This window comes from Erinaceus europaeus, chromosome 13, assembly GCF_950295315.1.
Source record: "Erinaceus europaeus chromosome 13, mEriEur2.1, whole genome shotgun sequence".
In the NCBI taxonomy this organism is placed as follows: domain Eukaryota; kingdom Metazoa; phylum Chordata; class Mammalia; order Eulipotyphla; family Erinaceidae; genus Erinaceus; species Erinaceus europaeus.
Window position 1 is genome coordinate 42,245,156 of NC_080174.1, and position 144,179 is coordinate 42,389,334.

The window sequence follows — 144,179 nt, forward strand, 5'->3', positions numbered from 1 at the left end:
CTCATTATTTAAAAATATTTTATATTTAGTAATCTGGGAGGTGGTGTAGTAAAGCGGTGGACTTGCATGCCTGAGGTCCTGAGTTTGATCTTTGGCATTTCATTTACTAGAGTGAGACTCTGGTTGTCTCTCATTAATAAATAAGCGAATTAAGTTTTTTCTTTCAGAGTACTGCTCAGCTCTAGCTGATGGTGGTGAAGAGGATTGAACCTGGAACTTGGATCCTCAGGCATGAGGGCCTTTTTGCATAATCATTATGCTGTTTCCCCTGCCCAATAAGTACTTTTTTTTTTTTTTTTTTTTTTTTTTTTTTTACCAGAGCACTGTTCAGCTCTGGCTGATGGTGGTGGAAGGATTGAACCTGGGACTTTCGTGCCTCAGGCATGAGAGTCTCTTTGCATAGCCATTATGCTATCTACTCTCCACCCATAAGTACACCTTTATAATAACACCTTTATTTTTCACTTACTATACATGAGAGTTTCATATGAGGTAGCAAGAAGGAGAAAGACAGGCGAGAGCACCACTCCAGTACATGTGGCGCTGGCTCAAGTGTCTGGTTCTCTACCAGTTTATTTCCCTCACCGCTAAGTAAATCTTAAAAAAATGTTTGGGGAGTCGGGCGGTAGTGCAGCGAGTTAAGCGCAAGGACCGGCTTAAAAATCCAGTTTCGAGCCCCCGGTTCCCCACCTGCAGGGGAGTCGCTTCACAGGCGGTGAAGCAGGTCTGCAGGTGTCTATCTTTCTCTCCTCCTCTCTGTCTTCCCCTCCTCTCTCCATTTCTCTCGGTCCTATCTAACAACAGCGACTACAACAATAAAACAACAAGGGCAACAAAAGGGAATAAATAAAATTAAGTCAAATCAAATAAAAAGTTTTTAAAAATATAAAAATATCAGTATATATTTAGGGCTGGTAAAATAGCTCATAGCTCACTTGAATAGTGTGCTGCTTTGCCATGTGTGCTACCCAGGTTCAAATCTGGCCCTCATAGCATTGTAATGTGGTTTATTTCATACTCTCTCTGCCTCTCTTTCTCTCTTTTTAAAGACTTTCTTTTTTAAGTATTTATTTATCTATTTATTTATTTATGAGAAAGATAGGAGGAGAGAGAGAAAGAACCAGACATCACTCTGGTATATGTGCTGCTGGGGATTGAACTCAGGACCTCATGCTTGAGAGTCTAATGCTTTATCCACTGTGCCACCTCCCAGACCACTCTCTATTTAAAAATAGAGAAAAAAAATGTAGTGGTCGTGGTGTGTGTGTGTTACTCAAAGCCCTTTCTTGGAAGTAGGTGTTGGATAACTAAATAAGGAAATGAATTTTGATCATCCCTAAGCCTAGGGGGTTCTATGTGCAGATGGGCCTAATGAGCACTATACTAGGATTTCTAATTATCCTTAATGAGCTTCCAAAACTCATGGTGCCTAATAGGTTGAGGTTGATTGTTACCCAATGGCCCAATGAATCAAGTCTCCAGGTATCAACAGACTCCCATGCTGACTCTGGGCTTGACCACTGGAGTATCAGCAACATGACACTCACTGGCAGATGCTTATGGTTGGGGACTTCCTCTTAGAACTCTTAAGGAACTACCATGTGAGGAATCCTAGCCTGGACTCTCTTTCTCCAGGATGAAAGACCATATAGAAGGCTAGGGAATTATCATGGTATGCAAACAACTTTCCTGCTTGAGGCTTTGGGGTCCCAGGTTCAATCCCCTGCACCACCATAAACCAGAGCTGAGCAGTGCTCTGGCTGCTCTTTCTCCATACCTGTCTGTTTTGCTCTCATTACAATAAATAAAATGTTAAAAAACAAAAGATCACATGGAGAAAGAGGCTTAGCCACGGCCTAGGATGTAATGCAGAAGGAAACTTATTTATTTATTTATAAGTAAACTGAGATTGATTTAATAATGGGAGAGAGAAAAGAGAAAGAACCAGGACATCACTCTGGTCCATGCACTGCCAGGGGTCAGACTCATTTGAGAAACTTGGTGGCTGAGAGTCAAATACTCCAGTTACCCACTGTGCCACTTTCTGAGCTACTGAATAAATCAACATATATATCATGGGCTGTGGAGACAGCACAATGGTTATGCAAAGAGCCTTTTATGCCTGAGGCATCAAAGGTCCCAGGCATAAATCCCCTGTACCAATCCCCTGTACCAGCATAAGTCAGAGCTGAGCAGTGCTCTGAAACACACACACACCTCTTGAAATAAATAAATAAACAAACAAATCATTTCTGGGACTGGGTGGCAGCACACCTGGTTGATCGCACATGTCCCATTGTGCAAGGACCTGGTTTCAAACCCCAGGTCGCTGTAAGGGGAAAGCTTCAGGACTGGTGAAGGAGTGCTGCAGGTGTCTTTCTTTCTCCCTATCTTCCCCTTCCCTCTCAGTTTCTTTCTGTCTCTATCCAAAATAAATACATTAATAAAATATTTTTAAAGATTTTATTTATTCATAAAGATAGAAGGAGAGAGAGAGACAGAGAGAGAACCAGACATCACTCTGGTACATATGCTTCTGAGGATTGAACTCAGGACCTCATGCTTGAGAATCCAATGCTTCATTCACTGTGCCACCTCCTGGACCACATTATAAAATATTTTTATATCATTCTCTTAGTTGGCTTGTGAGGCAACAATAGCTAACTGACACATCAAGTCACATTAAAGACACAGGACCAGGGAGACAGGGTGGTGGTGCACCTGGTTAAGTGTACACATTACAATGCATAAAGACCCAGGTTCAAGCCCCCAGTCCCCACCTGTAGGGAAGGAGTTTCATAGGTGGTGAAGCAGTGTCCAGGTGCTCTTTTCTCCCTCCTCCCTCTCTCACTCCCTCCCCTCTCCCATCTCAACTTCTCTCTCTGTCTCTATCCAAAATAAATAAGAAAAGAAAAGAAAACAGGACTGGGACTGGACAGTGGTGCACCTAGTTGAAATGCACATGTTACCACATGCGGGGACCCAGGTTCAAGCCCCCAGTCCCCATCTGCAGAAGGGAAGCTTCACTAGTGGTGAAGCAGTGCTATAGGTGTCTCCCTTTTCTCTCCCCCATATCCTGTCCCCTCTCATTTTCTTTCTTTCTTTATTCCTTTTTCTTTCTTTCTTTCTTTCTTTCTTTCTTTCTTTCTTTCTTTCTTTCTTTCTTTCTTTTTTTTACCAGAGCACTGCTCAGCTCTGGTTTATGGTGGTGCAGGGGATTGAACCTGAAACTTTGGAGCCTCAGGCATGAGAGTCTGTTTGCATAACCATTATGCTACATACCCATCTTAAACAAGATCATGACCAATCTTTTTAAGAATAAGCCCCCAAATGGAACACATCACTTTTATTTATATTCTTTTAACCAGAATTTGGGTACGCAGCTTTTCCTAGTTGCAAGGGAGACAGGAAAATGTGGTTTCTTGCTAGACAGCATGTGCTGAGCTAAAATATGGCAGTTATTTTTATTTAAGAAAGGAGAAACTAAGTATTTGAGGATAGCTTTAAGTCAATGCCATGATCTGCCTCCAGGGAAAGTATTCTCATCAATAAATATGAGTATTCCCTGGACAAGATGGTTTTATCTCTCACTGTAAATCAATATGGGCATCAAGTTTTTATGCATGAACTGGTTAGGATGCTTTAGGCTGTAGGAGACAATACTCAAGGTTGTCTAAATGAAACGGTGCCCACCACATCCATGAAAGTTGGTCTGACATGGCTGTAGGGCGAAGAGGTGAGCTGAGATTGATAAAGTGGGTTGAGCAAAGATGGTAACTGTCAGTGCTCTGTCAGCGGTTAATATACTAAAACTAAACTTGGAAAACAGAAAGCCATCAGAGACTCAGACCACCACTTTTTTTTTTTTTTTTTTTGGTCTTTGTTCCTTTAGAATAATGAGAAAAGTTAGACTCATTGTAAGGTTTGTTTTAGGGAGGAATTCACCAAAAGATCTGGTGGCCTGAGGCTCCTATCCTGTTCACCCCCTAACCCTCTTCCTGGTTTTTCTAGCCCCTTCCACTCCCTCATCTCCCAGCCCTCTGTTTTCCCTAAAAAGAGGAGGGCAGTTGATTTGAGCATTGCTCTGACCTCCATTGAATTTTTTTCCCAAAAAACACTGCTCAGCTCTGACTTTCATGGTGGTGCTGGGGACTGAACCTGGAACCTCAGAGACTCAAGCAGGAAGGTCTTTTTGCTTAACCATTATGCTATCACTCCAGCTCTCCACTGAAAATTTGAATGACAATAAGACTTTTACCTTTTTTGCAAAAGGCAGTGTAACATTTGACCTTTGAAGGACCAGGCAGTGGGTAGTACATTCAGTTTCATAAACAGCATCAAGAGTCGAAAGTTTTATTAGCTTTGTAAAAATTAATTTAATTTCTTTCTTTCTTTCTTTCTTTCTTTCTTTCTTTCTTTCTTTTTTTGATAGAGAAAGAAGTAGAGAGGGAAAGACAGGTGCCTGCAGACCTGCTCTACTACTCATGAAACTTCCTCCCTGCAGGTGGGAATCAGGGAATGAAGCCAGGCATTCTTGCATAAAGCATGTGCGGCCACAGAGGTTTTGGTTCTTAATCGGTCTTGAGGTAGATTGCTTTTGTCTCAACCCTTCTTTCTTCCAGCCCTCCCATTTTCCATGACATGGTTCCTGCCTTCATGGCTGAGAGATGGCTACTGTGGCTCCAAGGTTTATATTGACTGAAAACAAAAGTAATAAAAACAGCTATCATGCATCATGTGCTTATCATGGCCAGCTGTCTAAACACTTTGGGTGTATTTGAAACCATGAGTCCTAAGGGAGAGGACTGTCTAACATGGAGACCTGACATTGATCAATTGGCTTAGGCAAAAGATAATAACTCTCTTGCACTGTTTATAGAAGTTGTTTTGCAGAAGGAAAAGCCATCAAGATGTAGAAAGTCAGATAACTTGATGGCTTCAAGGTTTGCTTCTGTTTATCCCCAAATCCACCTTCTATTTTTCAAGAAATAGACACGATAGAAGTTTCCAGTCTCTGCTTCTGTCTGTATAAATAATCTCTCAAAGAAACAGGGAGATTGATTTGAGCATTAGGGCTTAGCTGTGGACAACAAATCAGCATCTTTTCCCTTTTTGCCAAAGCAAAAATGTCTGATTTTCTGTGGCACTGGGTGCTAGACCATATCTGGTTTCATACTTACTCCTGAATATTCCACAAAAACCTTGTGAGGAAGGTACAAATATTATTTTTAGTTTGTAGATGCTGAACATGAAATGGAAAGATCAAATACAGAAATTGGAGAAATTTCTCAACTGGTAGAACATCAGACTTTCATGCCTGGAGTTCCTAGTTTGATGACGAACACCACATGTACCAGAGTGGAGTTCTGGCTTCTCTCTCTCCTCTTTCCTTTCCTTTTCTTTTCTTTTCTTTTCTTTTCTTTTCTTTTCTTTTCTTTTCTTTTCTTTCTTTTTTAAAATATTTATTTATTTATCCCATTTTGTTGCCCTTGTTGTTTTTTTATTGCTGTAGCTATTATTGTTGTTGTTATTGATGTCATTTTTGCTGGATAGGATGGAGAGAAATAGAGAGAGGAGGAGAAGACAGAGAGGGGGAGAGAAAAATAGACACCTGCAGACTGGCTTCACCTGCAGGTGGGGAGCTGGGGACTTGAACCAGGATCCTTCAGCCTGTCCTTGTGCTTTGTGCCACCTGTGTTTAACCTGCTGCGCTACCACCCTTTTCTCTCCCCTTTTCTCTGCCTCATGTGAATCTCTCTCTTACACTAAATAACATAGCTCTTACAAAAACAAAAACAAAAATCTATCAATAGTACAAATAATTGACTCAAGATGGTACAGCTAATCAGAGGCAAAGCCAAGCTTTTAAACTGAACCTCTGATTTTAAGTGCTCAACTACTTTGCCATGCTTAGCACTCCAAAGAAAGGAAATCTAGGTTGCCAAGGATATAGCTCAACTGGCAGAGCAAGGCATTTGTAAACCTGAGGCTCCCGGTTTGACCCCCAACTCTTGTACATTGTAGTGCTCTGGATTGTCTCTCACATGATGATTTCTCTCTACCTCATGTGAAATAAATAAAAGCTTTTAAAAAAGGGAGAGGAAATACTGGGCAAAGTCTGCCCTAAAACAGCTGCTCTCATATTATTTATTTATTTTTGAATCAGAGAGAGAATTCCTTCCCAGAAGCTCCCAATCAACTTCCTTTTCTGTTTCTCTGGGCAAAGCAGGTCACATGTCTACCCCAACCCAGTCACAGGAGACGGGAGTGTGGACACATCCCTTAGCATAGTCACCACCTTCCCTATTTTCTGGGTGGGCACAGCCTTCTCTGATCTGAAGAAGACAGTCATAACAAGGAGGCAGGGGTAGATCTCTGCCCCGTTGGCAGAACCCTGGCTTCTCAAGCTCATTGGAATTGAAATCGCCTGGCTTAGTTCCCACCCCTCACCCTCCTCAAGACTTAGGCAATTTCTCAGGCTTGCAATTGTGTGACTCTGGTTTCCTGCTTCTGTTGAATTCTCACAGCTGTTCCTTTTATTTCTGCCCTGGAATTGACTCAAATGTAGGATGCAGTCCATTTCTTCTCCTGAGAAACCACAAGCAGTGGGCTGCTCTGTGAGCAGAATTCTACCCAAGCTGTGCTGCTCTCTGGAAGTTTCAGCATTCAGCTGAAAGTGGCCTGGGACTTGCAGTCCTTCACCCCTGGGACCCAGGTGTTCATAACTCAGTCTTCACCTCAGAACCCCACCCCTACCAGCCTCTCAGGAGCTGCCATCTGCTAGCTGCCCTTCTTCCACTTTGCTCCTTCCTTCACAGTCCCTGCCACCCACACCCAGGGCTTCTGGCACTCACAGCACCAAGTAATTCCACCAGTATAATTCTCCCTAGTGCCTTTTCCCAAACTTGCTACCAGGCTGCCTCTGCCCAGCCAAGACCAACAAGGGGCCTCAGAACAAAAGGGCCTTTTATTTAATAAAGATGGATCTACATTGCTGAAAAGGAAGCTGTGTTTGAAGTAACACCCAGCTCCTCTCCCCCCGCCGCCCCCCCCTCCCCGGCACACTGGAAAATTAAATTTGAGGCCTGGTGAGGTGATGCAGCAGTAGGGCCCCTTCTCCTTTTAATCCCAGATGGAGACAGAGAAGAGAAGAAAGAGAGAAAGAGGAAGCAATACCACAGCATTGTCCCTCCATCTACAGAACTTTCTCTTGGTGTCTGGCGCTCCCATGTGGTACCAGGGACTCAGACCCCTGTCCTCACTCACGGTAGTGTGTATCTTACTGGATGAGCTATCTCTCAGTCACACCCAAAAATATATATATATATATATATATATATTTATTTTTTCAGTTCAAATTTTTAAAAAATATTTATTTTATTTATTTATTCCCTTTTGTTGCCCTTGTTGTTTTATTGATGTAGTTATTATTATTGTTGTTGTCATTGTTGGATAGGACAGAGAGAAATGGAGAGCGGAGGGGAAGACAGAGAGGAGGAGAGAAAGATAGACACCTGCAGACCTGCTTCACCGCCTGTGAAGCGACTCCCCTGCAAGTGGGGAGCCGGGGTTTGAACCGGGATCCTTAGGCCGGTCCTTGTGCTTTGCGCCACCTGCGCTTAACCCACTGCGCTACCGCCCGACTCCCCCAAATATTTATTTTTAAAAAGGAAAATCAAATTTCAGAATAAGCTGACAGCAAAAAAAGACCCCTCCTACTGAGGCTGAAGTTCCCCTAGGAAAGGGCATGAGCATCTGAGGAGGTGAAGTCACACTGTGTTAGAAATGCACTGTCTTTGGGGGTCGGGTGGTAGCGCAGCAAGTTAAGCCCACGAGGTGCGAAGTGCTAGGACTGGAGGAAGGATCCCGGTTCGAGCCCCCGGCTCCCCACCTGCAGGAGGTCGCTTTGCAAGTGGTGAACCTGGTCCGCAGGTGTCTTTCTCTCCCCCTCTCTGTCTTCCCTTTCTCTCTGTCCTACCTAACAAACGACTACATCAATAACAACAGCAATAATAACTACAACAACAATAAAAAACAAGAGCAACAAAAGGGAATATATATATATATATATATGATATGTTGTCTTCATGGATTTTTCTAAACCCTTGTCCCCCAAACTGGTGCTTCTGGCTGTTTCTTCTGGAACATTAGGTGTCATGAGGGGTCAGGTCTCAGGTTCTCTGCTCCAGAGGCTCAAAAGCTTCCATGATTGCTCTGAGGAGCCGGTTGTGAGTGATTTTAAGAGTTGATAGAAACCTGGAAGGAACCCCCTCCTGGCACGCCTACAAGTGCCCCAAGAATTGTTTCAGAATCAGGATCATTCAAAATCAGAATTGTGGAGAGGCAGAATCCACCCTGATCCTCAGGCAGACCCACCCACACCCTCTTCCCAAGCTTTGACCATCCAGTTTGCCTTGATTATTTAATCAGATAAGAAGAACCTTCTTCCCCAGCTGTGGGGGTCACAGGCTTTGCATAGGCATGTTTACACATCTGACTGCCTGGTTTGTCACAGGCAAATGCTTGTCATTGGGGCTGGGGGGAGAAGGGAGGAAGGAACAAGGAAGAGAGGAGGAGGAGAGAGATTTGGACACCGAGAACCTCCAGTGTCAGTGTGGCCTCAGGGCCGTTAAGAACAGGAATTCCTCTTGTGTGCTGTGTTTTCTTTCAGCCAAGTCCCTGCTTGCACAACAGCCTGTATCCATGGCTGCTCTTGGAGCAGGGAAACATGTTTTCTGACCCTCACCCCTCACTTGGGTCAGTTCCAGGGCAGAAAGAAAGGCAGCCGCTGCAAGAAATCAGCCAAGAGGGACAGCAGCCATGAAACACAAGCCCTGGGAACTGTCAGAAATCAGGTGGGGTCTTTGCATGGCTGGGGTTTGTACATGCCACCCCCCCACCCCCACTCTCCAGGGCTAGAGCCTCAGGTGGAGACTGGGTTCCATCTTTGGGGCAGACACTGATCTCTCTTCCATGCTGGGATTCCCAAAGTGTGGTCTCTGGGCCAGCAGTAGCCAGAAACATGTGAGAATGCAAATTCTTACTTTATTTTACTCCGGTGATATTGATTTAAAACATACAGTTTCAAGTATACAGTATTTATAGTTCTCTGCCTGGGAGATGGTGCAGTGGATAAAGCACTGAACTCTCAAGCATGAGGTCCTGAGTTCAATTCCTAGTATTACAAGTATCAGAGTGATGCTATGACTCCCCCTCCCACCCCTGTCTCTCTCTCATTAAAAAAAATGAGGCAAAAAAAGTGGCTACCAGGAGTGGTGAATTAGCTGTACAGGCACTAAGCCCCAGTGATAACCCTGGTAGAAAAAAAATTGTGTATATTACTTTTCCCATATTTGGGAGCTACTCTCTTCCCTGATCCAGTTTTCTGGTTCTTTTTCTAACTGTGACACCATCCCCCCAGACAATAGCTTAGGTCACCTGCACATTGGATGTCAGGTATAGGCAAAAACTAGTTGGGTCATGGGCCCCTTGGAATATACCTAAGATAGACCTACTAGCTTTTCCAAAATGGAGACCCCAAATCTCCATCCACAGTATTATTGCCTTTAGGTTCATGATTAGTCCATAATTTGCTCTGCTTTCTATCTTAACTCTTTCTCAGCCACCAGGTTCCAGATGCTACCATGATGCCAAATGGACTTCCCAGGGCAGACGGCCCCACCATGTGTCCTGGAGCCCCGCCTCCCCGGATCCCTTTACCACTAGGGAAAGAGAGATAGTCTGGGTGTATGGATCCACCTGCCAAAGCCCATGTTCATCGGGGAAGCAATTACAGAAGCCAGACCTTCCACCTTCTGCACCCCATAATGACCCTGGGTCTGTACTCCCAGAGGGTTAGAGAATAGGAAAGTTATCAGGGGAGGGGATGGGATACAGGGCCCTGGTGGTGGGAACTATACCCCTCTATCCTATGGTCTTGTCAGTGTTTCCATTTTATAAATAAAAACTTAAAAAAAACTAAAAATGGAAAAATGTATATATATGTATATGTATCTCCACATTTATAAACTACAGTGTGTTCACTGCCAAAGGACTAGTTCCCCTAGTCAGCAAAACAGTTTGCCGCCTTCAACCATTTTGCACCTATCCTATCAGTCTGTTCCCTGTAGCATAAAGCTATTTTATTTTTTGTTCATTTGTTGTACATTTCAGTCCCCATATTATGCAATCTACTTATTATTTCAGGCCACATATTATTCAGTTTATTTCAGTTTTTATAATACCTTCAAGGACCACCTATATTGTCACAAATGGTAATTTTTCATCTTCTTATGATCAAGTAATATTACACTGTGTGTATACTGTTTCTTATTTTTAAAATATTTTAACTATTTTATTTATTAATTATTTATTTATGTTGAATAGAGACAGAAACTGAGAGGGGAGGGAGGGAGAGAAACACTTACACCACTGTTTCAGCTTCTGTGAAGCTCCCCCTGCATGCCCAGCAGGCCTTTTTTTTTTTTTTTTTTTTTTACACCAGAGCACTGCTCTGGCTTATAGTGGTGGTATAGGGGGATTGAACCTGGAACTTTGGAGCCTCAGGCATGACAGTCTCTTTGTATAACCATTATGCTATCTGCCTTCTGCCCTATACTGTATCTTCTTAATACAGTATACTTACTACCAGAGCACTGGCTTATGGTAGTGCTGGGACTGAATCTGTGACTTTGGATCCTCAGTTCTGAAACTCTCTTTGCATAACTATTATGCTATCTCCCTGCACCCCATACTATATTTTCTTTAACTGTTATTGGACACTTAGGATGGTCTCCTATCTTGAATATTGTAAGTATTGCTGCAGTGAACATAGGGATATAGGTAGCTTTTGAATTGCTGTCTTTGTAGTGAATGCAAATTCTTTTAAAATATTTTTTAATTATATTTATTTATTTATTGGGTAGACGCAGCCAGAAATTGAGAGGGAAGGGGGTGATAGAGAGGGAGAGACACAGAGAGACACCTGTAGCCCCGCTTTACCACTTGGGAAGCTTTCACCCTGCAGGTGGGGACTGGGGGCTTGAACCTGGGTCCTTGCACAATGTAACATATGCACTCAACTAGGTGCGCCGCCGCCACCTGGCTCCCAAATTCTTTTCCCCAAAAGATTCATTTGAAATATTTATTTATGAGAAAGGGAGAGGGCACTAGAGCAACTCTGGCATATGTGATAGGGATTGAACTCAGGACCTCAAGTTTGAGGATAAAACAACACTTTATCCATTGTAACACCTCCTGGACTATAATTTATTTTCACCTTTTTTTTTTTTTTTTCCACCAGAGCACTGCTCAGCTCTGGCTAATGGTGGTGTGGGGGATTGAACCTTGGACTCTGGAGTCTCAGGCATGAGGGTCTGTTTGCATAACCATTATGCTATCTGCTCCTTGCCCAATATTTATTCATTGACTAAGAGAGAGAGGGAGAGGGAGAAGGTGAGGAAGAAGGAGAGAGTCAGAGCATCACTCAAATGTGGTGCTAGGGAGCAGATTTGGGACCTCACCCTTCTAAGTACTGCACTCTACAGCTACCAGGCTGCTGAAGTTGAAATAATATATCCAAAGTCACACACAGAATCTCTCCAGCAACAGATGGAGTCCAAGATTTACACCCAGACTGGTGTTTCTGGGCACTGGAGGTCTGTTGGAGATCTTGGTTGAGACTGTTGAAGAGCTTTTAAGCACCGGGTGTCAGAACTGATTCACCTTTAAAGGCACCAAAATGTTTTGCTTATAAAATTCTCTGGGTGGTTGGGGACAAGCCAGACACACTTGTACAGTCTGTTTTTCAGTCTCTCTTACTGTTTCTGAAAATCACCCCCATTAGCAAACACAGAAGCCTGGGTGACTGGAACAAGAGTGACTCAGAGCTGACATAGGTGGGAGAAGCATAAATCCGAGTGCCCTGTGGGGGGAGAAAGCGTATTGCACCCCATAGTTAAATAGAAGACCAGAAAGATGGTAGTTGGTGAGTGTCATTGTAAGCTATTTTTAATTTTTGCATTTTGCTTTTTTAAAGCTTATTTATTCATACATGATAACGATGACAGAATGAGAGAGAAGCAGAGCATCAGTCTGGCACATACTGGGAGTCAAACTCAGGATCTCATTCTTGTAAGTCCAGTATTCTAGACACTGCACCACCTCCAGGACTGTCCATTATTTTTCCATTTTCTACCAGTTGATCATGTCTTTATTTATTTTTATTTTTTAGACAGAGTCAGAGAGAGTAAAAGAGGCCACAATACCAAATTTTCCTTCAGTGCAGTGGGGGCTGGGCTTGAATTTGGGTTGCACTGGCAAAGAAGCATACTACCCAAGTGAGCTATTTCACCAGCTGATACTGTTTTTTTTTTTTTATGACAATTTTATTATGTATAAAAGGGGGAAAAGGTGGATCCAGAACTCAACCCTCTTGGAATGGCTGTCGTTTGTTGGTATCAGCTCTAATTGCAAGAGTTATAACGATGGCTGCCACTGGGGACTGTTTATATTGTTCTAACTCCTTTCTCAGTGTCTTCTGTAATATATATTTACTCATTTAATCCTCACTAGCTTGACTGAGGTCAGAAAATCAAACAGTGCCATGCTAGATAAAGCACAGCCTGTCAATCGCATACGTTGCTATTGTTCTGGAAACTGCTATTTATCTTTTTTTTTCATATTTATTTATTTCCTTTTGTTGCCCTTGTTGTTTTATTGTTGTAGTAACTGATATCATTGTTGGATAGGACAGAGAGAAATGGGGGGGGGGCAGAGAGGGTGAGAAAGACACCTGCAGACCTGCTTCACCGCTTGTGAAGCGACTCCCCTGCAGGTGGGGAGCCGGGAGCTGGAACCGGGATCCTTACGCAGGTCCTTACGCTTTGCGCCATGTGCGCTTAACCCCCGTGCTACCGCCCGACTCCCTATTTATCTGTTAAGTGGCACTGGGCCTTGCACATGCACAGTTCTACTCTCTTGCTGGTGTTTTTTTCAAAACCCCATTATATTTCAGAGAGATAGAGAGAAACAGAGGAAGAGACAGCCCAGCACTGCTCCACCATATGTAGTGCTTCCCCAAGGGCTGTGGTGTCCCCATGTGGTGCCAGGACTCTAATTCATGGCATCCTTCACGGTAAGGTGGCTGCTCTACCAGGTGAGCTCCAAGTCTCCCTGCTCTGGAAATTGTTCTCAAGTCCAGTGAGAGTGATAGACTTGTCCTCCTTCCTTCCCTCCCTCCTCAGTGAAAAGGCTTCCTTTTGCATGATACAAGATCACCAAGGTGGGCAGGTGGGCAGGTGGGGGAGGTAACAGAGGGTCTGGTGATCCAGACAGGAGTGTTTGATAGTTGCTTGAGTTTTTGGAAGCCCCAGAGAAAACTCATTCTTCCTGGAGGTACTGGCTCATACAATCACCAGCCTAGACCCCAAGCCTTTGGGACTTTCATGGTAAGTGTGGGGAGAGAGGAGTGGTTATTTGAGGGCTACAGACATCTAAGAATTGTGGTTAAACATTGATGGATTCAAATCTCACTGCTGTCTCTGACCTGTTGTGAGAGACCTTTGGTAAGCTTTGGTAAGGACCTAACCGTTGAGTTTCAGCTTCATTAGTGAAATGAAGATCTGGGGCTGGGGGTATATAGCATAATGGTTATGCAAAGAGACTCATGCCTGAGGCTCCAAAGTCCCTGGTTCAATTCCCTCATACCACCATAAGCCAAAGCTGATCAGTGCTATGGTAGAAAAAAAAAAAGTAAAGTGAAGATCTGGGAGATTGGTGGAAAAATACATGTAAAGCACTTTGCTAGTGATGCCTCTTACCATTATTATTCAACAAATTTTTGTGGAGCACCTATACTGTGCCCAGCAATGAGCCAACAGCAGATCCCCAGGAGTTGCCAGGACCAGTAACTGTACCTGTAGGCCCCAAATACTCACAGATAAAGTAATTCAGCAGAAGCAAGAAATTAGAGCAAGTCCACAGGGGATGGGGTGGGGCTTGAACAAAATTTCTCTTAGTCTCAAGGGGCACTCTGCAGACACCTGACCTATAAACAACAGAAAAAGCATGTACCCTTCCTTTTTGTAAAATAAACAAATAAATAATAAACAAGGGAGCCTATTTAGAGTTATTTGTTTGTTTGTTTAGTCATCTCTGGGACTTCACCACTTGATTTTTAAAAATTTATTTATTTACTTTATCAGATAAAGGGGGGAGAGGGGGAGGGACACACACACAGACACACACACACACACACACACACACAGACCGAGACTGAGACAGAGACAGAGACAGAGACAGAGACAGAGACAGAGAAAGATCACCAGAGCATCACTCTAGCACATGCACTATGAATCAGATTCAGGACTCTATATCTGCAAGTGTAGTTTTAACTTCTGTGTCACCTCTTGGCTGCAGGTATATCCTTTCTTCTTGGCTGACAGAAGCCTGCTTTGTCATGTTGTTGGGGGTATTATATCTGAGTCAGTGGGTATAAAACAAAATATGGATTCCCTAGTCTTTTTTGCCAGCAAAGAACTTTCTCAGGGCCACTTAAGGAAGAAGCAGACAAGGCTAAACTTTCTTTCTTCTTCTTCTTCTTCTTCTTCTTCTTCTTCTTCTTCTTCTTCTTCTTTTTCTTTTTTTTTTTTTAAGACTAGACTTTCAATCTGTGTGGTATGGGAATAATAGAACTTCACAGGGTTGTGATTTGGAAGAATTACACACAGAGTTCTTAGAACAGTGGCTGGCAAATTGATGTTAGATGATTTTATCTTTTATTTTTATCAGTCTCTCTTTCAACTATAATACTTTGGATATTCATTCTGTGCTTTAAATCACCATCTTAAAAAATGGGGAGGTTAAAATACCATTTTTAAGATAAATAAAAGGCTACATGTTTCTACCTCCCTTGCAGCAGATTTAGTCATATGACTAAGTTATGGCTAATGGAATAGTAGTAGAAGAAACACATGCAACTTCCAGAAATTATCCTTAAGTGAGAAGATTATATATACCTCCTTTCTACTAGAATATGAAATGTAGGAGTGATGGCTGGAGCTAGAGCAGCCACTTTGGCAAGAGGCAAAAGTTGATTGTTGAGGATTTTGGAGCAACAAGTGAGATATCTAAATTATTAGGTTATCATATAGATTGCATTCCTAGATAGTCAATGGGAAAAAACTTTTTTTAAAAAAGATTTTATTTATTAATGAGAAGATAGGAGGAGAGAGAAAGAACCAGACATCACTCTGGCACATGTGCTGCCGGGGATCGAACTCGGGACCTCATACTTGAGAGTCCAAAGCTTTATCCACTGCACCACCTCCCAGACCACAGGAAAAAAAACTTCTTAAAATGTTTTTTTTTTCTTAAATAGTATTTATTTTTTTGATAGATGTAGAAAGAAATTGAGAGAGAAAAGGGCGAGAATGAGAGTGTTGAGGGAGAGAAGAGAACTGCAGCACTACTTCACCACTTCTGAAGCTTCACCCTTGCAGGTGGGTGCTGGGGGCTTGAACCTGCGTCCTTTTGCACTGTCATAATGTAAGCACTCTACCAGATGCACCACCAGCCAGCCCCTGAAAAATTAATGTCTAACTTGTTTAAGCTCCTATTATTTTGGGTATCTACCCCTCAAAGTAGAAATGAATCCATAGTAATTCAGGAAGAAAGTTTCGATTTGTACCCAGGTTTCCTAACCCTGAGACACTCTACCAGTGCAGATGGCAGTGGATCTGAAGCAGAATCAGGGGCGGGGAGAGGTTTCAATGGCATGTTACAAGACTAGGGAGACAGCATAGTGATTATGCAAAAAGGTCCCAGGTTCAGTCCCCAAGAACCACCAGAAGCTGGAATTTAGCAGTTCTGTGATTTAAAAAAAAAATGGAGGCAGGAAATCAAATTCATATTATAGTGGAGGTGATGCAGCAGATAAAGGTTTGAACTATCAAGCATGAGGATCTGATTTCAATTAATGCATGTGCCAGAGTGATGCTCTGGTTTTCTCTCCCCCTCACTTTCTCATAACGAAATCTTTAAAACAATTAAATTGCATATTACAGAGTCCCACCTCATCTTTGCTGACTTAGGTGCTCCAGAATTGAGGCCTGTGCAGGTAATTCTATATTAAGCAATTTCCTACCCTGAAGGTCTTGCACACTCAAGTCTGAGCACACTCTGTGTCATTCTGTTTCCTCATGAAAGTCTTAAGGAAATCAGGCCTCCCTTCTGATCTACCAGGTGGAACTGAAGAGGGTCAGACTCTGGGGCCTAACACCAAAGGGAGGTAGGGAGCGCTGCAGCCTAGGATCAGGAGTCTAGGGCTCAGGGAGTGCACACCTAATCCCCTGGGCAGGTGTGTGCAGCCTGAGTATCAGAATCGGTACTGCAATGGGATCTTGGATGGTGTGGAGGAGTAGCTGCCTCCAACACCTTTGTCCTCATATAGGGTAGTTGCTCTAAAGCTGGAACTGTCTGAGGCCTTACATGTCTATGACATATTGAGATGCCCTTATGGAACTTGGGACAAGCCTCAGGAGGCAGATCTCCACTCAGAGCCAGGATTTTAGTGCAAAGCTGTGTTCCCTTCCATGAGCCACTCCTCTCCTTGGGAGACATTGCTCATGCCTTGCACAAGCTGGTGGGCCCTGGGGGGGGGGGCAGGCTGAAAGTCTGATGTGAAGCACCTGGGGGCCATGTGACAGGAGCTGAGTGTGGTCTGACCTTGCACAAAGTCAGGCATGCCCAGCAGCATCTGTCATCAGGGGGAGCAGGCCCTGAGGGAGAAGAACTGGGTCCAGGCACATCCTGAAGCCCAGGCAAGCTGCTGAGCAGGCACCTCAGTCCCCAGAGTCCCTTCCTGGTCTCCAGCTCCTCCCTGCACCCACACCTCAGAGGCAGGTTCCGAGGCATGAAGATTCAACCCTGCAAGAGCTGCAGAAACAGGTGAAGACTGACTAAGCACCTGCAGGCACTGGGTCCCTGACTGAGACTAGAGGCACCAGGCTCCAAAGGGGGTGGCCCTCCCTGCTCACCAGCTCGCCCCCCTTGTGCTCCCTACACAGAGATGACTGTTAGGACTACTGTGGAGGGGACAGAGTGAGTCACATGAGCATGCCATGCTTGCTGTGTTAAGCAGTCTGAAGGGAAGTGTCAGCTTTTTGGAGGAGCACTGCCTCGAGATCTGGGGCTCCACCTCATCCTTATCCAAAGGAGGATGAGTTCAGGCACAGCCCCTCCTTAAGAGACTCTGAGCCACTGGGCTTGCCGGTTGCCAGGCAACCAAGATTGAGCCTGGGAGGTCATTTTTCAGACAATTCTGAGCTCCCTCCACAGCCTGCTAACAGATGGTCCAGCAGGCAGCCAGCCCAGGCAGAAATCAACGGCTGTGGCAGCGACACTATGAGGAGAATTTCCAGGCTCCAGCATTGTATCTCACTGTGCATTTTTCATGGAAGGAGAGATGGCCCGAAGTCAGGCTCTATGCCAGTCCTGGGCAGTAGCTGACAGTCATACTGAGTGGTCAGGTACCACGAGGGGAGGGAGGCCAGAGGACTGGTGGCAGAAGTGCTGTATGGGGAGATTCAGAATGGGAGTGTGAGAAAGTTCTGTCTCAAGTGACCATCCACCAAAGGGCACCCCTTGAAAGTAAGAGTCCTTTTCTTTTCTTTTTTTGCCTCAGGGTTATTGCTGGGGCTCAGTGCCTGCACTACAAATCTACTGCTCCTGGAGGCCATTTTTTCCCCTTTGTTGCCCTTATTGTTTATCAGTGTTATTACTATTATTGTTGTCATTGTTGTTGGATAGGGCAGAGAGAAATGGAGAGAGGAGGGGAAGACAGAGAGGGGGAGAGAAAGCTAGACACCTGCAGACCTGCTTCACCGCCTGTGAAGCGACTCCCCTGCAGGTGGGGAGCCGGGGGGCTAGAACTGGGATCCTTCTGCCAGTCCTTGCACTTTGCACCACGTGTGCCCAACCAGCTGTGCTATCACCTGGCCCCCCAGAGTCCTTTTCTTTTCTTTTCTTTTCTTTTCTTTTCTTTTCTTTTCTCTTTTCTTCTTTTCTATTAGCTGGTGCCACACTGGCATCTTCACTAAGATACACACACACACACACACACACACACACACACAGAGAGAGAGAGAGAGAGAGAGAGAGAGAGAAAGAGAGAGAGAGAGACTGGGAGAGAAGGGGGAGGAGGCAGGGACCATAGACCATCCTCTGGTGCTGAAACATTTCCCATGTGGTGCCAGGACTCAAATGGGGCTATTTACATGGCAAGGCAGGTGCTCGACCCAGTGAGTTTTCCCCCTGGCCTAAAAATAAGGTCCTTAGCAAACAGGTATCACCTCTGTCATAATTTTCCCTTCTTTGCTTTTAGGACCTTGACAGAATTTGGGACAATATGTATTCAGCGGGGAAGATGTACCTTTGATACTTCTAATTGCAATGGTACTAAAATTTTAGGGCAAGAGAGGTAGGGCAATTGCAGACTTCTCCCTGTTCTGTTATGCTGATATAAGAGAACACCGAGCCACATTTGGCTATTGTTCCCTGGCAATAGGACAGGTCACAACTAGATTGTGACTTTTACTCATTTGAGGCAATTTCATAGGTGACAGTTCAGCATGACTCCCTTGTCTTATCTGAGTCAAGCAGAATGTCACCTTACTAACAAGTGTTAAAACATCAGCCAGCATATTCCCTGCTACCTGCCACCCCCCACGCCCCAGGACAAGGACAAATTCCTGGAAGAATTTTGCAGACCTCCATGTTCCCTTTCCCCTTGCTGCTATATAGATAATTCATTTGCTGGTGTAGCGTGCTTGATAGTCACAGTTTGTTAATTCCATCTGCTTCCCAAGAGGACGACAAATAGTTACACGGTGACGCTCTGGGTTCTGAAAGCCTCCGAGTCCACCACAGCTGGTCAAGGAGCTGATTAATGAGAAGCAGCCATTTGCTCATCCCCAGCAGCGCCTTTCTGGTAGAGCTGGATCTGTTTCCCCATCCTCCTCTGTTTCCCCCTACATCTCTGTTCATCAGCTTACAGAATACCACCCACAGGTACTGTCTGAATACAGCATTGCAGCCCACCAGGAAGCTCCTGTTTCTATGAAGATTGAAGATGCATGCTAATAAGCCAGCACCCATGGGAGTCACTAGCCTTTCTTTGTACTTACTATCCAGGAGTACGTGACCTTAATGCTTAGAGGAGGGCTAGGGAGATATCTCAGCAGTAGTGCACAAGACTTGTATACAAAAGGTCTCTGGTTAAATCTCTAGTAGCCAGAGCAGAGTGGTGTTCTGGTCAAAACAATCACAAAAATTATTATGGGGACAGGGAGATAGCTCAGTAGTTAAGCACTGGACTTGCATATTCAGAGGTCCTATGTTCAACCTATGTACCACCATAGGTTCCAGAGCTAAACAGTGCTCTGGCATTTTTTTTCTTTTTCTTTTTTTTTACATTTTATTTATTTATTTTCTCTTTTGTTGCCCTTTTTTATTGTTGTTGTAGTTATTATTGTTCTTGTTATTGATGTTGTCATCATTAGATAGGACAGAGAGAAATGGAGAGGGGAGGGGAAGACAGAGGTATGTGTGTGGGGGGGCTTGAACCTGGCTCCTTATGCTGGTCCTTGTGTTTCATGCCACGTGCGCTTAACCCGCTGCGCTACCACCTGACTCTCTTTTTTTTTTATTCCTTCTAAAAAATAATTAAAATCTGAATGCATAGTAGAATGCCTTCGTGTGAGTTTGGTTATGATGTGAACTGAGGACGTCACCTCGTGAACCCTTTCACTGAGCTAAGCACCATGTGCGTGAAGGTGAGGATAGCACCTCTGGGGCTGTCAGAGCAAGGGATGGAAAGGACCTGGTTACTAAAAGACTTTAGGGACACCGCGTCTCTCACAACTAGGACCACTTACCACAGGATTGTTATATGAGATCAAAAAAGATTCTTTTAATTCAGTGTTTTTTTTAAAGATACGTGTGCTTTTTTTTCTAATATTTATTTTTTTATTCCCTTTTGTTGCCCTCGTTTTTTATTGTAGTTATTATTGCTGTTGTTGTTCTCATCGTTGTTGGATAGGACAGAGAGAAATGGAGAGAGGAGGGGAAGACAGAGAGGAGGAGAGAAAGACAGACACCTGCAGACCTGCTTCACCGCCTGTGAAGCGACTCCCCTGCAGGTGGGGAGCCGGGGGCTGGAACCGGGATCCTTATGCCGGTCCTTGTGCTTTGCGCCACCTGCGCTTAACCCGCTGCGCTACCGCCCGACTCCCCGTGCTTTTTTTTTTATTAACGTGATATAGATAGGTAGGTAGGTAGGTAGGTAGATAGGTAGGTAGATAGATAGATAGGTAGGTAGGTAGGTAGGTAGATAGATAGATAGATAGATAGATAGATAGATAGATAGATAGATAGATAGATAGATAGATAGATAATGGAGGGAGAGGACCACAACTTCACTTTGGTACATGTGATGCCAGTGATCAAACTTGGAGCCTCACTCTTTTAAGTTCAAAACTCTAGCCACTGCACTACCTCTTGGGTCACCACGGTATTTCTGGATATGTTTGCTACCACACCTTAGCCTTTCCCCCAACTAGTACATACATGCCCAGCGACGCTCCCATTTCATGGAGTGTCCAATCCATTAACTTTGGTTCTTTTCAACTTCCTCCCACCTTCCTTTCTCTTTGGATCACTTCCAGTTTCTAGGGTGTATCGCAATACCCACATCCTTGCAAATACCTTAATTCCTTGGTTCTTCTTTCTTTTCCTGTTAACTTACTTTGCAAAATCATACAGCTGGGCTGACTGGTTTCCTAGTCTCAAGCATCAAATGGGTTCAACAGGGAAAAAAGTCTCACTGTGTTTTTCTAATGAGCATAATTTTCTCCTTTACTCTCTTAAGATGACTGCCTCATTTCCTTTCCTACTTCCATAGTCTGCTACTTCCTTTCCTATTGTCATTCTCATTTGGTGATCTTAATCCATTTTTTTTTTCTTGTAAGAACTAAAGCTTTCAGCCCATACTGTTTCATATTTTTTCCACTAAATATGTTTCTGCTTGTTTCTGTATGTTCCAGAGAAGCTTTCTTGCTTCTCTCAATGTTTTTACTTATTTTTAATTTTATTGTTATTTTGGGGGCTCCTAGTTTCTATCCCTTTTAAGTTTTCAGAGTTTTTTTTTCTCAATTAGATCATTTCCCGACAACTTATACACATCTCTAATATCTCCCATCTTCCATAATAAAACAAGCCAAACATCTGTATTTATTTTCTCTTTTGTGTACTATGCAACCACAAACTTAGTGGCTTAAAACAACACAGATTGATTGCTTCACAGTTTCTGTGGGTTACATGTCCCTTCCTCTTGTCCTTCCTAGAGACGGTTAAATTAAGAAATGGGGGGGGGGGATAGAGCGGGAGAGAGAGAATATCTGCAACACTTCTTCAGCAGTCAGGAAGCTTCCCTCTTACTGGTGGGAGTCAGGGGTTTGAACCTGGATCCTTGCACACAGTAAGGTGTATGTTCTACCATTTGAGCCTCTACCTGGCCCCTCTGGCATGTTTTGATATATGCTGCACATTTTCTGGGCTATAATATTCTTTTTTTTATGATTTCAAAGTCAACTGATCAGAGATCTTAATTATACGTACAGGACCAGTAAGGTAGCGCACTTGGATAACGTGCTTGCTTGGTTGTGGGCATGACTCAGGTTTGAGCAGTGGGAGCTTCAGTCTCTCTCTCTCTCTCTCTCTCTCTCGCTCTCTCTCGCTCTCTCTCTCCCTTCTCCTCTTCCTATCTGAACCTGAATCAGTGAAGAATCAGTGATGACCTCCCCCCAATATATGCAGAATCTTTCACCTCTGCCATGTAATGTAAATGTAATGTAAACTGATCACTGACATCCTGTCAGACGCAAGAGCTGACCAGCACTCTGGTTAAAAATAATAACAATAATAAGTGATCCAGGAGGTGGCATAGTGGATAAGGTACTGGACTCTAAAGTGTGAGGTCCTAAGTTCAATTCCTGGCAGCACATGTACCAGAGTGATGTCTGGTTCTTTCTCTCTCTCCTCTTTCTCATGTATAAATTTTTTTTTCTTTTTTTTTTTATTGGGGAATTAATGTTTTACATTCAACAGTAAGTACAATAGTTTTTACATGCATAACATTCCTCAGTTTCCCATATAACAATACAACCCCCACTAGGTCCTCTGAATCCTTCTTGGACCTGTAATCTCTCCACCCACCTACCCCAATGTCTTTTACTTTGGTGCGACACGTCAATTCCATTTCAGGTTCTACTTGTGTTTTCTTTTCTAATCTTGTTTTTTAACTTCTGCCTGAGAGTGAGATCATCCCATATTCATCCTTCTGTTTCTGAATGATTTCACTCAACATGATTTTTTCAAGGTCCATCCAAGATCGGCTGAAAACGGTGAAGTCACCATTTTTTACAGCTGAGTAGTCTTCCATTGTGTATATATACCACAACTTGCTCAGCCACTCATCTGTTGTTGGATACTTGTGTATTGCTTCCAGGTTTTGGCTATTACAAATTGTGCTGCCAATAACATATGTGTACACAAATCTTTTAGGATCGATGTGTTGAGTTCCTTAGGATATATCCCCAGGAGAGGAATTGCAGGGTCATAGGGTAGGTCCATTTCTAGCCTTGTGAGAGTTCTCCAGACTGTTCTCCACAGAGGTTGGACCAATTTACATTCCCACCAGCAGTGTAGGAGGATTCCTTTGACCCTACACCCTCTCCAGCATTTGCTGCTGTTACCTTTTCTGATGTGTGACATTCTCACAGGAGTGAAGTGATATCTCATTGTTGTCTTTATTTGCATTTCTCTGACAATCAGAGACTTGGAGCATTTTTTCATGTGTTTCTTGGCCTTTTGGATCTCTTCTGTGGTGAATATTCTGCCCATGTCTGCCCCCCATTTTTGGATGGGGTTATTTGTTGTCTTGTTATTGAGTTTGGCAAGCTCTTTATATATGTTGGTTATTAAACTCTTATCTGATGTATGGCATGTAAAGATCTTCTCCCATTCTGTGAGGGGTCTCTTGGTTTGGGTAGTGGTTTCTTTCGCTGTGAAGAAGCTTTTTAATTTGATGTACTCCCATAGGTTTATACTTGCCTTAGTCTTCTTTGTAATTGGATTCGTTTCATTGAAAATGTCTTTAAAATTTATGCGGAAAAGAGTTCTGCCAATATTTTCTTCTAAGTATCTGATAGTTTGTGGTCTAACATCCAAGTCCTTGATCCACTTGGAATTTACTTTTGTGTTTGGTGAAATACAGTGGTTCAGTTTCATTCTTCTGCATGTTTCAACCCATTGTTTCCAACACCATTTGTTGAAGAGACTCTGCTTTCCCCATTTAATAGTCTGAGCCCCTTTGTCAAAGATTATATGTCCATAGGTGTGGGGGCTCACTTCTGGGCTCTCAATTCTATTCCACTGGTCAGTGTGTCTATTCATGTTCCAAGCAGTTTTGATGACAATGGCCCTATAATACAGTTTGAGATCTGGGAGTGTGATGCCTCCAGTTCTGTTCTTTTTTCTCAAGATTGTTTTGGCAATTCTAGGTCTTTTCTGGTTCCAGATAAACATTTGTAGCATTTTTTCTATTCTCCTAAAAAATGTGCTTGGGATCTTGATGGGGATAGCATTAAATTTGTAGATGGCTCTGGGTAGTATATTCATTTTGAATATACTACCAACCTATGAACATGGAATATCTTTCCACTTCTTTGTGTCTTTCTTAATTTCCTTGAGTAGTGACTCATAATTTTCAGTATACAAGTCTTTCACTTCTTTGGTTAGGTTTACTCCTAGATATTTTATTGTTTTTGTTGCTATAGTAAAAGGAATTGATTTCTGGATTTTAATTTCTTCTAGCTCAGTGTTTGCATAGAGGAATGCCACTGACTTTTGAATGTTCATTTTATAGCCTGACACCTTACTGTATTTCCTGATGATTTCCAAAAGCTTCTTGCTGGATTCCTTAGGTTTTTCCGTGTAAAATATCATGTCATCTGCAAATAGGGAGAGTTTGACTTCTTCTCTTCCAATCTGTATCCCTTTAATTCCTTGCTCCTGCCTGATTGCTATGGCAAGAGCTTCCAACACCATGTTGAATAGTAATGGTGATATTGGGCAGCCCTGTCTAGTACCTGATCTGAGTGGAAATACTTCCAGTTTTTCACCATTGAGTATGATGTTGGCTGTAGGTTTGCTATATATAGACTCCACTATCTTCAGGAATTTTCCATCTATTCCCATTTTTTGTAGTGTTTTGATCATAAAGGGATGTTGTATTTTGTCAAAGGCTTTCTCTGCATCTATTGATATGACCATGTGGTTTTTGGTCTTGCTTTTGTTGATGTGGTGGATCACATTGATTGATTTACATATATTAAACCAACTTTGCATGTCTGGGATAAACCCCACTTGGTCATGATGAACAATCTTTTTAATATACTGCTGTATCCGGTTGGCTAGAATTTTGTTCAGTATTTTCGCATCTATGTTCATCAGAGATATTGGTCTGTAGTTTTCTTTTTTGGTTGTGTCCCTGTCTGCTTTTGGTATCAGGGTGATGTTGGCTTCATAGAAGCTGGCAGGGAGTATTCCAGTGTTTCAATCTTCTGGAAGATTTTTAAAAATAGAGGTATTAGTTCTTCTTTGAAGGTTTTGTAGAATTCATTTGTAAAACCATCTGGTCCAGGACTTTTATTTTTGGGAAGATTTTTGATAACTGTTTCAATTTCATTAGCTGTGATGGGCCTGTTCATGTTATCCACTTCCTCTTCACTTAGTTTTGGAAGTTGGTAGGTATCTAGGAAATCATCCATTTCTTCCAGGTTCTCTAGCTTGGTTGTGTATAGTTGTTCATAGAAGGCTCGCATGATATGTTGAATTTCTGCAGTGTCTGTTGTGATATCTCCTCTTTCATTTACTATCCGATTTATTTGGGTCTTCTCCCTTTTTTGTTTTGTGAGTCTGGCTAAAGGTTTGTGGATTTTGTTCACTCTTTCAAAGAACCAACATTTACTTTCATTGATCTTTTGTATGGTTTTCTTATTCTCAATGTTATTTATTTCTGCCCTAACTTTAGTGATTTCTGTCCTTCTGGTTGCTTTAGGGTTCCTTTGTTCTTCTACTTCTAGGTCTTTAAGATGTGCAATCAGGCTGTTTACCTGTGCTTTTTCTTGTTTCCTAATATGTGCTTTATGGCTATGAACTTCCCTCTCAGTACTGCCTTAGCTGTGTCCCAAATATTTTGATAGCTTGTGTCTTCATTTTCATTGAACTCTCGAAACATTTTGATTTCTTCCTTGAGTTTCTCTTTGACCCAGAGGTTGTTAAGAAGTGTACTGTTGAGCTTCCACATTTTGGGACTGTTACTAATCTTTTGTTGATTGTTAAGTGTTAGTTTAATTCCATTGTGGTCTGAGAAGATGATTGGGATGATTTCAATGCTCTTGAATTTGCTGATGCTGTCTTTGTGGCCTAACATATGGTCTATCCTTGAGAATGACCCATGTGGATTTGAGTAAAATGTGTATTCCAGTTTCTTGGGATGAATGACTCTGAAAATGCCCAATAGTTCTAGTTTATCTATCTCTTCATTTAGCTCCCTTATGTCTTTATTGATTTTCTGCCTGGATGATCTGTCAAGTTGAGAGAGTGGGGTGTTGAAGTCCCCTACTATGACTGTGTTGCTGTTAATATATTGCTGTAGCTCTTTCAGTAGAAGTTTGATGTATTTAGATGGCTTCTCATTGGGTGCATAAATGTTAATAATTGTTAAGTCCTCTTGATTGACTGATCCTCTGAGCATTAAGTAGTGTCCATTCCTATCTTTTTTAATATTATCTATTTTCAAGTCTATCGTGTCAGATATGAGAAAAGCTGTTCCTGCCCTTTTTTTGTGGGCCATTGGCTTGTATGATAGTTTTCCATCCTTTCACTTTAAGCCTGTGTTTGTCTTGTTGAGTTAGGTGGGTTTCCTGTAGACAGCATATTGTTGGGTTGTATTTTCTGATCCATCTTCCTACTCTGTGTCTTTTAATAGGTGAATTCAGGCCATTGACGTTTATTGATAGCAAAGATTGAAGATATTTTAATGCCATTCTTGTAGAGTTTTAGAGTATTATGATATATGTCCTATTTATGATGATCTGACTGTTTATAGAAGACCTTTCAGAACTTCTTTCAGGGGAGGCCTGGTGATAGTTGATTCCTTCAACTATTGCTTGTCTGAGAAGGTTTTGATGCCTCCATCTAGTCTGAATGACAGTCTAGCAGGATATAGTATTCTCGTGGATAAATTTTTTAAAATCTTAATATATATCTTCTTCTTAAGTTAAAAAATTTTTTTTGTATTATCTTTACTTTTTTATTGGATAGAGACAGCCAGAAATTGAGAGGGTAGGGGTGATAGAGAGGGAGAGAGACAGAGAGACACCAGTAAGCAACAGTGCTTCACCACTTGCAAGACTTTCCCCCCTGTAGGTGGGGACCAGGGGCTTGAACCTGGGTCCTTGCACATGTACTCTTAACCAGGTGTGCCACCACCTAGTCCCTTTTTACATATATATTATTTATTAAAATATTATTTATTTATTAGAAAGGTAGAAGGAGAAAGAGAGAGAGAGAAAGAACCAGATATCACTCTGGTACATGTGCTGCCAGGGATCAAACTCAGGACCTCATGCTTGAGAGTCTAATTCTTTATCCACTGCCCCACCTCCCAGACCACTATATATATAAAACTTCAATCGTGGCAGACCAATAGGTGGAACATAAGATAAAGTATTGGACTCTGAAGCATGGGGGCTTGCATGTTGCATGTGCCAGAGTGATTCTCTGGTTCTCTTTCCTCCTCCACATAAAGAAATACATACAGGGGCCAGGTGGTGGCATATTATAATTAAAAAGGACCCAGGTTCAACCACTGGTCCCCATCTGCAGGGGGAAAGCTTCACAAGTGGTGAAGCAGGGCTGCAGGTGTCTCTCTCCCTCCCAATCTCCTCCTCCCCTCTCAATTTCTGTCTGTTTCTAACCAATAAATAAATAAAATATTTTTAAAATATAAAAAAATAAAGAGGGACCAGGTGGTGGCGCATCTGGTTGAGTGCACATATTACAATGCTCAAGGACCTGGGTTCAAGTCCCTGGTCCCCATCTGCAGGGGGAAAACTTTGCAAGTGGTGAAGCAGTGCTACGGGTGTGTCTCTCTCTCTACCCCCCCATCCCTCTCAATTTCTGGCTGCTTCTATGCAATAAGTAAATAAAGATAATAAAAAAATTAAAAAATAAAGAAATACATACATCTTAAAACAACAACAAACAGGAAAAAAAAAGGACTAGCAAAATAACTCAGACAGTGTGTTGTTTCACCCTGTGCAAAACTAAAGTCTTAGCTGCACTGGAGGAAGTTTCAGTGTTGTGGTCTTTTTACTCTCTATCCCTGCTCCTCTGTTTCTTTATCTATGCCTCTCTCCTTGTCTGAGAAAGTCAGTCCTAGAGTAATGAGACACTAGTGGCTACAAAAAAAAAAAAAAAAGCATGGAACATTTTAAACATAAATAAAGTAGAATTCTATAATCATGTCCCAATTTTATTATTTTTTTTAAATTTTTTATTTAAGAAAGGATTAATGAACAAAAACATAAGGTAGGAGGGGTACAACTCCACACAATTCCCACCACCCAATCTCCATAACCCACCCCCTCCCATGATAGCTTTCCCATTCTCTAGCCCTCTGGGAGCATGGACCCAGGGTCGTTGAGGGTTGCAGAAGGTAGAAGGTCTGGCTTCTGTAATTGCTTCCCCGCTGAACGTGGGCGTTGACTGATTGGTCCATACTCCCAGTCTGCCTCTCTCTTTCCCTAGTAAGGTGTGTCTCTGGGGAAGCTGAGCTCCAGGACACATTGGTGGGGTCTTCAATCCAGGGAAGCCTGGCCAGCATCCTGGTGGCATCTGGAACCTGGTGATTGAAAAAAGAGTTAACATACGAAGCCAAACAATTTGTTGAGCAATCATGGATCCCAAGCTTGGAATAGTGGAGAGGAAGTGTTAGGGAGGTACTCACTGCAAACTCTAGTGTACTACTGCTTTCAGGTATATATTTTGCAGTAGTTTATGGATACGTGTGCACATAAGCTCTCTCTCACAGAAACTGGTGTATATCTAGGTTATGGGACTTTGTTAGAAAGTGAACTACCTGAGATAAAATTAGAGTGTACTATAAAAGGAAAGGTCTCACCTGAGTAATGAAGCTGAAGGGTTGTCATTCCACACGTGAAGTCTCTGGACACAGTCTGAGGTGAAGCATGTTGAGGTGGCAATCGTTGCGTTGGTTAGGTTGTGATCGGCGGATGCAATATTATTTGATATGGATTGGGAGATGCATACGGGAAAGTGAGCCCTATTCAAGGGTTCCAGGACTGGGGGAAGTAGGGGCTCTATAGTGGAGATGTGAGGTTCCTGCTGTCTTAGGGTTCAAAAAGACAATCGATAGTTAATGTTATCATCACATTATTTGTTAATTGGGTTAACTTTGAAAAGTCCTTTTGTTATGGTTTGCTGTACAGTATCCAGTATCTTGTATATAGCTGTGCTATTGGATGCTTCTAATCTACTTGGTCTAGGCTTTTGAGAGAGTCCGCATATCAAATACACAGCCTATATATTAAAAGGATTCAGTTTGTGTTTTGAGAAACTTTGAGACATACAATTGATTTTCCCCCTCTCATATTAATTAACTACTGATTTATATGTCTATATGTTTATATGTAAACATATGTATATATGTTTACATTTTGCTAGGAGTGTACATAAACACCATTCCCACCACCAAAGGACTGTGACCCATCCCTCCCGCCCACTCCCACCCCCCACTGGCCCAGGAAGCTGCATGTCTACCCCTCACCACTGGGTTTTTACTTTGGTGCCCTACTTACAATTTGATCAGGTCCTGCTTTTAGTTTCCCTTTCAGATCTTCTTAATCAACTTCTGTTGATGAGTGGGATCATCCCATACTCATCTTTATCTTTCTGACTTAGTTCACTTAACATAATTCCTTCTAGCTCTGTCCAAGATGGGTCAGAGAAGGTGGGTTCATTGAAAACAGCATGGTACTGGAACAAAAATAGGCACACAGACCAGTGGAACAGAATTGAAAGCCCAGAAGTAAATCCCAACACCTATGGGCATCTAATCTTTGATAAGGGGGCCCAAAGGATTAAATGGAAAAAGGAGGCTCTCTTCAATAAATGGTGCTGGGAAAACTGGGTTGAAACATGCAGAAGAATGAAATTGAACCACTTTATCTCACCAGAAACAAAAATCAACTCCAAATGGATCAAAGACCTAGATGACAGACCAGAAACAATCAAATACTTAGAGGAAAACATTGGTAAAACACTTTCCCACCTACACTTCAAGGACATCTTTGATGAATCAAACCCAATTGCAAGGAAGACTAAAGCAGAAACAAACCAATGGGACTACATCAAATTGAAAAGCTTCTGCACATCCAAAGAAACTATTAAACAAACAGAGAGACCCCTCACAGAATGGGAGAAGATCTTCACATGCCAGACATCAGACAAGAAACTAATCACCAAAATATATAAAGAGCTCAGCAAACTTAGCACCAAAAAAGCAAATGACCCCATCCAAAAATGGGCATAGGATATGAACAAAACATTCACCTCAGAGGAGATCCAAAAGGCTAACAAACATATGAAAAACTGCTCTAGGTCACTGATTGTCAGAGAAATGCAAATTAAGACAACACTAAGATACCACCTCACTCCTGTAAGAATGGCATACATCAAAAAGGACAGCAGCAACAAATGCTGGAGAGGATGTGGGGACAGAGGAACCCTTTTACATTGCTGGTGGGAATGTAAATTGGTACAGCCTCTGTGGAGAGCAGTCTGGAAAACTCTCAGAAGGCTAGACATGGACCTTCCATATGATCCAGTAATTCCTCTCCTGGGGTTATACCCCAAGGACTCCATAACACCCAACCAAAAAGAGGTGTGTACTCCTATGTTCATAGCAGCACAATTCATAATAGCTAAAACCTGGAAGCAACCCAGGTGCCCAACAACAGATGAGTGGCTGAGAAAGCTGTGGTATATATACACAATGGAATACTATGCAGCTATGAAAAACAATGAACCCACCTTCTCTGACTCATGTCCCAATTTTAATAGGCAGTAAGATGGAACTGTTTCAAAGTTGAAAAACAAGACCAGAAGGGAACTTGGACTGGAGTTGATGTATTGAACCAAAGTAAAAGACTCTGGGGTGAGTGGGGGGGAGAGTACAGGTCCAAAAAGGATGACAGAGGACCTAGTGGGGATTGTATTGTTATGTGGAAAACTGAGAAATGTTATGCATGTACAAACTATTGTATTTACTGTCGAATGTAAAACATTAATCCCCCAATAAAGAAATGAAAAGAAAAAGACTCTGGGGTGGATGGGAGGGTTCAGGTCCTGGAACATGATGGCAGAGGAGGACCTAGTGGGGGTTGAATTGTTATGTGAAAAACTAGGAAATGTTATGCATGCACAAACTATTGTATTAATCCCCCAATAAAGAAATTTAAAAAGGGAGTCGGGGGTAGTGCAGCAAGTTAAGCACATGTGTGTGATGCAAAGCACAAGGACCAGTGGAAGGATCCGGGTTCAAGCCCCAAGCTTGCCACCTACAGGGGAGTCACTTCACAGGCGGTGAAGCAGGTCTGCAGGTGTCTATCTCTCCCCCTCTGTCTTCCCCTCCTCTCTCCATTTCTCTCTGTCCTATCCAACAACAATGACATCAGTAACAAGAATAATAACTACAACAACAATAAAAAGGGCAACAAAAGGGAATAAATAAATAAAATAAATAAATTGAAAAATAGGGGCTGGGTGATGGCACATCTGGTTGAGTGCACGTTATAATGCACAAGGACCCAGGTTCGAGTCCCTGGTCCCAACCTGTAGGAGGAAAGTTTCATAAGTGGTGAAGCAGTGCTGCAGGTGTCTCTCTGTCTCTCTTCCACTCTATCCAACCCCTCCCTCTCGATTTCTGGCTGTCTCTATCCAATAAATAAGTAAATATAATAAAAATTTTTAAAAAATTAAAAGTAAATGAATAAATAAAATTAAAAAATTAGCAAGAAAAAAAAAGATGGAAATATTCTATTTCTATTCCAGAAGTTCTTTTCCTTCCTTTCTTTTTTTCTTTCTTGCCAACTGGGTTATCACTGGGATTTTGAATCTATACAACTCTACCCCTCCCAGTAGACTTCTATTAAAAATTTTAAAAATATTTATTTATTCCCTTTTGTTGCCCTTGTTGTTTTATTATTGTAGTTATTATTGTTGTTATTGATGTCATCGTTGTTAGATAGGACAGAGAGAAATGGAGAGAGGAGGGGAAGACAGAGAGGAGGAGAGAAAGATAGTCACCTGCAGACCTGCTTCACTGCTTGTGAAGCGACCTCCCTGCAGGTAGGGAGCCCGGGCCTCAAACCGGCATCCTTCTACCGGTTCTTGTGCTTTGCTGCACGTGCACTTAACCCGCTGCACTACCGCCCGACTCCCTATTAAAAAATAATTTTGGGGGGAGAGTCGGGCGGTAAAGCAGCGGGTTAAGCGCACGTGAAGCAAAGCGTAAGGACTGGCGTAAGGATCCCGGTCTGCAGGTGTCTATCTTTCTCTCCCCCTCTCTGTCTTCCCCTCCTCTCTCCATTTCTCTCTGTCCTATCCAACAACAAAGACAGACAATAATAATAACTACCACAATAATAAAAAGGGCAACAAAAAGGTAATAAGAAAATATTTAAAAGAATAAAAAATAATTCTTTTAATTATATAGTAATGAAAGAGAGATCTCTCTGGCACATATGATGCCAGAGATCGAACTTGGGACTTCTTGCTTGTAAGTTCAATGCTTTAGCCACTGTGCTTTCTCTTCGTGTGTGTGTGTGTGTGTGCGTGTGCGTGTGTGTGTGTGTACTTTACATAGAGCATGAGAAACAGTAAGGGTGGGAAAGAAGAAGAGACAATAATAGCATTGCTCTACACTCATGAAGCTTCCCTCTTGCATGGTGCTCCCACATGGTAGCCAGGGTCTTGAACCTGGGTCCTCACCCATGGTGAAGTGTGCACTCTATAGGGTGAGTTGTCTCCACTCCATCACCCCATTTTTTAAAATAAAAAAATGATTTTATTTAATTTTTGATTTTGAAATAAACCCCAGTTATTTATTGCTTTAGTAAGTAAATCAGTACTTCAGTATGCATTTCTAAAAGACAATGGTTTTAAAAATAAGCCCCCTTCTTCATAGCTGACTTTTAAATGACTTCCTCAGAGGACTTTTCAAGGCCTTACTCACCATTGAATCTAAAGGACTTCCACTGTTTATTTCTCTAACTCCTTCAGTGCAACTCACACAAATATGTTGATGTGAAACTTTGCTTATTGTTCATCTGTCCTGGGAGAGTGACCTGCTTCACCTTTGGGGCAATGGTGACCTTGTGAAGACAGGGTCCTCTTCTTCTTTTTTTAAAAATTTTTTAAATTATTTTTTAAAAATTTATTTCTTTATTGGGGAATAATGTTTTAGACAGGGTCCTCTTCTAGCTATAGGATCAGGCTGCTTCTAACCAGTCAGGATCCCAGAACTCTGCTCCTTACCTGTAACATGGGGCTTTTTGTCCGATGTCCTTCATTTTTCTTTTTAATATTTATTTCCTTTTCGTTGCCCTTGTTTTTACTGTTGATGTCGTCGTTGTTGGATAGTACAGAGATAAATAGAGAGAGGAGGGAAAGACAGAGAAGGGGAGAGAAAGACACCTGTAGACCTGCTTCACTGCCTATGAAGAAACACCCCTGCAAGTGGGGAGCCAGGGGCTCGAAACGGGATCCTTCGATTGGGTCCTTGAGCTTTGTGCCCCGTGCACTCAACCCACTGCACTACCGCCTGACTCCCGATGTCCTTCATTTTGTCTTTCTCCATTCTGCTCCAGTCAGCAGAGGCTGCCCTTCCCTAAGACGGCAGCTCTCACTGGGCTCCAGGACCTTCGCTTGCGCTCCAGGCAGTGGAACACTCTGTAAAAGCTGCAAGTGCTCACCAGCCTTCCTTGTCTCCTTTAACTTTGTCCAGTACTTTGCAAAAGTCCCTCCATCAAGCCTTTCCAATTACCCAATAAGCCTGCCATCTGCTTCCACTCACAGCAGTCAGGGCTGCAGCAATAATTAGCACCAGCAGAGCCCAAGAGGACAGATCCTCTAATAGGATTCTGGGTTTGGGTTGTATATCTTGACTAGTGCCTGAAGGGCCTCCTTGGCAGGGCCTAGCGGATACTGGTAATGTGTAACGGGCAGTGCCCTTACGGGTACTGACTTGTGACAGGCGTGGCCTAAAATTTTCTGTAAGATGCTAGAAGATCAAATGTCTCTGGTGCTTAGTCATTATGGTGACAGTGGTGATTACAAAGACTTGAGTGGCCTCCAGACTCTACATCTTCTTCTTCTAGCGTTTGCCCTTCTTCCGTAGCCAGTCAACAGCGTCAGGTTGAGCCTGATCTGATGTCCTCAGAAACACAGAGGAAAAACAGATGAAAATTCTTGAACTATGGTTATACTAGGATTAGAGAGAGTGATGTTTCTGAGGGAAGTTAACATCCCTTGTGAAGTACCTGCCCCAAGTGAGATCACTGAAAGGTTTTTGCTTTGTTTTGTTATCATAATAGGGGTAGTTTCACACCTCTGGCTGACTTAAAATTTTTTATTTATTAATGGGGGAGAGGGAGAGAAAGAGAGAAAGAAAGAAGAAGAGGAGGAGAGGGAAGGAGGAGGAAGAGGAATCAGAGCATCATTCTGGTACATGTGATGCTGGGGATCAAACTTGGAACCTCATGTGCTGAACCTGGTATCCACTGCAGCGCCTGCAGAGCAGATGAGCACATTTCCCCCATGTAGATAGAGACAGACAGAGAGGGAGGTATGCCATAGCATCAGGGCTCCCCACTGCTCATGTGGTATGCAGGGGTTCAAACCAGGACACCCTAACCATCAAACTCTTTCTTCTCCTTTTTATTTTATTTATTTTTTTAATTTCCTTATTGGGGAATTAATGTTTTACATTCAACAGTAAATACAATAGTTTGTACATGCATAACATTCCCCAGATAACAATACAACCCCCACTAGGTCCTCTATCATCCTTCATGGACCTCCCCACCCACCCACCCCAGTGTCTTTTACTTTGGTGTGATACGCCAATTCCATTTCAGGTTCTACTTGTGTTTTCTTTTCTGATCTTGTTTTTCAACTTCTGCCTGAGAGTGAGATCATCCCATATTCATCCTTCTGTTTCTGACTGATTTCACTCAACATGAATTTTTCAAGGTCCATCCAAGATCGGCTGAAAACGTTCTGAAGTCACCATTTTTTACAGCTGAGTAGTATTCCATTGTGTATATAGACCACAACTTGCTCAGCCACTCATCTGTTGTTGGATACTTGTGTATTGCTTCCAGATTTTGGCTATTACAAATTGTGCTGCCAAGAACATATGTGTACACAGATCTTTTTGGATGGATGTGTTGAGTTCCTTAGGATATATCCCCAGGAGAGGAATTGCAGGGTCATAGGGTAGGTCCATTTCTAGCCTTGTGAGAGTTCTCCAGACTGTTCTCCATAGAGGATGGACGAATTAACATTCCCACCAGCAGTGTAGGAGGGTTACTTTGACCCCACATCCTCTTCAGCATTTGCTGCTGTTACCTTTTCTGAATTTATTTATTTTATCTTATTTATAAAAGGGAAACACTGATAAAACCATAAGATAAGAGGGGTACCACTCCACATAACTCCCACCATCTGAACTCCGTATCCCATCCCCTCCCGATAGCTTTCCTATTCTTTAACCCACTGGGAGTATGGACTGGGAGTATGGACTCCTAAGTATATTTATTGATTTATCACATCAATTTCCCAAAGTTTTTAAACTGATCACAAGATCAGTTTAAACTGACATTTACATCCAGTTTTTTTTTTTTATGATAACATGCTCTTCCAATTCCTTCACCTCCTTACAACTTACTGTTTTTTTTAAAAATTTTTATTCTTTTTATTTATTGGGTAGAAACAGACAGAAATCAAGAGGGAAGGGATATATAGAGAGGGAGAAAGACAGAGACACTTGCAGCCCTGCTTTACCACTCACAAAACTTTCCCACTGCAGGTGGTGACTAGGGGCTTGAACCCAGGTCCTTGTGCACTATAATATGTGTGCCCAACCAAGTGTGCCACTGGCCAGCCCCTTCCTCCTTAAAACTTTCCACTGTGTCCTCTTAAATGTAGAGTCCACTGCTTATAACCCTTAAACCCTACATTCTTTTTTGCCTTCCAGGGTTATCACTGGGGCTTGGAGCCTGCACTATGAATCCACTGTTGCTAGAGGCTATTTTTTTCCCATTTGTTTATCATTGTTATTGTTATTATTGTCATTGTTGTTGGATAGTACAGAGATAAATGGAGAGAGGAGGGAAAGACAGAGAAGGGGAGAGAAAGACACCTGAAGACCTGCTTCACCACCTATGAAGCAACCCTCCTGCAGGTGGGGAACAGGGGCCTCAAACTGGGATCCTTGAGCCGGTCCTTGTGCTTCATGTCATGTACACTTAGCCTGCTGTGTAGCCCAGCACAGTAGCCCAGCCCCAACCCTACATTATTTTTTTTTTTTTCCTCCAGGGTTATTGCTGGGCTCGGTGCCTGCACCATGAATCCACCGCTCCTGGATTTTTTTCCCCCTTTTTGTTGCCCTAGTTGTTGCAGCCTCGTTGCGGTTATTATTGCCATTGTTGACGTTGCTTTGTTGTTGGATAGGACAGAGAGAAATGGAGAGAGGAGGGGAAGACAGAGGGGGGGAGAGAAAGATAGACACCTGCAGACCTGCTTCACCGCCCGTGAAGCGACTCCCCTGCAGGTGGGGAGCCGGGGGCTCCAACCGGTCCCTGCGCTTTGCGCCACCTGCGCTTAACCCACTGCGCCACCGCCCGACTCCCCCAACCCTACATTCTTAATGTCTTCTCTAAGATTCCCTTGCCATCTATCTCTTATTGAAATAAATATACTTATCCTTTTCTCTAGTACCTTTTTAAAAATTGATTTAATAATGATAGACAAGTTCATTGGATATGAGGGGTACAATTCCACACAATTACCACCACCAGAGTTCTGGATTCTAGCCCCTCAATTGGAAGCTTTCCTATTCTTTATCCCTCTGGGAGTATGGACCCAGGATCATTTTGGGGCACAGAAGGTGGGAGGTCTGGTTTCTGTAATTGCTTCTCCACTGGACATGGGCATTGGCAGGTCAATCCATACCCCAAGTCTGTTTCTATCTTTCCCTAGTGGAGCAGGTCTCTGGAGAGTTTGTATTCCCACCAGTGAAACAGAGTTGGCTTTTCTCCACAACCTCTCCAACACCTGTGCTTTTCAGATTTGTTGATGTAAGGTGTGAGATGGTATCTCAGCATAGTTTTAATTTGCATTTCTCTAATGATAAGTGAAATGGAGCATTTCTTCATGTGGCTGTGGGCCATGTGTATCTCTTCTTTAGAAAACTATCTGCTTAGTTCTTTGGCCCACCTTTTTTAATGGCGTATTTTTGCTTCTTTTGTAGATCTATCTACAAGAGTATTTTTCAAGTTAGCCTTGGTTCACCAACATTGGACTGTGTCACTGTATTTTGCTCTCCCCTTTCCTGTGTCTGCTTTCCCCAGTTGTTGTTTTCCTGGCTCTATTCTAATATTGATCATCTAATACTGATAATCACACTAAAAGTTAGGATTCCTTTGCCTCTTCATGTTGGACTCCTCTCAGAAATTCTTGCAAGGGAGGGTTGGTAGTGGCACATTCTTTCAGTTTCTGAAGATCTTTATTTCTCCCTTAAATTTGAAGGATAATTTAGCAGGATACAGAATTCATGGGTGGCAATTTGTATCTTTTAATACTTTGAATATGCCATTCCACTCCACCTTGCCGCTAGGGTTTGTGATGAGAAATTGGATGAAAGCCTGATGGTTCTGCCTTTCTATGTTACTTTCTTCCTTTCCCTGGAAGCCTGCAGTATTTTTTTTTTTTTCTTGACTCTGGTTTTGGGTAGTTTTACAATAGTGTGTTTTGGATTAAAAAATTTAGGTGTATGTCCACATTCATATATATAGTTTTATTTTTCATGAAACTTCTTTTGGTCCTATTCATATATTTAATCTTTGGGGAGGGTTTTTTTCCTTCCATTTTTGTTGCCCTTGTTATTGTTGTTATTGCTATTGTTGTTGTTGTTGGATGGGACAGAAAGAAATTAAGAGAGGAGGGGAAGACAGATAGGGGGAGACAAAGATAGACACCTACAGACCTTCTTCACTGCTTGTGAAGTGACCCCCCCCCCCGCAGGTGGGGAGCCAGGGGCTCAAACCAGGATCCCTGAGCCAGCCCAAGTGCTTTGCACCTGTGCACTTAAAACTACTGCACTACTTCCCAGCCCCTGGAATTCTATATTTTGAACATTTCTCAGTTATGGAAAATTCTCTATTAAAAATTCTTTGAATAAGTCTCAACTCTTCTTTCTCTCTCGTCTTCCTCAGGGATACCAATCACTCTGATGTTTGTCTTTCTGTTTTTTTTTTTTTTTATATTTGTCTTTCTGATGGAGTCTGATATTTCATTGAGAAGTGCTTCATTTTCCTAAATCTTTCCTATACAAGAGTTTTAAATCCACACAGTGTGGTGGATGTGTCTTCTAGTGTTGATGTTCACTCCTCTGCCTGGTTAAGTTTACTTCCAAGATTTCTTACCTCAACCTGAACTGCATACAAAGTGTCTTTTAGGCCTTGCAATTCTGTTTGGAACTTTTTTTTTTCTTTCCTCTGTACTTTGTAATTGGTTGCTTAGTTCTTGAATTGATTTCATGAGTTTTCTGAACTTCATCTCTGTCATTTTTTCTAGCTCTGTTTCTGTCTGGTCATTTGAGGTTTCTGTCATTGCTATCTGTATATTTCTCCATTTCCTCATTTAGTGTGATTTTTTTTTGTTGTGCCAGCAGGAGGCACTGTGGCTAAGGTATTTGATTTCCTTGTTTATATATCTTGGTGAGGGAGGGAACATTTTATCCTGAGCCATCGGGCTAGTTCTGTGACCTTGATGTCAATATAGGGTCTCCCTGCTGCTGTTGCAGTGTCTATGGGACAACAGCATTGGAAACTCAAGAAGTCATAGTTGTATGTTAGTGACTTCTTAGGTTTTTTTTTTTTTTTTTTTTTAAGTTTTTTTGTTGCTAAAATTTGAACCTGAAAGTGGTGTCTCAGCTGCACATCTAATTTGGAGCCTGCTGCCTCTGAGTACTTTTTTAAAAAAAAATTTTATATTTATTTACTTATTTTCCCTTTTGTTGCCCCTATTTTTTTTTAATCGTTGTAGTAGTTATTACTGTTGTTGTTGATGTCATCATTGTTGGATAGGACAGAGAGAAATGGAGAGAGGAGGGGAAGACAGAGTGGGAGAGAAAGACAGACACCTACAGACCTGCTTTACCGTCTGTGAAGCGACTCCCCTGCAGGTGGGGAGCTGGAGGCTCAAACTGGTATCCTTAGACAGGTCCTTACGCTTCCTGCCATGTGTGCTTAACCCACTATGCTACCACCTGACTCTCTGAACACTGGTTTTGAGTCCTGGGGGTCACTCATGCACCCACTTCCTGTCCGCAAGCCACCTGTGGCTTAGCTGGTTCTCTCTCCCTCCCCCCTTTTCTCCCTCTGTCTGTCTCTCTCTCTCTCTGTCTCTCTCTCTCTCCCTTTCTTTCAACTGTAGTTTCTTTAACTCAGACCCAGAAGTGGTGAGCCTTACCACCAAACTCCCAGTCTGGCTCCACCTACCCCTGAATACAGCCTTTTAGTCTCAGAAATCGCTCCTTCATCCCTTTTCTGTTCACGAGCCATGTGTTTGTACTCACCCGTGGCTTGGTGAAGTTTTGAAGAGATCCTGGCTCTATTTTGTTGAATTTACAGGTGATTCTCATTGCTTTTCCTAATTGATGGGGAGAGCTAAGTGCAGCTGCTGCTACCCCATAGCCACACCTCCAGAAGTCCCAACACCTCACAATTTCAAGTCTTGTGTTCTACTGCTGTGCCTCCCCTGAGCTGTATTTTTTTTTTAATAATATGATACAGTTCATTGAATCCAGCCTTCATACATGTAAGACATGAGCTCTCCCACTGAGCCATCAGCAAGCCTATCCCATTTCTACTTAACTAGTGTCCTTACCTTGGCTTGGTGGGGCTGTGCATCTGCCATTCTGGGGTCCTCGCTTTCAGGGCCTGGGACTAGTCTTCTGCAATGATCAAAAATTAAAAATTGCTTCAGGGGGAGTCGGGCAGTAGCGCAGCGGGTTAAGCACACATGGAGTGAATTGCAAGGACAGGCTTAAGGATCCCGGTTGGAGCCCCCAGCTCCCCACCTGAAGGGAAGTCGCTTCACAGGCGGTGAAGCAGGTCTGTAGGTGTCTATCTTTCTCTCCCACTCTGTCTTCCCCTCCTCTCTGCATTTCTCTCTGTCCTATCCAACAACAATGACATCAATAACAACAACAACACTACACCAACAATAAAAGGACAACAAGGGCAGCAAAAGGGAAAATAAATAAAATTTTAAAAAATTGCTTCAGGACACATCTCAGAGCTTTTCTGAATTCCCACCGTTGCATCAAAATATGGCTTCAGGGGTTTCAGCCTATTCTTAGCCAAAATGGAATCATCACGTCCACAGATTCATCCTGTGTCCATCAATTAACTGGAAGAATTTCTCTCTACTCGTATTTCTTCACTCACAGAATGACAGATCTTATAGGTTGAATGACCAAACAGAAATCCCTCAATGGCAACACCACCACCATCAGCACTGCAAACCAGAGGTAGCATTATATCCTAAGGAAATCTCAGAAATAATTGCTGCTATCAAAAATTTGAAATCTGTAAGGGTGGTCATTCTTATCAAAACTCAGTTTAACACAATTATCAGGCTGGAATGAAAGCCAACTGGGTCTTGGGGGCTGACTACAGCTTACTGTAAAGTTAGGTGTAATGCCAGCTGCGTCTGTAGCTTCAGACATGAAATTTTTACTAGCCCTGATCAATACTCGGATTGGTGTACATCTTTGATCTCAGATGCTCAAATGCTTTCTTTTCTCTTCCAATACAATAATAACCAAGCATTTGCCTCTGCTAGCCAGACTATCTTCATCTATTACTTCAGGGCTTTGTCTACTCTCCTGGTTTCTGTCCTAATAGAGTTCACAGGGGCCCTCCTGACAGAGGTCAGAGGATCCATTACATTGATGACATTATGGTACTTAGGCCTCTTGAGCAGGAAATGGTGAGCATTTTATTTAGATTCTTAGTAAATATATGTGTACCAAAGATGGTCAGTTCTCTCAAAATTCAGAGGCCTGGAGTGACAGTGAAGTGTCTAGGGTATCCAACGGTTTGGTTTGGGTCATGTCATGAGAGCTCTTCTGAAATTAGAGATAACTTGCTAAACCTTATACTGCCCACTACAGAGACAGAATGTTTGATGTGATGTGATGCCATATTTTGGAGGCTACACACACCACACTTGGCTTAGGTGCTTTACCTGCTACTGGGAAGCACATCAGATGGAAATTTTTGTGTGAGGTCTGTAGCTAGATAAGACTCTTCAGCAGGCCAGGCTCCTAAGCAATGCGTTTCATAGTTGGGAAGTGATTTCAGGGAAAGCAAGAAGTTCTCAGTAGACAGACTAGAGAGATGTAGTATAATTATAGACCTTTAAAAACAGGTTAGTTCATGCTGTCTTCTGCCAATAACTATCCTCCACTTAAAAACAGCTACTTCTGGGGGTCGGGCGGTAGCACCGAGGGTTAAGCGCACATGGCACGAAGTGCAAGGACCAGCGTAAGGATCCTGGTTCAAGCCCATGGCTCCCCACCTGCGGGGGGGGGGGGTCGCCTCACAAGTGGTGAAGCAGGTCTGCAGGTGTCTATCCTCTCCCCCTCTCTGTCTTCCTCTCCTCTCTTGATTTCTCTCTGTCCTATGCAACAACAACAATAACCACAATAACAATAAAACAACAATGACAACAAAAGTGAATATAAATAAATAAATTAAACAGCTACTTCTAGGGTGGGGGTAGATAGCATAATGGTTATGCAAAGAGACTCTCATAGCTAAGACAGCAAAGTCCCAGGTTCAATCCCCCAATCAACATAAGCCAGAGCTGAGCAGTGCTCTGGTAATACAAACAAACAAATGACAACAACAAAGAAAACATCTACTTCCAGTGCTGGTGTCAATGTGGAGAAAAAGGAACACTGGTATATCATTAGTATGGAGATTCCTCAAAAAATTTAAAAAGGAAGTTTTATATGATCCAATAATTCCATCTTTACACATTATTTTTTCACCAAGGTTTTCACTGAGGCTATACGCCTGCATAATTCCACCACTCCCAGTTGATTAGTTGACCCTTATTTTTAATAAAGGACTATGGACAAAGAGGGAGAGAGAGTCAGCGAGATAAGGAGAGACACCAGAGCATTGCTTCACTGCTCATGAAGCTTTCCCTGTACAGGTGCTTCTGTGTGTTGCCTGGGGATTGAACCCATGTCCTCAAACCTGGCAAAGTGTCTACTTTACCAGCTGAACTATCTCCCAGTCTCCTAGGTATTATGAAGAACACATAAAATTTATCTGGATAGACATATGTACACCTATGGTACCTACAGTGCTACTTATAAATAGTTAAACTTTGGAAGCAATCCAAGTGTCCAATGACATAGGAGTGGATAAAGACATTGTAGTTTATAAACACAATGGACTACTACTCAGCTACAAAAAAAGATGAAGGTGGGGGAGATAGCATAGTGGTTCTGCAAAACTACTTCCATGTCTGAGGTTCTGAGGACGCAGGTTCAATCCCCAACATCGCTATAAATCAGAGCTGATCAGTGCTCTAGTTGAAAAAAAGAAAGGAGGAAGGAAGAAAGAAAGAGAAAAGGTAAAATCTTCCTTTTTTTCTACAAAGCAGAACTGGAAGGGACCATGCTAAATAAAACAACCTAGAAGGACAAATACCCAGTGATCTCACTTACATGGTGGATATAAAGAAACAAGGAGGGACTGGGCGGTGGCACACCCAGTTGAATGCACACATTACCATGTTCAAGAACCTGGGTTCAAGCCCCTGCTCCCCACCAGCAGGGAGGATGTTTCATGAGCAGTTTTGAAAGCAGGTCTACAGGTCTCTCTCTTTCTCTATCTCTCCCTCCCCTCTCAAATAAAATATATAGGATTTTTTTTTTAAAAAGTGGCTGCTGGGAGTGTTGAATTTGTAGTGCCAACACTGAGCTCCAGTGATAACCCTGGTTACAATAAATGAATAACTATAAAAGAAGGAAACAAGGCAAAGGAACAGAGTAAAGTGAAAGCAAATCTTTCGACTCTGACCACAAGACCAAGGTCACTAATGTGGTGGGAGCTGTAAGGGTAGAGAAGAGGGGCCGGGTGCTGCTGCATTTGGTTGAGCCTACATGTTGCAGTGCCTAAGGGCCTGGGTTTGAGCCCCTAAGGCCCCACCTGCAGGGGGAAAGCTTCACGAGTGGTGAAGCAGGGCTGCAGGTGTCTCTGTCTCTCCCCTCTCTATCTCCCCCATCTCTATCCATTTCTGTCTCTCTCCAATAAATAAAGGTGACAAAGTTTAAAAAAATGAAAATTAATAAGCGTAGAGGAGACCCAATAAACTTTGATGGTGTGATGTAGTAACACATCTTTCAAAAAGGTGTGAGATTGAACATCTAAAATATACAGCCTAGGAGACCAACATCATGTTAATAAGAATGAAAAGCCTAGCGTTCCTGACTCACTAGTGGACATGACAGAAGAGGAATAGCTGGCTGTGGGCCATCTAGTGATCCCTGCAATCAGAACTTGATATTATCTGACCCAGCTAATCATAAAATTAGATGTGCATGGTAGCATTCTCTTATTAGATAATATATATCGGATTCGACATGAGCTAGTCCAGAAAGCATGAGGAAATTGTGTGAGCAGGTGGCTCAAATCCCCACAGTACCAATTTATTGTTTTGCTGCTCCCCTCTTAGCCCACCAGAGTTGCTATGGCCAGTTGACACAGACAGGATATCTAGATGTGGCTGCACAGTGTGTTAGCACCAGCCACCAGTGGGCAACTGCTACATTTAAGCTGGGCAGTAGCATAGCAGGTTAAGTGCACATAGTGCGAAGTGCAAAGATCCCAGTTTGAACCCCAGCTCCCCACCTTTGGGGAGGGGCTTCACAAGCGGTGAAGCAGGTCTACAGGTGTCTATCTTTCTCTTTCCCTCTCTGTCAATTTCTCTTTGTCCTATCCAATAACAACAGCAGCAACAACAATGGGGAAAAGATGGCTGCTAGGAGCAACGGATTCATGGTGCAGGCATCGAGCCCCAGTGATAACCCTGGCAAAAAAAAAAAAAAAGAAAAGAAAGAAAAAAGAAAGAGACGAAACACTGTCCTCTCAGTGGACAGAAATTCCAGGTAGAATGACTGTCCATTCTGCAGTGAAGAAAATGTGACCTGAGGTACAGATCTACATGGATTGTGGTTGCCTGTCTTGCTTGAGATGACTTTTTTTCTTTTGCCTCCAGGTTCATTGCTGGGGCTCAGTGCCTGAACTACAAATCCACTGCTCCTGGCAGCCATTTTTTTCCCCCTTTGTTGTTGTCACTGCTGTTATTGTTGTTGGATAGGACAGAAACTGAGAGGAGAGGGAGAGAGAAAGAGTATATCTCGAGCCAGACCTCGAACCAGTATCTTTGTGCAGGTCCTTGCACTTTGAACTATGTGTGCTTAACCTGGTGCACCACGACCCAGCCCCCGAGAGAAGGACTTTCTGTTCTAGAGAAATCTATATAGGAACGCAGCCTTCTGGTACCTTGATTTTAGCCCACTCATTAGATTCTAACCCCCAGAACTGTAACATGTGAATTTTTTGTTTGCTTGTTTTTGCCACCAGGCCTGCATGACCCTACTCTTAGAGTCCCCCCACCCTTTTTGATAGAGGGTGAGAGAGAACAATCAGGAAATAAAGGAGATAGGCTGAGACACAGAGAGAGATACCTGTAGCATTGCTCCACTGCTCATGAAGTACCCAAACCCTTGTAGGTGGGGACCAAGGACTTGAGCATAGATCACTGCATATAGTAACATGTGTGCTCTGCTGGGTGTGCCACTGTCAGGTCCCCAGAACTGTGAAGTAATATATTTGTGTTATGTTAAGTCACCAAATTTGCAACGGTCTATTACAGCAGCCACAGAAAACTGAACATGCTTTCCTCAGCAAGTCTGATCCGGTAACAGGTACTGATGAGTACCCAAGCTGCAAGCAGCAAGCTGACTTTCCTCCGTGGCACGAGACCCTGGGGCAATGGTTCTCAGAACAGACCAGGGACCCCCTAGGGGTCATCAGGACACTTTACGGGACTGCACGAGGTCAAATGAAAAAATCTATTTAGTGCCCTGGGATGAAGCACTGGACTTTCAAGCATGAGGTCCCTGGCATCAAATGTGTCAGACTTCCAATGGAGGGAATGGGATGCGGAACTCAGGTGGTGGGAATTACACCCTTATCCTTTATAGATTTATTAAATAATAATGTGTCAGAATGATGCCTTGGTTCTCTTTCTGTCCTCTCATAAATCGACACATCTTTTAAAATATAAAGAGAGAGAGGGAGGAGGAGAAGCAGGGAGGGGAGGAGGAAGAGGAGGAAAGAAGGATGGGTTGATTTGAATTGCACAAGAACAAAGGCTTAGATCGAACTACCAGGCCAAGAATTTAATCAGCTAGAGTGCTGGCAGTGAGGAAGAAGAACAAGAATGAGGTAAAAAGGAGGATGTCAAGACTGCTAATCTAGGTCTTGTAACCTGTGTCAGAAGGGCTGGGGGGCCCTGCAACAGTCTTTTGTTATTATTCCTTCACCTCCCCTCCCAGTCTTTTTGAAAGTCTTGGTGACTGATTTTTTAAAAAAAAAATTTATATTTATTTATTTTCCCTTTTGTTGCCCTTGTTGTTTTTTTATTGTTGTTGTAATTGTTGTTGGATAGGACAGAGAGAAATGGAGAGAGGAGGGGAAGACAGAGGGGGGAGAGAAAGACAGACACCTGCAGACCTGCTTCACCGCCTGTGAAGTGACTCCCCTGCAGGTGGGGAGCCGGGGGCTCGAACCGGGATGCATTGGATCGACCTTCTCGTGGTGCATCCCGTGAGTACCCATTCATTGGGGAAACTGACGATCCTGCCTAGCCGACTGAATCCACATGGATCCCAGTCACTTTCAAAGCCAGCAACAAGCAGCTCCTGACAGCTTTCAACCTGACCTGTTGACTGGCTACGGAAGAAGGGCAAACGCTAGAAGAAGAACCGGGATCCTTACACCGGTCCTTGTGCTTCGCACCACATGCACTTAACCTGCTGCGCTACTGCCTGACTCCCTTGGTGACTGATTTTATTTACTCATGAGAAAGATAGGAAGAGAGAGAAAGAACCAGACATCATTCTGGTACATGTGCTGCTGGGGACTGAAGTCAGGACCTCATATTTGAGAGTTCAATGCTTTATCCACTGTACCACCTCCCAGACCATAGGTGATTGATGTTTTAATTTAGACTCCACGAGAGTATGACTGACTGAAAATAGGGTGAAAATGTTAAGATATGGTGACTGATGTGTTTGTTTCCCTTGTTGGTAATGAGGTGTTTTATTTATTTATCTGGAGGTGAAATTTACACAATATAAAATGAACCGTTTTAAAGAACAATTAGTGGCACTTAGTAAATTCACAACGTTAAATGCAAATATCATCATGAACTATTTCCAAAACTTTCTTATCATCCCAAACAGAAATGCTGTTAACTATGAAGTGCTGGCGACATGAGTTTTTCATCAGAAAGAAGAGTGGAGGGTGGAGGTAAAAGGCCCAGCTCTGCTAGCACACCCTGTGCCTCCTCTAGGTCTCCCCTCCCCTTGCTACAGTCACTGAAAGGCAGACCTGTCACTCAGGTGAAACCAGTCAGGTTTCCCCAAGGGGAATCATTATCAGGGTCAAAGGAATCAGAATATGTTCCACTTGGCTCCTGCCTGGCAGGGCTGTGCTCTGCTACTGAGGGCCCATCTCTTCTTGCTCTGTCAGGGCTGGGTTCTTGCAGTGTGAGCTCCCGTGGGTCCTGTTCTTGGCAGGCCCCCTGAGCGCTGCCTACGCATCTGCAAGGTGCTCCTTAGTTGCAGCCCTGGGAGGGGCACAGTGGTAGAACTCTGGACCTACAAGCATGGGTTCTGAGTTCAAGCCCCAGCATCACATGCACCAGAGTGCTGCTCTGGTCTCTCTCTATCTGCTTACTTATATTCCCTGTGAAATAAATAAAATAGAAATAAACCTTTATATCTTTTATTATTATTATTTTTTCAGCTTCACCATTTTTTTTTCCATACAGAGAGAAAGACACCAGAGAACTGAAGCTTGCGTCAGTGCTAGAACCAATTTTTAAAAAGAAGATTCAGAGGACCTAGTGGGGGTTGTATTGTTATATGGGAAACTGGGGAATGTTATGCATGTACAAACTATTGTACTTACTGTTGAATGTAAAACATTAATTCCCCCAATAAAATAAATAAATAAATAAAATAAAATAAAATAAAAAGAAGAATCCCATGACTTGGGAGGTAGCTAAGTGGATAAGGTGTTGGACTCTCCAGCATGGGGTCCTTATTTGATCCCCACCATTGCGTCACAGTGATGCACTGGTATTCTCTCGCATGGTCTCTCATTAATAAACAAGAAAATAATCTTAAAAATAAGTCACTTCACTGAAGGCTCTTTGGAATCCCTTTTTTAGGTGTGCCATTTGCTACTTGCCAGGATACCTATTGAGGGAGGGACGCAAGCATGGATCACAGAGTCCCTCCAGTACTTTTGCCTGCGGTGTGTGCCAAGGCCCCGCTGCCCTCCAGTGGTCACCTCTAGGAAGTGCACTGCAGAGATCCAACCTCAGCAGACTTCTGACTGGCTACGGAAGAAGGGCAAACGCTAGAAGCAGCAGCAGACTTCCATTGTGGGGAGCCTGTTACACACCTGAGAGTCACATCCAGGGGTGTCTGTCCCCACGTTACAAGTGATAGCATGAGGGCTTTTGTGGTTTCCCATTGCCCTTAGTATAAAGACTGACTTTTTAAAATTGTAAAAAAGTTATTTATTAACATGAGAGAGGAGAACTAACTGCAGCATCACTCTGGCACATATAATAAATACCAGGGATCAAATTCAAGTCTCATGCTTTCAAGTCTAACACTCTAGTTTAGTTACTCTGTCACCCTCCAGGTCACAAGACAATCTTAACAGTGGACTTCAGGTGCCCCCTTGAGTCACTCTGACCCAAGCGCCAGTCCGTTTCTCAGATCAGAGTGTGTTTGGAGATGTCACTCTCAGTGTGCATAGTGGGGACGTCCTGAAACCATCTTCACCTGGCAGATAGTCTCAGCTCCTTCTCCAGCACGCTCCCAGGACACAGCTCACATCACACTGAGGCCAAGTGCTCCTCTATTCCCCTCAACCTTTCGTTCATACCCCAGACTTTGCCCAACTTGTATATTTGATTAATGCTGCCCTCCTAGTTGACTACATAAGGCCTCCTGTGAGGCCAACTTGCTTGTTGACCCTTGAACTCTGGTGCCTGGCATACAGTTACAGCCACACTGGCATCCGGCATATCAGCTGCTGAATTAGGAAACTTTGGACCCCTGGGTCACCCTCCTCCCTAAAGCCCCTGGTCCCCAGAAAGCAGCCCTGTACTCTATCAAAAACTCACACAGATTTATTAGAATATGAAAAAGATTCGGTTTCTTCTGTACAGGCAGCAGAGCATCAGCAGCTGTGGTGGCTTTGAACTTGGTTGTCAACGTTACCCTTGCATGGCGACTCCTGCCCCAAACAGCACTTGTATGGAGAGGAGAGGGAAGAGAGAAGCGCCCACTGCCCAGTCCACTGGGAAGAGGGACACTGACTATTGCACAATCCTGGGGAAGGGGATGCCCTGGAGGGAAGGACAGACACCAGGAAGCCTGGCCTGGCCTGGCCCTGGTAGCAATGGGCTGGGATTATGTGCTTGTGAGCAAAGGTCTTTTGGGGCCCAGTACTCTCCCACCTACAGCCTCAACCAGGTGGCAGATACTCAGGGGAACCTTTCTCCCCCAAGGACCAGGCTCTACAGTGAGCTGGGTGCTATGCACATAACAAGAGGTCCTAGGAGATAATGTGGAGAAGGCAGGAGATAGAACAGACCAGCAGGAAGTGAGAATTAGGCCCAAAAGCAGAGAAGGTGCCAGGAGGCCCAGCATCAACGAGTTAGAGAATCATGATTGCAGTTGGGGGGAGAGGGGGCACTTCTGAAATCAGAGCCCCCGAGAACACCGTTTTGAGCCCAGGAAGCAGAGGACTGATTTGGGAGAGGGTAGTGGGCAGACAGGCACACCTGAGGGATGATTCTCTGGAGTAGGAGGGCCAGCACTTTCAAAATGTTCTAAAACAGGAATGCCCTCTGTGCAAACAGAATCATACACAGATATGTGAACAGACAAAACATTAAAAGGCAGCACGTTCTGGAGCCCCTGACAGTCCCTCCTCTAGCAGCAGTCCCTGAAGGGCCCCATGGTCCCTGGTGAGCAGAGTCTGGAAAGCTCTGAGTCACAGCACGTCACTGTCCAAAGCACTCTGGCTCTGGACAGAAGCTCAGATTTGCCCTCAGTCTGTGGCTCTGAGCAAGGGCAGGTGGGAGTGGCCGGCCAGGTCCCAGAGCTGGCGGGAAGAGAGTGGGACTGCCGTGGCTCACTGTTCCCTCCCCCAGTCATATACCAGGGTCCTCCTAGTCTTTCCCTGTTAAAGGAGGGCCTGGGTTAGGCCAAGGGAGGCCTTGGCTCCTTTCTTTCCCAGGTAGGCCCCAAGGCTGAGCCAGAGGCTCTTTGGTTAGAAATTAAGATTGGTTTGAATGAGGGTGATGGTGGGCCTGCTACAGCCTGGAAGGCTCAGAGGCCCTAGCCCAGGCAGTGGGAGCCTGGGTGAGGGAGGGTCTGCCTCACTGTTCCCAGCAGTTCTGCCAAAGGGGTCAGAAAGGCAGTTCTGGTGGGAGGGAGGCAAGGGGAAGCCGTGCTGCGGTGGGGGCGGTGGGCCCAGCCGCCATGCGGTGGGGACAGGGGCAGGGCCAGTCCAGGTGAGGAATGATGGGGAGAGCACACCCAGCTCCCCCAGCAGCCCCTGCTCTGGTGGGAGAGTCTGTAGTGGGCCAGCTACCACCTGCAGGCCCTCACGCTATTGCCCCTTAGGGATGAAAGGCTCTCCCTCCCCAGGTTCAGGGTGTGGGCCAGGGTCACTGAGGCAGCGCTGCATCCTCAGAGAGCTGGGGCTGTCATTCGGCCCAGGGGTGAAGACATCGTCAGTGCCCGGGGATGAGGTGTCCTTGGAGCGCATCACAATGCCCCCATCGTCATCCTCATCCTCCTCGGCCAGCTTGGCGGGGTCCCGGCTCAGGATCTTGCCCTTCAGTTCCTCGTTCACCAGGTCCACGGACTCAGGTGACTGCGGTGAGGCTGGGTCAATGGTGATGACAGGCAAGTCGGCCTTCGGCTCATAGGCCAGTGGGTCTGGGACCAAGAGCAAAGCACTTGGCGATGTCCGCCTGAGCCCACCCAGCCTGGGTCCCAACTCCCACAGTGCCTTCCTGAGAACCACAGTCTGTCCTGGGAGCCCAGCCCTGGGGGGAGGTCTGTCCTGTCTCCCTAGCAGGATGGAGACCCTAATGGTGCTTCCCTGCCAGGGGGAGGCCCTGCTGACACGAGGCTCCCTCTCTGTAAGCCCGTGTAGAACCCCCCCTCTGGGGGTGACAGCTGGATAATTTTTCTGCCCCTTCTGGTGGACTTCCCACTTCACTTGAAAAGGAGCTGATGGTAGGGAGAAGGTGTGATCAGTGCCAGTGAGGGAGGAGCCTGTTTCGCCAGTGGTTCCCCAAGGCCCATTCCTGTGGGAGCTTCATCTCACACAATAATGGCACTGAGCCACTGGCCTTACAGCCCCTCACTGGGGCCCCCGTGCCTGATCTTACCTGAGCCGATGCGGGCCCGAGACATGGTGGGTGAGTCCAGCTTGTGGGCGGGCACTGTCAGGTAGTTGTTGATCTGAAAGGGAGGGAGAGAGAAGGAAGGAAAGAGGGAAGGAGGAAGAGAGGGAGGGAAAGAGGGAGAGAGGGAGAGAGAAAGAGAGAGGAAAGAGAGAGAGAGAGAGGAAAGAGAGAGAGAGGAAAGAGAGAGAGAGGAAAGAGAGAGAGAGAGAGAGAAAGAGAGTTCTCACTAGGCTCTTGATCTGCCTGTGCCAGTACCTGTGGCCTTCTAGGGACTGAAGGCCTGGGACAAGCTCCCATCAGGCCATGCAGCCTCCCATAGTCCCCTCATGGTGACACTACCTCAGTTTCTTGCTCATACCTACCACTGAGCTCCTGACCTGTATAAGGACTAACTCTGTAGTGGATACGCAGGCCTTGGATGACCCAGATAACTTAATGGCGAAAATGAGCTCAGTCCTTACTTTCCCTTAAAACCTTAGTTCTTTCTTGCTGTCCCCTATCACAACTGCCACCACTCTCAAACTCCATTCAGAAGGCTGAACATGTCCCTCTTCAATCTTCCCTCAGCCCCAATTGCAGCTGTTGACCCCTTCTTCATCCATTCCTTTCTGTCTCCTTGATGCCACCAAATCACTCTCATCCATCCCTTTTCATGTCACTTCCTGCTTGGGACTCTTCAAGGCTCTCCATGTCTTTACAAAAAGTTCAAATCTGAGGGCCAGACAGTAGCCCAGCAGATTAAGTGCCCATGGCACAAAGTTCAAGGACTGGCTTAAGGATCCTAGTTCAAGCCCATGGCTCCCTACCTGCAGGAGAGGGGGTCATTTCACAAGTGGTGAAGCAGATCTGCAGGTGTCTGTCTTTCTCTCCCCTGATGTCTTCCCATCCTCTCTAGACTTCTCTCTGTCCTATCCAACAACATCAACAGCAATAACAACAACAACAACGATAAACAACAAGGGCAAGTGGTCCAGGAGATGACGCAGTACATAAAGCATTGAACTCTCAGGCAGGAGGTCGAGAGTTCAATCCCTGGCAGCACATATACCAAAGTGATGTCTAGTTCTTTCTCTCTCCTCCTTTCTCAAAAATAAATAAATAGGGCAGGCGAGATAGCAAAATGGTTATGCAGAGACTCTCGTGTCAGAGGCTCCAAAGTCCCAGGTTTAAACCCCTGCACCACCATAAGCCAGACCTGAGCAGTGATCTGGTAAAAATAAAAATAAATAAAAACTAAAAAAGGTCAAATCCTTAGCAAGCCTTGTGGAAAGCTGAATCTTTTAGGTTACAGAAAGAGCCACATCCTGAGGACTTCTGCTCAGTTCCTTCTGCCTGAACCTCTCTCTGCCCACACTTCCTTCTGGATTCTCCGCCTTGTTACCCCAACTGCTTTCCTGTTCCAGCTGCTCAGGACCCTTGTACTTCGTCCTTTGTAGGCCACTGCTTGGGAGGCTACGTAAGAGGCGGAGCTGGGCTGATCTGGAATGGCCATAGTTGCTTGGCATTTGGCTCTGTTTCTTGACACTTAAGAGTTGCTCAGGGAGTTGGGCGGTAGCGCAGTGGGTTAAGTGTACGTGGTGCAAAGTGCAAGGACCGGGTAAGGATCCCGGTTCAAGCCCTTGGCTCCTCACCTGCAGGGAAGTCGCTTCACAAACGGTGAAGCAGGTCTGCAGGGGTCTCTCTTTCTCTCCCTCTCTCTGTCTTCCCCTCCTCTCTCCATTTCTCTCTGTCCTATCCAACAATGACGACATCAACAACAACAACAATAATCATTACACCAATAAAAAAAACAAGGGCAACAAAAGGGAATAAATATTTTTTAAAAAAGAGTTGCTCAACAAACATTTTCTAAGCTAATGCACATGTCTCCTGTTTAGTTAGTGACTTTGGTAGATTTCCTCTCTTGCCCACCAGCCTCAGCATTCTCACTGGAAAAGGAGAGTTAAGACACAGCACATAAACAGATCTAGTACAGATACCAAGGCTGCACTCAGCAGACACTGGAGTCTGGGTTCTTTTTTTCCTTTTTTTATTTATTTTTTTATTTGTTATTGGATAGAGACAGAGAGAAATTGAGAGAGAGGGGGGAGATAGAGAGGAAGAGAGACAGAGAGATGCCTGCAGACCTGCTTCACCGCCTGTGAAGCAACTCCACTGCAAGTGGGAAGCCCGGGTCTTGATCTGGGATCCTAACCGGTCCTTGCGCTTTGCGCCACGTGCACTTAACCCTCTGCGCTACCGCCCGACTCCCTGGAGTCTGGGTTCTACAGAGCTCTGTGGGGAGGAGAAGTGGCTTTCTGGAAGCTACCCTGGGGATCAGCCTTCAAAGCGAGAGCAGAGAGGCTCAGACCTCAAAGGGGCTTAGGGGATGGGGTGTGAAGAGGAAAAATCCAGATGCCTAAAGGTTGGAGCCAGCTCCAGCCCTGAACACACCTTCTGCTCCAGTTGCCGGGCCTTCTGTCTGCGGAGAAGCATCTGGTTCCAGGCCTCCTCGTAGGGGTCTGCCACCAGCGTGTGTCTGTTATAGGACCGCAGCTGTGGGAGAAACAGTGGTGAGGATAGGGCAGGCCCCAGGAGCTGGGACTGGAGAGGCAGCTCTGGGCATGTGTGATGGGCAGGGCTGGAACAGGGTGGGGGGCAGGTGGGCGCCTCTGCAGTAGGGAAGCGGAGCAGGAGCAGACTCTGACCCGCTGTCTGGTCTTCTGCAAGTTGTTCCTCAGGATTTTGCGGATCTCTTCTTCCTTGTCCTTGGACAGGGCTGGCAGGATGCGCTCAGAAGACAGAGATTTAGGGTGGATGTTCCTAGGATAGTAGGGAACAGGTGAGATCCCTTAAAAAATTCTAATGATCAGGGGGCCGGGCGGTGGCGCAGAGGGTTAAGCGCAAGTGGCGCAAAGCGCAGGGACCGGCGTAAGGATCCCGGTTCGAGCCCCCGGCTCCCCACCTGCAGGGGAGTTGCTTCACGGGCGGTGGAGCAGGTCTGCAGGTGTCTATCTTTCTCTCCCCTTCTCTGTCTTCCCCTCCTCTCTCCATTTCTCTCTGTCCTATCCAACAACGAATTGCGTCAACAAGGGCAATAATAATAGCCACAGTGAAGCTACAACAAGGGCAACAAAAGGGGGAAAAAATGGCCTCCAGGAGCGGTGGATTCATGGTGCAGGCACTGAGCCCAGCAATAACCCTGGAGGAGGAAAAAAAAAAAAATTCTAATGATCAGACTGAGGAGACAGCATAATACTTATGCAAAGGACTTTCAGGCCTGAGATGCTGAACTCCCAGGTTGAATCCCTAGCACTACTGAGCCAGAGGTGAGCAGTGTTCTCTCTCTGTCTCTCCCCCACCCCTCCTGTCTGTATTTCTCCCATAACAAAAAACAAACAAAAAATAAAACACACAAACAACTGCTTCAATGATCAGGGCCAGCAAAGTAGCTCACTTGGGAGGGTGCCAATCTGTCACGCATGGAACCCAGGTTCAAGGCTGACCCCCACTGCACTGGGGAAAGCTTTAGTGCGGTGGTACCTTTTTTTCTTTCTCATCCTGTCTCTCTCTTCATTTCTCTTTCTGTCTGAAAACACTGACCAGGAGCCATGTGTCTCCTGGTGGCAGCAGCAGCAACGACAATTCTTTTAACTCTGATAAATACCCCCCCCACATATAAGCTATTACATTGCCCTAACTGTCCTATGCAACACCAGACCCCCGCCTTCCTCTTTTCTGAAGACTGTCATCGAGTTTCTCAACATGAGCTGCTTTTTAAATCAATTAAACTCATTCTTTTCGTTCTTTTCTCTCTTCCGCCTCCAGGGTTATCGATAGGGATCTGGGCAGACACAATCCACTGCTCCTGGCAGACATTTTTCCTTTTTTTTTTTTTTTTTAAAAAAAAATTGGATAGAACAGAAAGAAGGGGAGACAGAGAGGGAGAGACACCTGCAGATCTGCTTCACCACTTGTGAAGCAACCCCTCCCGCAAGTGGGGAGCTAGGGCTCAAACTGGGATCCTTACTCAGGTCCTTGTGCTCTGTACTATGTGTGCTTAACCAGGTACACTACCATCCAGCCCTCCATTCTTTCCTTAAAACAAATAATGAAGAAAAAAAGAGAAAAAAACGTTGGACGATGGCCTGGGAGGTAGCACAGTAGTTAAAGTGTTCGACTCTCAAGCATCAAGTCTGGTAGAGTTAGATCCCTGGCACTGCATGTGCCAGAGTGGTGCTCTGGTTCTCCCCACCCCATCCCCTCCTCCCTCTTTTTACTCTCTCTCTCTCTCACTGATAAATGAATCTTTAAACACACACACACACACACACACACACACACTTCTGATGATCCTGGTGGGTGGGCCAAGTTGTGGGTCTGCAGTGTGGGCCTGAAGCACTCTCACCCACCCTGATGCCTTGGGGAGGGGATGGGGGTAGCTACTCCAGGCTGGGTAGAGGGCTCATCATGTGGGGAACAGAGGTGTAGGGTGGTGCTGGTACTCACTGAATGGAGACTGTGGAGACAGCAGAGGGGATCTTGCCCATGCCACCACTTTCCACCAGCTCAATAGCCTGCTTCATCTCCATCTTGTGGTAGAAAGCGATGAGCTGGGGCTCCTTGGAGCGCTCGCCAGCTATCAGACACTTTTTCACATACTTCTTATTAAACCGGTTGAGTCTGAAGAGGAAGGGAGAATATTAAGGGAGCCAGCTGCCAGGGACAGGAAGGTGCCCAGGCCCTGGGAGACCCTCACCTGCCCCACCCCATCAGCCTGCCCACCAGGCCTGCCACCTACTTGTCCTTCCAGTGGTGGTGGCCATAATGGCCACAGATGTCCTCAATGCCTGTCAGAAGGTGGTCCAGGAACTGAAATGGGCCCAGGGCTAGGTCAAACCTCACTATGGGGCTCCATCCCTACCAAGACTCCTGAATAGAACCCCCCCCCCCCCCACACACACACACCCCTACCACCCTAGCTGCAGCTCTTCTCAGCCCAGCCTTGTAATTCCAGGAATAGCCAGAAGGTGGCGCATAAACCCCACTCATACTGAATCCTGGCAGTACCAGCTCTGGGACCATCAAAACTTTGCCTGTGGGTCCCAGCTGAGGCCCCAGTCTCTTGAAGCCACCAGCACCTGATGCCTGCGATAGATCCTCATGAGAGGCAGAGAAGGCGTGATGCCTTTCTTCCAGTTCTTGCCTATTCATACCACAACTCCCTATAGTGTGACTTGGTGATCTCCAGGTGAAGGCTCACTGTGAAGGCACTGAGCTGAGGAGGGGCTGATGGAGGGCATGGATGCAAGGCCTAGTGCTCCCCAGGCCCCTGTACCTTCCCTTGCACCAAGGGCCCACCCCAGCTTCTAATACCTGTGTGTGGATCTCCTCATTGATAGAGCGTTTTGTTTCTTGCTTTTTCTTCACAGCCAACAGGTCTACCAGGGGCCGAATGGTCATGCCCTGGGGGTGGGCAAGCAGATGTCAGGGTCTCCAGTTAGTTATGCCACCCTGGAAGGGAGATCTCACACCCGTGCCCCCAGGGGCTCTGAAACTGGGATTCTATCTGCTCTGGGGTCCCCAAACTCCAGACCTCCATGCTGGCCCTTCTTCCTAAAGAAACCAGAGGGTTGGGCCTGTGGAGAGCAGTCTAGAGAACTCTCAGAAGGCTAGAAATGGACCTACCCTATAATCCTGCAATTCCTCTCCTGGGGATATAGCCTATGGAACCCAACACAGCCATCCAAAACGATTTGTGTATACCTATGTTCATAGCAGCACAATTTGTAATAGCCAAAACCTGGAAGCAACCCAGGTGTCCAACAACAGATGAGTGGCTGAGCAAGTTGTGCTATACATACACAATGGAATACTACTCAGCTGTTAAAAATGGTGATTTCACCATTTTCAGTCCATCTTGGATGGAGCTTGAAAAAAATCATGTTAAGTGAAATCAGTCAGAAACAGAAGGATGAATATGGGATGACCTCACTCTCAGACAGAAGTTGAAAAACAAGATCAGAAGAGAAAACACAAGTAGAACCTGAACTGGAATTGGTGTATTGCATCAAAGTAAAAGACTCTGGGGTGGTGGTGGGGGAAGAGGATAGGTCCAAAAAGGATGACAGAGGACCTAGTGGGGGTTGTATTGTTATGTGGAAAACTGGGGAATGTTATGCATGTACAAACTATTGTATTTACTGTCGAATGTAAAACATTAATCCCCCAATAAAGAATTGAAAAATTTTAAAAAAAGAAAGAAACCAGAGGGTTGGGGCTGGGCTCAGTGGGGTTGGCTACAAGCATAGGCTCTACTAACAGATACGATGAGGAACTCAGGCAGGCCAAGCCTGGCTGGTGGGCAAAACCAGCTCTGCTCTGCCTCTTTTGTAGGACTGTGGCCAAGGAGGATCCACTAAAAGTAGCAGCAGCAGCAGGACACTTGCCATGTGCCAAGGCCATTTTAGTTTTAACATTATTAGTTCATCAACAGCCACAGTGACCCTAAGAGGTAGGCCCTCTCATCGTTCCCATTTTAGAGATGGGAAAACTGAGACCAGAGAGGTTAAGTGGCTTTCTAAGGTCTAGTATAAGTAGGATGGCTAGTTCAAACATGGACAGGTTAAGTGCCTGCCTCAATGTTATCGCTAAAAATGGGCTTGGGGGTCAGGCAGTAGTGGAGCAGGTTAAGTGCACATGGCCCCTGGCTCCCCACCTGCAGGGGGGGGTCACTTCACAGGCGGTGAAGCAGGTCTGCATGTGTCAATCTTTCTCTCCTCCTCTCTGTCTTTCCCTCCCCTCTTGATTTCTCTCTGTCCTAACCAACAACAATGACATCAATAACAACAACAATAACAATAATAAAAAAACAAGGACAACCAAAAAAAAAAAAGGGAAAAAATAGCCTCCAGGAGCAGTGGACTTGTGGTGCAGACATGGAGCCCCAGCAATAACCCTGGAGGCAAAAAAAAAAAAAAAAAAAGGGCTTCAAAACTCATGAGCATACACAAGTACAAAGTCTAAGTGATAAGATATTTTTGAAAATGAAAGTGGGGCAAGAGTAAGAAAGTAACATTCCCTTCTCTTTTTTGAAAAATAAGTCCAGTGGAGGCTGGGGAAGTGGATCAACTGGTAGGCCTGGCATCAGCCCAGCCTATGCGGCTGGATCTGGTTGACCCGGAGACAGGCCCTCCTCCCATCTCGGTATTTGGACTTGCATGCCGGAGGTCTCCAGTTCAATCCCTGATGCCACATGCACCAGAGTGTCGCTCTGACTTGTCTTGTTCTCTATCTCATGAAACTCTGCCTCCACATGTTACAAATAAAATAAATGTCTTTTTTTTTTTTTTTTAAGTCCAGCTCTGGGAGGCTTCCTCTGCCCTGTTTTCTACTGAGTAGGCAATGTTTCTTCTCATCTTGGGCTTCTGTAAGGGCTCATGGCCAGGAGAGAAAAGGGAATGGTAGAGAGAAATGGGGGCCCAGACAGTGCTTCCCACTTGTCCAAGGTCACAGGTCAGGTCTGGTGAAGCAATTTACGCCTTTGCAGGCAGGCATTCGCTGCCCAGGGGCCTAAGGGGGGAGGGGGAAGGGATGAGCTTGCAGGCAGACATGCGTCATGTCAATGCACAGAAATCATTGGTGGGCGTCTTCAGGATCATCTAGTTCAATTCCCTACGTCATAAGTGGGGCTGGGATGCCGAGCTGGGAGGAGGGCCTGTCTTCGGGTCAACCAGACCCAGTGGCATAGGCTGGGCTGATTCCAGGCCTCCAGCTCAGCAAGCTTTCCTTTCCCCACATTGTGCTATCATTCCCACTTCAAAGATGCAGGAAGTGAGGGCCAACATAAGAAACCACCTCCTTAAAAGCCCCATAACGAGCACCATGGGCCTGCAAACTATACCCACCTCTCTTAATGCCATCTGGATTCCTAATTTGGGCAGTGTTCTGGTTACTTTACATGATGGACTCACTTCAAAGTGAGTCATGATGACAACTCTCCCTTTACAACTGAGGAGACTGAGGCTCAGAAAGTAGAAGTGGTTTGTTCCGGGCTCCACAGGATGTTTATCAATGGAGCTGGGACTAGAACCTGTGGCCCCCTTCTGGGTCATGAGCTTCCACCCCCTCACTGGCAGGGCCAGGTGCCCCAGGAAGGCTACTCGGCCCTGGTCAGCACCTGCACGAAGACAGTGAAGAAGATGACAGTGATGATCGCGGTGAGGAACAGGTCACTCATGGGGAAGTGCTTCTTGTCTAGGAGATAGCCCAAGGAGAAGGCAATGGCCCCTCGAAGGCCCCCGTAAGCAATAATGAACTGGTCCTTGGGGGTCAGCTTCACAATGCGAAACTTGTTGATGAACCAGGTCAGGCCCAGTACACCTGCCGGGGAAGGGAGAGAAGAAGGGTCAGCCTCCCCCTGCCCTCCAGAACCCTCTTAACTTCTGTACCAGCCACCTCTCTCAGAAGGAAGCCTCCACAGCTACTTCCATCTAGCTCACTTATTTCCTGGTCCCTCAGCCAAGACACTCCAAAGCCCTCAATTCAAGAGCTGGTTGGATGCTGAAGGGAGTCCCCCAAACTGGATGGACTTTAGACATCACAGCATCACAGGCTGCCCATGGCTGGAGGTAGGAGGGGAATGAGAGAAGAAATGAAACAAGACTGACCATAAACTGATGCCTATTCAAAGGGATGGATACAAAGGGGTCTGCTTTTCTATGCATTTGTGGTTTTGTTTTTTCATAATAAAAAGTCATTAAAAATGCAGAAGTCTGGGTTTGACCTCAACCTACAGAACCAGAAACTCTGGAGTAAAGTTTTCTTTTTGCCAAGAAAACATGATAGCTGACCAGCCTCAAGGACCACAGACCTGATCTCAAAAAGAGGGGTGTGAGTTCCAGATGGGGGACAGCGATCATCGCTAAGGTGTGGTGTGTCTGGAGAAGGATCTAAACCCAGGACAGAGGTCTGGCCGTGCATGCAGCAGAGGCAGGAGCTGCACGCAACTTGCCAAGTGTTCAGGTCACATATGCTTCCAGACACCACAGAGGGCACTGGCAATCTGGGCTGTGGGCCTCAGGCCCCTCCTCAGGTGCAGACAGACCCAGAACCACAGGGGCTCTGAGGCCTCTCCACTCTGACACGCCATAACAGCTTCCTCATTGCAAGCACAGTCCATTCTCCCACCAAGAGTTCATCACAGCCTTTGGGTAGTAGACTGCAGGGCTAGTGAAGCCCCATGCCCACTGGCACAGATGCGATGTGAGAAACCTGACTTCACACCATGCATCACCCCCACCATCCAATTCAGCTCCTCCACACAAGGATGGACACACACACACACACACGCACACACCCTTTCCCAGTCTGAGCCCAGGACCTCACCCAGTACTCGGGCAATGAGGCAGAAGAGCAGGGTGCTGATAACAAAGGTCCAGTTCCAGTGGTGGGAGCCAGCCACGGTAGAAACACCCAGAAAGATGAAGATGAGGGTCTCACTGACACTGCTCCACATCTTCAAGAAATACTTGATGGTGGTGTGGGACTTGTGGGAGATGTTGGCCTCCACATAGGGGCGCATCACCACTCCTGAGGCAATAATACTGGGGTTGGGAAAGATTGGGGTTCACGGTTCAGAGTTGAGCTATACCTTCCCAGAGCCCTTCCCCTGCCAGGGAGGCTGGGTACCCCTTACTGAGTACTTCAGGCCTGGCACACCTATCCTCACTCAGTCCTTGGTCTGGCCCTAGAGGAGGAGCATTATATTCTCAGTTTTGTTTTGTTTTTTTCCCCAGATGAGAGAAAACATTTGGAAAAATAAAGTCGCCTGCCCACTGTGGCAATACCAGCAAGCAACAGAGCTGAAACACAAACCAAGGTCTGCCTAACTCTGCATTAGCCTGAACCTCTCCCCCAACTATGATGTCCCCCTAATGCTCAGAGGTCCACCCCCACAGGAGGCTCTGTTCTGAGCAGCAGCCCTAGTCTTCCCAGCCTGGCGCCCATTCCTACTAATCCAGTTTCCTTGCTGTCACCGGAATTTCTCAGTCTACCCCCTACACTCTCAGTGACCTTTCCTACCAGCACTTTCACACCTTCACACCTTCTACATTCCCCAACTTCAAGCCCCTGCTGAGGCTTCAAGGGCCTTTTGGTTAGACTAAGAGACTTCCTTTGAGTAGCAAGACCTTTGTTCCTGACCTTTCAACTCTGGCTTCTGGGGGCAACCAGCACAGTGCTGGTTATCCCACCCCTGAAACAGGAGGCTGGGCCCTGGGACTCTCCCTTATGCTCCTATAAGCCCAGGGAATCCAGGTAGGTGGCCTTCACCAACAAGGCCATGTGGCCACTGGGCCTGACTCACGCCATGATGCCCGACAGGTGGAAGAGTTCAGCTGACAGGTAAGCCATGTAGCTGTAGAGGAAGACGAAGAGCGGCTCGATGACCCGAATGTGGGAGGTGAACCTGGAGGTGAAGGCTGCAATGACCCCGTAGACCACACCTACAAACACCCCACCCAGGGCCACCACGAAGAAGCTCAGGAAGCCGAGGACAATGTCCACGATGCCCACACGGTCGTAGTTGGCAAACTCTTCAAAGAGGTGATACAAGACCTGGGAAGAATATACAGTTTGGTTGGTAGGAGGGCAGGGTTCAGATCCCCCAGCTCCCCAGAGTTTACCTGGCATGAACCCACCCTTTCCTTGACCACAGACACAAGAAAAGGCTGCATGGAGCAGAGAAGCCCTAGGGGCAGGCAGGTGCTTCAAACCACTGACCTAAGGGCCAGGGGCTCTTGCTTTGGGCTGAAGTGCATGATGCTCACCCAGAGCACAACCTCAGAAACCAGGGCTGCAACACAGCTCACTTGTTTGGTGAAGTGTTTGACCCAGGTTTGAGCCTAGCCCCCACTATAAAGGAGGAAGCTTCAGTGCTGTGGTTTCTTCTTCTCTGCCCCCCCCCAATCTATATATGGGGCAGGGGGAGTCAGAGAAGGGAAGCCCTGGGGATGACACCCCCACCCAAGAACCCCTCCCTCCAAAGAGGACGAGGAACAAGCAAAAACCTCTAAAAGCAATCTGCCTGGGCTGGGACTCTGGCATTGTCATCCCCTAACTGTGTACATAGGCAAATCACTCAGTTTCCCTGTGTTTCGGTCTTGCTATGTAGAAAATGAGGATATCAGTGTCAACCTTTCAGGGCTATCTAAGGATTAAATTAGCTGATCAAGGCAGAGTGCTGAGGACTGTGCCTATTGTGGTGCTAGCTACTGCTGCATGCGGCTTGCCTCCCCGAGTCTGACTAAGTGCAGAGAATGTGCCCATCTAGATTTCAGTACAAAGCAGGGAAAGTTCACACAACGAACCAGAACAGGCTGTGGTGACCTGTGATGCTCTTTTGAAAATGACACACAGCCGGGTCATACCCTACTTGGACTTTGGTGGTGGGGCCCAGAAATCTCTCTTCAATAAGCTTCCCAGACAGTTGCAATGATCAGCCAAGTGCAGATGCTATGGAACTAGATGCTCTCCAAGGCTTCCCTATATCCTGGACTGGGAATAAACAATCACAGTGACATGACTGCCAGGAGTTTAAGTGACATTTTATATACTGCAAAGTCCTCTGATGGTCTTTACTCTGCTCAGTCTCCTGAGGACAAAGATGTCTGTCCCCTTGCTAAATGGAGGGTAAAGTGACTTCCAGAGGACCTACAGCCAAGGAGAAGAGCAGGGTCTAGAGCTTGCTCTCGGCAGCAGTCAGTGGGGTCTCCAAGGAGCTTTGAGGGTTATCACCTCTATTAGGTGCCAGGTTTACTCAGTATAGTTCTAGGCAGCTTTGCCAGGAAACTACCTAGGAGAAGTCTCCAGGCCTGGTGGAAGAGAAGGAGGACCTGAGAATCCCTGAGAGGGACCCTCTAAAGCCTTCAGGGTCAGGGCAGCATCTTGAGTCAGGGAGAAAGGGTAAGGGGCGGGGGAGACAGCATAATGGTTATACAAAGAGACTCTCACGTCTGAGGCTCCGGAATCCCAGGTTCAATCCCCCATACCACCATAAGCCAGAACTGAGCAGTGCTCTGGTAAAATAAATACATATAATAACAATACAAAAGGGTGTATATGTGGGGATGACTGGCTCCCTAGTAGTGTCAACCTGAACCCCTATATCCAGATCCAATTGGGGTGGGGGTGCTTATCGTTCGCACCTTGGGAGGATGAGAGGTGGGACGAATGAGCTCACGTGGGCAAGAGCTAGTGCTAGAAGAGACCAGGAGCAAGAGGCCTGCTTTCTCGGGTCAGGCTGCTGTCCTGCCCAGTCCCAGGAGGAACCAACAGGGAGGCAGGGGAGGAAGAGGACACTAAGGCTGTGGGCAGCTGAATACCGCTGTCTGTCTCTTCTCTGAGGTGTGGCTTCCTGAGAGGCAGGGCGTGGAGAAGACAGAGTATGTGTGAGTGTGCACTGGGCAAGCACACATGCATAGCTGTTCCAGAAAGGCCCACTTAGAGGGGAGTGGAGGAGAATGGAGTGGCTGTAGAAATAGCTCGACTAGCAAAGCATCAGTCTTGCATGCCTGAGGTTCCTAGTTCGATCTTCAGTGCTGCGTGTACCAGAGTGGTGCTTTGGTCTGTCTGTCTGCCTGTCTGTCTGATGTGAAACTCTTTCATATATAATAAATGAAAACAGATTTGGGGGGATGTATTTTCACAACACAATATGGCTGTGCACATGCATGTATTTGTTTCCTGAGGAACCTGGCTAAAGGAAGTGCATGTGTGAGCACAGACCATGGCACCATGTACACAGCCTACACTGGGGGGTGTCTGTCCTTGCCAGATCCTCAGAGGAAAGCCCTAACTACTCTTCTTCTAGGCTGTCAAAGGTGAGGCCCAGAAAGGCACAGTCACTTGCCTGAGGTCACACTGTAAGCAAGTGGCCAACCCAGGCTAACCGGTTTTACTTCTCACTCTCTGGAGGTTTGGGAGGCAAACACCATTTCCACAAATGCTAACCCCATACTGCACAAAACAAACTACATGAAAGGTGAAATGCTACCCAGAGACTAAGTGGTCTGTCAAGGCAAACTGAGGCACAGAGGCTCCATGCGATCATATTCTAGCAAGTCATTTAACCTCTTTAGGCCTGAGTCCTCCTCTGCAAGGTGAGACTAAAGCACCCCCTAAGGCTGCCATGGAGATGAAGGGAGATACTCCACTGGGCACAGCATGAGCAGGAATGGACACTTCCTGTTTTCTCATAACAGGATTCACTCTGGACCTGGATTTCAGTCTGGACCCAGTGAGCATGTGGGCAGGGCCCCGGCCTGCTCACCACAGTGACGGCATCATTGAGCAGGGACTCCCCAAAGACAAGGATATGCAGCAACTCATTGATGTGAATTTCCTCGAAGACGGCCAGCACGGCCACTGGGTCCACAGCCGAGATGATGCTGCCGAAAAGCAGGTTCTCCAGGAGGCCGATGTTGTTGATCTGCTCGCCACCCACCAGGCAAACGGCGTACATGAGGCCACCCAGGAAGAAGGCGTTCCACAGCGTGCCCACCACGGCGAAGATCAGGATGGTGCCCAGGTTCTCTGTGAACTGCCGCAGAGGCAGGAAGTAGCCCGCATCCAGGATGATGGGTGGCAGCAGGAAGAGGAAGAAGACATCCGACTGCAGGAAGGGGGGCGTCTCCCCCACGGCCTTGATCAGGCCCCCCACCAGCAGTCCCACCACAATCAGCAGGCAGCTCTCCGGGACAATGCTGGAGATGGTGGGGATCACGTGGAAACCTATGGAGTGAGAGAACAGGAGGCTGTGGGCTTGTGTGGAGTCAGGGGAACAGAAGGACAGCAAGGGGGGTGCAGAGGAGAGCAGCTGGTAAACGCAGCACAGGACTGCCTCAGAGGGCTGCTCTGTCACCCCTGAGCATCAGCTTCCTCACCAGTAAAATGGAGGTGATGAGACCAGCTCACAGAGTTGTAGAAAGTACATGGTGATTATATATATATATATATATATATATATATATATTTATGAGAGAGGAGGAGAGAGAGAAAGACCTAGAGCACCACTCACTCTGGCACATGCAATGCCAGGGATCACCTCATGCTTTAGAGTCCAGCACTTTACCCATGGCACCACTTTTTGGGCTACATGAGGATGCTGTTTTTAAAGAGTGTTTTTCAAGGAATATACAGATGCTACCTCTGTCACTGTCAGAAAATAGTAGAGAGAAGCATCTCTGTGCACCTTTACAAGGCAGAAGTTAAAGTGTGACAAGCACGGCTCTGAGTACGTAAAGGCATCGTCTCTACCTTTCATCTTTCCAGGCACAAGTTCAGGACGCAAATGAATGGTAGGCATAACTCTCAACAATTTGGTGTCAGGGAAGAGAGTGAGTTTCCTGGATGAAGATTTTTAAACAGAAGGGAGACATCTACTTGGTGAGAAAAGACACAGGAGACAGAAGGAGGACAGAAGAATCAAAAAAATGTCAATTCAGGAAGAAATCTGGGGATTATACTGCCTGGGATCTGCAGACCCGCCAAATGCACACTTTCCTGTGCCCAGAGAACCACACTACTGGGAACTCGAGGAAGTCAACAGTGATAATCAGTTTTGACCTATGAAACAAAAATTGGTCATCTTGTTCCTCACCCAAGCCTACCTACTTTATTTCTTTATTTACTTATTTACTTATTAATTTCCTTTTGTTGCCCTTGTTTTATTGTTATAGTTATTATTGTTGTTATTGATGTCGTCGTTGTTGGATAGGACAGAGAGAAATGGAGAGAGGAGGGGAAGACAGAGAGGGGGAGAGACACCTGCAGACCTGCTTCACTGCTTGTGAAGCAACTCCCCTGCAGGTGAGGAGCTGGGGGCTCAAACTGGGATCCTTATGCCAGTCCTTGTGCTTTGCGCCACGTGCGTTTAACCCGCTGCGCTACCACCCCGACTCCCTCTACTTCTTATTTTTTTAAAGATTTATTGATAATTACTGAGAGAAAGAAAGGGAAAACTAGAGCATCATTCCAGCACATGTAATGCCAGGGATCAAACTCTGGACCTCTTAATTCAGAGTCCAAGGCTTTATCTACTGCAGTGCCTCCCAGATTGTCCTTTTAATTCTTAATTCCTCCAAACAAGACACATGCTCTTCTATTTCATTTGCCTGCAGATCTTGGCCTATTCTAGCTCATCTCTCTCTCTCTCTTTTCTCTCTCTCACTCTCCCTCTCTCCCTCTCTCCCTCTCCCTCCCTCCCCTTCTCTCTTGCCAGAGCACTACTCAGCTCTGGGTTATGGTGGTATGGAGCCTTGGAAGCTCAGGCATGAGAGCCTCTTTGCATAATCATCTCCCCCACCCTCCTAGCTCATCTCTTTAGCACACTGCTCCTGTACCTCTGTCCTCACTATGACTAGCTAACCCCATGTCTGCCTCACCCAAGCTGTTCGCTGACCACCCTTGTCTACCCAGGTTAGGGCAGGAGTCCTCTGGCCTTGAAGACTAGCAACCTTCAAGCTACAACTCTTGCTGAGGTTTCTCCTCAGCACCCAGTGAGGTCAGAAACAATGGAGACAGGACAATGGCATCACACCCCAGAGGCCTAAACTGTTCTGTGGGGGTTGGGAGATTTAGGCATGGGCCTAGGAGAGTAGAACTCTGGATGGAATGGATGGGAAAATAGCTTTTCAAGCCCAGGAGTCCAACTCCAGACTGCTGACCTTCCTCAGTGCTCTCTCCCCACCTCCCTTACTTTAGCACCAGCTCTGCCTTAGGAAAAGAAAAAGGCAGAGTCTAAGACATCCCGGGGCAAGTATATAGTATATGACAGTGTCCACCTCCGCCTAGCTCATGAGGCTTTAGAAATGCCTCACAGCCCTCTGTGCCAACAGTTCAACCCACAAGAATTTCCCAGCTCCTGGGAGTGCCAGATAATATACTGGTGACCCAGAGGTAGGCAAGTCACAGACCCTTGTGGGAGAGGGGACATGTGAAACAAGCCAAGAGTAACAACTTGAACCATGTTTGTTTCTCCACCAGCCAAGCACTGTGCTGGGAGTCTGGCACATACCATCTTTGTAGTCCTCACAACAGTTCCATGTGATGGTTAGTGTGCACAGTTTGTAGAAGAGCAGGCTTAGGCTCAGCAAGGTTTCTAGGCTCCCCCAGAGTCTAAGGAAGGAATTTCATCCCAGCTGAGAGCCCCTCGCACCTGTGGCAGAGTGCCCACTAACCTAACCTCAGACTCAATCGCAGAGCCAGGCCTGTGCTGGGTACCGGGAGCACTGAGATGGCACAGAAGCTCTGCAAGGAGCTTGAGGGGATGACCATGCTCTTCCTGACCGTGAGACCCCTGGGTCACCTGGCCTCTGTTACTAGGAATCTATATGACAGGTGAAAAACTGGAGCTCAAAGGAGGCAGGCCACTCAGGACTGGGCCCTGGGCCTCTGACCTGGGAGCAGTGCACTTTCTTGTGAATGAGCCAGCCCCCACAGTGCTTGAGGCTGTAGCAGGTCTCCCCAGTCTTCCTAGTCAGGCCTTATGTCTCTTTAAGCAGAACATCCCCAGGCCCTGATGGGCAAGGACATTGGAGGCCAGGCCTAGGCTGAGGAGGATGCCCTGGGACCTCCTCTTGGATTTGTGCCCACAGGTAGATAGCATGGTAGTGGAATGCAGCTTCCAAGGCTGGAAGGATTCTGTCATCAAGCAAAGGCTCGGGGCCGGGGGGGTGGTGGTGGTGGTTTGCAGACCTGTTCCGGCCTATCCTTCTCCTGAGGCCTTGATTATACCATCCCCTCAAAGTGCAGGAAGCTTGACGACACCAGGTGAGAGGAGTGCTATTGAGAGGCCCCAGGCCCCCTGACTGAGGCAAGATCCCAAGATGCCAAGAAATGAGTCAAAAATTTCAGGGCCAGACATATGGTAGTGGTGATGTCACTGGACTGGAATTATGGGTGGAGCTGAGGCATCTTGAATCAGATCTAGAGCTGTGAGAGCTGGCATAGACTTCAGAGAGCACCCACAAGCCTCCATTCCATGGTTAGGGAAACAGACGCAGAGTTGCATTCCACTACCATGCTATCTACCTGTGGGCACAAATCCAAGAGGAGGTCCCAGGGCATCCTCCTCAGCCTAGGCCTGGCCTCCAATGTCCTTGCCCATCAGGGCCTGGGGATGTTCTGCTTAAAGAGACATAAGGCCTGACTAGGAAGACTGGGGAGACCTGCTACAGCCTCAAGCACTGTGGGGGCTGACTCATTCACAAGAAAGTGCACTGCTCCCAGGTCAGAGGCCCAGGGCCCAGTCCTGAGTGGCCTGCCTCCTTTGAGCTCCAGTTTTTCACCTGTCATATAGATTCCTAGTAACAGAGGCCAGGTGACCCAGGGGTCTCACGGTCAGGAAGAGCATGGTCATCCCCTCAAGCTCCTTGCAGAGCTTCTGTGCCATCTCAGTGCTCCCGGTACCCAGCACAGGCCTGGCTCTGCGATTGAGTCTGAGGTTAGGTTAGTGGGCACTCTGCCACAGGTGCGAGGGGCTCTCAGCTGGGATGAACCAGTCACACAGTGACTGGTTCTATCACGAGAACTCACGAGATTCTAAGGCCAATGACCTTCACAAGCCACAAGGCCTTCTTTTAAAATTTATTTTTGTTGTCAACAGGGCTTTACCATTCCAAGAAAACTTTTTCATGTAGAGAGAGTGACAGATGTCCAGAGGCAGAGAGAGGTAAAGATACCACAGCACCAAAGCTTTCTCCAGTGCACTGGGGGCTGGGCTCAAACCTAAGTCGTGTGACAAAGCAGCGCTGCCAGATGTCAGCCTTGCCACATGGCCTGCAGTGAGGGCCTTGTGTCCTTGCAGGGCAAGTGTACAAGAGTTGCAGAATTCAACATCTTTGAGCCACAAGGCACACACAGGGACACAGCTTACACTCTGAGCCAAGGGCACAGTTCAAGGCTGACTCCCTTTGAAATAAAGAGGCTAGGGGAATGGAGGGGTGTTTTTCATTCTGTCCAGATAGGTGGTAGCTGGGAAGCTGGGGTACAAGGGGCAAATATACACCCTCTAACACATTTAGTCATATCTACATTCTCTTATGTAGATATACTCACCTACATTCTTTTTTTAAATATTTATTTATTTATTTATTCCCTTTTGTTGCCCTTTCTGTTTTATTGTTGTAGTTATTGCTGTCGTCATTGTTGTTGGATAGGACAGAGAGAAATGGAGAGAGGAGGGGAAGACAGAGGGGGGAGAGAAAGACAGACACCTGCAGACCTACTTCACCGCCTGTGAAGTGACTCCCCTGCAGGTGGGGAGCCAGGGCTCAAACCGGGATCCTTAGGCCGGTCCTTGTGCTTTGAGCCACGTGCGTTCAACCCGCTGCGCTACAGCCCGACTCCCATTCACTTACATTCTACACACGTGTTCACACTCTGGGGTGCCCCCTCTCACACATACAACTATTCTTTGCCATTCTTTTTTAAATTAATTAATTAATTTATTCCCTTTTGTTGTCCTTGTTGCTTTATTATTGTAGTTATTGTTGTTATTGATGTTGTTATTGTTGGATAGGACAGAGAGAAAATCAAGAGAGGAGGGGAAGACAGAGAGGGGGAGTGAAAGATAGACACCTACAGACCTGCTTCACCACTTGTGAAGTGACTCCCCTGCAGGTGGGGGACTGGGGGCTCAAACTGGGATCCTTATGCTGGTCCTTGCGCTTTGTGTCACGTGCACTTAACCCGCTTCTTTGCCATTCTTATACACACTGACTCTTAGCCATACACACCCTCACTCTTACATTCTCCCATACACACATACAGAACAGACACTTCACCAAACTGAATGGCTTCCACAGCAGCCACTCTGCTCTTCATAATGAGAACGTGGCATTTACATCTCCGCTGACCATCCCCATCTGCAGACACTGGCTCAGTGGAAAGGGCAGGGCTGTTCCACGTCACTAGTGTCACCAGGGAGACCAGGCACCTCTGGTTCCCCTTCTAGCAACTCTCCCTGCCCTGGATAGTCAGAGGGGAGTATCAGGAAGAGGAAGCTCCTGAGTCCACCAGAGCTGGATCACTAGGACCCCAGGGGCAAGTGAGGGGCACTGTCGCCCTAGTTCTGAGCCTGATGACGGCTCTAAGGCTGCAAGTCGGCCGGGTCTCTGGGGACTCCTGGTTGCACAATGATTCCATTTCTTTAACTCCCTCTTCAACTGCCCCAGCAACCAGTCTCAAGGACAGTAACAGAAGTCCCCACTTCAGTTTAGAGCAGAGTGCACTGCTTCCTTTTCACTCAGTTGCATCTCACCACAGGTGTGTGTGTGTGTGTGTGTGTGTGTGTGTGTGTGTGTGTGTGTGTGTGTTACTATTCTCTTACATTATAGGTGAGGAAACTGAGGCACAAAAAGGTGCAACAACTTGCTCAAAATCACACAGTTGGCGACCGATACTCAAGAAGTGCAGACCCAGGGTTGGTGTTCTCAGTCAGTCACCACACTAGCTCTGGGTTCAGTTTCATTTTGCCCTTTTTCTATTTTCATTACATTTTATTGATCACTTTATTGAGGATATGTTCATTTACAGAATAGTTTTGTCACAGGGGCACCATTCCATATCCCCTCTAACATGGGTGCTAGCATACTATATCCCCTACCAAATCTTTTTGCTTTAAAGAGCTTTTTTTAAAGAATTAATTCTGGTGGCTGGGGAAAACTCAGGTGATAGAGCATAGGTTTTGTATGCCTGGGCTCCTGTTTGATCTCTAGTGTCACATGCACTGGAGTGATGCGCTGGCATTTCTCTCCTTCCCTCTTCCTTGTGAAACTATCTTATATGAAATGAATGATTACATATTTATTTATTTATTTACTTATTTATTTATTTTAGTAGAACATTGCTCAGCTTTGGCTTATGCTGGTGGGTGGTGCTTGGGATTGAACCAGGGTCTGTGGAGTCTCAGACATGAAAACATAAACTTCTTTTACATAACCATTATACTACCCCCATCACAAACACACACTCACACCACTACTCATATGTGGTGCCAGGGGTCAAACTCAGGGTCTCATACAGACAACTCACCGAATTATTTCCCTGGCTCTCTTATTTTGATTCTAAGAAGATTATTTGCCCAGGACTAAAGATGCCCTAGGTGGTTCCCAGAGGGCCAGAGATGGCATTTCTTTCCATGGGCTCTTCCCTGGGGAAGTCTCAGCTCTGTTCCATTTCCACTCTAGCAGACTAACAAAGACCTTGAGAAATTCTCCCTGTCTTTTAAACTCACCCATCCCCTCCAGTAGTCCTCCTGCTCTAACCCAGCCAGGAGTAGCCAGCCTTGTCTACCCAGCACCCCACCTCATGCTGCTTCACCTGCATGCAGTCCTGGTCTCTGGTAAGGCTAAAGTGCCCCAGAGGTAGAAGATGAGTCTGAGATGAGCCCTTCTCAGCACTCATTCTTTCCATTAACAGCAATAATAACCAGCAAGAAAGGTAAGGACAGACTCAGCTGCTGTCTCTGCAGGTTCACGATAAAAAAAGAAGGGACAAAGATAAGCACACTACCCACCTCTACCCTGGGCTCCAGTCAAGGTACAGCCTATGACTAATTGGGCAAATTTCTTTTTGATTATTATGGGGTGTGTGTGTGTGTGTGTGTGTAATGTGTCTTACACATGTACAATGCCACCATTCTGGGCCAACTCTTCCATCAGTGAGATAAGAGAGCAAGACAGACAGAGAGGGAGAAATACCATAGTGTGGAAATTCCCTCCACTAACCATAAGCACTCCCCAAGTGGTGTGGGGGCTCGAATTTGGGCCACATACATGGGAGCTACCTGGTGAGCTATTTTTCTGGCCCCCATATTTCTATCTCCTATTCCCCAGTTTTCCCAAGTATGTAAAAAAAACCTATGCCAGAGGACTTCTAGAGTTCAGGAGAAGAAAAGGTAAAGAAAACCAAACAATACTAACATTCAATTTTAGAAAGTAGTGGTAACTATTACTATTTTTTAAAATAAATTTTTAAAATATTTATTTATTTATTCCCTTTTGTTGCCCTTGTTTTACTGTTGTAGTTATTATTGATATTGTCCTTGTTGGATAGGACAGACAGAAATGGAGAGAGGAGGGGAAGACAGACAGGGGAGAGAAAGACAGAAACCTGCAGACCTGCTTCACCGCTAGTGAAGCAACTCCCCTGTAGGTGGGAAGTTGGGGGCTCGAACCAGGATCCTTATGCCGGTCCTTGCACTCTGCGCCACATGTGCCTAACCCGCTGCACTACCACCCAACACCCGACTATTACTATTATTGTTATGATTTTCTTCAAAACTCAAGGAGAATCACTGTCATCATTCCCTACTGGTGCGTCCTCACACCAGGAACTTTCCAGTCATCTACACTTCTCCAGCCTCCAGTAGATTTGGCAATACTTGTGAACTGAGATACAGTTGACAACTGGAGGTGAGGATAACCCTGAAACTTCAAGAGAAGGTGATGCTCCTGGACCAGGGATGATTTGAATTTGGGTTTAAAGGCTCAACTGAAGTTTTCAAAACAAAAGAAAAAGATCATTCCATGGTCTTCTGTATCCTTAATAAAGCTCAGCACAAATACCTCTATGTAGTAAATGGGTAGCAAAATAATGAAAAACAAGGGAAAACCAGGAAGAGGGACTAACTTCACCAAGCTTTTGCCAGTATCCAAACATGACTGCCACTATAAAGCTGCAGTGAGAACTGGAGAGATAGCTCACTGGGCAGGGTGGCTGCCCTGCCAGATGTGCGACCCAGGCTCAAGCCACTGGCACTGGGAGAAATTCTGGTGCTGTGGTGTCTCTGCTTTTCTCTCTCTCTTTTTAAATTTCTAAATCTATTGTATGTATTTATTTCATGTAGAGACAGAGAAATTGAGAGGGAAGGGGGAAAATGAGATGCACAGGGAAAGAGAAACAGCTGCAGCACTGTTTCACTGCTTATGAAGCTTCCCCCACCTCTGGGGACCAGAGGTTTGAAGTAGGGTCTTTGCACATGGTATTGTGTGTGCTCAACTAAGTGTGTCACCACCTGGCTCCTCCCTTTCTATCTCTATCTGAATGAAAAAGTAGCCTAGGAGAAATGAAATCAAGTTTTTGTAAGACCCCCAAGGAGAAAGAAAGAAAAGAGAAAGAGAGAAAAAAGAAAAAAAATGAGATGGTGTACATAAAAACACCACAAGAGGGAGTCCGGCAGTAGCGCAGCAGGTTAAGTGCACATGGCACAAAGTGCAAGGACTGGCTCAAGGATCCAGGTTCCAGTCCCTGGCTCCCCACCTGCAGGGGGCCTTTAAACAAGCTGTGAAGCAGGTCTGCAGGTGTCTATCTCTCTCTCCCTGTCTCTGTCTTCCCCTCCTCTCTTGATTTCTCTCTGTCCTATCCAACAACAGTGACATCAATAACAATAACAATAATAACCACAACAACGATAAAACAGCAAGGGCAACAAAATGGGAAAACAATAGCCTCCAGGAACAGTGGATTCCTAGTGCAGGCACTGAGCTCCAGTAATAACCCCGGAGGCAAAAAACAAAACAAAACAAAACAAAATCACAAGATCTGGGAGGGAGTACAGAGGGTAAAGAACTGGACTTAGAAGCATGAAGTTTTGAGTTCAATCCCCAACATTACATATACCAGGGTGTCTTATGCTCTGGTTCTCTCTCTCCTCTATCATATATATAACAAATATATTAGAAGCATATATATAGCTTCCTATAATACCTGTAGCAGTGTCTTTGAACCTTATTCCTCTTCTGTAACTGGGATTAGACCTGGTTACACTCCCAGGGCAGCTTCACTGTCAGTGATATAATTTACTTAGAAACCATAACACACAGCAGTCACTCAAAGAATAACCATTAAAAAATGTAAATCAGGGAGTCGGGCGGTAGCACAGTGGGTTAAGCATAGGTGGCGCAAAGTGCAAGGACTGGCGTAAGGATCCTGGTTCGAGCCCCCGGCTCCCTACCTTCGGGAAGTCGCTTGACAACTGGTGAAGCAGGTCTGCAGGTGTTTATCTTTCTCTCCCCCTCTCTGTCTTCCCCTCCTCTCTCCATTTCTCTCTGTCCTATCCAACAACAACAGCATCAATAATAACAACAAAACAAAGGCAACAAAAGGAAATAAATATTCTTTAAAAATATAAATCAATAGTGCCCACTTAACGTAAGATCATGATAAACTCTCCAGGGATGGGGAGGTGGCTAGTGGCAGAACTTATGCATGAGAGCCGGGTTTGATCTCTCCAGCACTTCGTGGGGAAAAAGACACACGTCTACCATAGAGAAAGGAAACACCTACCTGACACACAGAACATGGGGATGCTTTTACAGATCTCATTCCATCTGATCTCCTGACCCCTATCTGACAAATGAGGAAATTGACTCAGAGAGGTGACTGACCCAAAGCTACCAAGCTAGAAAGTGGCAGTCAAAACTGTCTCCCAATTGTCATTTCTCTGTGCTATGCCGTATCAATGAAAACCGAGAGTGCTATGACCAACAGGAAGAGAATTCACAGTCTCCAATGTGCCTCTCCTGCAAAACCAGGACAGAAATGCCATGCAAGTAGGAGGGGCCTGGCTGACATAGGGGGTTAGGGGGTTGGCAGCCATAAGCAGAGTGATGCAGGGGCCACAGTCCTCTAGGAGGCTTAGCGGGGATGCTATGATGGTCCAGGGTTTAGAACCTGGCTGAGCTCAGGATTCCCTCCTGACCTTTGACTCAGGTTGCCTTTCTCAGTGCACACAGTGGGGAAACTCCTTTTCACCTCAAACTTCTACCTACCTTTCAAAACTCACTGCAGATGCTACCTCCTCTGAACTGGGGGGCAGGAGTGCTGTAGTAGCTGTTCTACTATAGCTGATTTGATTTTCTAGCACATGGGCCCAAGCCCCAAGAATATGAAAACCAGGAACAGCAAACTAAGGAAATGATGAAAGCTTCCTACAGGGCGTGGAATTGAAATTGGGCAGTGGGGGAGGGGACGACCCAGTAAGGAAGGATGTAAATAAGTAAGCAGAAAGGCTTCCAGGGCTCTGCCGCCTCCAGTCAGCCTAGACATGAGGCTATATGCTGATACAGACTCAGCATGCAGCAGGAGCAGGCAGGCCACTCATGGGACTGAGTCAGGCAGGCTGTGAGCCAGGTCCTTGCCTTTTCTCACATAAGCCTGCCCCCTGGGTTTCAAAGACCCACGTCAGCAGCGCTTTCTCAACCTACTCACCTCCCAAGCCAGAGCAGCACCTTCTGGTGCCCAGACCAGTCTCCCATTTAAATTACCATAAACATCTGCTGAATGAATTCCCCACCCCTACCCCTAGCAGAGTCCTTCCATCCCTGCCCCCACAGGAAAGGCTTTGGAAGGACAGACCATGCAGTGAGGTGGAGGATGACTCACACAGGGCAGGGGGGAGGGGGACAGGGACTGGGGACTGACAGTAAACAGTCCCTGGGTGTTGACTCCAGTAGGCAACAGCAGAGCCTGGCAAAAGAAAGGTCCTCAGTAAGGACAGCACCTTGGGGGGGGGGGGGGAGTGAGTAGGGGGATGGAGTTCCAGGACCTCAGGTTCCAAAAACTCTTAACTCTGTGGCTGGTAGCCATGTAATATATACAGGTTTCTTAAGGTCTATACCTTTTTTTTTTTTTTTTTTTTAACCACAGCATTGTTCAGCTCTGACTTTCAGTGATGCAGGGGATTGACCTTGGGACTTTGGAGCCTCAGGCATGAGAGTCTCTTTTCTTTTTATTATTTATTTATTTATTTATTCATTCCCTTTTGTGACCCTTGCTGTAGTTATTATTGTTGCTGTTACTGATGTCATTGTTGGATAGGACAGAGAGAAATGGAGAGGGGGGGTAAGACAGAGAGGGGGAAAGAAAGATAGACACCTGCAGACCTGCTTCACCACTTGTGAACTGACTCCCCTGCAGGTGGGGAGTTGGGATCTTTACACCAATCCCTGCGCTTATCACCACATGTGCTTAACCCGCTACCCGATCTATTTTCATAGCCATTATGCTACCTACCTCCAACCCTCCCACTACATACAGGTTTCTTTGGGCTTTTTTCAACTTGGAAATGTATATTGCTTTGGTGATTTTAAATTGATTCAATGGTCACTTGAATTTTCCAACAATATATGATTGCATTAAGTACAGGGGGTACCAGAAAGATGCTTTGGTTCCCTCTTTCTCTCACACTCATTAATAAATAACAACAATAAAGATCACATACTTTAAAAAAACAAAAAAAGTAGGAGGGAGTCGGGCATCGAGTTAAGCACATGTGGCGCAAAGATCAAGGACCGGGTGTAAGAATCCTGGTAAGAATCCCGGTTCGAGCCCCCGGCTCCCCACCTGCAGGGGGGTCACTTCACAACTGGTAAAGCAGGTCTGCAGGTGTCTATCTTTCTCTCCCCCTCTCTGTCTTCCCCTCCTCTCTCCATTTCTCTTTGTCCTATCCAACAACAACAGCATTAATTACAACAATAACTACAACAATAATAAAAACAACAAGGGCAACAAAAGGGAAAATAAATAAATATAAAAATTTTTAAAAAGAGTAGGAGAAAAATCTCCCAGTAATGCTCTCCTTTCTCTATACCTGCCCCTCTACCCTCTACCTCTTGCAGTTTGCTGATCCCAACTCCCAAACCTCTCTGCAGCTACAGCTCTTACACCTGTATAAATGCTGTGTTCTATATGCTGAGCTATAGCTGCTTCTCTGGGGCAGAGGCTGTGCTAAGCACTTCACAGCAGCACCTTACCTCATCTTCTAAATAACCCAGATGCTCGCAATAAACTCATGCTTAGATCGAGAGAGGTGGAGTATAGAGGAGGCAGCAGGAAAGCAACAGAGAAATTCTACCCTTTCCAGGACAACAGCCCTGCAGAAGCCAGCCACCTTCCCATTTTCAGCTGCTTCAGGGGAAGCAGAGGGGGAGCTACAAAGGGAAACTGGTGGGTGGGGGGAGAGGAAAGTGTGATGGGGTGGGAAGGCTTCTGAGACTCCTAAAACCCCTCCCAGCTCACTCAGTTTAGTCTGTTATGTGCTTCTTAGCATCTTGGGGGGGGTGTTGCAGAAGAAAGGGTGCCATCTACCCCTCAACAAAGCATTTTAGTGACTTTCAGAAAGGTAAAAATGAGAGATGACTCTAGGGGGTGGGTGGTGGTATACCCATAGACTCCAAGTTCAAGCCCCCAGTCCCATCTGCAGGGGGAAAGCTTCACAAGTGGTGAAGCAGTGCTGTGTCTCTCTTTTTCTCGCCTTCTCTATCTCCCTCTTCCCTCTCAATTTTTCTATATCTTTCCAAAAAAAGAAAGAAAAAAAAAAGTGATTACCAGGACTGGTCAAATTTGTTGCATGGGTACTAAGCCCTGATAGCAATAGAAAACAAAATAATAATTTAAAAAAAAAATTCTTTACTGGGGGACTAATGTTTTACAGTTGAAAGTAAATACAATAGTTTGTACAAGAAAAACATTTCCCAGTTTTCCACATAACAATACAACCCCCCCACTAAGTCCTCCTCTTCCAGCATGTTCCAGGATCTGAACCCATCCCAGAGTCTTCTACTTTGGTGCAATACAAAATAATAAAATTTAAAAAGAGAAAAAATGACTTATAGGACAGAACTTGGTGTAGGTCAAGAAAAGGAGGCTTGAATGAAGGAGATAGCATAAAGGTTATGCAAAGAGATTCTCATGCCTGAGGCTTCAAAGTCCCAGTCCCAGGTTAAATCCCCCCCCCACAGACCCCCTCCCCCATAAGCCAGACTGAGCAGCGCTCTGGTTAAAAAAAATAAAGCTTTTAAAAGGTGCTCTGGTTAAAAAATTAAGCTTTTAAAAAGCTTCTCAGAGGGGAGGGCAAAACCGAGCCTTAGGTGCAGATTCTGGTGCCTCAAGTCTATGGAATGTCATGGGGTAGACCCACAGAGTGGCCAGGGCAGGTAAATGGACCTCTTGCTCCAGCCCTCCAAGACAGCACCCCCACACTCAAGTGCCCAGGCCCAAACCTGGAACCATCTGCCCCCTTCCCGCCCCCCACACCCACCTCTATCTAACCCACTTGCATTACCTGTCTGCCTTCCAGTTCTGCTGATCTCCTGCTGTTTCTTGAGTTCCAGTGACGCCATCTCAGGGCCTGTGCCTCTCTCTGTCTGAGACACTCTGTACCACACGGGGATGGCACATTCTCTCCCTTCTTCCAGGTCTGAACCCAACTGCTCCCTCTCCCCAGGGAGGGTTTGCCCTTTCTCTCTTCCATTGATCTTTCTTCAAGGCACTCACCACTTCCTGTTCATGTGTAGAGCTCACTCACTTGTGGTTTCCCCAGCCAGAACATGAGCTCCATCAGGGCAGACTATGGCGGTGGTTACTATACCCCTGGCCCCTAGAGCTGGGCTTGGCACACAATAGGCCCACAAACAACATGTACCCAATGGTGGTCTTTCCTGCTTTAATAACTTAACAAAAGATGACGTTCCCCTAGACAATGGGCCTGAGCAAAGGGCAATACTCTGCCAGGGTGGGTTACTGGAAAGTCACCCCTCCAGGTGTGAGGAGGACTCAGAAACTAGCTCCTTTAGCAGCTCTCCCTAAATCCATGGTGGTAACATGTCATGCTCCAGAGCCCCAGACACACAGCCCTCTGTTGAGATGACTCACGCCATGTGGCTGGTTGGTTGTGTCCCTGTCCAGACCACGCCTCATGGGGATGCTCCAGCACAGAGCCTGGCACATGGCAAAGATCAAGATTTGGTGATCCTGTGTGGCAATTTGAGGACAGACTCCCACCTGATTTAACCTAAGTCCCCGTCCGTCCCACTCTACCCCCACCCCACCTTGTGGCACTAAGATTGATGGTGTGTACTAAACACCTAGCTGAACTGGCATAAACTTTAAGGAAGGGTTAGGATTAGAGAGGCACTTCTCTGTTTCTGGAAGGAAGACTTTCTAGACAAAGCAGAAGCATCTGGAAAGGCAAGACACAGGGACTCTGTCCTGGGGATGACCTGACAGTCCTGCCTACAAGTTCCTTGTGGAGTCCAGCTCAGCACCTTGGGGTAAGGGCAGGGCTATCCAGCCACACAGCACACGTTTTATGTTCCAGGAACAGCTGCCCAGCTCCTGCACATTCGAGCAGAATGGGTGAGCCCTTCCCTATCTCACCTCTAAATGCTTCAAGAGACCAGAAAGCGACATATAGAGAGGTAGTAGTCTTTGAGTCTTAGGTTCTCCATCTGAAAAAGCAGGCTTTAGTCATTTTTATCTCAAAAGACTGTTCTGAGGATCCGATGAGATTATCTCTCTGGAGCAAAAAGTGCCAGAGCACAGCTGCTGGGGAAACAGCCTGCCAGAAGCCACACTCAAGGCAGCTGCTCCAAAGCAGAGCCTGGTGCCTTGTCCCTGTCATCATTGGTTTCAGGACAGTCCTCAAATAGGAATCTCCTCAGGTGCTGCAGGAGGTAGAGGGGAGGCTAAGAGAGGAAGATGCTGAAGTAATGTTCCAAGGGGAAGGCAATGCTAAAGTGGGCGGAGGGCAGCCCTACTGAACCTCCTATGAAATCTGTAAGACTTCCCTCCAGGGTATCTGAGTATAGTTCACAAGCACTGCATGTGGCTGGGCCAAGCTGATGCAGGTTTTTGGAGCAGCAGGCTCCCTGAGGCAGGTTGGTGGGGCTAGGGGACCGTGTTCCTTCAAACAGATGCCTGGACCATCCTCCCTCCAGAGACCCCGAAAAGCCTCCCACACACTTCTGAAAACAGCCCAGCTGGCTGGGCATCATGAAGGGAACCCAGAGGGCACACTCGGAGGGACTCTCTCTGCCTTCTCCCCCTGCCCACTAGGGATAGCTTGTCACCTCAGGCCTCTAGGAGCAGGAGACACACTGAGTTGCTAGGAGTACTGGGCATGCTCAGAGGAGGCTGCCCTTTAGAGGACACTGCAGAGATGAGGACGTGGCCAGCTGCAGGCCTTGAGTCCTGTGCCAGAAGGACCTGGGGTTCAAGGAACAGCAAAGGGAGGTCAGGCCTTGTGCAGGGAGATGTAGGACATCAAGAGACCAGAGGAACTAAGAGGAGTCAGGATTGCCCTAGGATGGTCAACTCCAACTCCTCTGGATTCATAGAATGAAGCCCACAGAGGGTCAGGGACTTGGCAGAGGCCACACTGTAAGGTGGGATAGAGCTGGGACTCACATCCAGGGGTCACTCTCCAAAGTGAGCTCACCCGTGGGACACAGAACCACATCCCGTCCTACTTATACTTTTTTTTTTTAAGACCATCCTTTTATTGAGCCCTTTGCTGTGTCAAGTTTTATGCACTCTCACTGCATCTACCTTTTTCTACAATTTCTCTAACGTAGGTACCAGCACCATCATTCTACAGCTGAAGAGACGGGCAGAGAGAGAGCAGGGAACTTAAGCCAGGTTCCACAGACTGGTCTTTCTGACTCCAGGCTGCCTCTCAGGCTGCCACTTGCTTGCTGTGTGACCTAAGGGTGAGCCACCCACCCATGGGAAACCTCTGGTTCCTTCTCAGATCCCTGGCAGTAGCAAGATTCCAGCAGGCAAGCCAAGAGGCCTGGTGCTCTAGCAAAGAGGCCTGGGAACCTTCCAGAGGTGCCTTTCAGGCCGGGGTCTTAAGTAAGGTTCTGCTTAATGCCCCTGTACACAACTGTGAGAAGCACACAGTCTTCCTCCAGTCGCATGCCAGCATGGAAAGGGAAAATCAAGGGGTTGGGAAGTGGCATACCGGGTTAAGCACGCATAGCATGAAGTGCAAGGACCTGCACAAGGATACTGGTTCGAGCCCCTGGTTCCCCACTTGTAGAGGTTCACTTTCTATTTCCCTACCTTCCCCTCCTCTCTCAATTTCTCTCTGTTCTATCAAGAAAAAAGAAAAAGAAAAGAAAGGGAGAATCAACACTTAGCACTGTCCTTTAGCCTCAGCAATGCCAAGAGGGAAGCATATTTTTATTTTTCAGAGGAGATTCTAGATAATCGGACAGAGCCAGCAAGCAACAGAACTGTTGATCCCAGAAGCTAAGCTCTACCCCCACACCAGGCTGCTCTGTCTCTAGGAAGAGTAAAGAGAGCCTCTGTCAGCACCTGCTCCCACCTAACAGAGAGGATCCTGAACAGGTATCAGTGGGTGTTAGGGAGGCAAATGCTGCAGGGCAGAGGGCTCAGTCACACAGCTTCCTGGCAAGATGGGATGTCAATGGTGACAGCACTCTTTGAAGGCTCCCAATTCATCACAAAGTAGCCAAGGAGGGACACATGACCACCTCCACATCATAGATAAGGAACTGGGAGCTCTGTGGTCCAGGAGGGGAGCACAGTGGATAAAGCGTTGGACTCTAAAGTATGAGGTCTCAAGTTCAATCCCTGGCAGCACATGTACCAGAGTGATGTCTGGGCTTTTTATTTATTTATTTATTTTATTTAATTTTTTTTTTTACCAAAGTACTGCTCACCTATGGCTTACAGTGGTGTGGGGGACTGAACCTGGGACTTTGGAGCCTCAGACATGAGAGCCTCTTTGCATAACCATTATACTATCTACCCCTGCCCTGTCTGGTACTATCTATCTCTCTTTCTCTCTCTCTCTTTCTCTCCCTCCCCTTTCCTTTTTCATTAATAAATAAATAAAATCTTTAAAAAAAAAAAAAAGGGCTGGGAGCTCTGAGAGGCTAAGTTACCAGCCCAAGGCCACCTCATGGGGCAGTGTCAGGACCAAGTGAGATCCAAACCCAACAAGCCCACTCAGGAGTTGACAACTGTTCATCCTCTGGGGTGGGTCCTTCATCTGAGTCACAGAAAATGATCCAGAAGACTATTTTCTCAATTCTCCGAAGGACAACTGTAACTAGAGCTGCCTCAGAATGTTTAAAGGAGCAGGCTGTGGTTTTTGTTACAGAAAAAAAGCAGGCTGTGAATACCAGTTCCCACATGGCTCTAAGTTTTGCTTTCGTTTTTGTTTGTCTATTTAACTGTCCTAACTCTTAACTCTGGGACTGCCCAGGCATATGAGGGGAGGGAACCCCTCATGCATGTCTTTCACTTGGCCTCCTAGGATTAAAGGTAGCTCAGCACCATCACCTTCTGGCATGTGATCTTGGGTAAGCTAGCTCACTTCTCCAGGCTATGGGGTCCTCATTTATTTATAAAATGGGGGCACCAGGGGCCAGGGTGCACACACTTTGCCATGTGCAAGGCCCTGCCACCTGGAAGTACAAAGAAGGGGAAACTTCACAGGTGGTGAAGCAGTGCTGTAGTGTCTTTTCTCCTCTATGTCTCTCTCTGCCTCTCACCCTCAATCTGAATAATAATAATAATGGTTTTCTGGGAGTAGTGGAGCTGTGCAGGCATGAGCACCAGTGAAGCCCTGGTGGCAAAGAATACAATGGAGACACCTTGAACCACCCTGCCAGGTCAGGTGAGGTAATGGAGCGAAAGGGCCCTACATGGTGCCATGCAAAGCAGGTGCTCAGGAATTCTGTAATGTACATTCATTGCTACTAGAACATGTCACCCTATAACCTGACCCTGAAAGTTAACAGCAGGGCTTGGAGTCTCTCTCCAAACCACACCCTGGACCAACAGGGCACTCCCTGGTGGCACAGCCCAGTTTCCTGATATTGCTACCACTGCTGCTTTCTGAATGAGCTGTGGCTCCAAGAGAGGCGGGCACTAGAGTGCAGGGAGCCATCGTCCCTTGGGTGCCTGGTACTACGGATGGTGGTTAAACATCAGGGAAGAGTGGAGCCCACCTGGGCTGTTCCCAGGTAAATCTTATCACTCAGAATTCTTTCTAGGGGAGGAACAGATAAGTGAAGCAAAGGCCCCAAGCCAGACGAGGTTTTGTTCCCAGATTCTTGACCTCAGCCTGGAAGATCCCTTCCTATGATTCCTTTGCAGAAGTACAAGGACAGTGGCCAGAAATTCAAATACCAAATGAGAAGAAGTTTCAGAGACTAGTCAAATCAGGGGCTTCCTCTATAGAAGATGATAAAGGCACAGGTTGTGTTCTCAGAGAGCAGCACAGGGTTGGGGAACTGATAGAGGCTCAAGTTTGGGGTTACAATAAGGACAAGGAAGCACTGTGGCCTAGTCAGGGGCAGCAGCACCCTTCCCATCTAAGCCCCAACTCCTCTGCTCCACCATCCTGCTTCTCTGCCTCCCTGGGCCAGAGAGTAACAGGCACAGATTACTGCCCAGAAGTTCTGGTCAGCTCCATGGCCTCGGCCTGGGCCTGGATGAGCAGACTGGGCCTGGGAAATCCTTCTTAGCAGAGCCACTGCAGGTAAGACAGGGGTCACTGAGTCAAGCTAGGTTCAAGAGAGTGGGGAGCCTCAGGGGAGGAGCTGGGAAACAATGCTGACACCTTCAGTGGTGGAGTTCTGACTGGCTGTTGTCTGTTGGTTTTTTGACCTTCCCTAGCCATGGCTTCCTTATGTACGAAAGGCAGCTGAGCTAGCTTCTCAGAAGCCTCCTCCAGCTCTGACATAATAGCCAACACTCAGGCCACACTCTCTAGTTTACTTTGTGCTTTTGAGCCCTCTCTCTCTCTCTCTCTCTCCCCCTTTCTCCCTCTCTCCCTCCCTCCCTTCCTATTGCCACTAAGGTTATTACTGGGGCTTGATGTCTTTACTATGATATAAATCCACCATTGCCAGCATCTCCCCCCCCCCATTTTATTTGATTGACAGAAATTGAAAGGGGAAGGGGATGTAGAGAGGGAGAGAGAAAGATACTTGCAGACCTGTTTCCCCACTTGTGAAGCATTCCTCCTGCAGGTAGGGAGCAGGGGCTCAAACCAGGTCCTTGCACTGGTAGTGTGTGCATTTAACTGGGTGCACCACTGCCCAGTCCCTTGGGTACTTTATTTCATTTAAACCTCATGGCATCTATCTGAGGTGAGTTCTCCTATGTTGCAGATGAGAGGCCCAAAGCTCCAGGCATTTAAGCTTGAGAATATGCCCAGATAGGGTACACTAGAGCCAGGACTTGCACCCAGAGTGCCAGAAGCTAAACTTTGGGTTCCACAAAAAGGAAAGACTGAAACTGGTCCTGCCAGATCAATGAGAATGGCTCCAACTGACTTCTTCAGGGTTTCATTCTAGCCTGTCCATCTAGAAGCTGTTCCTTCACTGCAGATAAGGGGAACACTTATTTTTATTTTTTTATTTTTTACTCTCTCCCCCTGTGGTGCCAGATATCAAACACCAGATTCTCCTACATGTAAGGCATGAGCTCTAATACTGAGTTACATCTCTGCCCAGCCAAGGGGAATAGGGGAAGGCTAAAAAGATCAGATTTAATGGGTAAAAAATGGAAATTGCAAGAGAGTATGGATCATATGTGTGTTTTTAAAATTTATTTATTTATTTATTCCCTTTTGTTACCCTTGTTGTTTTATTGTTGTAATTATTATTGTTGTTGTTATTAATGTTGTCGTTGTTGGATAGGACAGAGAGAATTGGAGACAGGAGGGAAGACAGAGAGGGGGAGAGAAACCTGCAGACTTGCTTCACTGCTTGTGAAGTGACTCCCCTGCAGATGGAGACCAGGGGGCTCGAACTGGGATCCTTATGCCGGTCCTTGCGCTTTGCACCATGTGTGCTTAACTCACTGTGCTACCGCCCGACTCCCCATATGATTGTTTTTATGAAGCTATTTTTGCTGATTAATTCACACAGTTGCAGCACAAAGTGCAGGCAGACACATAGAACCATGAAGAGCTGCTCAGCTCTCAATGAATAACAGGGGAGGGAAAGGATTATTATTTGCAATTTTGTCCTTTAGAGACTTATAAAGTGCTAGAATTTTTTCCCCATTTTTGTAAACAAACAAAAAATCTGGGTTAATGACATAAACCTGAAGTTTATATAACAATAACAGACTTGGGGGCCAGGTATTAGTGTAGCAGGTTAAGCACAAGGATCCAGAGTGGAGCCCCTAACTCCCTACCCGCAGCAGAGATGCTTCATGAGTGATGAAGCAGGTCTGCAGGTGCCTGTCTTTCTCTCTCCCTGTCTATCTCCTCCTCGCCTCTCAATTTCTCTCTGTCCTATCCAATAACAAAAAAAAGGGGGGGGGAACCTGGCCACCAGGAGCAGTGGACTTGTAGTGCAGGCACCAAGCCCCAGTGATAACTCTGGAGTCAAAAATAAAGTAACAGTTTTCAATTAAAAAAAAAAGAAGAAGAAGAAGAAGAGGGCTGCTGAGATGGGAGGGCACCTGCTTTGCCATAGGCTCAAACCAGGTTTGATTCCCAGGGAATATTATGGCACTGAGGGCAGCTTTGGTGCTTTGGTGTCTCTCATGCTCAATCTGAAAGAAAAAAAAAAAAGGCCTGCATCAGTGAAGTTCTAGCAATAATGTTAAAAGAAGAAGAAAAAGAGAACAGTAGCAGGGAGAGGAATGGAAAAGAAATCAGAAAGGGAATTTTTCTGAGTACTCACTCAGCCATAATTCAATTCTAGATACTTCTACTGTAATAGATAATGTTCACGAAAAATTCTATGGAATGTAGTAATGTTCATAGAAGCTTTATTCATAATTGTTAAGGAAGGGAACCAACCCAAATGCTTATCAATAGGAGAATGAGCCGACTGTGGCATTCATACAAGGCAGGGCTGCACAGCAATTGAAAGAACAAATCTTGGGGGCATGTGATGACAAAGGAACCTCACAGATCTCTGCACAAAAGCAGCCAGGCTCAGAAAAGTACCTGTTGGATGATTCCAGTTCCGTGAGATGCGAGAGCAGGTAAAAACCTATCTATGGTGACAGAAATCAGAACAAGGGCTACTTCAGAGGAATGGGGGATATAGACCAGTAGGGGCATGAGGGGACTTCAGGGGATGCACAGAGTTCCTCTTATCACAATCTGGGTGACCGGTAACAGGAATGCAAACATTTGAAAATAACCAGTGAGCTGCATATTTTAAGATCAGTGCACTCTATGATGTATGTGTATATTATTCCTCAAATAAACAGTGGGAAAAAGGTTAACAAAAACACATGCGGGGGGAATCAGCCTAAGATTACAAAACTGATAGGCAGAGGGCCAGAGATTCAAAGCCACCTCGGTTGAACTCTGATGACCTTGAGCCACCAGGCTGTCCTGACCCCTAGCTGCTCTGAGGATGCCTCAGTTCTTCAACATCTGGCCCTGGCACAGGCACTGGATGTTGAAGATCCCTGCCTGCCAATCATTGGCTGCTGGGCTTCAGTCACTCTTATGGAGTCTGGCTCACCCAGTGAGTTCACACTGAGAGTTCCTGTTGAAGCAGCAAGGTCAAACAGGAGCAGGAGTCAGGTTGGCAACCAATGTTTTGGGTGCACTGCGACAGGAGTGCCCTGTGCCAGAAAGTGTGCCCACCTGCCATCAAAGGCCCTGGGAAATAATGCTGGAATTTCACACGTAGAAGGACTGGGACCTCAGAAACCAAGGGAAAAGGCCTAGGCCTGGCTCTGACAATTGGTCCAGCACTCTAGTTCCTGGGTCACACAGTACTCTGGTCACTGGGTAACACTTCTTGACACTTTCTTATTATGACTCCATCTCCTTTTTTTTAAAAAAAAAATTTTTATTTATTGGCTAGAAACAGAGGAAAATTGAAAGGGATGGGGAGATAGAGAAGGAGAAAGAAAGAGAGCACTGCTTTACCGTTTGTTAAGCTTCTTTTCTTCAAGTGGGGGCTGGAAGCTTGAACATGGTAACATGTGCCCGACCAGGTACACCACCACTAGCCCCCTCCCTAGCTCCTACTAAGCCCCCCCGCCACACACACCAGAGTTGAATTCTGCCAACCAATCTCACTAATTTACCCACCAGAGATCCAGAGCAGAGGAGCTTTGAGGGGCTCAGCTCCCCCCCACCAAGAGCAACCCACTCCCTGCTTTAAACTCCTATCCTACTCAGGCTGTCGCCCCCATAAAGGGAGGCACCTCCTGCTACTTGGCATGGATCCCCCTCTCCTGCTACATCCTCTCCATTCTCCCCCCAACTCCTACACAATCCTAGTTCCAAACCATTTCCTGCAGCTTTCCATCTGATCAGTTTCTTAGGAAGGATAATTACCCATGGAGGAAGGGGGCGGAACATTCCCAGAGCCAAGAACACCGGGAAGAAAAACTTCAGCAAGTTCATTCTCCACCTGCCAGGAGAGACTTCATCCTAAACATAGGCTAGTCATGGTCAAGCTCCCTTCTCCTCCCCATGAGTCCCACCTCTCTCCCCTCCCCAACCCCCCCCCCCCCAAACCTGCATGGTTCCCACATCTACAGCAAAGTACACACCCTTCTGCACTGAATCAAAGGCCTTCTGTATCTGTCCCAGGTTCAGGCCTCATTGCCGCTACGTTCACCGTGCCAGAACTGAGACCCGTCTGCCACCAGGGCCCACGCGCTGCATTGTGCTGCCTCCCTGTATGGCTCTAGCCTGCCTGGTATTTCAGCTGTTTACATGTTTATCTCCCACACAAAACCGTCAGTGCTGCAAGGGTGGGATCCTCCTCCCACACAGTCGTGCTCAAAACAGAGTAGGGAGAAGTAAGGAAATTGGGGAGATGTGAGGCCCAAGGGCAGCCAGCCACCTCACCTCTGCAGAGGGAAGAGAGGACCTTCCCCAGAGAAAGACCAGGAAAGCAGGGCCCCTTACCCCATCTGCCACACCCCCCAACCAGCCCACAGGCAAGTCATTTCCACTTGGGCCTTCTGCTTCCTCCTCTGTGAGATGAGGAGGTTGGGCTGGGCTCTGCTCCTGTTCACCAGACTTTCTGAGTCCTCACTAGCTGTTCTCCACAGCTCTGTACACCAGAAACCAAGGGCAAGAGCAGGGTCCACATTCAAGTCCAGGCTTTTTGATTCCCAACCCCATTTCCCTCCCCCCCCCCCCCATCTTTTCCATGATACCACCTGGATCTGGGATTGGTTTCCCAGTAATAAAGGTGATTCTGATTCAGGTCCTTTCCAGGCCTGACAACTCCCCTAGGCCACATGGGACCTTAAGGTTCAGTAAGGAAAGCAACAGGCATGTCAGGGCCTGGAGCCCAGCAGGCCACACCTCCCACATGATGGGTCTGGTGACAGACCACCTGCCTGCAGGCATTAGGGCTGGGAAGGGAAGGGGGTGCGTGTCCCACAGAACCTGGCACCCCACTCAGCCTCTCCCTTCCTCACATGCCCTCATTCCCTCTTGTTCTATTCCCACTCCCTGCTGACCCCAGGACTGAGCTTTTATTCCACTTGCAGACGGACTGGAGGTGCCCCTTTGGAAGCTTTACTCTTGCTGCTTTCACAGACCAGGACCAAGTAGCTGTGGCCCAGGGAACCTGATTACTCAACTCTTGGTGGCCAGTCTAGAAGCAGAGCCAACTTTCCAACCTGACTCCTTTATTTCCCTCCTCAGGTTAGAGCATGTCACCCTACTCAATACCTTCAATGGTGGTACCACGTAGCACCTAGAATCCAGCCCAGTGCCTAACCCCAGCCCAACATGATCTGGCCCCTGCTTTCCTCTCCATTCCTACATTCTTCCCCTCTTACTCCACTCCGGGTTTCTCAAATGCACCTGCTTTTGGGCCTGTGGTCTTTGGCAGGCAGGCTCCTTCTTGTCATTTGCTCAACTCAAAAGCTAGAGAAGTGGGGCTGAGTGGTGGTGCGCCTGGTTGGTTACCACACACGAGGACCCAGGTTCTAGCTCCCAGCTCCCAGCTGCAGGAGGGAAGCTTCACAAGCAGTGAAGCAGTGCTGCAGGTCGCTTTTTCTCTCTCTCCTTCTCTTCCCTTCTCTCCTCCTATTTTTCTCTGTCTGTCTTAAGAAAAATGGTGGGGGTGGGGGGGGAGCAATGGCCACCTAGGAGCAATGGAATTGCCAAGCAGGCACTCAAGCTCCAGCAATAACCCTGGTGGCAAAATAATAATAAAAATAAGCTAGGGAGTCCTTTGCTGACCATCCAAAGAGGGCCAGATCTCTCGTATCAACTCTTTCCAAGACACGTATCACTTCCTGGCAAAGGTGTGTCCACTGTTCAACACTCCACAGTGGCAAGTGAACACCCTAACATCAGGAGCCTTCTTCTTCTTCTTCTCCTTTTTAATATTTATTTATTAATGAGAGGGATAGGAGGAGAGAAAGAACCAGACTATCACTCTGGTACATGTGCTGCCGGGGATTGAACTCAGGACCTTATGCTTGAGAATCCAACACTGCACCACCTCCTGGATCACTATCAGGAGCCGTCTAACTTGATCCCAGCTGTGTTTTAGCACCTTGAGTAGTGCCTGACATGAGGAACTGGTGGGGAGAGTTTGACACATTAGCCTGGGTGGTTAAGGAGGCTTCTCTATAGATCATCCAAAGTCTGGATGCAGGAGGAGCTGGCCGGCAGCAGTCTGTGGGTGGGAGAAAGGGTAGTGTGGCTAAGAAGTGGAAGGATAGGCCTGGCAAGGTTGTGTGTGTTGGAGGAGCCCAGAAAGGCTGGTGGGGCAGAGTCGCAGGACATGAAGTTGAGAGAGGTGGGCAGGAAGGATTACAGGTGAAGAAGAGAAGACCTGGGAAGCCATGCAGGTGGCGGCCAGAGTCACCAGGTTAGGGATGCTTTGGGCTTATAGGAGTGGCACTCAGTGGAAATGCAGCAAAGGGTAGGGGGTGGGGGGCATACTTTCCACCAGCCCAAAATGTCATGGACACATTGTCACTGCTCTGGTAGGAGTTCCAGAAGCTTGGGCATCCAGCTCAAGCCCCCCCACACACACACTTAAGCTTTGCACTGACCTCAGGCTGATAGGGCCTCCTCTCAAGAGCATATTCATAGCCTCTGCTCAGAGCTTCAGGGGTGCTGAGACTCTGGGGGAGTAGCCATCTCCCCTGCATGAAGGTCTCTGCTTGCTACTCACTCCAGATGCATTTCTCCCCTCCCTGAAATGCTTCTGGGCTTTAAGGCAGTGGCACAGTCATCACCACTCCCTGCTTTACTTTCCCAAGGTAAGCTGAACCCTTACCATTTGGGGTTGTTGTGACAATCAAATCATGAGGCACTATCTTGGCACAAGGCTGGGCACGAGGCAGGGCTCAGTAATGGCATCTCCTTGCTTCCTGTCTACGCATTGCAACACCTGTCACTAATAATGCACTGCCCCACAGGGAGAAAGTCAGCGAGGCAGGAGGACAAAGTGGATTAGGAGTGAGGTGGAAGGGGTGGAGAAGGCCCCAATGGGTTTCAAAAGTACAGGTCACTGGTTCTGCACTATCTATGGTGCTGCACTATTCACATCTCTTTCTCCAGCTCCTCCCTCCATGTGAGCTCAACCAACTGACTGAGCGGAGTCAAGACTCCACTCAAAGCTCTAAGAGCCCTTCCCCACACACCACCACCACCACCTCCAACACTGGTTGGGAAGCCCCAGCTAGGACACTTCATACCTGTTTACATGTGGGCCTCTCCCATGAAACTAGGATTCTATTTATTCATTTTTCCATCTTCAGCACATTTGTCAGGAATGAATCAATGTGTACTGAGGGTGCGTCTCCCCCTTCCTTCAACAAAGACCAGACTCCACCACTTCAGCTCACAGTCTCATCTGCACACCCATCACCAGGACCAGTGACGTTCAGTGCCACCCCAGTGCCCTCCAGCCCACACACTAGAATCGTCTTCCAGTGCTATATACCACCCTCAGCTTCTCTCATTTTAATGCAGTACAGAGAGTGCTAAGTTCCAGTTCTGAGCAGTTATGATGTGTTGGGGCTCTATATACATTATCCCATTTGACTGGGGAAACTGAGGCTTAGACAATGTGACACAGCCAGAAAGCAGCAGAATCTCTAGCCCTTAATGTTGACCCAGTTCACTAGCACCTTATTTCAGCTGGGCCTATTTTAAAAGCTATCATCTGTTCTGCAAAAATTGTGTGTTTTTATGGCTGTATATAAAACTGCCACACAAAAATCATGCTTTGCTTATTAAATGTTTCCAGTGGTAAGTCTGCTACTCCAGCTAGGTGGGGAAATGACAGCTGTGTAAGAGAAATAGCAGAGGACTCGGAATGACCCTGGCTTCATCTGGGCCATGGTCAAGCTATACCTCTAGCAAGTCACCTAGGTTCTTGGGGGGGGCCTCAGGGTTTTCTTTGTTTGTTTTTTTGCCTCCAGGGTTATCACTGGGGCTCAGTGCCTACACTACAAACCCACTGCTCCTGGAGGCCATTTTTTTTTCCCCTTTCATTGCCCTTGTTGTTTATCATTGTTGTTGTTGTGTTACTGCTGTGGTTGTTGTTGGATGGGACAGAGAGAAATCAAGAGAGGACGGGAAGACATAAAGGGGGAGAGAAAGACCGACATCTGCAGACCTGCTTCACCGCCCATGAAGCGACCCCCCTGCAGTTGGGGAGCCGGGGTCTGGAACCGAACCGGGATCCTTACACTGGTCCTTGTACTTTACACCATGTGCACTTAATTCACTGCGCTACCACCCGGCCCCAATTTCCTCATTTGTAAAGAGGAAGATAAAAGTACCTCCCTACAAGGTTTTCTGGTGCATGTTGTTAAGTGCTCTGTCCACCCTGGGGTGTCCTCATTAAGAGGAAAGCTATGATTTATCCATAGCCACCTTACCCCTGCACTTGGCACACTAGTACCACTGGGCATTTGGTAAGTGATTACTGAGCTGCTGGGAGATTTGGGAAAAAGAGAAAAAAACTGGTATTACCCTTCCTCTCTTCTGATCCTAGAGAGAGTCCAAAGTACCGCGAGACTTACTGTGTGTTGAGATCATGGCAAACTCTGTGCCACCATGTTTCAAAGGCCCTCTCTATGGATCTGGATCTTTGCAACCTTCCTCTCAGGAATGCTGTTCCTACCATTCTTACCCTATGTTGCTGATGACCAAATTGAGACTCAAAGAAAGAAACTGACGGGGAGTCGGGCGGTATCGCAAAGGGTTAAGTGCATGTGGCAAGAAGCGCAAGGACCGGCTAAGGATCTCGGTTCGAGCCCCCCGGCTCCCCACCTGCAGGGGAGTCGCTTCACAGGCAGTGAAACAGGTCTGCAGGTGTCTTTCTCTCCCTCTCTCTGTCTCCCCTCCTCTATCCATTTCTCTCTGTCCTATCCAACGACATCAATAACAACAATAATAACTACAACAATAAAACAGGGGCAACAAAAAGGGAATAAATACATAAATATAAAAAAAAAAAAGAAAGAAAGAAACTGACTTGTCCCAAACAGCAGGAAGGCCTACAAAGTGCTATAAAGCGTTAGGGAACTCAGAGGTGAGCCCACATCTGCCAAGCTGCTAGACCTATGTCCCTAGCCACCATGTTTCCAAAGGAAACTAACTGCTCTGGGATATACCTCTGCAATCCAGAGAGCCTACTCCAAACAGAAACTTCTGGCAGCCCTTAGAGAGAACCTTTCACTGAAGCACCACATCAAGATCCTACATCTACTCTTTTTATAAAAATATATATATATTATTCATTTATTTATTTATGAGAAAGATAAAAGGAGAGAGAGAAAGAACCAGACATCATTCTGGTACATGTGCTGCTGAGGACTGAACTCAGGACCTCATGCTTGAGAGTCTAGTGCTTTATCCACTGTGCCAACCTCCTGGACCACCATCTACTCTTTTTAAAAATATATATAATTTTATTTACTTTATTTTAATATGAGAGAGATTCATCAAAGCACTGCTCGGCTCTGGCTTATGATGATGGTACTAAGGACTGAACCTGAGACCTCAGAGCCTCAGGCATCAGTGTCTTCGGTATAACCAATCATGGTATCTCCTCTGCCTGATCCAACCTATTCTTGAATGAAGTACCTTAGACCACTTGGCCACCCTGACTATCCAACCTATTCTTTAAAGCCTAGTTCAATGATCACCTCTATAAAACCTCCCCTAATATTTCCAGATGGGGAGGTATTTCTTTTCTAGACCTTCAGGAATTTCTTTTTTTTAAATATTTATTTCCTTTTGTTGTTCTTGTTGTTTTATTGTTGTTGTTATTGATGTCGTCATTATTGGATAGGTCAGAGAGAAATGGAGAGAAAAGAAGACAGAGAAGGGGAGAGAAAGATAGACACCTGCAGACCTGCTTCACCGCCCGTGAAGCGACACCCCTGCAGGCAGGGAGCCAGGGCTCGAAGCTAGATCCTTAAGTAAGCTGGTCCTTGCACTTTGCAACACGTGCGCTTAACTCACAGCGCTACCGCCCGACCCCCGACCTTCAGCAATTTCTATCTGCATCTCAAATCACACCCACTTTCTACTGCCTAACTGCTCTGTATCAGAATCACATTTCCCAGAGCAGTCTCTGAGGTCCTTAAGGGAAAGCGATTATCCAGCCTCTTGGAGTTCATCCCAACCAGGCAGGCCAGAAAGATGGGGCAGGAGAGGTGCCTGTCTCCTCCCTACCAAACTGTAACCCGAATTCAGGATCATGCACAGCTAGGTAAGGTAGCGGGCCCTACCTCATAGTGGCATCCTGCCCCCTTGGTCTGGCATCCAGATTCTTGTGGGCCCTGACAGAGCAGATCAGATCTCATTCCTTAGTTTGATAGCAAAGAGGGTAGGAAAAGCATAGCAGCCTGGCTTGTGATGGACTATATAGGTCTAAGTAGTCTGATGTGCAAAAGTCTGTGTGGGCTGGCTCTGAGGCCTGGAGCCTTGCACTTGGTTCCCCTGTGATAATGGGTGTGGCTGAGGCCTAATGACTGCCCTGACAGACATTCCAGCAGGAAGTGGCCTTTCTGTAGATTTAAAGGGTCCACTGCCATGTTATCAACACTTAGATATACTAACATCCAGGACAAAGGCCATAGCCCCACCTCTTGATGCAAGCTTACTGTCTGGAGACCCAGGGTTAGGCAGCAGAACTGAGAGAGCCCTGCCCCTCTCATTAATTCATGTGGGACTGGGCCACAACTTCTTTGGGCCTCAACACAAAAGGAGAAGACTGTATCAAAACCTCTCATTCCCCTTTGGACCCTGGGGCCATAGGCTAAGAAAAGCTTCTTTCCATCCTCTATACCCTAGAGGCAGAACAATATTCTCTAAGTTTATTCACTCCCAGAAGCAGTGAGAATAGGACATGGGGACCCTCCGTGTAAGAAACAGCAGCAGTCAGCTGGGGTTCCGGTACTGCACCTTCAAATGCTATCTCCTTCAGAGGTTCCCCCTTGTTTCTGCTGCTTCCCCGAAGAGAGTCTCAGAGGTGCCTGAATTCTAGGTGCTTTAAGAAAAAGACAAAGGAGGTGGTCCAGAAGGTGGTGCAGTGGATAAAGCATTGGACTCTCAAGTGTGAGGTCCTGAGCTTGATCCCCAGCAGCACATGTACCAGAGTGATGTCTGGTTCTTTCTCTCTTAAAAAGACAAAACAAGGGAGATCTATGTCCCTGGTGTGAACTGGATACCCTGTCACTGGAGTCTGGGGGCAGGAGTTAGTGCATTTGCTGGGATCCTCAATCCAGTAAAGTTTTTCTCTACTATACAGAGCCCTGCTTGTCTCCCGGGATACAGCTCACTGTTTCTGACTGAGTTCACCTCCTTTGTCTAGGAGTTCCACAGTCCAGATCCCAGGAAAATACCAGAGTTAGATATCACTTCTTTGTTCTTTAAACTTTTTCACATCCTCATGGTGCAAAGCACAGAAACTCTACACTCCCTCTGTGTGTGTGTGTGTGTGTGTGTGTGTGTGTGTGTGTGTGTGTGTGTGTGTGTGTGTGTGTGTGCGTGTGTGTATGTGTGTGTGTGCAGTGTCACAGAACCCTCTGAAAAAATCCCTACTATTGGGGCCAGGCGGTGGCACACCTGGTTAAGCATACACACTGCAGTGCACAAGGACCCAGGTCCCCATCTGCAGGGGAAAGGCTTCATGAGTGGTAAAGCAGGGCTACAGATGTCTCTCTGTCTCTCTCCCTCTCTATCCCCCCTCCCCTATCAATTTCTGTCTGTCTCTATCCAATAATAAATTAATATATAAAATATTTTTAAAAATCACTACTATTGGGAGTTGTGTGGTAGCATTGAGCGGTAGTGCAGTAGGTTAAGCTCACATGGCACAAAGCGCAAGGACTGGCGTAATGATCTCGGTGCAAGCCCTCACTTCCCCACCTACAGGGGAGTCGCTTCACAAGCAGTGAAGCAGGTTTGCAGGTGTCTATCTTTCTCTCCGCCTCTCTGTCTTCCCCCCATCTCTCTGTCCTATCCAACGACAACATTAATAAAAATAACAACTACAAGAATAAAAAAACAAGAGCAACAAAAAAGGAAATAAATAAATACTTAAAAAAAAAGACTGACATTAAAAAAAAAAAAATCACTACTATTGGCCTTCTCCCTCTTATGATAATATACAAATGGGGCCAGAGGGTAATTCACTAGATAAGGGGCCTGCCTTGTCATGCATACAGCCCAGGCTGGTTCGTTCTCTCTCTCTCTCTCTTTCTCTTATTCAAAGTTAGCTAGGAGTGGTGGAATTGTGCATTTGAGAGGCCTTAGCAATGCATAAGAAATTTTAAAAATTAAAAAAATAATAAATACAACCAAGCCCAAAACAAACATACACAAACATCTACAGACCAGGGGAGGTCAGGGTGGTGACACACCCAGCAGAGTGCACAAATTACCATGTGCAAGGGCCTGGCCCCTGGTCCCTGCCTGTAGCAGGAAGCTTCACAAGTGGTGAAACAGTGCTGAAGGTATCTTTCTTTCTTCTCATCTCCCCTTTCCCTCTCAATTTCTGTCCTATCAAATTAAGAAAGATAGAGAGAAGGAAAAAGGGAAAAAATGGAGCAGTGGATTCATCATATAGGCACCAAGCCCCAGCAATAACTCTGATAAATATATATATTTCTACAGACCATTTTAGAGGGTTCATGAGTCCATTGAATGTCATCATAGACTCAGGAAGCATCTCAGAAACAGATCTTGGACAAAGGCAAGTCATCCATTCCGGTCTGTGCTACACAGCTGGGACCCAATGACAACACCAGTCCCTCTGTCCAAGGACAGGGCAGCGAGATCCCCTCCAAGGACTTCACTGTCTGTCCAGGGCTCACCAGGGTGGGGGCTCCTTAGGATCACTTCCTTTCTGGCCAGAAAATCCCAGAGTGTCTTCAACAGCTAAAACTCACAGGTTGGGAAATTAAGCCCTAGAGAGGTGAAAGGGCTTACTTGTGTCAATATGTAAGAAAGAGGCAAAGCTAGAATTTAGAATTTGGGTCCCTGACTCCCAAATCCTTCTTCCTCAACACAAACAGCTTTACAAAAGTTATGTCTGGAGGCTAGGCAGCAGGTACTTGGTAGAGCACACATGTTATCATGCTCAAAGACCAGGGTTGAAGCCCCCAGTCTCTAGCTGCAGGTGGAAAGTTTCAGGAACGGTAAAACAGTGCTTCAGGTGTCTCTCTTTCTATCTCTCTCTTCCCTCTCAATTTCTGTGTGTTCATTTAAAATATAAAATAAATTTTAAAAAGAAGAGTGATGGATTCATGGTGCAGGCACCAAGTTTCAATAATAATATGGTGGTAAAAAAATTAAAGTTAAATCTGCCCACTCTCATATATGCGTACAGAGCTTCTGAAAAGGCCAACAGTGGTAACCTCTGAGGAGTAAAACAGCAGTGGCAGTAGGAGAAGTAAAGTAGGAAGTTTTTACTGTACTTTTACTTCTGTTGGGTTTTATTTTTTATTTATTGTCATAAACAAGTGTTACTTATTCATATTATAAAAATAAGCTAGCCACAGAAAGGAGATTCTGGCTCCAGCCCACCCCCAACACACACATAAAAACAAACAGAAGCCCTAAGTCAGCCTGCCCAGGTTCAACTACAAATTAACCAGATTGCTTTCTGCACACTTTATGGCCACTGGTCTCAGTAATTCACAGTCACGGTGAGGTTGATGGGTTGAGGAATCTTTTCAGGAAAAGCACAATTCAATTAGGACTCTCTAGCAGCTCCCTGAGGAAGTTCTGTTCTCTCGCTTTTACTTATACAAATGGAGGGCAGACCAAACAGACCTAGACTTTCCCAGAGAGACTCCACCCAGCCCAAAAGGATGGCCATACAGATTCACCCTTAGAGCCAGGAGGAAGAGAGGTGGCAGGCAGCGCCACTTACAGGAAGCTGATGCTGACAGCATTCCTGTGAGTGCTGCTTTCCACACTGCCTGGAGTGGCATTTAGTCTTGACTCTCCAGTCCATGCTCTCCCTCTTCTCTGAACAGTCATGTTGGTGTCCTGTCTTACCCCAAAGGTGTCACATGGAACTTATCTTTACATGGAAATCACTCATTCATTCCCCCTTACTCTGTGTCAGGCACAGATAAAAGGCCTTGTCTTCAAGGTGGTTTCAGTCTCATAGGGATTGTATCCTAGGATTGGTTGAGGTGCTGGCTACTCTGAGCTGATTTCTCTGACTACTCCTGACCCTGCCCACAGGGACTACTCTGTCCTTGGAACTTTGCCTCTGGCTGCCCAAGGATGTGGCTCAGGAGGTAGAGAGCAGGACTTGAACTTTGCTTCTCCTGGGAGTCTGCCCAGCCTCTCAGCTGAACTATTTTCTCCTAAGCCCTGTGGGAGCTCCTAACGAGCAGAGCCTGAGCCTCACTCTTCTTGGTCCTGCAATGGACCACAAGTCGAATGTTTTATGACTGCTTTCAGCTGACCTACCTCTTACATCCCATCTTTTTCTTTCCTTTTCTTCCTTCCTCCCTTCCTTCCTTTTTTTAATATAGAGGCAGAAAGAGTAAAAGAGAACACAGCACCAAAACTTCCTTCAACACCGTGGGGCTTGAATCTCGGTCATGCACAGAGCAATGCACTCTCCAAGTGAGCAGTTTTACTGGCCCTTCCACCCCATCCCAAACAGATGCATTAATTAGCTGCTTTCAGTCCTGTCTGGCCAGCAAACAGGCACTGCTTTTATGAGCTTTGCTTGGCACATGTCAAGTGCTATGAAAGTGTTAGCTATTTATTATTTGGGCAAGTTTGTAGGCTATGCCTGACACACAGCTGTGAACTCACTCCCTCCACCTTCAGTGGCCTAGTCTGAAACAGGGCAAGCATGGTGGAAGAATCAGTATGGAGGACTTAGGGGTCAGTGATCCCCAAAGGACTGAGAAAGGGACCTGGGGAAGAACAGGTCATCTCACCTTAAATCTCACTCAGAGTTGGACATAGCTTTCCAGTAAAGAGCTTGTAAGCGTGATCTGAAGAACTCCAGATTCTCTGCAGGTCACTGTTAGCCCTCAGGGGTCAGATATGGCCTTTTATTATTATTTTTATTCATTTTTTCTTTATTGGGGAATTAATGTTTTACATTCAACAGTAAATACAATAGTTTGTACATGCATAACATTTCTCAGTTTTCCACATAATAATACAAACAACCCCCACTAGGTCCTCTGTCATCCTTCTTGGACCTGTATTCTCCCTACCCACCCCAGAGTCTTTTACTTTGGTGCAATACACCAATTCCAGTTCAGGTTCTACTTGTGTTTTCTCTTCTAGATCTGGCCTTTTAGATACCCCAATTGGTCCTGCATATTAGGTGCGCTTTAGTGGTGGTGAGGGGGAGGAGTCTGAAGTCAGCATGATCCCAAGGAAGAGGGGCAGGCCTTCCTGATCTAGGCCCAAAACTCAGTTCAGTTAAAATTAGATTAGTCTATAAGATTAAAAATACCCACATATAATCACGGGTTGCATTCAAGTATCAGTTGATGTTTATCAGCATCTAAAGAGGCGGTTTGGCCCAGTGCAGTGTGTGCAGACAACCTTGGGGAGACATGTCTGACTCAGATGTTTGCAGGGGGGGAGTGAGAGCTTCAAAATGAGGCCCACACAGGCGATGGATGACTCAGGAATAACCCAGGCCCTAGCTTTGCTGAGTGAGCCTTCTCTCCCTACCATGGAAGAAAAAGGGAGCAGTTGGGGGAGGTGGGGACAGGCAGCTGTGTGCAGGCTGGCATTCCCAAAGGGAGCCTGGGGCCCCTCAGCTCCACATCCATATGCCTGTTATGTTCCTGAATGCTTCTGTTTCAGAGAAGAGTTACTTATTTCACAGTGGGACTTACAGAAGAGTTCCTCCTAAACCCAAGAAATGATACTCAGAGATCCGACATAACATACTAAAACCTTTAAGCCTTCCCTGTTCAAAAGTGATTATGGGAAAAATCAAACTTCTGAACTGAAAGGGAGCCAGGACACAGGAATTGAAAGAACATGGGCTCTGAAGTCAGAGATGTGAGCTACACTCCAGTTTCTAGCTATACAGGTAGCTGATACAGCCTCTAAAATACAAGCTTAACAAATGGCAGCAAACACAAGTAAATATTTGACAAAAAAAAAAAAAAAAAGTATTACAGGCTGAGAAACAATGGCTCAGTAGCAGGGCAGCAAAGAGTTAAGATCTGATCTCAGGTCTCCACACTTCCCTCCACCTGCAGGCTCCCCTGTGCTCTGGCTCTCTTTCAGTTACAAATCACTTCTTTGCTTCTTCTTTCTCTTCCTGGAGAAATTCACCCCAGTACAGATAGGTTCAAAGGGCTTAGAAGAACTCAGCCCTGAACTGACCTAGGCTCCAGACTACCACAAGACCCCTCTTCAGTTGTTCCCTCCTCCAGAAGCAGTGTTTCTCCCGACAACCATCCACATGACCAACATGGATGTGTCTTCTTTTAAAAAAATTTTTTTATTATCTTTATTTATTGGACAGAGACAACCAGAAATCAAGTGGGAAGAGGGTGATAGAGTGGGAGAGAGGCAGAGAGATACCTGCAACACTGCTTCACCACTTGCAAAGCTTCCCCCCTGCAGGTGGGGATCAGAGGCTCGAACCTGGGTCCTCAAACACTGTAACATGTGTGCTCAACCAGGTGTACCACCACCCGGTCCTATGGATGTGTCTTTTCAGTTACTCTCCTCAAAGCCCCTTTGGGTGTCTTGCACTAAACCAGCATGTCAGCCAGGAAGGAAAGTGAATGGAGCTCTGGATTAAAGAAAAAGAAAGGAAGGGAGGAAGGGAGGATACCTTCAGTTCTGAGGTTAGAATTAAACACTGAATTTGGAGTGATTCAGAACAAATTACAATGCTAATGAGGATGACTACTAAATTCACCTGCCTTATAAGACTAAAGAAATTTAATCTACCTCCTGTCATCACAGAGGAAATGACAGCACACTTCTGCCCAGAAGCAGATCACAACCCCAAGGTTAGCTGGCTCAAGGAAAGCACTCATTAACTAGCACTCCCCTATACAAGCGGGGAAGAAGCAGTCTGGTCAGACCACTGAGAGGGTACCAGCAAAAAGATGGAAGGTAGGCTCACTACCAGAGGACAAAGGGTACACCCTCACTGCCTGCGCAGACTCACAGGGACAGTACAGGAGCTCAAAGTCATCACAGAACTCCTACAGCTTTCTCAGACAAGGAGCGGGTTCCCACTGCTGGCATCTGCCCAGTCCCTAGAGAGAGTCTTAAAACTACCCACTGTAGTGGCTCAGGAGGTAGCACAGCGGATAAAGCATTGAACTCTTTTTATTATTATTAAAAAATTTTTAATTTATTTGATCCCTTTTGTTGCCCTTGTTGTTTTACTGTTGTAGTTATTGTTGTTGTTATTGATGTCGTTGTTGGATAGGACAGAGAAATGGAGAGAGGAGGGGAAGACAGAGAGGGGAGAGAGAGAAAGATAGACAACTGCAGATCTGCTTCACCGATTGTGAAGCGACTCCCTTGCAGGTGGGGATCCTTATGTGGGTCCTTATGCTTTGCGCCACCTGCGCTTAACCTTCTGCACTACCGCCCGACTCCCAGGGGATTGAACTCTTAAGCATGACATCCCAAGTTCAATCCCCAGCACTGAATATGTCAGAGTGGTGGTTTATTTCTCCGCCCCTTTTCATTAATAAATTTTTAATTTAAAAAAACACACAACTCTGTGGTCTGGGAAGTAGTGTAGTGGATAAGGGAGTGGACTCTCAAGCATGAGGTCCTGAGTTCAATCCCTGGCAGCACATGTACCAGAATGATATCTAGTTCTTTCTCTCCTCCTCTCTTTCTCATTAATAAATGAAATCTAAAAATAAATAAATAAATAATACACAACTCTCCAGGGCAGGTGCAGGGAGATGGGCTCCTATTCAGTGAAGGACTATGTACATCTGTGGACTGGGATACAGGGAGCAGGAGATGCAGCTGCACCCTTTAAGGAGGCTTTGATAAAAAGAAATATACAGCAAGTGTCCATCACCATAGATCACATCTTTGAACTATTTACTCATCTGAAAACAGCCTCTATCTCATGTGATTTTAGTAGGGATTAAATGAGATGCCTTTTACAAAGTGTCTAACACTAGTCTGTAGATACTTAATAAATAGTAATTCTCAAGAAAACACCCATACATATATACCCAACAGAAGAGATGGCACAGGGAAGGCTAGGCCTAATGCCAAAGTTAGGGATAAACAAGAAGGGAAGGAGGCTTGGGGAAAAAGTGGGCACGAGTGGACTAGAAAGATAACACTGAGCAGTGGAGGAATCTGCCACAGAGAGCCAGGCATTCCCCGCTCCATCTCTACCTCTGTCCTAGGTGGTGAATATGGCATTTGCAACTTATCAATAAAACTTATCAGATTCAGAGAAAAAGGTTGTTTGGCCAGTGGTCGCATAGGTACCGAGGGGTGGGGCAGGGGCAGAGGTCAAGCTTTCAGACTGCATCTTTCTTTTCCTTCAGAGCTGGCAGGGCAGTGCAGGACAGGAATGAAAGAAGAGGCAAGCATTTAGCTGAATGAAGGTGAGACCAATGGAGGCCTCCACCTGCCCGGGAGCTTCTAGAGGTACCATGTCCTACCTGAGTTCCCAGAGAACATCCCCTCCCACTGTTCTGTGGTCAGTGAGCTATTTCGCCTAAAGAGAGAAAGATCACTTCTCTTTTTTAGAGACTCACATCTAGATTCCTTGAGACAATTTCAAGGTGACCTTTCAGTGGTTCCTGTCTGTTTTTGAGAAAGAGGAGGGCAAGTCTGTCTTCTTTACACAGGAAACCAGTGGTGGGGTCTGATACCGTGCGTGTGAAGTGGATGATGATCCCCTTACTTTCAGACTGGGTCTAAGGAGGAAATGACAGAATAGGCCATTTAAAGACCAAGACCAAAAACAGCTACACAGTGCAAAAAGACAAAGGGAGGCTTTTTTGTCTCTGGCCAGGTGGAAAGATGAATACCTGTTCTATGGGTTCCCAGACTTCTGCCAGAAGTTTCAGGTCAGGGATAGGGGCAAACAAGCACAAGGGTGCCAGGGGCAAGCTGGGGAGGAGAGAGAGAGGCCTTCCTTTGAAACAGGCACTGGACTGGTAGTCAGGTGAACTGGGGACAAAGCAGAATTCACAGACTCCAATCACAAGGGTGGAGTGGGGAGGGGAGGGGACTTCACTCAAGACTTGCCACACATCACACTTCTCCCAAGATCCTAACTTCCTCATACCAGCAGGCTCTCCCCACCCAGGAAAAGGCAAGAATCTGGGAATAGGGGGTGTGGGGGGGAGGCCCTGATTTGCTTGCTGTCACTCACTGAGTAAGTTAGACAAGAACCCAGAAGTACCTACTATAGGACTTCAGTCTCAACCCCCTCCCCAAACTCCCCTCAACACCCACCTCTGGCATCATTCTGTTCAGTGATGAGGAAAGAAATGAGAGCTGCACCCAAAACTCTATTCTGAAAGGTGGGGCTCCTTCCTTGCAAGGGAAGCCTCTGCCAGAGATGACAGAATGAGGCCTCCACCATATCTCCTACCCACGCTGGGGTTCTGAGACAAGAGGACAGACCCCAGAATGAACCACCAGGTGCTAGGGTATCTGACAGTGCATAAGGAGCACAGCCCTAGCCCCCTACTCTTACCCTCTAAGGCAGATAGAGATACCCCATCCCCCTTCAGCTATAAAAGCAGCTTAAGTAGAAGGAAGAACAAAGTCAGTAAGGTAGACATCAAACCTCAAAACCTTCAGGAAGGACACCCACTGTCAGCCTTGGATTAAGAGATTTGTAATCCCACTCAGAAGAAGACTACAGGAAGCTCAGACAGAGATGCAGTGCTAGGGTGGTCAGAGGCACCCCAGCAGGGGCAGTAACCACTCACTCTGTGTTTCCTATAGGCATAAAGTCAACTTCATGTGTGTGGATTTATGCCATCATCACATCAGCAGTGCTGTAGCTAGATACTATTATTATTCCTGCCACTTACATATGAGGAAACTGAGGTTCTGAGGGGGTAAAGTGGAAGTGTGGTAAAGCCCTTGTCTAACGTTACTTCTGTGCTGCAAAGGGAAAGGAGGGGCATGGGCTTTGCTTTCACTTTGCTACCTGAATAGGGCCCTTGAGATCTTCAGGCCTTTCTAGTCTCTTCCCCAGAATGGGTAGCTACTAGGGCTCTTTTGTTTTCAGAGGAGAAATATGCCCTTCCAAGCCAGAGACACAGACTTTTGGAACTGCAAAGGCTCTCAGAGATCATATCCAGCCTCCTCGTTTTACAAAGGGAAAACTGAGGCCTGAAACTGAGTAACTTCCCAGGGTTACCCAAGTTAGTGGAATGGCAGAAATATCAGACCTCAAAGGGGTCACAAAGATCAACTGACAAGTGGAAAAGGCGTGACTGACTGCCCAAGGTCAAGGGGATGGGGAGGTGGGGAGAAGCCAAGTTTCCTAACTTAATCTAAAATTATACCCTTACCCATGGCATCGTCAGTGTTCTCCAGCTACCCAGGGTTCTGGGCACAGGTTCTGCAGGGGACAAAGCAATCCTAATGTGAAGCCATTTGGGCTAGAGACATCAGGCCTGCAGAGACAAACTCCTGACTCCCCACAGAAGGGTCTTCATGACTGTCTACTCTCCTACTAGAAGGTACTGAGACCCCCAACACCTTAACACAACGGGTGGGAGGTGAAGGGTTTGGAAAGGAGTGCCACATACACAGCATTGGTGAGTGTTCTTCCTGGTCTCACACAGGTAAATGACACCATGGTCACTCAGAACAAATCTGAGTTCTGGACAACAAATTAAGACACCTAGTTTCATGACTCAATCGATAGGGTCAAATTTAGACACTCTTGCCAGTTTCACAGGTGGATGAGACTTGCAGAAAAAAGGCCCAAGCTTGTTCAAGGTCATGTACTTGTCAGAATCAGTACACACAGCTCCCTTTGCCCGGTCCTTGGTTTTTTCCAGGAAGCTGGCTGCCATCAGGGTATAGGTATAGGTGGCCCAGCTCCATGTACAGGCCCTGTTAAACTCACAGTACCAAAGCCCATACCAGGAAGCCAGCTGCTGGATCAGTCAAAACAGTGTCTTGCAGCATGTCCTGAGTCTGCCTCACGCCAGCTGAGCACCACCACTCAGCTCCTGCCTGTCCTTGTGAAAGAAGCAAGGCTCACTGCCAAGACCCACAAACTCCCCTAAAATCCAGACCAGTAGAGTCCAGGTCATCTTGCCTTCCACAACTAGCTGGGGGTGAGGACAGGGGTGATAGAATATAGATGATAAATAAAGGGGTCTTTTAAAGCCTCCTCCCCTCCCCTTGGATACCACTCAGGGACTCCTATGCTATGCAGGCTCTAGTGAGCAACATCAACCACCCAGCAAACAGAGTGCTCAGGTCTAGCAAGGAGATTAAGCCCCTGGAAGGGAGTAATTCCCCTTTTCCCTCTAAAAAAATAATAAATAAAAAAAAGTAAGGGTTTCAAAGTATCTTCAGATCAGAACATCCAGATCACTTCTACCTGTCTCTCTCCCACTAGTCTTCCTGACTAGCTGGCCCAGATATGGCCTTGAGGCACAGTTGAGTTCCAAATTGGAGGTAAGCTGAGGCCAGATCAAGTTTCAACCTTCCCAACAACCCTCTCCATCATCAAAGCAGATTTCAGCAATTTCCAAGGCCCTCTGTCCCATAAACTATTTAAGACATGGACCAGAAATTGGCTTGGGAGCTTCTGATCTGCCTGGGATGAAGGGAGGTGAGAATACTGGAGCTCCGTATGCTCCACCACACCTGGAAGCCTACAGTCCACAATTCCCACGCTACACTCAGCCTCCTCAGGCCATGTTGAAATGCACTCTATCCTGGAACACCCTCCCTTGAAGCATGTCACTGCACTGGCTGCTGTTTACAAAGTAGACTGTGTCACTTGCTGGAAGACACTCCTCTAGGTTGCACACACATCTGGGTGATGGTTCCCCTTGGAGCATAAGCCAGCCAGAGGAGGTTCCTCAGGCTCAGAAGCCTTGATGAAGGCACCTAGTATCAGAAGCATCCCATGCTCTAACCCTGCTCTCTTCCCTTGCAGGATTGTTGGCTCTGATCTTTGGAGACCCTGCACCAGAGGCCACATAACTGGAGCTGGAGAACAAAGAAGATGGTAGGGTAAAGGCTGCCTAGGTCACAGGTTAAGTCTAGCCTCCAAGAGTTAACTAGCAAGAAGCTCACCAAACTGGTGGCGGCCGAAGCTTGGATGCAAACTTGACTTACCTATCTTCATGAGGCAGGCCAACAGGATCCAAAGTGAGATTTCAAAGGGCGTGCGCACATGCAAGTAGTCGATGCCCAGGACTGGGAAGGCTTTCCGCATCTTTATGCTGTGCTCAGTGACTGACCGGTTAACAGGGCGGCTCTCCGGGGCCAGATCTGGCGGAGCGGTGGTGACATCCCCAATAGAGCGTTCCCTGGGAGGCTCTGAGCCTCGGATGGTGCCGGCAGTTGGGCTGAGCTGGAGGCCATGGCTCCTGAGAACAGGTAGTAGTCCCACCAATGCTATCGCCACCAGTAAGGAAGAGAAGATTCGAGGTGGTGAGAGGCCACAGATACCAGACCACAGATGCATCGTGCTGCTCCCTCAGCCCTGCAGGCTGTGACCCTTAGCAAAGTGAGAGTAAGGCCAAGGACATAGGTAGCAAGGGGTCAGAGGGTGAGAAGAGAGACTGGGGCAGTCTCTAGGAAAAGTTCATGTTTTAGAGAGGTACGTTTATGGAAGCAGTTCTCTGGGGTAGAAGGATGGACTCTTGATCCAGAACTACAAACTTGGGAAGAGGGACACGAAGGAGACCAGAGATCTGGAACTCCAGGCCTGGGAAAAAGAGTGGTGTGTGTGTGTGTGTGTGTGTGTGTAGTGGGGGGGGGTCGGGGGGGTGATAAAGATGATACCTTAGGGACAGAGGAAGGGACTGGATAGACTGAAGTCCAGGCAGAGGAAAGGAGGGGGGGAGCTGGAACCCCAGTCTGAGGAAAGTGACTGAGGAGCTAGGACTCAGCTAGGAGAAGAGGCAGGGAGCCTAAGAGAAAGGAAGGGGACAGAAGAGGGTGGGATCCAGCAAGGGTAAGGACGAAGGGGGCTGGGAGCGGAGGCTGAGAGGAAGGAGTGAGGCAGGAAAGCGGCCTGGAGCTTCCGCACCCAGAGAAGGGCCGGGAGTGCAGGCAAGCCGAGCTGAGATTCCGGGGAAATGGAGGGAGGCGGAAGGCAGAGGCAGACGGCCTGGCAGGAGGGAGCCTCGGGGCGGGCTAGTGTTGGCTCGCGGTGGGCCAGCTGCAACACGCCCCTCCTTTCGGTCCTGGCGCCGCACCGCGCTCCGCCCCGGCCCAGCTTCTGCTCCCCGGCTTGCAGCTCCAGCGCTCCAACTAGCCCTGGCCCCAGCGCCGGCGGCGACTAACTGCTGCCTGACGGAGCCGGTGTTGCCACTTATAGGTACCAGCGAGTAGCCGGCACAGCAGGCTAGAGGGACCTGTCAGGGCCCGCGCAGCGCAGCGGCCCCTGTCGGGTGGGAAGGAAGTCTTGTACAGGAAGAGGAAGGAATCAAGAAAGAGATGGCTGGGGGGAGGGGGGGTGTCCAACTCCAACATTACTGAAATTCTAACACGGGTAAAGTACTTTATTATTTACAAAGAACTAACAAATAAAAATCTGAACTCTCACAAAAGCACCTCAGTAACCCTGTGAAGCATATGTATTAACTGATAAATTTAGTTGCCAGGTGACTGAGCAAGGCCCTTCTCTATTCCACAGCATGTCAAGTAGAGATAGTAAGTACTGCTTCCATCAGAGGAATATGGTGACTAAATTAGATAATCTGTGAAAAAATGTTTAGAATGCAGCACACATATAGAACCATTATTATAGTTACGGTTTTGCAGATGAGGTTGAGAGTTACTCAGCTGCGAATTGGCATATTACACCAAAGTAAAAGATTCTGAGGTGGGTGGGTGGGGAGAATACAGGTCCAAGAAGGATGACAGAGGACCTAGTGGGGGTTGTATTGTTATATGGAAAACTGGGAAATGTTATACAAGTACAAACTATTGTATCTACTGTTGAATGTAAAACATTAATTCCCCAATAAAGAAATTTTTAAAAAAGGTACTCAGCTGCTACGTAGGGAGTTGTATTAGTTTGCTAAGGTTGTCATAACAAAGTACCACAAGCTGGATTGTTTGGAAAAACAGAAATTTGCAACTGGAGAGACAGTTCAATTGGTAAAGTGCAGATGCTCATGTCTGAAATTCCTGGTGTAAGCCTGTACCAAAGTGTTTGTTTGACTTCTCACTCTCTGTCAATGTGAAACTCTCTGTCTACCTAATATGAAGTAAAAATAAGTCTTTTAAAAAATGGAAATTTGGGAGTCAGGCGGTAGTGCAGTGGGTTAAGCACATTTGGCACCAAATGCAAGGGTCGATGTAAGGATCCGGGTTCCAGCCCCCGGCTCCCCACCTGTGGGGGAGTCACTTCACAGGCAGTGAAGCAGGTCTGCAGGTGTATCTCTTTCTCTCTCCCTTCCTGTCTTCCCCTCCTCTCTCCATTTCTCTCTGTCCTATCCAACAACTGCGACATCAGTAACAACAATAAAGAACAAAGGCAGCAAAAGGGAAAATAAATATAAAAAAATTTTTTAAAAAGACTTGTTTTTTAAAAAATGGAAATTTAGTGACCTTGGATGTGGTGAAGCTGGTAGAGGCCTAGGCTTTCATGCATGATAACCAGAGTTCCATCTCAATATCACATATACTAAAGTGGTGCTCTGGTTCTCTCTTTCTCTCTTTCACTAACAAGTCAATCTCCAATAAATAAATAAATAAGAAAGGGGTGGGAAGTGACACAGCTGATAGATCCCACACATTACCATGCACTAGGACTCAGGTTCAAACCCCCCAGTTCCCACATGCAGTGTGAAAACATCATGAGCAGGTATCTGTCTATTGAATTTATCTATCTATCTATCTACCTATCTCCCGCCCTCCAAATTTCTCTGTCTCTATCCAAAAAAAAAGACTGAAAAATGAAAATGTGAACAACAACAACAACAAAAAAAGCTACTGGGGGTTGTGGGTTTGAGCCCCAGCAATAACCTTGGTAATAATAATAATAGTAAAGAGAAAAAATTGGGGACCGGGAGGTAACGCACTGGGTTAAACACACATAGTACGAAGCTCAATGACCCGTGCAAGTATCCCGGCTCTCCACCTGCAGGGGGGTTGCTTCACAGGCTGTGAAGCAAGTCTGCAGGTGTCTTTCTTTCTCTCCTCCTCTCTATCTTCCCCTTCCCCTCTCAACTTCTCTCTGTCCTATCAAAAATTTTTAAATAAATAAATAAATAAAATAGCCACAGGACCAGTGGATTCGTAGTGCAGGCACTGAGCCCTAGTGATAACCCTGGAAGCCAAAATAAAGAGAGAGAGAGAGAGAGATAAATTATTGGCTTATCAACTTATCTTCTGGGGATTAGAGTACTGAAATTAAAGTGCTGTGCAGTTTGGTTGATTCTGGAGGCATGAGGGAAATTCAATTCCAAGCCACTCTCCTAGTCTTTGGTGGTTTGCAACATTCTTTGGTGTTTCTTAGTTGTGGCAGCAGAACATCAATCTTTAAATATTTTTTTGTTATCTTTATTTATTTATTGGATATAGACAGACAGAAATTGAGGGGGAGAGACAGAAAGGGAGAAAGACAGAGAGACACCTTCAGCCCTATTTCACCACTTGCAGAGCTTTACCCCTGCAGGTGGGGGCTGGAGGCTTGAACCCAGGTCCTTGTGCACTGTAATATGTGTGCTCAACCAGGTGCAGAACACCAATCTTTAAATGACAATTTCCAAGTTTCTGTTTCTGAGTCCAAATTTCTCTCTATTATACGTACATTAGCCAGAATGGATTAGGGGCCCAGCCTAGTGACCTCAGCTTAACTTGATCTTCCTCAGTAGCTGTGTTTCCAAATAAGGCCACATCCACAGATACTAGGGGATTTGAATTTCAACATACTTAGGAGGACACAATTTACCCCCCAACGTTAGTGGAACTGAGATTTGAATATATAGTGTCAGTTGGAATTGGTTAAGATTCAAGGGATAATGGCTATACATTTGAATCACTGAGAAACTTAAAAAACAAAAAACACGGGAGTCGAGCGGTAGCGTAGCTGTTAAACGCAGGTGGCGCAAAGCACAAGGACTGGCGTAAGGATCCGGGTTCAAGCCCCTGGCTTCCCACTGGCAGGGGAGTCGCTTCACAGGCGGTGAAGCCGGTCTGCAGGAGTCTATCTTTCTCTCCTCCTCTCTGTCTTCCCCTCCTCTCTCCATTTCTCTCTGTCCTATCCAACAATGAAGACATAAAAAAAAAAAAAAAATACAGTACTAACTACAACAATAAAACAACAAGGGCAAAAACAAAGGGAAAGTGAATAATAAAAATAAAAACAACTCAGGGCCCACTTTTAGAAATTCGGATTCAGTTGTCCTAGCATCACACCCAGGTATGGGTGTTTTGTCTTTTTTTTTTTTTTACAAAAATCTTCCTCTCCCCATAAATCTAATGTACCTCTGTGTTGAGAACTATTTAAGTTACTGAACTATTGCCCCTGTTTTTGCAGAAGAACAAATTAAGACCAATGGAAGTCAGTGTGACCATCTCAAGCTCACAAAAAATGATTTCAAAGAAGTTTGGCTCAGCTTAGTAAATATTTACAGGGTCTCTTGACAAGGTTTTGTGCTTGGCTCTGACAGCACATAGATAAGACACAGAGAGGAAGGGGGTGGTAGTGATTGGGAGGGGGCACAAAGTAGGTACAACAAGAGTTTCCAGATTGCTGATAATATTCTATTTATTTACTGGGTTTGGTTAACACAGAGTTAGTTTTGTGATAACTCACTGAACACTCCTGATTTGTACACTTTTTTGAAAAGTGCTATTTCTTAATATTTATTTTTTTATTATTTATTCCCTTTTGTTGCCCTTGTTTTATTGTTGTAGTTATTATTGATGTCGCTGTTGTTGGACAGGACAGAGAGAAATGGAGAAAGGAGGGAAAGACAGAGAGGGGGAGAGAAAGATAGACACCTGCAGACCTGTTTCATCGCTTGTGAAGCGATTCCCCTTCAGTGGGGAGCCGGGGGCTCGAACCGGGAGACTTATGCTGGTCCTTGAGCTTTGCACCATGTGCGCTTAACCTGCTGCGCTACCACCGACTCCCGAAAAGTGCTATTTCACCAAAAGTATAAGGTGTTAAATGATAACAGAGTGATAGTCTGTGATAGTGACTGAAATGTCAGCGCTGAACTCTGCACTTCATAGCCTCCTGGTATGGGTGCAACCACTTGGGAAATGACAGAAGAACTTTAAAGAACCCAAGTCCTTTAAAGAACACAAATGTCACCTGGAAACAGATAGAAGGAGAACATCAGCTATAATGAAAATAACCAAAGAGAGGAAAAACTCGTAGGGTAAAAGTCAGAACATTGCAATAATGCCTCACAATGATTCAAGACCTTTATAGTTCACGACCAAATGTCCCAGGCTCATCAATGATACAAGTCTTAAAGTATTGTGACAGCTCAATGAATAGTAACTACTATTCTCATTTCCATTTTACAGATTAAATTAAAAATGAGACTAAGAGACAACAAACTATTTAGCAGAGGTCATATAGCTGTTAGGTGGCAGATTCAGGTCTTAAACTGATTTTCCTACCATCCGAATTCATCACTTTCATAACAATACAAATTTAATATAGAAAGGGAGGGGGGAGAGAGAGAGAGAGAGTGTGTGTGTGTGTGTGTGTGTGTGTGTGTGTGTTGTGTGTATGTGTTTGAAGGTGAGTGGTGGCACACCCAGTTGAACACACACTTGCACACCCCCCACTTCTGATGTGTAGGGTTGGGGGGGAAGCTTCACAAAGGGGTGAAGCAATGCAGCAGATGTCATTCTTTCTCCCTACCACCCTTACCTCTTAATTTCTCTTTGCCTTATCAAATAAAAGAGTGGTAGAAAGAAAGAAAGAAAAAAGGAAAGGAAAAAATGCCCCATACAATCAGGGGATTCAACTTGTAGGCACCTTTTTCCAGCAACAAACCTTTTGGGGAGAGAGACAGAGAGAGAAGCTCACCTGGATAGTTCTCCTGCTTTGTCATTTGTGTGACCTAGGATTAAACCTAGCTAGCACCATGCTGGAAGAAATTTCAGTGCTGTGGTCTCTCTCTCTCTCTCTATCTCTCTCTAAAAGTCAGCTGAGAGCAGTGAAGCCTAGTGACAACAACAACAACAACAAAAAGTAAAAATAAAAAGAGAGGAAGATTGGAAGAACTTTTCACAGGTGACATGGGAACAGAACCCTAAAACCTGGAGATTTGAGGACATTGTTTACCAGTGCACTCTAATCCTCCCTCCTTTCTAATTCTAACTCATTCCAGTCCTCACTGTCCTTGGGGACCTGCCTGGGAGGTAGCAAATCCTTCCCACAAAAGCCAGGAAATGCCAGTCCTGAATGCTTCATAGTCTTGATAAGGTTATAGTAACATGACATTACCAGGAAAAAGCTCTTGGGAGAAATCACATGGGGCAGTGCATGAACAAAACCCAGCCTACATGCAGCAGTATCACATAATAGTTAAGGAGCTGGAGAGATAGCACAGTGGTTATGCAAAAAAAAAAAACCTCACTTCTGAGACTCCAAGGTCCCAGGTTCAGTCCCTGGCACTACCATAAGCCAAAGCTAAACGGTGACTGGTAAAAATTAATTAATTAGTTAGTTAATTCATTAATTAAGTAGGTTTGAAAAAAAGAAAAAATGTGGTCCAGGAGGTGGCACAGTGGATAAAGCAGTGAACTCTCAAGCATGAGGTTCAAGTTCAATACCCAGCAGCACATGTACTAGCGTGATGTCTGGTTCTTTCTCACTCTCCTAGCTTTCTCGTTTCTTTATATTTATTTATGTATTCCCTTTTGTTGACTGTGTTGTTTTTATTGTTGTAGTTATTGCTGTTGCTATTGATGTAGTCATTAGCTAGGACAGAGAGAAATGAAAAGAGATGGGGAAGACAGAGAGGGGTAGAGAAAGATAGACATCTGCAAACCTGTTTCACTGCTTATGAAGCAACTCCCCAGCAGGTGTGGAGCCAGGGGCTCAAACTGTAGCTTTCTCATTAACAAATGAATAAAATCTTATAAAAATATATTAAGTATATATATTTAATCTTTTCCTCTTTTTATCATTGTTGTTATTATTGTTGTTGGATAGGACAGAGAAATCAAGAGAAGGGAAGAGAAAGGCAGACAACTGCGGACCTGCTTCACCGCTTGTGAAGCCACCCCCCTGCAGGTGGGGAGCTGGGGGCTTGAATTGGGATCCCTGTGCCGGTCCTTGGGCTTCCCACCATGTGCACTTAACCAGCTGCACCACCGCCTGGCCCCCAAAATATTTTCCATTATCTTTATTTATTTATTGGATAGACATCCAGAAATGGAGAGAGAAGAGGGAGTGAGAGAAAGAGACAGAGAGACACCTGCAGCACTGCTTCACCACTTGTAAACCTTCCCCACTGAAGATAAGAACTGGGGGCTCAAACCTAGGTCCTTGTACACTGTAACTTGTGCGCTCAAGCAGTTTCACCACCACTCAGTCCCCGTGTCCCCCACCCCCACCCCCACCCCCCCTTTTTTCTTTTACTGGAGCACTACTCAGCTCTGGCTAATTGTGGTGTAGGGAATTGAACCTGGGACTTTGGAGCCTCAGGCATGAATCTCTTTGCATAACCTTTATGCTATCTACCCCCATCCTAATTTTTATTGAATCTTTCACTAAAAGTGATGGGAATTTTATGTGACTGCTGTGACTATGACATTAACAGATGTGTGGCAAATAATGCAAGGTATGAACTGAGGATCCACTGGGTTACTTACCAACTGAATATCATGTGTAAGTCCCATTTTGCTTCTGACTTTCAGATTGTGTATACAAAAGTTTGATAGGGTTATAATACCTGTTTTGCAAAGGATTAAATGGCCAACAAATGTCAAACTCAGCTTCTGGCGCATAGTTGGCTCTCAGTAAGTGAGTTCAGCTCTTTCTTTTCTCATAGAATGCCACAGTCCAGCAAGGCCCTCTTTTCTCACTCTGCTCCAACTGCATTCACTCCTTGCTATTTCTTGGTAGCTACACTTCCAACTCAGGTCCTTTGTATGTGTTGTTGCACCTGCAATTAGGTGGCCCTGGAAGTGGTACAGAATTGGATGCGTAAGCATGAAGTTCTGAGTTTGATCCTTGACATCGCATGTGCCAGAGTAATGTATTGGTTTAGTCTCCCTCCTCTCTCTCATCATAAAGAACTCTCTCTTTTTTTTTTTTTTTTTTTTTTTGCTTTCAGGGTTATCGCTAGGACTCAGTATCTACGCTAGGAATCCACTGCTCCTGGAGGCCATTTTTTCTCCATTTTGTTTTTCAACTTCTGCCTGAGAGTGAGATCATCCCATATTCATCCTTCCGTTTCTGACTGATTTCACTTAACATGAATTTTTCAAGGTCCATCCAAGATCGGCTGAAAACGGTGAAGTCACCATTTCTTATAGCTGAGTAGTATTCATATATATATATCACAACTTGCACTCATCTGTTGTTGGACAACTGGGTTGCTTCCAGGTTTTGGCTACTACAAATTGTGCTGCTAAGAACATATGTGTACACAGATCTTTTTGGATGGGTGTGTTGGGTTCCTTAGGATATATCCCCAGGAGAGGAATTGTAGGATCATAGGGTAGATCCATTTATAGTCTTAGAAGAGTTCTCCAGACTGTTCTCCATAGAGGTTGGACCAATTGACATTCCCACCAGCAGTGTAGGAGGGTTCCTTTGACCTCACAACCTATCCTGCATTTGCTGCTGTTACCTTTTCTGATGTATGACATTCTCACAGGAGTGAAGTGGTATCTCATTATTGTCTTTATTTGCATTTCTCTGACAATCAGAGATTTGGAGCATTTTTTCATGTGTTTCTCGGCCTTTTGGATCTCTAATGTGGTGAATATTCTGTCCAAGTCCTCCCCCCATTTTTGGATGGGGTTATTTGTTGTCTTGTTGTTGAGATTTGTAAGTTCTTTATATATTCTGGTTATTAGCCTCTTGTCTGATGTTTGGTATGTAAAGATCTTCTCCCATTCTGTGAGGTGTCTCTTGGTTTGGGTAGTAGTTTCTTTAGCTGTGCAGAAGCTTTTTAATTTGATGTAGACCCATAGGTTTATACTTGCCTTAGTCTTCTTTGTAATTGGATTCGTTTTATTGAAGATGCCTTTGAAATTTATGCGGAAAAGAGTTCTGCCAATATTTTCTTCTAAGTATCTGATAGTTTGTGGTCTAACATCCAAGTCGTTGATCCACTAGGAATTTACTTTTGTGTCTGGTGAGATAGAGTGGTTCAGTTTCATTCTTCTGCATGTTTCAACCCATTGTTTCCAACACCATTTGTTGAACAGACTCTGCTTTCCCCATTGTATAGTCTGGGCACCTTTGTCAAAGATTAGATGTCCATAGTTGTGGGGGCTTACTTCTGGGATCTCAATTCTATTCCACTGGTCAGTATATCTAATTCATGTCCCAGTACCAAGCAGTTTTGATGACAATGGCCCTATAATACAATTTGAGATCTGGGAGTGTGATGCCTCCAGTTCTGTTCTTTTTTCTCAAGATTGCTTTGGCAATTCTAGATTTTTTTCTGGTTCCAGATAAACATTTGTAGCATTTGATCAATTCTCCTAAAAATGTGGTTGGGATCTTTATGGGGATAGCATTAAATTTGTAGATGGCTCTGGGTAGTATATTCATTTGGAATATACTACCAACCCATGAACATGGAATATCTTTCCACTTCTTTTTGTCTTTTTCAATTTCCTTGAGTACTGACTCATAACTTTCAGTATACAAGCCTTTCACTTCTTTGGTTAGGTTTACCCCTAGATATTTTATTGTTTTTGTTTATTTTTTTTTGTTTTTGTTTCTATAGTAAAAGGAATTGATTTCTGAATTTCGATTTCTTCTAGCTTAGTGTCTGCATAGAGGAATGCAACTGACTTTTGAATGTTAATTTTATAGCCTGACACCTTACTGTATTGCCTGATGATTTCCAAAAGCTTCTTGCCAGATTCCTTAGGTTTTTCTGTGTAAATTATCATGTCATCTGCAAATAAGGAGAGTTTGACTTCTTCTCTTCCAATCTGTATGCCTTTAATTCCTTGCTCCTGCCTGATTGCTATGGCAAGAGCTTCCAACACTATGTTGAATAGTAATGGTGATAGTGGGCAGCCCTGTCTAGTACTTGTGGAAATGCTTCCAGTTTTTCACCATTGAGTATGGTATGTAAAGATCTTCTCCCATGATGTTGGCTGTAGGTTTGCTATATATAGACTCCACTATCTTCAGGAATTTTCTATCTATTCCCATTTTTTGTAGTGTTTTGATCATAAAGGGATGTTGTATTTTGTCAAAGGCTTTCTCTGCATCTATTGATATGACCACGTGGTTTTTGGTCTTGCTTTTGTTGATGTGGTGGATCACATTAATTGATTTACGTATATTAAACCAACCTTGCATGCCTGGGATAAACCCCACTTGGTCATGATGAACAATTTTTTTGATATACTGCTGTATCCGGTTGGCTAGAATTTTGTTCAATATTTTTGCATCTATGTTCATCAGAGATATTGGTCTGTAGTTTTCTTTTTTGGTTGTGTCCCTGTCTGCTTTTGGTATCAGGGTGATGTTGGCTTCATAGAAGCTGGCAGGGAGTATTCCAGTGTCTTCAATCTTCTGGAAGACTTTTAAAAGTAGAGGTATTAGTTCTTCTTTGAAGGTTTTGTAGAATTCATTTGTAAAACCATCTGGTCCAGGACTTTTATTTTTGGGGAGATTTTTGATAACTGTTTCAATTTTATTAGCTGTGATGGGCCTGTTCATGTTAACCACTTCCTCTTGACTTAGTTTTGGAAGTTGGTAGGTATCTAGGAAATCATCCATTTCTTCCAGGTTCTCTAGCTTGGTGGCATATAGTTGTTCATAGAAGGTTCACATGATATGTTGAATTTCTGCGGTGTCTGTTGTGATATCTCCTCTTTCATTTAGTATCCGATTAATTTGGGTCTTCTCCCTTTTTTGTTTTGTGAGTCTGGCTAAAGGTTTGTCGATTTTGTTCACTCTTTCGAAGAACCAACATTTACTTTCGTTGATCTTTTGTATGGTTTTACTATTCTCAATGTTATTGATTTCTGCCCTAACTTTAGTGATTTCTGTCCTTCTGGTTGCTTTAGGGTTCCTTTGTTGTTCTTCTCTAGGTCTTTAAGATGTGCAATCAGGCTGTTTATTTGTGCTTTTTCTTGTTTCCTAATGTGTGCTTGTATAGCTATGAACTTCCCTCTTAGGACTGCTTTAGCTGTGTCCCAAATATTTTCATAGCTTGTGTCTTCATTTTCATTGAACTCTTGAAACATTTTGATTTCTTCCTTGATTTCCTCTTTGACCCAGAAGTTGTTAAGAAGTGCACTGTGGAGCTTCCACATTTTGGGACTGTTACTAATCTTTTGTTGATTTGTTAAGTGTTAGTTTAATTCCACTGTGGTCTGAGAAGATGCTTGGGATGATTTCAATGCTCTTGAATTGGCTGATGCTGTCTTTGTGGCCTAACATATGGTCTATCCTTGAGAATGACCTATGTGGATTTGAATAAAATGTGTATTCCACTTTCTTGGGATGAATGACTCTGAAAATGTCCAATAGTTCTAGTTTATCTATCTCTTCATTTAGCTCCCTTATGTCTTTATTGATTTTCTGCCTGGATGATCTGTCAAGTTGAGAGAGTGGGGTGTTGAAGTCCCCTACTATGACTGTGTTACTGTTAATATATTGCTGTAGCTCTTTAGATGGCTTAGATGGCTTCTCATTGGGTGCATAGATGTTAATAATTGTTAAGTCCTCTTGATTGACTGACCCTCTGAGCATTAAGTAGTGTCCATTCCTATCTTTTTTAATCTTATCCATTTTAAAGTTTATCGTGTCAGATATGAGAATAGCTGTTCCTGCCCTTTTTTGTGGGCCGTTGGCTTGTATGATAGTTTTCGATCCTTTCACTTCAAGTCTGTGTTTGTCTTGTTGAGTTAGGTGAGTTTCCTGTAGACAGCATATTGTTGGGTTGTGTTTTCTGATCCATCTTCCTACTCTGTGTCTTTTAATAGGTGAATTCAGGCCATTGACATTTATTGATATCAAAGATTGAAGATATTTTAACACCATTCTTGTAGAGTTTTATAATGTTTTGCTATATGTCCTATTTGTGGTGGTCTGGTTGTTTATAGGAGACCTTTCAGAACTTCTTTCAGGGCAGGCTTGGTGATGGTTGATTCCTTCAACTGTTGCTTGTCTGAGAAGGTTTGGATGCCTCCATCTAGTCTGAATGACAGTCTAGCAGGATATAGTATTCTTGGCTGAAAGCCTTTCTCACTGAGCACTTGATAGATATCTTGCCATTCTCTTCTGGCCTGTAGTGTTTGTATGGAGAAGTCTGCTGCTAATCTTATGGGTTTTCCTTTGTAGGTGACTCTTTGTTTTTCTCTTGCAGCCTTCAGGATCCTTTCTTTATCCTTATTCCTTTCCATTCTAAATATGATATGTCTTGGTGTCTTTAGGTCTGGGTTAATTCTGTTTGGGACCCTCTGGGCTTCTTGAATCTTTATGTCTTTGATGTTGTCTAGACTAGAGAAGTTTTCAGCTATTATGGCCTGGAAAATGCTTTCTTCCTCCCCTTCTCTTTCTTCCTCTGGTATGCCAATAATGTGTATATTGTTTCCTTTGAAGTCATCCCATAGGACTCTGTTGTTGTTTTCAGCATCTCTTAATCTCTTTTTGAGATCTCTTACTTATTTTTTAGTTGTCTCTAATTCATCCTCAATCTTGCTAATTCTGTCTTCAGCCTCATAGATTCTATTCTCTCTGCCCTCTACTGCTTTCTGAAGTTCATCTATTTTGTTGCCCTGCTCTGATACTGTTTTAGCTTGTTCAGCTGGTTGCATTCTTAGCTCAGCGATTTCAGCTTTCAGCTCTCTAATAACCATGAGATAATTAGTATTTTTCTTCCATATTCTCATTTGTTGTTCCTGCATTTCTGTCACTCCTGTTATTATTTCCTTAGCTAATGTTTGGATGTTGAACTCGTTATTTTGTGCTTCACCCTCTGGAGGACTTTTAGCTGGACTCTTGTCCTGGTTTGATTCTCCAATATTTTTTCTTGTTGTTTTAACCATTTTATATATTATGTTATGAGTTCCCTTTATCATTACTTTTCAAATTATTGATCACTATTGCCTGGATTGACTTGTGTCTAAGTAAGTTAATTAAAGGGTTCACAGTGGTGGAAGTTAACAGTTGTTTCAATCCCTGAGTTGGAGCTCAGTGGTTTAAAAGCCTCTTTTTTTTTTTTTTAATTCCCTGTTGGCTATGGGAGCCTGAGGGCTTTTAAACTATCAATAGGCTTCTTATCTTGATCACTGACTCCTGACCAAGAGATAAAGCAGTGTGTGGCAGAGATAAACCTGTGGTTATGCAAAGAGACTTTCACAGCCCCTCAGCTATGCCACCAAGTTATAGGTCTTCTCCTGAGTTTTCTGGTTAGATCTCTGTCCCCTGGTGTCCCTCCCTGTCACTGATCTAGATTCTGAGGGTAGTAGAAATGGAGACTCAGAGTTGCACTTGGTGAGTCTCTGGGGAGTCCTCTCCTCCCTTAAGCTGTCCCCTTGTTGGTGGAGCAGACTGGAGGTGGTGTCTCAACTGATAAACTGCTGAACTGTTAGCAGTCACTTAATCTCTCCTTAGGCTCCTCTCTCCTCTCTGTCACCAGCCATACGTGTTTGTACTCACTGGTGATTTACTGGGTTCCTGTGGTCATTCTAGTCCTGTCTTGTTTCAGTCCCGGTGGTCTCCTTTGGTATTCCTAGTTGATCTGGGAGATGAGAGGATAGGAGAGGAGAGAAAGCGATCTACTGCTCGTAACTCAGCCTCCGGAAGTCGAATCCTCTTTGCTTTTTCTTCCCTGTAGGCTATGGAAGCCTGAGGGCTTTTAAACTATAAGTAGGCTTCTTAGCTTAACTACTGACTCCTGACCAAGAAATAAAGCAGGGTGTGTCAGAGATAATCCAATGGTTATGCAAAGAAACTTTCACAGCCCCACAGCTATGCCACCAAGGTATAGGTCTTTTCCTGAGTTTCCTGGTTAGTTCTCTGTCCCCTGGTGTCAGCCCAGGGCCTCGCTGCCGCTGCTCCAGATTCTGAGGGTAGTAGCAATGGAGACTCAGAGTTGCACTTGGTGAGTCTCAGGGGAGTCCTCTCCTCCCTTCAGCCATCCCCTTGTTGGTGGAACAGACTGGAGGTGGTGTCTCAACTGATAAACTGCAGGACTGTTACCAGCCACTTAATCTCTCCCTAGGCTCCTCGCTGACTACCAGCCACATGTGTTTGCACTCACCGGTGATTTGGTGGGTTCCTGAAGTCGTTCTAGTCCTGTCTTGTTTCGGTCCCAGGTGGTCTCCTTTGGTATTCCTAGTTGATCCAGGAGAGGAGAGGAGAGAAACATAGCCCCGCCTCCAGAAGTCCTCACTTTTCTATTAATGATTTAATAATGGCTTGCAAGATTATAAGATAATAGAGCTATAGTTCAACTCTACATCCACCATCCACTAATTATAATTAATTTTATTAATCATTGCTATTAAAAATTGATCATAATTTTATTTTATTTTGGTAGAACAAGTGCCTTGTGCATTCAGAATTTCCCCACTCTAGGCCATTTGTTTTTTTCAATAAGACAAAGAGAAAGTGATATCACTAAAGCTTCCTCTGTTGCCAATAGCACCTCTTATATGACGCTGGGGCTCAAATCTGAGTCACTCACATGAAAATTCAGGCATTGAGCTACCTCTCTGGTCCCATGAACACAGTTTTAAATATATTTTTTATTCATTTAGTAAATGAAAAAATTAATCTTGCTTTAGTGTAGGTATATTATTGATACAAAGCTTAGTTTAGAAAAAAATTATGACTATTTACTAGATTTTCTCCTAATTGACCACACATGAAAGATATCCTTATTTTCATGTAGCATAGGTTAATTTTGATTAACATCCTCTAAGTATTTCTTATCCATTTTGAATAACTGCATACCCGGTTGCTTTCAGTGCCCTTCACACATTCTGTTCCACAATCCTATTTTCTTAGTTATTTATAATTAAAATATTAAGAGGGACAAGTTGGGGATATAGCATAATGGTTATGCAAAAAGATTTTATTTTTCTTTTTTATATTTTTTTTAGTTTTTTTTTTATTCTTTTCCCCCTTTTGTTGCCCTTGTTTTATTGTTATTGTTGTTGTTGTTATTTATGTCATCATTGTTGGATAGGACAGAGAGAAATGGAGAGAGAAGAGGAAGACAGAGAGGGGGAGAGAAAGATAGACTTCTGCAAACCTGCTTCACCACCTGTGAAGCGGCTCCCCTGCAGGCGGGGAGCTGGGGGCTCGAACTGGGATCCTTACAGGGTCCTTGCGCTTCACTGCACATGCACTACCTCCTGACCACCTCAAAAAGATTTTCATGTCTGAGGCTGTAAGATCCCAGGTTCCCTCCCCAGCACCATCATAAGCCAGAACTGAGCAGTGCTCTAGTCTTTCTCTCTGTATATCTCATTAAAAAATATTAATAAATAATTAGAAATATAGGGGCCAGGTGGTGGCGCACCTGCTTGAGCGCACCTTACAATGCGCAAGAACCTGGGTTCAAGGTTCCAGTCTCCACCTGCAGGGGGAAAGTTTCACAAGTGGTGAAGCAGTGCTGCAGGTGTCTTTCTGTCTCTCTCCCTCTCTATCCCTATTATCTTCTCAACTTCTGGCTGTCACTATCCAATAAATAAAGATAAAAGATTAAAAAATACAAATAATTAGAAATCTAGCCTTCATTTGAAAAAATATGTTAAGAGGGCTGGGGAGCTACCTCAGTGATAGGAAAGAGGATTTGCATGTATGGGGTACCAGGTTCAATCCTAGGCAGCATGTATGCCAGAGTACTCCTCAAGTCTCTCTCTCTCTCTCTCTCTCTCTCTCTTCATAAAAGAAATAAAATAAATCTCTTTTAAAAATAAAGAACTTGCATTTACATAGCGTCATAGCACTGGAAAATAAATTCTCAAAGGGAGACAAATTGTGGGAAGGCAAATATATGAGACATCAAATGGTAGATAAAGGCATGTTGGTAAAGTTCATTATATAGATAGCTAAGCTGTTCTAAGCTGTCCTCTCCAAGTTGTTGAGTCTAAAGTTACCTCCTGTGCTCAGTCTTTGTCCTTCATGGTAAAGATGGAAGAAGGCACACCTCTGTCAATTTGTGCCTACCTTTTATTCAAACTGTAGGCAGTTCAAATTGATGGGTTTACAGATAGCAAATATTTATATACTTTTTCCACATTTGGGAGCTATCTCTTTCCTCATCCAGCTTTCTAGTTCTTTTTTATATATATATATATTTTATTTATTTTATTTTTGAGAGAGATACAGACAGAGAGAGACACAGAGAGAAATACCAGAGCACTGCTCAGCTCTGGTTTATGGTGGTATGGGGGATTGAACCTGGGACTTTGGAGCCTCAGGCATGAGAGTCTGTTTGCATAACCATTATGCTATTTCCCCCACCCCAGCTTTCTAGTTCTTTTTCCAACTATGACACCATGTCCCCAGACAATACCTTGAGTCCAACTGCATGTTAACTGTCAGACTCAGGCAAAAACTAGTAAAGCCATGGGTCCATCGGTATATACCTAAAATAGAACTACTAGCTTTTTCCAAAATGGAGATCCACCAAATCATTTTGTTGTTGTTATCTTTATTTATTGGATAGAAACAGCCAGAAATTGAGAGGGAAGGGAGAAATAAAGAGGAAGAGACACAGAGAAACACCTGCAGACCTGCTTCACCACTCATGAAGCTTTCCCCCTGCAGGTAGAGACCAGGGGCTTAAACCTGGGTCCTTCTGCACTGTAACATGTGCTCTCAACCAGGTGTGCCACCACCTGGAGCCTGAGACCCCCAAATCTTCATCTGCAATATTCTTGCCTTTAGGTTCATGATTAGTCAACAATTTGTCCTGCTTTATATCTTAACTCTTTTTCAGCCACCAGGTTCCAGATGCTACCATGATGCCAACCTGACTTCCCTGGGCAGAGGACCCCACCATGTGTCCTGGAGCCCTGCCTCCCCAGAGCCCCACCCCACTAGGGAAAGAGAGAGACAGGCTGGAAGTATGGATCAACCTGCCAATGCCCATGTTCAGTGGGGAAGCAATCACAGAAGCCAGACCTTCTACCTTTTGTACCCCATAATGACCCTTGGCCCATACTTCCAGAGAGATGAAGAATAGGAAAGCTTTCAAGGCAGGGGGATGAGGGAGTTCTGGTGGTGTGGAATTGTACCCCTCTTATCCTATGGTCTTGTCAATATCTCCATTTTATAAATTTAAAAAAATTAAAATTATTTATTGGGGCTAGGTGGTGGCACACTGGTTGAGCGCACACATTACAATGTACAAAGACTCAGGTTCAAGCCCCTCGTCCCCACTGACAAGCAGTGAAGTAGTGCTATAGGTCTCATCTCTAGCTCTCTCCCTCGTTTTCTTTCTGTTCCTACCCAAAATAAATAAATCAATCAATTGAATTTTTGGACACTGAAATACCTTTTATTAATAAAAAAGTTGAGACAAACATATCAATTTAAATATAAAAATGTTCTCAAACTCGACAGCCATGACACAGATTTGACAACCTTATTCACAGCTATTAAAGTTCACAGAACACTTAATTAATGTTTCCTCTTTTAATCCCCCCCCCCATTGCATAGCTCACACCTCTCTGTCTGTTAAACTGATGACCACGGATAAATTGTCTCAATGTTGTCTGAGGTCTTACTCTTCTGAAAGGCCTTGATTGGCTACTGCTAGTATCTACAGAAGAGCTGGAAGGAGGTTTCTGGCTAGTGGAGGGAAGATATGACTCATCGGAAGCCTGAACAGGCTTTTCTTCCTGTAGGCTATCAATATCTAGACCTGCTTCTGAACTAATACCTTCAGATTCTGCTTCCATAAATACTTCATCACCATCATCACCTGGTGCTGTTTCATTTGTGGTGGATAAAGTGCCTGTGGATGTTGTCACCATTGGAACAGATTGAGAGGCAGAAAGATACTTTTTAAAGAAATCACTTAAGATGGCCGAGTGGTGGCGCATCCGGTTGAGCATATGTTACAGTGCACAAGGACCCAGGTTTGAGGCCCTGGTACCCATCTGCAGGGGGAAAGCTTTGCAAGTGTTGAAGCAAGGCTGCAGGTGTCTCCCTTTCTCTCTCCCTCTCTGTCACCCCTTACCTCTTGATTTATGGCTGTCTCTTTATCCAATAAATAAAGACAATAAAAAAATTCTTTAAAAAGAAAGAAATCACTTAAATATACAAATAAAGAAGACGTGAGGCCAGGTGGTGGCACACCTGGTTAAGCGCACACACCACAGTGCACAGGACCCAGGTTCAAGCTCGCGGTCCCTACCTGCAGTGGGAAAGCTTCCTAAGTGGTGAAGCAGGAGGAGGCAGGGTGTGCTAGAGCATTGGGTTAAGTGAACATAGTACTAAGCTCAAGGACCCGGGCAAGGATCCCGGTTCAAGCCTCTAGCTCCTCACCTGCAGGAGTGTCACTTCACAAGTGGTGAAGCAGGTCTGCATCTTTCTCTCCCTCTACTCTCCCTTTCTCAATTTCTCTTCATCCCATCCAATAAAAAATGGTGGGTGGGCGAGCGGGCGGGGGGACGGGGGATGGCCACTAGAAGCAGCCGGGACTGAGCCCTAACAATAACCCTGGAGGCAAATAATAGAGAGAGATAGACAGAGAGAGAGAGACAGAGAAAGAGAGACCAAACTGATGTACAAACAACTTCTAAAAAAAAAATGCCAAAACAATCTTGAGAAAAAAGAACAGAACTGGAGGCATCACACTCCCAGATCTCAAATTGTATTATATGGCCATTGTCATCAAAACTGCTTGGTACTGGAACATGAATAGACACACTGACCAGTACAATAGAATTGAGAGCCCAGAAGTAAGCCCCCACAACTATGGACATCTAATCTTTGACAAAGGGGCCCAGACTATTACATGGGGAAAGCAGAGTCTCTTCAACAAATGGTGTTGGAAACAATGGGTTGAAACATGCAGAAGAATGAAACTGAACCACTGTATTTCACCAAACACAAAAGTAAATTCCAAGTGGATCAAGGACTTGGATGTTAGACCACAAACTATCAGATACTTAGAAGAAAATATTGGCAGAACTCTTTTCCGCATAAATTTCAAAGACATCTTCAATGAAACTAATCCAATTAAAAAGAAGACTAAGGCAAGCACAAACCTATGGAACTACATCAAATTAAAAAGCTTCTTCACAGCAAAAGAAACCACTACCCAAACCAAGAGACCCCTCACAGAATGGGAGAAGATCTTTATATGCCATACATCAGATAAGAGTTTAAGAACCAACATATATAAAGAGCTTGCCAAACTCAACAACAAGACAACAAATAACCCCATCCAAAAATGGGGGGAAGGACATGGACAGAATATTCACCACTGAAGAGATCCAAAAGGCCGAGAAACACATGAAAAAATGCTCCAAGTCTCTGATTGTCAGAGAAATGCAAATAAAGACAACAACGAGATACCACTTCGCTCCTGTGAGAATGTCATACATCAGAAAAGGTAACAGCAGCAAATGCTGGAGAGGCTGTGGGGTCAAAGGAACCCTCCTACACTGCTGGTGGGAATGTCAATTGGTCCAACCTTTATGGAGAACAGTCTGGAGAACTTTTGGAAAGTTAGAAATGGACCTACCCTATGACTCTGCAATTCCTCTACTGGGGATATATCCTAAGGAACCCAGCACATCCATCCAAAAAGATCTGTGTACACATATGTTCTTGGCAGTACAATTTGTAATAGCCAAAACCTGGAAGCAATACACAAGTGTCCAACAACAGATGAGTGTCTGAGCAAATTGTGGTATATATACACAATGGAATACTACTCAGCTGTAAAAAATGGTGACTTCACCGTTTTCAGCCGATCTTGGATGGACCTTGAAAAAATCATGTTGAGTGAAATAAGTCAGAAACAGAAGGATGAATATGGGATGATCTCACTCTCAGGCCGAAGTTGAAAAACAAGATTAGAAAAGAAAACACAAGTCGAACCTGTAATGGAATTGGAGTATTACACCAAAGTAAAAGACTCTGGGGTGGGTGGGTGGGTGGGGAGAATACAGGTCCATGAAAAATGATGAATGAAATAGTGGGGGTTGTATTGCTAAATGGGAATCTGGGGAATGTTATGCATGTAAAAAAAAAAAAAAAGAAGTAGAAACGCAAAGCAGAAATTGACTGAGTTTGGAGTATGGCACCAAAGTAAGAAAGCAGAAGTATACTAGAGTTTGCAGTGAGTACCTCCCTAATACTTCCTCTCCACTTTTCCAAGCTTTGGGTCCATGATTGCTCAACAATTTGTTTGGCTTTGTATGTTAACTCTCTTTTCAGTCACCAGGTTCCAGGTGTCATCAGGATGCCGGCCAGACTTCCCTGGATTGAAGACACCACCAATGTGTCCTGGAGCTCAGCTTCCCCAGAGACCCATCCTACTAGGGAAAGAGAGAGGCAGACTGGGAGTATGGACCGACCAGTCAACGCCCATGTTCAGCGAGGAAGCAATTACAGAAGCCAGACCTTCTACCTTCTGCAACCCTCAATGACCCTGGGTCCATGCTCCCAGAGGGATAGAGAATGGGAAAGCTATTGGGGGAGGGGGTGGGATATGGAGATTGAGCGGTGGGAATTGTGTGGAGTTGTACCCCTCCTACCCTATGGTTTTGTTAATTAATCCTTTCTTAAATTAAAAAAAAAAAAAAAAGAAAAAAGAAAAAAAAAAGGAAAAAAAAAAAAAAGAAAAACAAGATCAGAAAAGAAAACACAAGTAGAACCTGAAATGGAGTTGGCGTATTGCACCAAAGTAAAAGACTCTGGGGTGGGTGGGTGGGTGTGGAGAATACAGGTCCAAGAAGGATTCAGAGGACCTAGTGGGGGTTGTATTGTTATATGGGAAACTGGGGAATGTTATGCATGTACAAACTATTGTACTTACTATTGAATGTAAAACATTAATTCCCCAATAAAAATTTTTTTAAAAAAACGGTGAAACAGGGGGTCGGGAGGTGGCGCAGTGGGTTAAGCGCATGTGGCGCAAAGCGCAGGGACCGGTTCGAGCCCCCGGCTCCCCACCTGCAGTGGAGTCGCTTCACAGGCGGTGAAGCAGGTCTGCAGGTGTCTATCTTTCTCTCCCCCTCTCTCTCTGTCTTCCCCTCCTCTCTCCATTTCTCTCTGTCCTATCCAACAACAAAGCAACGTCAACAATGGCAATAATAACCGCAACGAGGCTGCAACAACTAGGGCAACAAAAAGGGGGGGGAAATGGCCTCCAGGAGCGGTGGATTCATGGTGCAGGCACCGAGCCCAGCAATAACCCTGGAGGGGAAAAAAAAAAAAAAAAGGTGAAACAGGGCTGCAGGTGACTCTCTGCCTCTTTCCCTCTCTATCTTCTCCTCCCACCTCAATTTTTCAGAAGCGCAAGCATTATAAAAAAGAAAATGTTAAAAATTATTTATTTATGGGAGTCAGGCAGTAGCACAGTGGGTTAAACGCACGTGGCGCAAAGCTCAAGGACTGGCGTAAGGTTCCGGGTTCAAGCCCCGGCTCCCCATCTGTAGGGGTGTAGCTTCACAGGTGGTGAAGCAGGTCTGCAGGTGTCTCTCTCTCCCTCTCTGTCTTCCCCCTCCTCTCTCCATTTCTCTCTGTCCTAGCTAACAAGGACGACATCAGTAACAACTACAACAACAATGAAAAACAACAAGGGCAACAAAAAGGGAAAATAAATAAATCAATATTTTTAAAAAAGGGATTTATTTTTTAAAAAATATTTATGAATTAATTAGGTGGAGGAGAGCATCACTTTGGCACATGCAATGCTGGGGTGCTGGGGACCAAGCTCAAAACCTCATGCTTGAGAATTCAGTGCTTTAGCCACTGCGTCTCCTCTTGGACTGCTTGAGCTCTCTCTCTCTCTCTCCCTTTTTTTTTTTTTTTTGCCTCCAGGGTTATTGCTGGGGTTCGGTGCCTGCTCAACAAATCCACTGCTCCTGGAGGCCATCTATTTTTTTCCATTGTTGTTGCTATTATTGTTATTGTTGCTGTTGTTTCTGGATAGGACAAAGAGAAATTGAGAGAGAGGGGAAGACAGAGGGGGAGAGAGAGATAGACATTTGCAGACCTGCTTCACCACTTGTGAAGGAACCTCCTTACAGGTGGGGAGCCAGAGGCTTGAACTGGGATTCTGGAATGAGTCCTTCCTCTTAGTTCTATGTGTGCTTAACCCAATGTGCTACTGCCTCACCCCTTGCTCTTGCGCGCTCTCTCACTCTTTCTCTTCCTCACCCCCAACCCCATACAATTACTTCTTAACCACCTCCAACACTACCACTCTCTCCCATCCAAGTCAAAACCTTTTAAAAAAATTTTTAAAGATATTTTTAATATTTATTTTCTTTTTGTTGCCCTTGTTGTTTTTTTTAATATTTATTTATTTATTCCTTTTAGTTGCCCTTGTTGTTTTTTTAATATTAATTTATTTATTCCTTTTTGTTGCCCTTGTTGTTTTTTTAATATTTATTCCTTTTTGTTGCCCTTGTTGTTTTATTGTTGTAGTTATTATTGTTGTTATTGATGTCATTGTTGTTGGATAGGACAGAGAGAAATGGAGAGAGGAGGGGAAGACAGAGAAGGGGAGAGAAAGACACCTGCAGACCTGGTTCACCGCCTGTGAAGTGACTTCCCTGTAGGTAGGGAGCCAGGGACGGGTCCTTATGCTTTGCGCCATGTGCGCTTAACCCGCTGCACTACCGCCCGACTCCCAGCCCTTATTGTTTTTATTGTTGTTGATGTTGTGTTGTTGGATAGGAAAGAGAGAAATGGAGAGAGGAGAGGAGGACAGACAAGGGGAGAGAAAGACCTGCAAACCTGCTTCACCGCCTGTGAAGCGACTCCTCTGCAGGTGGGGAGCTAGGGGCTCCAACTGGCATCCTTATGCCGGTCCTTGCGCTTTGCGCCATGCTTAACCCGCTGCACTACCGCCCAACTCCCAAAAACCTTTTTTTTTTTTCTTTCCCTAGAGACAGAGAAGACAGAGAAGCAGAAGAAGAATGAAGGTGACCATAGCACTGGAGCTTCCTTGCAGTAGGGGCCAGGCTCAGGCTTGCATCGCACACATGGCATATCTATATCTATATTTTTAATTTTACTTTAATGAGTGAGATAGAAGAAGAGACCAGAGCATTGCTCAGCTCTGGCATATGGTGGTGCGGGGGACTGAATCTGGGACCGCAGCGTTTCAGGCGTAAAAGCCTTTTGCAGAACCATTATGCTGTCTCCCCAGCCCCTTGATCTCTCTCTCTCTAAATTTTTTTATTATCTTTATTTGCTTATTGGATAGAGACAGCCATAAATTAAGAGAACAGGAGAGATAGAAAGGGAAAGAGAATGGTCTGGGAAGTGGCCCAGTGGATAAAGCACTGGACTCTCAAGCATAAGTTCCCGAGTTCAATCCCCAGCAGCACATGTACCAGAGTAATGTCTGGTTCTTTCTCTCTCCTCCTTTCTCATTAATACATAAAATATAAAAAAGAGAGGGAGAGAGACAGAGAGACACCTCCAGCACTGCTTCACCCCCCGTGAAGCTTTCCCCATGCAGATGGGGACTGGGGGCTCAAACTCCTTGTGCACTTGTCCTTGTGCACTGTAACCTGTGTGCTCAACCAGGTACGCCACCACCTGGACCCTTTCTCTCTTTTTTTAAAAGATGTGTTTATTTATTTTATGAGAAAGAGGGAGAGAGGTTATGCATATCAGAGAGAGAGGTAGAGAGAGAGAAAGAGAGAGAGACTGAGAGACCGACCAACCAACCAGAGCACTGTTCTGGCATTGCAGTTCTCATGCTTGCAAGGAAAGCAGTCTACCTGTTGGGCCACCTCCCAGGCTACCACTTGATCATTGTGAAATATTTTCTTCCATAAGCTTATGGATAGATTCTCACCTCATCTGTATTTCTGCTTTTTGCTGGCTGTTCCTTCTCCCACTGCTATTGCTGAATCCTCCTCAACCACACTATCTGAATATTGGGACCTCTGGGTTTAGTTTGCACCTTTTCGCTGCGCTGTGTCTGTATTCATCTCCCTGATGACTCCTCGATCTTACCGGTTTCAGAGAACACCTATGAACAGTCAGTGCACAGGTTTTATCTGCTCTGATCTCTAGACCACTGCAGCCCACAGAGAACATAAATTATACTTATCTGTTTAACAGAAATTTCAAACTCTGCACATCTAAAACAGAACTCTGGATCTTTGTACTCCCTTCCCCAAACCCACTTCCCTTATTGTCTTCCCCACCCAGGAAACAGTCACTACATCACCCCACTTTCTCAAACCCAAAACTTGGGGAAAAATCATGTTTTTTTTTTCCACATTGGACTTGACTAACACTGTCAATGAGCTAAAATATATCCAGACTCCAACTGCTTCTTTTTTTAAACATTCTCTTAAAAATATTTTTTGGGGCCGGGCTGTAGCACAGTGGGTTAAGTGCACATGGCACAAAGTTCAAGGACAGGCATAGGGATCCTGGTTCCAGCCCCTAGCTCCCCACCTGGGGGGTGGGGTTGCTTCACAAGATGAAGCAGGTCTGCAGGTGTCCATCTTTCTCTCCCCACTCTGTCTTCTCTTCCTGTCTCGATTTCTCTCTGTCCTATCCAGCAACGACAGCAACAATGGCAACAACAGCAGTAACAGCAACAACAAGGACAACAAAATGGGAAAGGTGGCCCTCCAGTAGGGGTGGATTCGTAGTGCAGGCACACTGAGCCCCAGTGATAACCCTGGAGGAGATATATATATATATATATATATATATATATATATATATATATATATATATATATGTATATTTTAGGATGGAGCTAGAATTTGAGAGGGAAGGGGGAGATAAAGAGGAAGAGAGACAGAGACATCTGCAACCCTGCATTACCTTTTATGAAGTTTCCCCCCTGCAGGTGGGGACCTGGAGCTTGAACCTGGGTCCTTGGCCATGGTAACATGTGTGCTCATCTAGGTGTGCCACCACCCCAGACACACCTGGCCCCATCCAATTGCTTCTTTTTTATTTTATTTTATTTATTTATTTTTAACCAGAGCACTGCTCAGCTCTGGTTTATGGTGGTGTGGGGGATTGAACCTGGGACTTTGGAGCCTCTGGCATGGGAGTCTCTTTGCATAACCACTATGCTATCTACTCTCTGCCCTCTAATTGCTTCTTAACCACCTCCAACACTGCCACTCCCTCCTATCCAAGTCAAAACTAACTTTCTTTCTCTCTCTCTCTCTCTTGACAGAGAAATCAGAGAGGCAGAAGGAGAATGAAGGTGACCATAGACTGGAGCTTCCTTGCAGTAGGGGCCAGGTAACAAGCCTGAACTGCACATATGGCAAAGCAGCACGTCAGCCAAGTGAGCAACTTATTGGCCCTACATCTGTTTCTTGATCAGGTTGTAACAACAGCCTCCAAGGAGTCTTACCTCAGCATAGCAGTCAGGTAGATCCTATAAATCCAAATCAGATGCTGACTCTCTGCTCAGACCCCAAAGTCCTCATTAGGACTTATAAAACCCCACTCACTGTAGTGTCAAATTCTCTCTGGCTAACCCCCCTCACCGCCTAGAGTCACCCCCTTTAGCCACCTGGGTTTCTTTGATATTTATTTTTTAAACCCTCCAGGATCACTGCTTCCCTTGGGGCCTTTGGTCATGTAGGCTAGTCTCCCTCTGCTTAGCTAGAATACAGCTACCCCAAGCCCCAGGGCACTTTCAAGGTTTACGACTCCTTTATTTCCTTGGGGGTCTTTTCTCAGATGGTATCTCCTAGTGAAGTGTTCCCTGAACCCACATACCCCATTTTAAAAGTAGAATATCTTCATCTCACACTCCATCTTTCCTTCTCCCTCTATTTTTTTTCTCCATAGTTTCTTCACAGCCTGACATTTTAAAAACATTTTTAAAATTATATTTCTTTATCTATGGATAGGGACAGCCAGAAATTGAGAGGGAAGGGGGTGATAGAGTGGGAGAGAGACAAGTAGACACCTGTAACACTGTTTCATCACTTGGAAAGCTTTCCCTCTACAGGTGGGGATCAAGAGCTTGAACCCAGGTCCTTGTGCATTGTAACATGTACACTCAATCAGGTACATGTACATCACTGCCTGGCTCCACAGCCTGACATATTATTGATACAGATTGATTTATTTATAGACCAGAGTACTGCTCAGCTCTGGCTTATGGTGGGGCTGGGGATTGAATCTGTGACTTTGGAGCCTCAGGCATGAAAGTCTCCTTGCATAACCTTTATGCTATCTCCCTAGCCCTTGATACATATTTTTATAGTTTGTCTGACAGCAGGCTTCATAGTAGAGCATAAGGGTTGGTTAAGATAGATTTGGAGCTAGATAGCCAGACTACCCAGAGGTGAATGTTGTCACCAACACTGTGTGACTGTGTGGCTATCAGCAACTAACTTCAGTGCACCAGTGTTTTCACCTTTAAGACAGAGGGTAATAATGAAACATATTTCATAAAGTTCCTAAAAGGAGTAAATGATGGAGAACAGTCTGGAGAACTCTCAGAAGGCTAGAAATGGATCTACCCTATGACCCTGCAATTCCTCTACTGGGGATATATCCTAAGGAACCCAGCACATCCATCCAAAAAGATCTGTGTACACATATGTTCTTGACAGCACAATTTGTAATAACCAAAACCTGGAAGCAACCCAGGTGTCCAACAACAGATGAGTGTCTGAGCAAGTTGTGGTATATATACACAATGGAATACTACTCAGCTGTAAAAAATGGTGACTTCACCGTTTTCAGCCGATCTTGGATGGACCTTGAAAAAAATCATGTTAGGTGAAATCAGTCAGAAACAGAAGGATGAATATGGGATGATCTCACTCTCAGGCAGAAGTTGAAAAACAAGATCAGAAAAGAAAACACAAGTAGAACCTGAAATGGAATTGGCATATCGCACCAAAGTAAAAGACTCTGGGGTGGGTGGGTGGGGAGAATACAGGTCCAAGAAGGATTCAGAGGACCCAGTGGGAGTTGTATTGTTATATGGGAAATTGGGGGATGTTATGCATGTGCAAACTATTGTATTTACTGTTGAATGTAAAACCTTAATTCCCCAGTAAAGAAATAAAAATTTTTTAAAAAGGAGTAAATGAGTCAGTGCATGTGAAGTGCTTAGAATATAGCCGTCATTTTAGTAAATGCTATGTTTGCTATTATTATTATAAAAATACTTGACTCATAGCAAGCCCTGCATAATTGTTAGCTGTAATCGTTCACTTTTATATCGTTACTACTGAGAATAGTACTTGACACATAATAAGATATTCAAGAAAGATTTTTTAGGAAAATGAGTGGCTAGGGAGCCAATACAGTGGTTATGCAAAAGGCTTTCATGCTTCAAGTTCTGAGGTTCCAGGTTCAATTCCCAGCACCACTATAAGCCAGATCTGAGCAATGCTCTGGTCTCTTTCTGTATCCATCTTACTCATTAAAATAATAAAAAGGATACATATATACATAGACAATATACAGTTATTGTGTTTTTAAGTTTATATCAATGACATTATCTTTCATCTTTACTTTCACTCAATACTCAGTATTTATTAACTAGACAAAAAATGGGGCTGGGGAGACAGCATAATGGTTATGCAAGACTCTCATGTCTGAGGCTCTGAAGACCCAGGTTCAATCACTAGCACCACTATAAGCCAGAACTTTGCTGTCTCTCTAGCTCTCTGTATCTGTCTCATAAAATTAAAATAAAATAAATTTTTTTAAATAGAGAGAGAAAAAATCAAAGCATTATGCTAGCATATGTGATGCCTGGGATCAAATGTGGTACATCACACTTGCAAGTCTTATGCTTTACTGCTTCCTCACTTTCCCAGCTGTGCCCAAGATTATATATTGAATATCTAACCATACACACACACATACAGATTTCTTTCTTTCTTTCAACTGTTCTATTTTTTTTAAAATATTTATTTATTTTCCCTTTTGTTGCCCTTGTTGTTTATTATTGTTGTACTTATTATTGCTGCTGCTGTTGTCATCATTGTTGGATAGGACAGAGAGAAATGGAGAGAGGAGGGGAAGACAGAGAAGGGGAGAGAAAGATAGACACCTGCAGACCTGCTTCACCGCTTGTGAAGCGACTCCCCTGCAGGTGGGGAGCCGGGGGCTCGAACTGGGATCCTTATGCGGGTTCTTGTGTTTCGCGCCATGTGCGCTTAACCCGCTGCGCTACCGGCCGACTCCCTTTCAACCATTCTATAGTAAGCATTCCAACATGCCTCCCCCTCCCCCCTTTTTTTGTTTATCTCACCATGCTTTTGTTTCTCTCCAAACATAACAAATCCCTTACCTCTTACTAAAGAAATATTCTATCATAATACTACATTTTGTATTTTTTTATCTAGTCTTTCATGGGTAGACATCTTAAGTGTTCCAGTTTTATGTTATTATAAACAATGTTATATCTAACACTGTTATACTTATCTCTTAATGCATATGTTTATGAGCTTCTCTCCCTACTTGAAAGTGTATCACTGTATTATAAGGTTTCTAAATATTAAAGGTTCTTTTTTTTTCTTCTTTTTCTTTTTTTTTTTGAAAATTCTTTTTTCATTATTTTATTTATTTTCGCTTTTGTTGCCTTTGTTGCCTTTTTATTGTTGTTGTAGTTATTATTGCTGTTTTTATTGATGTCGTTGTTGTTGGGTAAGACAGAAATGGAGAGAGGAGGAGAGAAAGATAGACACCTGCAGATCTGCTTCACCGCCTGTGAAGCGACTCCCCTGCAGATGGGGAGCCGGGGGCTCGGACCGGGATCCTTAGGCCGGTCCTTGCGTTTTGCGCCACATGTGCTTAACCTGCTGCGCTACCGCCCGACTCGCTATTTCTTTTTCTTTTGTTTTGTTTCTCTCCTACCTGCAAATATCAAATAACTATTCCCCTTTCTTTCTTTTCTTTCTTTCTTTCTTTCTTTCTTTCTTTCTTTCTTTCTTTCTTTCTTTCTTTCTTTCTTTCTTTCTTTCTTTCTTCCTTCCTTCCTTCCTTCCTTCCTTCCTTTCTTTCTTTCTTTTTTTTTTTTCCATCCAGGTTATTGCTGTGTCTTAGTGCCTATTCAACTCCATCACTGTTTCTGAGTAGCCTTTTCTTCCCCCCTTCTTTTTTTATTGAGGATGAAAGACAAAAAGATAGAGAGGGGAAGAAACACTGAGGAGAGACAACTGTAGCACTGTTCCACCACTCTTGGAATATCCTCCCTACATGGGGGGACCCAGTCCTTTCATTAATGTTTTTTGAGTCAAACTTTTTTTAATTGTTGATTTGATAGATAGAAAATAGTATCTCTTCATTTAAAAATTTTTTGTATTATCTTTATTTATTTATTGGATACAGTCAGAAACCGAGAGGGAAAGAGACAGAGAGACATTTGCATCCCTGCTTCACCACTCGTGAAGCTTTCTCCCTGCACGTGGGGCCCGGGGGTTCTAACCTGGGTCCTGGTCCTTGTGCAACCAGGTGCGCCACAACCCAGCCCTTATTATTATTTTTTTAATTTGTTTTTATTTTTTAATTAATTTTTAAAAGTTTTTTTTATTGGATAGAGATAGAGAGAAATTGTGAGAGAAGGGGGAGATAGAGAGGAAGAGAGACACCTGCAGACCTGCTTCACCACCTGTGAAGCGACTCCCCTACAGGTGGGGAGCCGGGGGCTTGAACCGGGATCCTACCAGTCCTTGCGCTTTGCACCACATGTGCTTAACCCGCTGCGCTACCGCCCGACTCCCTATTTTTTTAAATACACTTTTTTCCTTTGGAATATCTGTAGCTCTACAGAAAAGTTGCAATACTCAAGAGTTCCCAAGAACTCCCGACTCAGTTCCTCTTAATGTCAACATTTCACATTACTATGGTAGATTTGTCAAAACAAAGAAGCCAGCATTGGCATTTGACTGTTAATTGAACTCCAGACTTGATTCAGATTTCACTTATGTCTTTCTATTTCTGTTCCAGAATTCCATCTAGTATATTACATTGCATTTAGCCCTCATGTCTTTTCAGCCTTCTCTGGTCTGTGACAGTTTCTTAGTTTCCTCTTGTTCTTAAGACCTTTTAATAGTCTTGCGGAGCACTTGCTGATAGTTCATCGAATGCCCCCTTACTTTGAATTTATGTTTCCCTCATGGCTACAAAGGAGTTGTGAATTTAAGGGGGTGAAGTGCCCTCCCATCACATCCTTTTAGGGGGTGCCTGCCATACACGTGCTACAGATGATGTTCTTTTCCTTGTCACTTAGTTATAGTGGTTTTTTCAAGTTTCCTCACTGTCAGGTTATTGTTTTTCTCTTTTCTGTATTTGTTTTTGGAAGTGGCATCTAATCACTTTAATTTACATTTCCCCACTTAGGCAATTTCTCTAATGAGAATTGCCTGTTCATGCCCATGTTTCAACTTGTCTGCTTCAGTTCTTACTAATTTTTAAATATTATTTATATATACATTGTAATACCTTTTCCCAGATAATCACTTAGTATTTAATTTTGTTTATAAACTTAATTTTGTTTATAAATTTTGCCATGTACAAGGTTTTTAAATTAATTTAATCACGTTTACATATTTATTCGTTTTTCTTTGAGAATTATCTTTTGAACACCCATCCATGACTCAGCATTCTGTAGTAACTGTTAGGACCTTATTCCAGGCCTCTTTGCCTGGAATGCCCTTTTACTGCCAAGCAAGCTCCTACTTATCTTTAAAGTCATAAATCAAATGAAAATCATTGCAAAGCACTCCTCAATTCCCTTAGGTAGAATTAGTTGGCTCCTGTCTACACAGTGCTCCCACAACTTGTCCATATCTTTACTAAAGCACATATTGCTTGCCTATGTGTTCCCACCACCTTCTAGACTTATTACTTGAAGAATGGGGCCCTATGTAATTCATCTTTCTTTTTGTATTAAAATATGCATAACATATCATTACCATCATAACTATTTTGAAGTGTGCAGATCAGCAGCATTAAATATACTCACATTGTTGTACAGCCATCACCAACACTCATCCCTATAAATCTTTTCAGCTCATAAATCTGAAACTATTCCCACTGAATAATATTCCTCTCTCCCCAGCCACTGCCAACTGCCATTTATTAGTTTGACCACACTAAGTATTTCATATATGTGGAATCCTGCAGAGTGTGTGTGTGTGTGTGTGTGTGTGTGTGTGTGTGTGTGTCTTACTCCATTTAACGTTGTATCCTCCAGCACATGAGAACTGGGGCCTTGAACCTGGATCCCTGTGCACTGTAACATGCACCCATAGTATCCTCAAGGTTCATCCAAGTTAAAATGAAGAATTTCCTTCCTTCCCCCCAACTCCCAATCCCCTTTTGGTGTCAAGGATAGAATCCAAAAAATGTGCTCTACAACTCTGGCCAGAATATTCCCCCTTTCCTCTTTTTTAATTTCTATCTCTTTCTTTTAAGGTTGTAAACAAGAAATATTTGTTTGCCAAAGCAAATGTACATATTAGTTACAGGTAGCATACTCTACAGGATTATAGAGTAGGTTGTTTCCAAGGGTGAAAACAGCCAGGATTTCTACGTAAATTGGAAGAAATACACTCCAAAGAGGCCAGAGCAGGCTGACCCAAGATGGGAGGTGGCAAATCTCCTTCCTTTTTTATATTATAGTATTGTCTAAACAGGCAACATTTTGGTAATCTAGTCATCAATCAACCAACACTCAGATTGTTTCTACCTCTTGGTTATTGTGGATATTGCTGCTATGAACTCATGTGTACAAATACCCCTTTAAGAATCCTGCTTTCAATTATTTTAGGTACATACTCAAAAGTAGAATTGTTGGGTCATATGGTAATTCCATTTTAACTTTTTTTTTAGAGAGAGAGATAAAGGCAGTGTGTGAGAAAGAGAGAAAGAGAGAGAGAGAGAAGCTATAGCACCAATCTTCCTTCAATGTGGAGCTGAGCTCCAGCTTGCATTGCACAAATGGCAGAGCAGAGCACTGTCCAGGGCCAGGGTCAGCAAAAGAACTCGCTTCGATAGTGTACTGCAGTCATCTAACTTAATCTGACCCATTTTTGTAGCTAAACCCTGGGCATGGTATAATAATTTTTTGTTGTGGTGGTGGCTGAATGCATTAATGTGAGGCTATAGTCTTTAGACATTTTACTCTTGTGCTTCCCCCCTCAAAATTTTTTTTTAGAAAGCCCTGCACCTCCTGTGTATTTGTGAGAGTTCCAACAGGAAAAAAAAAGTCACATACAAATTAAAACTATTTGAAAAGGTTATATATACAAAGGGAGTAACTGAGAAGGGTGTAGGCCAAACACTGGGAGTATACAGGAAGTTGGGTGGGGCACCCCTGCAGACTATATACTAGAGGCCTTAAAGGTCATTCTCTCTCTCTCTCTTTTTCTTAATTTTTTAATTGTTTTTCTTTATTGGATAAAGACAGCCTGAAATGTAGAGGATAGGGGGAGACAGAGAGGGAGAGAGACACCTGTAGCACTGCTTCACCACTCCCAAAGCTTTCCCCCTGCAGGTGGGAACTGGGGGCTCCAACCTGGGTCCTTGTGCACTGTAACATGCGTGTGTAGTAACAAACTTCTGTAGTCTAGCTCAAAAATAACCAAAGAATGAGACCTGAGGCCACATGGAGGGCAGGGAGTTAGATTTATTTTATATTAACGGGTTACAGGCCGATTCCTACCAGACCTGCACAAGCTTGTTTCACAGCACACAGTTTTTATCAGTTTCAAACTGGGTGAGGCACAAGCTGATTGATTAGAAACAATGTCCATCAAGGTTCTGACAATAAAGGTGAGAGTATGTTGGCTACCATCAGAGCCTGCTTCTCAGAGCCTGGAATGTAGAAGTCGGCTTCCACCAGGAGCCCATATAGAGTTTTTATTTCACTGTACTCAACCAGCTGTGCCACTACCTGGCCCCCAATTCCTCTTTCTCAAGAGAGGAAATAATTTTCTGTCCAGTACCAGGGTGAGCACCTGAGAGGGTGGGAGGGCTCATCCTCTTCCCTCCTTCCTATCTCTTGCAGGACTCCACTGGCCAAATCCCAGGCAAAGTCAGAAGTCACAGAGCCATTGATGTCCTCTGTCCAAGTCAGCCAACCAGGAGAAAGGCAAAGAATGGATCTTTAGGTTTGTGTGCAAGACACCTGGCACATTTTTTTTAACAGACAGCTAACACCCATCTTCATTGTCAATCATAGCAAAGGATATAGTTGTTAGCAATTGTGAATATTAATGTTTTCATTTTTGTTTGCTTGTTTTTTGCTCCTGTGGCATTTCATTGCTCCCTATAGACTTTTTCCCCTTTTAACTGCAGGTGGAGACAGAGAGGGAGAGATTCTAGAGAGGAAGAGAGAAGATACACCACAGCACTGCTCCAACCTTCATGAAGCTTCCCACAGTGCCATGTGCTTCCAATGTGGTGGCCAGGGGTTTGAACCAGGGTCCTTGAGCATAGTAAAGTGTACACTCTACTAACTACTAGCACCTGAATATTAAAATTTTATTTACAACTTACTTTATTTCATATGAAAGAGAGAGAACCAGAGCATCTCTCTGGTATATATTGTGCCCCAGATTGCATTTAGAACCCCACATTTGACAGTCCAAACCCCATCCACCACATCACCTCCTGTGCTGAAGTATTAACACTTTATTATTTTTATTTTACTTATTTTCATGTATTTGCTTTTTAAATATCATTTACTTATTTTATTTCAATGAGAGAGAATGATACAGAGAGAAAGATACAGAGAGAGACCAGAGCACTGTTCATTTTTGGCTTATGGTATTGCTGGGGTTTGAACTGGAGACCTCAGAGCCTCAGGTGTGACAATCTTTTGCAAAACCATTATGCTGCCTCCCCAGCTTCTTTTTTTTAAAACTTATTTTAGATGGAGAAAGAGAGATACGGAGAGGAAAGGGAGAGACAGAGAGAAGAAAGAGACATCTACAGCACTGCACACCACTTGTGAAGCTTCCCTCCTCATAGATTTGAACCTGGATCTTTGCACTTGGAAACTTGTACTCTCAACTGAATACACCACCACCTGGCCCCCAAAATATTAACACTTTAAATGCCACTTTTTTGAAGTCCAGGAGATGATGCATTGAATAAAACATGGACTCTCAAGTACGAGATGCCGAGTTCAATTTCTTTTGTTTTTAATATTTATTTATTTATTCCCTTTTTGTTGCCTTTGTTTATTGTTGTACTTATCATTATTATTATTATTGATGTCTCATTGTTGTTGAATAGGACAGAGAGAAATGGAGAGAGGAAGGGAAGATAGAGCGGGAGAGAAAGATAGACACCTGCAGACTTGCTTCACCACTTGTGAAGTGATTCCCCTGCAGGTGGGGAGCCAGGGGCTCTAACCGGTATCCTTACTCTGGTCCTTGCGCTTTGCGCCATGTGTGCTTGACCCGCTGCTCTACCACCCGACTCCTGCTGAGTTCAATTTCCGTCAGTAGATATACCAGAGTGAACTTCTCTTTCCTCCACTCTCATTTAAAATTTTTTTCTTCTATCTCTCATTAATAAAAAATTAAGAAAATTGAAAAATGTTATGCATGTACAAAATATAAAAAAACCTCCCCAGCAGTACAATCTTAAATTCAACTCATCAAGCTTAATAAAATTATCTTGCAAAAAATAATTAAGAAAAAATTAAGATTTATTTTTAATATTTTATTTATTTGTTAATATTTATTTATTCCCTTTTGTTGCCCTTTTTTATTGTTGTAGTTATTATTGTTGTCATCGTTGTTGGGTAGGACAGAGAGAAATGGAGAGAGGAGAGGAAGACAGAGAGGGGGAGAGAAAGATAGACACCTGCAGACCTGCAGACCTGCAGACCTGCTTCACTGCTTGTGAAGAGACTCCCCTGCAGGTGAGGAGCTGGGGGCTCGAACCGGAATCCTTATGCATGTCTTTGCGCTTTGCACTACCTGCTCTTAACCCGCTGCACTACCGCCCGACTCCCTTATTTGTTTATTTTAATAAGAGAAAGAGAAAGATCAGAGCCCTGGTTTATGGTGGTGCTGGGGATTGAACTTAGGACCTCAGAGCTTCAGGTATGAAAGTCCTTATGAACTCATAAGGACTTTCATACCTGAGGCTTCAGTGTCCCACCACCATGAACCAGAGCTGAGCAAAGCTTTGGTAAAAAAAAGAAAAGAAAAAAATACATATAACTGTTTCATCATCAACTGAACATAAGTACTACTTTCATTTGATACCACCATTCATTTCAAGAAAATACTATACTAAGCTCTACAGGCAAAAATGCTGCATCTGTATTTTTCTTCTTAATTTATACAATTTTCTTTCTTTTCACAGAATGTTTTCTTAGGATAATACATTTTATATTTGAAAGCTTATTATTGATTTCCTAATTCGTATTTCAGTAAAAATATATAGATAATTGCAATTTAAGGACTTTGAAACTTAAATAATTTAAAATTATCTTTGACTCAGGCTCTATGTATTTAAGATTTCTTCTAGATTAAAATATTACTATTATTATTATTACTATTTTATTATACACCATATGATCACAGAACATAAAGTACATCTTTTGAAACATTCTGTATTTATTTAGTTAGTTATGAGAGAGAGGAGAAGTACATACAATAGCAGCGACTGAACTCAGGACCTCATGCTTGAAAGTTCAATACTTTATCAATTGTGCTATTTCCTGGGTCACATACGATATATCTGTTAGGATAGTGTGACACTAAAGACCCAGAAGAAGAGGCTAGATCCTTAGCCCCTCGGGTTTTAGCACAAAAATGTTAGCATTATGTCATACAAAGCAAGGTAAGTAGAGTCAGGAATATCGACAAAGGAAAATTTTATATAGTAGCTAAAAGGAGCCCCAGTTGGGATGGAGAACCCATCTCGGGAGCTAAGAGCCCCAAGTGGGACCTGCTGTTTGTTGGTCCTTAAATAGAGTCCTGTTACTTTGTTTGGCCTGGGAAGGGTTGTGGCATGGGTCATAGGATTTATGATCCATTTCTGGTTGGAGATGTCCAGTGCAGGCATTACTGTGTGGGTGAGTGGCCTGCTTATTCTCAGTCTATCACCTCTGCCTGTTTCAGCAAGGTAAGTTCTTCCCATGATAGTAGGGGGTCAGTCAGGTCTCAGCATATTTCCTTCAATATCTTAATGGGTATGGGTAGATAGCATAATGGTTATGCAAAAAGACTCATGCCTGAGACTTCAAAGTCTCAGGTTCAATCCTCTACACCAGAGCTGTGCTCTGGTAAAAAAAAAAAAAAAAAAAAAAAATATATATATATATATATATATATATATATATGCATCTTTTATTTTTAGATTTTTTAATCTTTATTTATTAGATAGTGACAGCCAGAAATTTAAAAGGAAGAGAGTAATAGGAAGGGAGACAGAGAGACACCTGCAGCTCTGCTTCACCACTCACAAAGCTTTTCCCTTGCAGGTAGGGACTGGGGGCTTGAACCCAGGTCCTTCAGCACTGTAACATGTGTGTTCAACCAGGTATCCCACCACCGGGCCCCTTCACACACACATATCTTAACAATTAATAAAGAATAAAATGTGTGGCCCAGGAAGTGGCACAGGGAAAGATGTAGACTTTGCAAGCATGAGATCCTGAATTCCATTCCCAGAATCACATGTACCAGAATGATGGTCTTCTTCTCCTCTCCCCTTCTCTCCTCTGCCCCCTCCCCTCCCCTTCCCTCTCATTAGTAAGCAAATTACTCTATAAAAATAAAGGACTGAGGGCGAGTTGAGGACGGGTTGTAGCGCAGTGGGTTAAGCTCATATGACCTGAAGTGCAAAGACTGGCACAAGGATCCAGGTTCCAGCACCCAGCTCCCCATCTGTAGGGGGGTCACCTCACAAGCGGTAAAGTTGGTCTGCAAGTGTTTATCTCTCTCTCCCTCTTTCTGTCTTCCCCTCCTTCTCTCTGTCCTATCCAACAACAACAACAGCAACGATAAGAACAACAACAAGGGCAACAAAATGGGAAGAAATGGCTTCCAGGAGTAGTGGATTCATAATGCAGACACCGAGCCCCAGCGATAACCCTGGAGGCATAAAATAAAAATAAAATTAAAGGATTGAGCATAATGCTAAAAAAACAATCTGTTCAGTTTATAATTATTCTTTATACTTACATATTTGATGTGCACTACTGCATATGTATTTTTTTTCCAACAGAGGCTATACCATCCAGGCTGGCTTTTATTATTTTTTTTTATTTATTTCCCCTTTTGTTGCCTTGTTTTTTATTGTTGTTGTAGTTATTCTTATTGTTTTTTTATTTTTTTAATTTCTTTATTGGGGAACTAATGTTTTACATTCAACATGTTGTTATTGATGTCGTCTTAGATAGGACAGAAAGAAATGGAGAGAGTGCTGGGCTAGCTTCGAGGGCGGGAGACAGACGACCAGGAACTCATGGCTGAGCAGGAATGCAATCCAACAGCCCTTTATTGATCAGAGTAAAATGGCTTTTATATCTTCTGATGGTTTAATCCCCACTGGTCTGATGGAAGCTTGCTACTTTCGTGCTCTTTTTTCCTCTCCACCCCCCCATCCTACCCATTTCCTTTTCCAGCCTGGCACTTCCAATCCTGAAGGTATAAAGGCAGTTCTTTTCTGATCAATAAAGGAAAAAGTTGCATTGTGTTCCCGCTCAGTCACGTTTTCCAGAGTCTCTCTCCAGCGGTGCTAGCCCAGCAAGAGAGGAGGGGAAGTGGGGGGAGAGAAAGAGAGACACCTGCAGACCTGCTTCACCGCCTGTGAAGCGACTCCCCTGCAGGTGGGGAGCTGGAGGCTGGAACCGGGTTCCTTACGCTTGTACTTTGCGCCACGTGCGCTGCACTACCTGGATTCCCCCAGGCTGACATATATATATATATATATATATATATATATATATATATATATATATATATATATATGGAAACACTGACAAAACCATAGGATAAGAGAGGTACAACTCCACACAATTCCCACCACCAGAACTCTGTATCCCATCCCCTCCCCTGATAGCTTGTCTATTCTTTAACCCTCTGGGAGTCTGGACCCAAGGTCATTGTGGGGTGCAGAAGGTGGAAGGTCTGGCTTCTGTAATTGCTTCCCCGCTGAACATGGGCGTTGACACGTTGATCCATACTCCCCTGGGCTGACTTTTTTAGATATAGAGAAAAGAGACCGAGCGAGAGGGAAAGACAACAAAGCACTGGAACTTTCTTCAGGACAGTAGGGCTAGGATCAAACCTGGGTTGTGCTCATGGCAGGGCAGGCACTTTCCCAAGTGAACTATCTTTCTGGACCCTGTTTCACAATTTAAAAGCTGGGTTACTCTCCAGGTGTAATGAACAATTATCCAACACCTGGAGTTTGACTTCTTGAAAACAATTCTTGGAGGGGGGAGGCAGAGGAGACAGCATAATGGTTATGCAAACAGACTCTCATGCCTGAGGCTCCCACATCAAGGTTCAATCTACTATACCACCATAAACCAGAGCCGAGCTGTGTTCTGATTGTTCTCTTTCTCTCTCCCTCAATAAATAATTTTTTTTTAAAAAAAGACTCAAATAAATAAAATAAAAGTCATTATTCAACAAAAGAAACCAGGGGCCCTTGGAGAAGTAGTTGTATCTAGAGCTAGGACTAGAGAAGAGACTAGATGAACCGCAAGGGACAGAGCTATAGCTAGCTGATTGTGCAGGGTGAGACATCACATAGGAGAGGTTGTGACTGGTGTCTCCCCCTCCCTCTGTCTCTCTCCTGTCCTGCACTGGTGAAATGCATGAGACCTATGTTCAAAAACAAAATTATGATGAAGTCAAGCATCTAGTAGTTAGTGTACTCCATTTTAAGATTTATTTAAGGGCTGCGATGGGGCTGGGAGTGGGGAGCCCTTTGGGGCCCTGGTGCATGATGGTAGAAAAGGACCTAAGTTGGGAGTAAGAGTATTGTACAGACACCTATCAGAGTGAGATGAGAAATTGTACCCATGTGTCAACAACTGTACTGCAAACCATTAACCCCCCAATGAAATGATAATTGAAAAAAAGATGTATTTAATGTTTTAAAAAAGAGGCAGAGAGAAACCAGGGCACTGTT

General features: G+C 45.0%; 1 protein-coding gene across 2 annotated transcripts; it reads right to left on the reverse strand.

The window, feature by feature from the left end:
* Positions 1-47,990: 47,990 nt before the first annotated feature.
* Positions 47,991-106,076, reverse strand: SLC9A1 (solute carrier family 9 member A1). Of its 2 annotated transcripts, XR_009553726.1 has the most exons (13): positions 104,879-106,076; positions 63,620-64,080; positions 60,656-60,906; positions 59,677-59,894; positions 58,469-58,671; positions 55,666-55,755; positions 55,091-55,161; positions 54,799-54,972; positions 52,998-53,112; positions 52,744-52,845; positions 52,290-52,333; positions 50,293-50,365; positions 49,783-49,834 (listed from the first exon to the last, which is right to left on the reverse strand). XR_009553726.1 is itself a non-coding variant. In XM_007532488.3 (12 exons), the coding sequence occupies exons 1-12, from the start codon at positions 105,228-105,230 to the stop codon at positions 49,503-49,505; spliced, it is 2,442 nt and encodes an 813-aa protein (XP_007532550.1). In that variant the 5' UTR covers positions 105,231-106,074; the 3' UTR covers positions 47,991-49,502. The 2 variants fall into 2 exon arrangements, 1 of the variants encoding a protein (XP_007532550.1); XM_007532488.3 differs by lacking the exon at positions 52,290-52,333 and having other exon boundaries at positions 47,991-49,834; positions 104,879-106,074.
* Between the last annotated feature and the right edge of the window lie 38,103 nt (positions 106,077-144,179).

Excerpts from the sequence above, each read along its gene's own strand:
- SLC9A1 (XM_007532488.3), bottom strand. The coding sequence starts at position 105,230 with ATGCATCTGTGGTCTGGTATCTGTGGCCTCTCACCACCTCGAATCTTC. Across the intron at positions 55,756-58,468 it reads TCTTCACTGTCTTCGTGCAG|GGCATGACCATTCGGCCCCT; the intron begins GTGCTGACCAGG and ends GCCCACCCCCAG. Across the intron at positions 50,366-52,743 it reads CCCGGCAACTGGAGCAGAAG|ATCAACAACTACCTGACAGT; the intron begins GTGTGTTCAGGG and ends CCTCCCTTTCAG.